The sequence below is a fragment of the Phyllobates terribilis genome, unplaced genomic scaffold (assembly GCF_046119375.1).
Source record: "Phyllobates terribilis strain yellow unplaced genomic scaffold, ASM4611937v1 Scaffold_2__4_contigs__length_985480577, whole genome shotgun sequence".
Taxonomy (NCBI): Eukaryota; Metazoa; Chordata; class Amphibia; order Anura; family Dendrobatidae; genus Phyllobates; species Phyllobates terribilis.
In genome coordinates, this window is record NW_027362762.1 from 848,766,986 (window position 1) to 848,911,164 (window position 144,179).

General features: G+C 45.3%; 3 protein-coding genes across 3 annotated transcripts in view; 1 reads left to right on the forward strand and 2 right to left on the reverse strand.

Annotated features, from left to right (window-relative positions):
• Positions 1–18,715: 18,715 nt before the first annotated feature.
• On the reverse strand, positions 18,716–43,776 carry SDF2 (stromal cell derived factor 2). Its single transcript, XM_073667876.1, has 4 exons — positions 43,634–43,776; positions 43,307–43,536; positions 21,039–21,235; positions 18,716–19,298 (listed from the first exon to the last, which is right to left on the reverse strand). The coding sequence occupies exons 2-4, from the start codon at positions 43,476–43,478 to the stop codon at positions 19,011–19,013; spliced, it is 657 nt and encodes a 218-aa protein (XP_073523977.1). The 5' UTR covers positions 43,479–43,536; positions 43,634–43,776; the 3' UTR covers positions 18,716–19,010.
• A 49-nt stretch (positions 43,777–43,825) lies between these two features.
• SUPT6H (SPT6 homolog, histone chaperone and transcription elongation factor) lies at positions 43,826–91,006 on the forward strand. The gene is made up of 37 exons (XM_073667877.1): positions 43,826–44,022; positions 59,495–59,604; positions 64,796–64,960; positions 65,067–65,137; positions 65,442–65,634; positions 65,719–65,803; positions 65,958–66,228; positions 66,583–66,684; positions 67,776–67,892; positions 67,993–68,082; positions 70,264–70,406; positions 75,657–75,805; positions 75,910–76,011; positions 76,678–76,807; positions 77,025–77,175; positions 77,376–77,530; positions 78,329–78,524; positions 78,837–78,976; positions 79,183–79,300; positions 79,398–79,474; positions 80,372–80,507; positions 81,341–81,478; positions 81,567–81,734; positions 81,843–81,970; positions 82,055–82,262; positions 83,123–83,270; positions 83,732–83,874; positions 83,961–84,101; positions 84,184–84,379; positions 84,844–85,082; positions 85,599–85,712; positions 85,914–86,038; positions 86,140–86,252; positions 86,375–86,452; positions 86,553–86,725; positions 87,617–87,819; positions 89,934–91,006. The coding sequence occupies exons 2-37, from the start codon at positions 59,499–59,501 to the stop codon at positions 90,118–90,120; spliced, it is 5,199 nt and encodes a 1,732-aa protein (XP_073523978.1). The 5' UTR covers positions 43,826–44,022; positions 59,495–59,498; the 3' UTR covers positions 90,121–91,006.
• Positions 91,007–126,075: 35,069 nt separating this feature from the next.
• Positions 126,076–144,179, reverse strand: part of PROCA1 (protein interacting with cyclin A1) — a 21,227-nt gene continuing 3,123 nt past the window's right edge. The window contains exons 2-4 of the mRNA XM_073667878.1: positions 139,627–139,759; positions 128,958–129,092; positions 126,076–128,079 (exon numbers count right to left, since the gene is read on the reverse strand). Of these exons, the coding sequence (XP_073523979.1) occupies positions 127,389–128,079; positions 128,958–129,092; positions 139,627–139,759 (959 nt within the window). The 3' untranslated portion in view covers positions 126,076–127,388. The remainder of the gene's footprint in view (positions 128,080–128,957; positions 129,093–139,626; positions 139,760–144,179) is intronic.

A 144,179-nucleotide genomic window follows, 5' to 3' on the forward strand; every position in this document is an offset into this window, starting at 1 on the left:
TCAATTAAATGCATCAAAAAACGTGAACAATGTGCACAGCGGTTTTCCTACCCACATTCTGCTATTTTCATACAGAAAAAAAAAAAGAGTGCAAAAAAGCACTGTGTGAACATAGCCTAATAATTATTTCTGCGCTTGCTCCATGTAAGCACGGCCGCCGAATATCTGTACCCCAACCATCGCCAGCAGGATGTCTCCCTGTGTTAGTGAGGGCTGCGCTGCTGACTGTGTGCAGACTGTATGGGGACTGGACGATCGTAGTAAACCGGACCTGTCATATTGTCAGTCAGCGTAGGTTATGGGCAGAGATCTGCCAGTGTAGGCCCCTTATGATCAGCCAACTATCGCCACAATGGCGTGATTTTAACCCTGCGGTGGGATCACCATTTCGGCACATAAATATAAATTTTTTTTGTATTAAAGGGGATGTTTCAAGTCACAATCTTCAGGAGCACACATCTCCTCTGCCTCCTAGATTACTGCTTGCAGGGAGGCGGTCCGCTGCTGATAATTGACAGTCCGGGCCGCCAGCATGGCTGAGCCACTGGCCCATCAGCCCGCTCTGCTGTGCTGCTAGCAGAGGCAGTGTTCCCTCTGCAGCATCGGAGGAACACAGGAATCTAACAACCCTGCCAGATTCAGGGCAGCGCTTACAAACTACAGCAAACACTAAGCAAGCATGCTCTCCTTGCCTAGGAAACCGGCCACCTATGGAGTGGCCAGTAACTTTATCAACTGGCACTAGACTATATAATGGAAAATCCCTTCATTTTTGAGGCCTTTTACTAAATTAGGGCTCTTTCAGAATTGCATGACCATCAGTCCAATCTCAGTGCACGGACTGGCCGCAGCTCTCCTGACCTGAGCGTGACAGCCTCGTAGAAACTAATAAAGCTGTCATGATTGGGTCAGGAGTTGCACGGCTAATCCGGGCATTGCAGTCCAAGATCAGACCGATGATCACAGACTGAAACTGCCCTTAAATTGCAAATTTGATAGTTTTTACAAGCACTTTGCAATTTTTCCCTTTTAATAAGATGAGACAATCCCTTTAAAGAGGTTGTCCACTACTTTAACATTGATGACCTATCCTTGGGATAGGTCATCAATGTCTGATAAGCTGGGGTCCGCCACCCAGAACCCCCCGCCGATCAGATGTTATCAGTGCCAGCGGCCACAAGTACTTACTTGTAGTGGCCGGGGCTTGGTACTGCACATTCGCCACCTATTCTAATAAATAGGAGGCAGATGTGTAATACCCCGCGGCCAGCTCCGCAAGTCAATACTTACGGCCAACGCCGATGGCACCGATATCAGGTGATTGTTGGATGTATCCTGGATGCAGATACAGTTGAAAGCAATGAAGGACCAGGGTGCCGTCAGCTCGTACCTTCATCATTCTCCCTACATCACGCTCTCTGTGCAGAGCAGTACAAAGCTTCAGACCATACACTACAGAGACGGAAGCAGCGGGGGAACAGGGAGAGATGAGTATTTCCTTTAATCAATGAGTACAGTGTGGGGGCCATTATACTGTTTGGAGGGCTATGTGGGGGCCATTATACTATTTAGAGGGCTATGTGGGGGCCATTATACTATTTAGAGGGCTATGTGGGGGCCATTATCCTATTTGGAGGGCTATGTGGGGGCCATTATACTATTTAGAGGGCTATGTGGGGGCCATTATACTATTTAGAGGGCTATGTGGGGGCCATTATACTATTTAGAGAGCTATGTGGGGGCCATTATACTATTTAGAGAGCTATGTGGGGGCCATTATACTATTTAGAGAGCTATGTGGGGGCCATTATACTATTTAGAGAGCTATATGGGGGCCATTATCCTATTTGGAGGGCCATGTGGGGGCTATTATCCTAATTGGAGGGCCATGTGGGGGACAATTATACTGTTTGGAGTACTTTTTGGGGGCCATTATACTGTTTGGAGAACTATGTGGGGTCCATTATACTGTTTGCAGGGCTAGTAGGGGCCATTATACAGTGTAGAGGGTTATGTGGAGTCCATCATACTGTCTGCAGGGTTATATGGAGCCAATATACTGTTTGTAAAACTATGTGAGGGGCTGTTATACTCTATGGAGGGTTAGTGGGGGTCATTATACAGTGTGGAGGGTTGTGTGTGGGCCATCATACTGTGTGTAGGGCATTGTAGGGTCTTCGTACTGTGTGTGTGGAGGAATTCACGGGGGGGGGGTATCATACTATATTGAGGGGGGGGCACTTTTATTGGCTTCATACTTTTTAAGAGTAGTAGCACAGTAGCTACAGTGAAGGGTGAGGAGTTAACTCTTTCCAGCCCATTGAGTCCTATACAGTTAGTTGCTCGCCCCTCTTTGACCTGGAGCTGGTGTTTTCAGTCCTGCAAAAAAAACACAATCCTCCACTTTTGGCAGTTTCTAGAGCAGTTCTACTAATCACTTCTCACTAGAGCACTGCTTGTTGAAAGTCCCTGTTATCTCTATATGCAAATATATGATAATAGTGTAGACTTCAGAACAACCATTAATGTGACACAGGAGGGAGCTCAGCGGTAGGAAGAAGGCGCTGAACCAGAGCTGTCACTCAAGGAGGAGTGCCCACCCCCCCAACTACGAGGCATTGACAGCGGACTCAGGACACATGTTGAGAATAACCCTTTAAGGCCACGGCCCCACAATCAGTATTTGGTCAGTATTTTTTCTCAGGAGTGGGAGACAAAACCAGGAGTGGGTGATAAATGTAGAATTGGTGACTTGTTTCTATTATACCTTTTCTCTGATTGTTCCTCACCTGGTTTTCGCTCTCACTCCTGAGAAAAAATACTGACCGGATACTGACCAAATACTGATAGTACTACAATTGGGCCACAGCCCCACTAAGATGACAGGTGTGGGAGCCTCATTAGGCCCCCTACTGCCATGACAAATCATCAGCACACTGATTGCATCGTGGGGGTTGTCACTGTCTAACCACTTAGATGTTAAGGTCACTATTAACCAACGTATCTAAAGGGTTAAACTGTGAGGATGAAAGATGTCTATGATCGCTGCAGGTGTCAGCTGCAAACCCACCATGTTCGGCCTTGGCTCAGCTCCTGCAAGTCACATATCAGGAACAGGCTGTTGGGGTATTGCTATGAGGGATTATAGCACATACATAGGCTGTGTCATTAATGTCTCATGTTTGGAGGACTTTAAAGGGAACCTGTCAGGAGCAAACCATGGGCGGCACGAATCACAGCCTAAGTGCAGTCAGGTATATTATTCTATGAAGCTGCTGCATTTCAGATAAGATATACTTTGGAGATCCATAACCTGAGAAGAGACTAGTCCGGTTCCGCCCCTGACTGACTCTTCCCAGCGTTGCTGCAGTTGATTGACAGGTCTCTCTCTATGTACACACAAGGCAGAAAACTGTCAATCACTTGCTGTGGCTCTGGGAGAAGCCGGCCATGGGCACAACCGGACTAGTCTTGGCTCTCTCTATGCTCCTCTGCCAGATCATTAAAATATATTTCTCTATCACTTCATTGGGGGACACAGGAAACCATGGATGTATTTCTCTAAAACGCTGCATCATTTTGAACAGTAATATACCTATATGCAATCGTGTAGCTTTCTAGTGTATCGAGAGCATGACTGGCCTGCCATGTTCCTACTGGGAGAATGGGGGTCTTTTTAGCTGCAAGAGCCATTACCAACCACAAAGAGGAGGAGAGATTAGCTAGCCCCCCCAGTTCATACTACATTGCAGTCTAGAAGAGGCAGACATTTATGGAATATCTCATCCTAAATGTCTCTTCAGAATTTAACTTTCAATCAAAATATTTTGGAAAAAACTAATCCAAGTAACTGATCCAAGATAACAGATTCAGTGTATCAGGTAGGATCAAAGATGCAGAAGATACAAGACGCTTCTTGTAGAGCACACATGTCAAACTCTGACCCACGGGCCAAATCTGGCCCGCGACACCAGAACCGCCACCCCTATGTGGGCCCATTATTTTGCACTGAGGACTATGTGGGGCCCATTATTCCGTACAAAGGACTATGTGGGGCCTATTATTCTGTATGGAGGACTATGTGGGGCCTATTATTCTGTATGGAGGACTATGTGGGGCCTATTATTCTGTATGGAGGACTATGTGGGGCCTATTATTCTGTATGGAAGACTATGTGGGGCCTATTATTCTGTATGGAGGACTATGTGGGGCCTATTATTCTGTATGGAGGACTATGTGGGGCCCACTATTCTGCATGGAGGACTACGTGGGGCCCATTATTCTGTAAGGAGGACTACGTGGGGCCCATTATTCTGTACGGAGGACTACGTGGGGCCCATTATTCTGTACGGAGGACTACGTGGGGCCCATTATTCTGTACGGAGGACTACGTGGGGCCCATTATTCTGTACGGAGGACTACGTGGGGCCCATTATTCTGTACGGAGGACTACGTGGGTCCCATTATACTGTACAGAGGAATATGTGGGGCCCATTATACTGTACGGAGGACTATGTGGGGCCCATTATTCTGTTTGGAGGACTAAGTGGTGCCCATTATTCTGTTTGGAGGACTATGTGGGGCCCATTATACTGTATGGAGGACTAAGTGGTGCCCATTATTCTGTTTGGAGGATTATGTGGTGCCCATTATACTGTATGGAGGACTATGTGGGGCCCATTATTCTGTACGGAGGACTACGTGGGGCCCATTATTCTGTACGGAGGACTACGTGGGGCCCATTATTCTGTACGGAGGACTATGTGGTGCCCATTAGTCTGTACGGAGGACTATGTGGGGCCCTTTATTCTGTATGGAGGGCTATGTGGGGTCCATTATTCTGTATGGAGGACTATGTGGGACCCATTATTCTGTATGGAGGACTATGTGGGGCCATTATTCTGTACAGAGGACTATGTGGGGCCCATTATTCTGTACGGAGGACTATGTGGGACTCATTATACTGTACGGAGGACTATGTAGGGCCCATTATTCTGTTTGGAGGACTAAGTGGTGCCCATTATTCTGTTTGGAGGACTATGTGGGGCCCATTATACTGTATGGAGGACTAAGTGGTGCCCATTATTCTGTTTGGAGGATTATGTGGTGCCCATTATTCTGTATGGAGGACTATGTGGTGCCCATTATTCTGTATGGAGGACTATGTGGTGCCCATTATTCTGTATGGAGTACTATGTGGTGCCCATTATTCTGTATGGAGGACTATGTGGTGCCAATTTCTCTTGCGGGTCCGCATGTGACTTTCCCCTTATAGTAACATCAATGAGGAAAGTCAACACGTGAAAAAATAAATTGCGCAGCTTATTTGCACAATGAGCGGAAGTCCCACGACTATTCAGCAGTATCAGGGCCGCAGTCGGCTACGGATCGTGGGCACATACCCTTAAAGGGAAGCTGTCAGAGAATGACCAATTGTTTAAATCAGGGTTTTATGTGAAATGTTTTACTCTCTAACTTCCTGTTGTTTCAGGAAACAACATATGTACATAGCCACAATTATTAGATTTCAACCCTATCTTCTGGACTGAAGCATCTATTGATCTTGTGCAAACAGTGATCCTGTGTATAGAGGAGTTACCTGTCACTATAATCCTGCCTGTGATGATAATGAGCCTGCTGAAAATTTTTCCTGAAAAGACAAAAAGTAGGGGTCTATAAAAAAAATAAAAAATAGTGAGTGTGAAAATTAAGTCAAATTTTTTTCAGTTTTTTTTTTTAAAAGATTGTGATTTAAAAATAGAAATTTCCCCCCAAATTTTAAAAATACATGTAACACAAAAACCTGATATAAACAATAGGTCATTTTCTACTTATAGCTTCCCTTTAAAAATATGTATTCTTTATTGAAATAGCTTGTCATCTCTCTGTATAAGGCATCCATTGTATCCTCTATAAGGCAGACGATCATCTCATTAGCGCCACCTGTAGGAAGATACCCAATAGTAACTTTAGTTATGGATTTTCATTAGTCTCTGCTCACATTGACATGTACTGAACTTCTCATCAGTTTTTTTCGTTGTAGTTGTTCTTTTTTTAAAAAAACAAAAACTTTTTAAACTCTGGATTGAATGTGCAGTTATGAGCATTGAGCATGTGAGCCTATCCCCATACACCTCCTTTTTTATACAAAAGACTTTGCCAGATTCTTTATGGATTTTATGTCTTAAAGGGGTTTCAAGTAATTATTCATTTTCTTTTTTTTGATCACACTAACATAACATTTTAATTGGTGCTGATGAGGGGCACAAACCCAGAAACGGTGCTGTCTAGAAGTTGGTCTCTAGTTTGCCTAGTATGAGCCCACGGAGCATTGATTTGAAAATAAGTCTCAGAGTTGGGTCCTCAAATTCAGTCAACAATTATGGTGATCTGTAGCCCCAAAACAGTGCAGATGGGTCTCTGGCTTGGCTATGAGCTCCTCTTTTTTGCACCCACTCCTGGTTTTACCTACAATGCGGCATGAAAAAAAAACCCAGTAGGGTAAGGCCAGTGGCCACGCGGTCCGGTTATGTTCACACTGCTTCTTTTCCCAGCGCCTAAAAATGTCAATTTTTCAAGCAGAAGACGCTGCAGGAAACTCCTTTAGCCTTTTGTAATCTTTTGCTACAGTTTTTTTGTATATTCTGAGCATTTTTTCAGTCATTTTTTTACACTCTATAAAGCAATTAAGAAAACGCTAGCATTTTTTGCATCCGAAACACTAAAAAAAAAAAAAAAGGTGTCTTTTTTGCCTTACCATTGACTTGTATTGTAAGTATTGTCATCCCAACGGAAGATGCCTGAAGAGTGGACCTGTCACATCTTTCAAACACTTGGCGTACTCTCAAAAGCGAAAGCATTTAAAGGGAATCCGTCAGCAGCATAATGTAGGGGCAGAGACCCTGATTACAGAGATGTGTCACATACTGGGCTGTGTTTTGCTGTTTCAATACAATCAGCAGGATTTTTTTTTTAATCAGCAGGAGATTATCACTGTAGGACAACTGGCCTGGTGCCTCCTAGTCCAACCATGGCCCCAGGCCTGATTAGCAGCTGTCACTATACAATGTGCACAGAAATCAGTGGTGTGGGTGGGTTATATACAGTTCAACAACTGAGCTCTGCTACATCCGCAGCAGAGAAAACTGACTATAATAACTGCTGCACCCAGTAAACTAAGTGATACATCGCTGGAATCAGGCTCCCTGTCCCCACATTATGCTGCTGTCAGATTACATAGCAAAACCTGCTGACAGATTCTCTTTACAGGACGTTCAATAGCCTGAACATAGGCACAGCCAGTGGTTTTTACATAGTCCTGAATAATTTGAGCGTTTTTGTAGGGCTTACAATGCAAACAATAATGGAAAAAGACGCAGTGTGAGCAAACACTTACAGATCCTCTACAACATCCTCTTCCAAAATTTTCACTTCTTTTTAAAAAACCAATAGACTATAATGTTGTTTTATCCATTTTTTTTAAAACAACAAAAAACAAAACCCATACGTGAAAATCAGACATGTGGATGGGTCCTTAGGGTAATCCACTCCGGGTTTAATCTACAAGACCTGCAAAAAAAAAAAAATTCAAGAAAAATCAGACCAATTTTTATCTTGTGTGCTGGTTTGAAACTCTGCTCATCAAGAATGCCTCACGGACAAAAGATTTTCTAACCAAATTATAGTAGGGAAACTGGAGAACAAATAGCGTCTTATCCGACACACTTGATTTGGATTGAACACAGAATAGGCTAACCTGATTCAATAAGGATTACACTCTGATGGGTAGTCAGCTGCTGCAGATCCATGGGTCATCAGACCAGTTATAGATATCAGATTTGACGCGTTTCGAAGTACAACACTTCTTCAGGAAGTATCCACATAAGAACCTGAAGAAGTGTGTTATACTGCGAAACGCGTCAAATAAAACCGCATGATCTCTTGATATCGGATGTCCTCCATGCTCAGCAGCGCACAAAAACTCCACAAATTCTCTAACCAAAATCATGGTGGGTGGTGTTTTGGATGCATGCAGATGGATTGGCTATGGATAATGGCTGAGAAGTTTAGGAAAATCTGCATGGCCATTAACTAATTCCAATGATGCAGCCTGGCAGTCAGATATCAACACACACTGGACATTACATAGGACACGAGCCTTATGCTGGGTTCGCCTTGTTTCACCAACCATGTAAGACCAGTAATGCCAGGAAATTACCACGGGTCGCCCGACCCATATTTGTAGCTTCATAAGTGTATATGGGCCTGTAAGTTCATGTTGGAAGATCTACGGCCAGTCCGGGCCACTGCAGTTCATATACGGACCATTAAATACAGCTTCATACTTTCTCTCTGTTTTATGATCTATACCTGGTTTTGGCTTCAAAATGGCCTCACTTGGACATTTGGCCTCACCCTAAGAGCTCATTCAGACGTCAGTCTCATGTGTAGAACAAAAGAAAGTCTAAGTTTCTTCATTGTTTTTGATTTCTGATTTTGGCGTCTCAGGGTCAGTGTCAGTTTTTCCCATCAAACAACAATTAGCACATGGGTGGCATCTGAGTGGTCTGATTTTTCACTGATCCATAGACGAGATCGAAACTTAGATGAAATTTGAACAAGTCGCTGTGATTCTGTGCAGAGCACTTGGACCATAGAAATATACGGACGTGTGAACAGCCTCAGACTACAATGGGTACGGGCTTTGTGAATAATAAAGATAGAACTTGTTTGCGAAAAAAGAACACTTGAATGTGCCCTAAGGGTGTAGCTGGCCCTCCAGCCTAAACTCTGCTCACCCCAGCACCCAGCCATGAAGTGGGGACCTGTCCTAATTTGCTAAGGGAACAAGGAAAGTGGCAATATGGTGTTATCCAGATTAAAGCAGTGTTAAGAGGCAGATCCACCCATACGGTGGGGTTTTGTAAAACAACACTGAAACGGTATCAAACAGGGCTCCAGCTGCTGCAGTTCCACTAGCCGACATACCCAACGTGGTAATGATGGTAGTTTGGGCAGAGCGGGTGACCTGCGTTGCTGGTGTGTATCCGATCAAGGAGTCAGAAGCAGGCAAAAGTATTGGTAGTACGGTTTATTCTCTGTGTTTCAAAGTATTCTTCAGCAGAACCACAGAATACTTCGAAACGCGTAGAGAATAAACCGCACCACGAATACGTCTTCCTACTTCTGGCTCCTTGATGGGATACACCCCAGCAGCGTAGCTCACCCGCTAACCTTTCCTGATTATAACCTCACATCATGCACATGTTCACTCTGAAATAGTGGTAAAAATCAGTGCGTTTTTACAGTGATTGCATCGTTGCAGCTCCATCACATCACGTGGTAATGACCCATCAACATACAATCAAGAAGTGCACAATGAAAGCTACTGAACTGCAAGCACCCCTGGAGAGCGTGCACACTGTCACAACGGCACTGCGGATTTACCCTAAGGCTGCATTCACACAACCGTGTCAGCGTTACCATCCGAGAGAAATGGATTTTTTCTAGCTGTTTTTTCCTGAAACATGTAGGCTGTAAAGGGTCTGGGAGGTGGAACCTCTGAGCAACTATACAAAGGAGCAGTCCTTGTAAGGAAGCGGGTGGCTCCCAGGGTAGGCGGGCAGGTAGTCACGGCTAGTGACGGGGACAGTCTCTGGGTAGAAGGGCAGGAGGACACTGCAAGTGACGGGGACAGTCTCTGGGTAGAAGGGCAGGAGGACACTGCAAGTGACGGGGACAGTCTCTGGGTAGAAGGGCAGGAGATCACGGCAAGTGACGGGGACAGTCTCTGGGTAGAAGGGCAGGAGGTCACGGCTAGTGACGGGGACAGTCTCTGGGTAGAAGGGCAGGAGGTCACGGCAAGTGACGGGGACAGTCTCTTGACAGGCGGGTGGTCACGGCAAGTGACGGCTAAGCCTCCAGACAGGCTAGCAGGAGGGTAGCAGGTGGACGCTCCCAGGTGAGCGGGCAAGAGTCTCTGGACAGGCAGGTGGTCACAGCACGTGACGGCAGAGCCTCCAGGTAGGCTAGCAGGCAGGTAGCAGGCGGACGCTCCCAGGTGAGCGGGTAAGAGTCTCTGGACAGGCAGGTGGTCACAGCACGAGACGGCAGAGCCTCCAGGTAGGCTAGCAGGCAGGTAGCAGGCGGATGCTCCCAGGTGAGCGGGTAAGAGTCTCTGGACAGGCAGGTGGTCACAGCACATGACGGCAGAGCCTCCAGGTAGGCTAGCGGGCAGGTAGCAGATGAGCGCTCCCAGGTGAGCGGGCAAACAGATCCATAGACAGACTAGCAGGGCTGGTAGGCAGACTGTCGGACCGCAGGAATGTAAGCAGAAAGACAAGTATCAGGCAGGATTCTGGCAGGTGACTGGCAGGTATCTGGTTACGGGACCTGAGGGCTGAAGCAGAGTGATAGGCTATGCAACAACATCGCTCGGGCACCTCCATTTTGGAGGAGGTGCCTTATATATGGTGAGGTCCTCCGGCCATTGGCCGGGGACTCCTTAGGACGGCGCGCGCGGCCCCTTTAAGAGAGGGGGAGCGCGCGCGCGCCCTAAGCACAGTGGCCGGGAAGCAGCGCGCGCTGCCAGCAGAGCGGGAGGAAGACGCCGGGCACGGAGCGGAGAGGTGAGGGAAACAGCGTCCCTGCCTAGCAGGAGGCAGGGACGCCGACGCTACAGTACCCCCCCCTTTAGGCCCCCCCTTTTTTAGGCCAAACAGAAATTTATCAAGGATGAGGGGGGCATGGATGTTCTCCCGGGGCTCCCACGTTCTCTCCTCAGGACCAAACCCCTTCCAATCTACTAGAAAAAAGGTTTTTCCTCTTACCCTTTTGGTGGCCAAAATGTTCTCTACCTCAAACTCGTTTTCAGCGGAAACCGGAGCAGGAGGCATACCTGTAGACTTGGAGAAAGAGTTAAGTACCACGGGTTTGAGGAGAGATACATGGAAGGAGTTAGGGATCCGCAAGTTGGCCGGGAGTTTCAATTTATAGGCCACCGGATTGATTTGTTTGATAACTTCCAGTGGACCGATGAACCAAGGCCCTAACTTGTAGGAAGGAATCTTGAGCCGGACATACTTGGACGAGAGCCAGACTTTATCTCCAAGACGGAATTGTGGAGGATCCAGGCGGTTTTTGTCAGCGTGTTTTTTCATCCGCTCGGACGACTGAAGGAGTGCGGATCGGGTACTCTCCCAAATGGAGGAGAATTCGCTAACGAGAGATTCCGCAGCCGGATTGTCCACCGAGGTGGAGACGGGAAATGGGATCCGAGGATGCTGACCGAAGACTACAAAAAACGGGGATTTGGAGGAAGATTCGCTCTCGTGATTATTGTAAGAGAACTCGGCCCATGGTAGGAGACCCACCCAGTCCGAATGGTGGGCATTAACGAAGTGCCGGAGGTAACTGGTCAGGATTTGATTGATCCGCTCCACTTGACCATTAAACTGTGGGTGGTAAGCGGAGGAGAAGTCCAGGGTGACGTCAAGTAGCTTACATGTGGCTCTCCAGAAGCGTGAGGTGAACTGAACCCCACGATCCGACACGATGTGGAGGAGCAGGCCATGGAGACGGAAGATGTGGCGGATAAAGTCTTTAGCCAGCTCGGGTGCAGACGGGAGGCCCGGCAGGGGAATGAACTGAGCCATCTTGGAAAAGCGGTCAGCGACCACCCAAATGACCGTACAACCGGCAGAGACAGGGAGATCCGTTATAAAGTCCATAGCTATATGCAGCCACGGGGCAGCAGGTACTGGAAGAGGAAGGAGGCGATCGGCTGGCAGGTGTCTCGAAACCTTGTTGCGGGCGCAGGACACACAGGCTGAAACAAAGTCTATTACGTCCTTGTGCAGGGTAGGCCACCAGTAATGCCGGGTAATAAGCTGGAGGGTCTTTTTCTGACCGGCGTGGCCAGCTAGCTTAGACGAGTGACCCCAGTGTAGGACCTTCTTCCGATGAGGTACTGTTACGAACGTCTTACCGGGAGGGAGACTATTTAGATTCACGGGGGCCACCTGCATTACTCTGGCGGGATCAATGATGTGCTTAGGCTCCTCCTCTAGATCAGACACCAGGAAGGATCGGGACAAGGCGTCAGCTTTGATGTTTTTGTCTGCCGGGCGAAAATGAAGAACGAAATCAAAGCGGGCAAAAAACAAGGACCACCGGGCTTGGCGCGGGTTAAGTCTCTGGGCGCTCTGGAGGTAAGCCAAGTTCTTGTGGTCCGTGTAAATAATTACCGGGTGAAGAGCCCCCTCGAGCAGGTAATGCCACTCCTCCAGTGCCAGCTTAATGGCCAATAACTCTCGGTCTCCTATAGAATAATTGCGCTCAGAAGGGGAGAAGAGTTTGGAGAAGAAGCCGCAAGTTACCATTCTTCCGGAAGACGACTTTTGGGTAAGTACCGCTCCGGCTCCAGAGGAGGAGGCGTCCACTTCCAGGAAGAATTGTTTGTTGCCGTCCGGACGATGCAGCACCGGGGCGGAAGAGAAAGCCTGTTTTAAGGAAATGCTTCCTCTGCTTCGGGCGGCCATTCTCTGGGATTAGTGCCCTTACGGGTGAGCGCAGAGATTGGGGCAGTCCGGGAAGAGAAGTGCGGTATGAAGAGGCGGTAGTAGTTGGCGAAGCCCAGGAACCGCTGAATAGCCTTCAACCCCTCTGGTCGGGGCCACTTCTGGATGGCAGACAGTTTCTCAGGATCCATTCGTAGGCCGGTCTGAGAGATTATGTAGCCCAAAAACGGAAGCGAGGTCTGCTCAAAGAGGCACTTCTCATATTTAGCATAGAGGTGGTTCTGCCGGAGCCTGAGCAGGACCTGACGAACATCCCTCCGGTGAGTGAGAAGATCCGGAGAGAAGACCAAGATGTCGTCCAGGTACACCACTACGCAGGAGTAGAGAAGGTCCCGGAAGATGTCATTGACCAACTCTTGAAAGACGGCGGGAGCGTTACAGAGACCGAAGGGCATTACCAGGTATTCATAGTGGCCGTCCCGGGTGTTGAATGCAGTCTTCCATTCATCCCCCTGACGGATACGGACCAGGTTATACGCCCCACGAAGGTCCAGCTTGGTGAAGATTCTAGCCCCCCTCAGACGGTCAAATAATTCCGGAATGAGCGGAAGGGGGTATTTATTCTTCTCCGTGATTTGGTTAAGGCCTCTATAGTCTATACAGGGACGGAGTGAGCCGTCCTTCTTTTTGACGAAGAAGAAGCCTGCTCCCGCCGGGGAGGTCGATTTCCAGATAAATCCCCGGGCCAGATTCTCCTCAATATATTCAGACATGTACCGGGTCTCAGCAGCGGACAAAGGGTAAATACGCCCACGGGGAGGAGTAGAGCCGGGCATCAGGTCGATTGGGCAGTCGTATGGTCTATGAGGGAGTAATGTCTCTGCCTTCTTTTTATTAAAGACGTCCGCATAAGACCAATAGGGAACCGGAAGACCAGGTAGATTGGCTGGGGTAGGAGAAGGACGAGCAGGATGAACGGGAACTAAACAAGTCTTATGGCAGTCCTGTCCCCCGCGAAGGACTTCTCCGGTCTGCCAATCAAGCACGGGTGCATGTTTCTGAAGCCAAGGTAGGCCTAGCAAGAGGGCGTGAGAGAGTCCAGGCAGAACATGAAAGAAGATGCTCTCTGAGTGCAGCATTCCCACCTGCAGGGTTATGGATTCAGTGATGAGTTGGATGGGATGTGGTAAGAGGCCCCCATCTACGGCAGCGACAGATAAGGGTACAGCTAGAGGTTTGGTGGGAATGCGGTATTTCTCTACCAGGGACTGAGAAATGAGATTTCCAGCAGCTCCAGAGTCAAGTTGGGCTAGTTCAAAATAACGGTTCTCCCCGCAGATGATAGAGACCGACAGCAACAGAGATGGAGAGGGTTTACTCTTATCTAGGACGACCTCTCTGAGCGATCCTAGACACAGGCGTTTCCCGACCTCTCCAGGCAGGAACGGATCCGGTGCTCCTTACTGCCACAGTAGAAGCAGCTCCCCTCGGCGCGGCGTTACTCTTGACGTGTCTTGACCATCTTGGTCTGGTCGACCTGCATAGGCTCGGGTGAGTGCGCCTGGGGAGTAACGGGAGAAGTGACGGGTTTCTGGAAGGTAGGGGCTAGACGTGGAAACCTCCTCTCACGGGTGACCTCTATGGCGCGCTCCTGGAACCGGATGTCAATCCGGGTGGCAAGAGTTATTAAGTCATCGAGAGTGGTAGGAATGTCCCGACCGGCGAGTTCATCTTTAATACGGCCGGACAGACCCTCCCAAAAGACAGACACCAGGGCGTCGTTATCTCAGGCCAGCTCCGAAGCAAGGGTACGGAACCGTATGGCATACTGGCCCACGGTGAGATTTCCTTGACGAAGGCGTAGCAGAGATGATGCGGATGAGGTCTTCCGTCCTGGTTCATCGAAGACTTTCCGGAAAGCCGTGAGAAAGGCTGGCAGGTTGGACACCAGGGGTCTCCTCTCTCCCATAGAGGATTTAGCCAAGCCAGTGCCTCTCCCGTGAGATGGGACATGATGAAGGCTACTTTGGCTCGGAAAACTGGTGTGCCAACAGTTCGAAGTGCAGAGTGCACTGGTTAATGAAGCCCCGTGCCTGGCTGGGATCTCCGCCAAAACGAGGAGGAGCGGAGAGGCGGGGATCGGGAAGAGATGCCATGGTGTTGATGGGCTGCAGCGGTGCCGGGGTAGTAAGTGTGCGTGTGGAGGCAGCTCCCGAAGAGGTAGACAATGTGTCCAGGCAGGAGTTAACACTACGCAGGTGACTCAGGATGGACTCCTGTTGGGACCTCTGACGGGAAAGTTCATGACATAAGTCCGAGAGCGAGGGAGCTTGGGTGCCACCGGGTTCCATGGCCCGAGCAAACTGTAACGGGTCTGGGAGGTGGAACCTCTGAGCAACTATACAAAGGGGCAGTCCTTGTAAGGAAGCGGGTGGCTCCCAGGGTAGGCGGGCAGGTAGTCACGGCTAGTGACGGGGACAGTCTCTTGGTAGAAGGGCAGGAGGTCACGGCAAGTGACGGGGACAGTCTCTGGGTAGAAGGGCAGGAGATCACGGCAAATGACAGGGACAGTCTCTTGACAGGCGGGTGGTCACGGCAAGTGACGGCTAAGCCTCCAGACAGGCTAGCAGGCGGGTAGCAGGTGGATGCTCCCAGGTGAGCGGGCAAGAGTCTCTGGCCAGGCAGGTGGTCACAGCAAGTGACGGCTAAGCCTCCAGATAGGCTAGCAGGCAGGTAGCAGGTGGACGCTCCCAGGTGAGCGAGCAAGAGTCTCTGGCCAGGCAGGTGGTCACAGCAAGTGACGGCTGAGCCTCCAGGTAGGCTTGCAGGCAGGTAGCAGGCGGACGCTCCCAGGTGAGCGGGTAAGAGTCTCTGGACAGGCAGGTGGTCACAGCACGTGACGGCAGAGCCTCCAGGTAGGCTAGCAGGCAGGTAGCAGGCGGACGCTCTCTGGTGAGCGGATAAGAGTCTCTGGACAGGCAGGTGGTCACAGCACGTGACGGCAGAGCCTCCAGGTAGGCTAGCGGGCAGGTAGCAGGTGAGCGCTCCCAGGTGAGCGGGCAAACAGATCCATAGACAGACTGGCAGGGCTGGTAGGCAGACTGTCGGACCGCAGGAATGTAAGCAGAAAGACAAGTATCAGGTAGGTATCAAGCAGGATTCTGGCAGGTAACTGGTTACGGGACCTGAGGGCTGAAGCAGAGTGATAGGCTATGCAACAACATTGCTCTGGCACCTCCATTTTGGAGGAGGTGCCTTATATATGGTGAGGTCATCCGGCCATTGGCCGGGGACTCCTTAGGACGGCGCGCGCGGCCCCTTTAAGAGAGGGGGAGCGCGCGCCCTAAGCACAGTGGCCGGGAAGCAGCGTGCGCTGCCAGCAGAGCGGGAGGAAGCCGCCGGGCACGGAGCGGAGAGGTGAGGGGAACAGCGTCCCTGCCTAGCAGGAGGCAGGGACGCCGACGCTATATAGGCTGTGTGAATGTGTTTTTTTTTTCTATTGACATTGCATTTCTCACGGATAGCATTCGTACCTGCGATAGTTTATGGGTCCATTCACATGTCCGTGATTTTTCGCAGACTGGACGGCCCGCGGAAAAACGAGGAGACCTTGGCAATTTTGATATGAGGTTCAGCTCAAAATCTGCAATGCAAGTCTATGGGTCTGTGAAAAAAAGTGGATCGAACTCGGATGACATCTCGCGTGCGAGAATCGGAGCGCAGGTGTGGAGAACTTAGTTTCGGATTGCACTAGGATGACATCTGAGTGCAGTCTGATGTTTCACACGCACCCATAGACTTGAATGGGTGTGTATGGTCCGAATTATCGGATGCACTCGCAGCATGCTGAATTGGCATGAGAAAAATTTATATATATACACTGCTCAAAAAAATAAAGGGAACACTTAAACAACAGAATATAACTCCAAGTAAAACAAACTTCTGTGAAATCAAACTGTCCACTTAGGAAGCAACACTGATTGACAATCAATTTCACATGCTGTTGTGCAAATGGAATAGACAATAGATGGAAATTATTGGCAATTATCAAGACACCCTCAATAAAGGAGTGGTTCTGCAGGTGGGGACCACACACATCTCAGTACCAATGCTTTCTGGCTGATGTTTTGGTCACTTTTGAATGTTGGTTGTGCTTTCACACTTGTGGTAGCATGAGACCCACAGAAGTTGCTCAGGTAGTGCAGCTCATCCAGGATGGCACATCAATGCGAGCTGTGGCAAGAAGGTTTGCTGTTTCTGTCAGCGTAGTGTCCAGAGGCTGGAGGCGCTACCAGGAGACAGGCCAGTACACAAGGAGACGTGGAGGGGGTCGTAGGAGGGCAACAACCCAGCAGTAGGACCGCTACCTCCGCCTTTATGCAAGGAGGAACAGGAGGAGCACTGCCAGAGCCCTGCAAAATGACCTCCTGCAGGCCACAACTGTGCATGTCTGCACAAATGGTTAGAAACCGACTCCATGAGGGTGGTATGAGAGCCCGACATCCACATATGGGGGTTGTGCTCACAGCCCAACACCATGCAGGACGCTTTGCATTTGCCACAGAACACCAGGATTGGCAAAAGTCGCCACTGGCGCCCTGTGCTCTTCACAGATGAAAGCAGGTTCACACTGAGCACATGTGACAGTCTGGAGACGCGGTGGAGAGCGATCTGCTGCCTGCAACATCCTTCAGCATGACCGGTTCGGCAGTGGGTCAGTAATGGTGTGGGGTGGCATTTCTTTGGAGGGCTGCACAACCCTCCATGTGCTTGCCAGAGGTATCCTGACTGCCATTAGGTACCGAGATGAGATCCTCAGACCCCTTGTGAGACCATATGCTGGTGCGGTTGGCCCTGGGTTCCTCCTAATGCAGGACAATGCCAGACCCTCATGTGGCTGGAGTGTGTCAGCAGTTCCTGCAAGATGAAGGCATTGAAGCTATGGACTGGCCCGCCTGTTCCCCAGACCTGAATCCGATTGAGCACATCTGGGACATCATGTCTCGCTCCATCCACCAATGTCACATTGCACCACAGACTGTCCAGGAGTTGGCGGATGCTTTAGTCCAGGTCTGGGAGGAGATCCCACAGGAGACCATCCGCAACCTCATCAGGAGCATGCCCAGGCATTGTAGGGAGGTCATACAGGCACGTGGAGGCCACACACAATACTGAGCCTCATTTTGACTTGTTTTAAGGACATTACATCAAAGTTGGATCAGCCTGTAGTGTGTTTTTCCACTTTAATTTTGGGGGTGACTCCAAATCCAGGCCTCCCTTGGTTAATAAATTGGATTTCCATTGATGATTTTTGTGTGATTTTGTTGTCAGCACATTCAACTTTGTACAGAACAAAGTATTCAATGAGAATATTTCATTCATTCAGATCTAGGATGTGTTATTTGAGTGTTCCCTTTATTTTTCTGAGCAGTGTATGTATGGAGGGGTGTGCATTATCCAGATATTTTTGGATAATATATTAACCTTTTCTTTGAAATGTCGAAAAATTTGGTGCAATTGATCTCCAGTAGTCTAGTGAAGTAGAACATCTGTGTAATTTTTTTGTAGACTAACGTGATATTTTAAAGCTTATTGAAACGGTCGTGTGACATTTTACTCAAACCACAAATAAGGTGCAAATAATAAAAAAAAAATCAAACAATCAACGACATTTTGATGAATTTGGCGCAAAAAGAAAGACAAGACTGACATATGACTTACAAAAAAGCAAATAATAAATTGTTTCCCGAGGCCTTCCAGGAAACTGATGTATTGCATACTGGTCAATCAGAAAAATGGACAAAGTAGGTCTGGGAGAACATCAGCTCCATGAAATCCATATGCCCTGAAAGGCCTTAATATCAGGGGTTTTAATGGGGAAACAACCTCTTTACCCCTTTTCCGCATTAGGACATGAATAAATGTCCTGGGCAGGAGTCTACGAGGGTGGAGGGAGCTCTTCTGCAAGAACATGCCCTCATACAGCGATATTGACCCCCAAAAAAAAAAAAGAAGAAAAGAAAAATTGATGGCTTTTGGAAGTAGAGGAGAAAAAACGAAAGCGCAAAAATGAAAACAATCCCATGCCAATAAAGTGTTACTGACAAATCGCCTTCTATGATGGCTGATGTTAGATTCACAAGTACAAAAGTTATTAGTAATTCTGAAAGTTATTACAATAAAAAATAACGGAGAGCCACAATTTAAGAATTTTTTTCATTTAAAAACCATTTGCTGCAGAATAATACATAATTTTTTTTTCTTCTGCAGGGTCATGCTCATGGATGAATCAGGCGCATTGTCACCAGAAGATAAAAATATGAAATAATAATACCAACACAGGGGTGCACCATACAAACTGTGCCCCATAATCCACTGCGACCAGCTCTTCAAAGTGAACTTTGTGAGATCCTGGCGAAATCCTCGGAGGAGGTCAACACTGTACGGTTAAGAAAAAACTGAAGGGCTTTCTAACAGTCATTGTGCTGGCGGTCATAGCTCAGAGTGAGTGTAGTCAGTCCGGGGAGGTTCACTAGGTTTCATGAAGATGCCTTCCATTACTTTCCAGTAGTTGTGCTGGCTTGCATAGGTCATGCCGTGCACTTCTCGCTGTCCATTTATGGGGCGCCCGTACTGTTCTCCTGTGATGGACAGCAGCACGCTGGTGGACGCATGCTTCAATCTCACCTCCTCGTCCCGCTGCCAGAATTCCCCGTTGCAGAGTACAGTCCAGTCGTCTAAGATATCTCCTTCCCCATCATCTCCAAAAGCGCTGACCTCCTGCACAATGAACAAGAAGCAAATATGTCAGGGGTCACTTGTCTAACAGATCTATATATGTGGTGGAAACACAAGTCCCAAAAGCTTCAGCACAGTTTATTACATATACCATACTGTAGGACCTTATGCAATATCACAGCATAAAGGCCAAGTAAAGGCCAGAAAGCTTGGGAAGGCTTAAAAGGGGCATTGCCATCCCCAAGATGCTATCCCAATATGTAGTAGGAATAATAATAATATTATTATTATTAGAAAATACCTCCCATTAGTTCTTCTGATTTGCAATGTCTCGGTAGCTTAGGTATCCATGGTTACGACCACTCATAGTGACAGTTAGCCAGTTGCTAGTGGTCGTAACCATGGGTACCTAAGCTACTGCAATGCCCTGCACATAAGAAAAGAGACATTACAAATCAGAAGAACTATACTACATTTCTAATTGGAGATATTTGCTAATATTATTATTATAATAAACACCTACTACATATTGGGATAGAATCCTGGAGATGGGAATACCCCATTAATCACTCATTTCTGCGCTTTCGTCCTTTCCTCCCCTTTTCCTAAAAGCCATGAGGACTTTTTTTTTTTTTTGCAGGATGTGGTGTAGTTTTGATTGTCACCATTCACTTTTCCATATTATGTACTGAAAAACAACAACAAAAAAGAAGCTAAAGTGAAGTGAAATGGTGAGAAAAACAAAAAAAATGCAATGCCGCCACTGTTTTTTTTTTTATCTTTGTGTTCAGAACTTTATAAAACAAAATTTGGTTTGTGTCGCCATTTCCCTGAGACCCATAACTTTATAACTTTTTTATTTTCCATTTATGGATCAGTGTGAGCTTTTTTTCTGCACATCGAGCCGCTTTAATAACACAATGTTTTGTTTTATTGCATGGTCATTTTTTGGGGAATTGTAGCAACCAAAAATGGCCAATTCTGGCGTTTCAATTCCCTTTACCTTTGCAGTGTTCACAATATGGGCTAAACATTTTTTATTTTATTAGTTCGGCTAATAAGTTAATTTTTTTTTTTTACTTTTCTCTCTATACTTTTGAAGAAAAGGGGCGAGAGTTAAACATTTTTTACATTTTTAATCAGCCCCATAAGGAAACTTTAACCTGCAATGGCTTTATGGCCGATACAATGGTATAGCAGTGTAGAGTATTGTGGAATTGACAATCCCCTATGACGTGCAGCAACAGGCAGGCACCGGGGCCAGGCACCGGTAACAGATTGGCACCCCGATGGCCTTCAGAAGTCAATGCTGCCATGTTGAACCCTGTTAAATGTTTGTTTGACAGCAGCATTTAAGTGGTTAAACTGAAAAGGAAACATTAGCCTTTTGGAAGGCGGAAGATGATATTCCTCCTGAGAAAAATTACAGTAAACCAAGTTTTTTCAGGGATCTTATATGATTTCTTGGATTGTCTTAGGTTCTACATCTGTGTTTAAATAATGAGTTAGAACATGGTGAATTATTAAATTAAAAGAGGTTTTCCCACTAAGTACATTTATTACTTATCCACAGGTTATGTGATAAGTCTATCATAGATGGGTATCTGACCAATTCTAAGAATGAGGTCCCAAAGTCTTCTGTATATAGAATAGAAAGGTGGTCAACCTGCAAATCCCTGCTTCAATCACACAGGGGGTTTTGGGACCCCCCACATTCGGCATTGAGTCCCAAAGACCACACATTTATCGCGGCTCCACGTCAGCCCACTTATGATAACTCACCTGGTTTCCTGATAATGGAGATGTGAAGTGATGGCTGTGTAGGTTTCTCCCAGTATTGACATGTGTGAGGCGGATCGATTGTCCACATTTGACCAATGTTCCTCTTTCACAAACGGTGGACGTCTTTCCGCGGATTCGCCAGTAACTGTTGCCATCGTCTGCGGCCGTAACGCCGGTCACGGACTGCTGCCCACTGCCTGCGATGATGAGGAATTCAACAATCACTTTGGACATGTAAACGCATTTAGAAATAGAATAAAAGACAATTGCTAAAAAGAGAACTGCTAACAGCGCCTCTCACTCATGTAGCACATGGCTGACATTTCATTTAGGCTTCTTCTGTTGCAGCCACTGTACGGCAAATATATAGGGAAGGAAGAAAGGGTAATCAGCTCGCCTTCCAGGGGGACAAAAGGGTGAAGCCACTTGAATTCACATAGGAACCCTAGTACACCTGGCTTGGTCAGGGTGTGGTGGAGAACAACAGGCTACTGGTTCCCAGCTCAGAAATGGAAGAAGGGTCCATGAGGACTGAGCTCCTGCACTAATGCTAAAACATAACTTTAAGGGAGCAGTCAGAAGGGCATGAGAATCGCATTGCAATGCTCGGACTGGCCGTCAGCTCTCCCGACCTGAGCGAGACAGCAGGTATTTTTATACATGCTGTCACGCTCAGGTCAGGAGAGCCGACGGCCAGTCCGAGCATTGCGATGCGCAAGTAATACTGACTGCACTCTTACTGTGAGATCAGCTATGAATAAGGGTTGCTAACCTGAAACACGTAAGCTTATAGATCTTTAATCTTTTTTGCACCACATTTTTAATTGCACAGTAAAAGGCATGTTTTAACATTTTCCCATTGGTGCTGGAGCATAGTCCTTATGGACCTTTTTATCATGGCAAATATAAAAAAAGAAAAAAAAAAGGAAAAGAAATGCCACATAGCAGCCAAAGTGCAGCTACAATCCGCGCTGGTAAGTGTAAAGTTTTGCTGCAAATCAAACAGTTTTTTTAAATGCTTGCTAATATCTGTGTTCTTTGGAACTAGACACCACACAGACATGATCAAACATCCAAAAAAAACCCCAAAACACAACTTCAGCAACCTGTAAAAACCACCTGCTGCCGCGGCTTCACTTTTTGCTTGTTTAGCAGACAACGGGGGCACTCCCAGATGTGTACCTGTGAAGCCTCTGATGCCATACAGTGGCATACATCAGCCATTGACTCCCTTTGTACAGCTGACCACTAGTGATGAGCGAGCGTGCTCATTTAACCCGTTAACCAAGCACGCTGGGGTGCTTACCGAGTATCTTCAGGTGTGCTCGTATATTACGTTCGAGTCCCTGTGCCTGCATGATTTATGGCTCTTTGACAGCCTCAACACATGTGAGGATTCCCTAACAAACAGGCAATCCCTGCATGTGTTCAGGTTGTCTAACAGCCGTACATCATGCAGAGGCAGGGACTCTAACATAACACACGAGCACGCCGAAGATACTCGGAAAGCACCCGAGCATGCTCGGTTAAAGGGTTGAACAAGCACGCTCACATAATTACTGACTAATGTTTCTTCTATAGTAAAACAAAAAAAATACACTGCTCAAAAAAATAAAGGGAACACTGAAATAACACATCCTAGATCTGAATGAATGAAATATTCTCATTGAATACTTTGTTCTGTACAAAGTTGAATGTGCTGACCACAAAATCACACAAAAATCATCAATGGAAATCAAATTTATTAACCAATGGAGGCCTGGATTTGGAGTCACCCCCAAAATTAAAGTGGAAAAACACACTACAGGCTGATCCAACTTTGATGTAATGTCTGTAAAACAAGTCAAAATGAGGCTCAGTATTGTGTGTGGCCTCCACGTGCCTGTATGACCTCCCTACAACACCTGGGCATGCTCCTGATGAGGTTGCGGATGGTCTCCTGTGGGATCTCCTCCCAGACCTGGACTAAAGCATCCGCCAACTCCTGGACAGTCTGTGGTGCAACGTGACGTTGGTGGATGGAGCGAGACATGATGTCCTAGATGTGCTCAATCGGATTCAGGTCTGGGGAACGGGCGGGCCAGTCCATAGCTTCAATGCCTTCATCTTGCAGGAACTGCTGACACACTCCAGCCACATGAGGGTCTGGCATTGTCCTGCATTAGGAGGAACCCAGGGCCAACCGCACCAGCATATGGTCTCACAAGGGGTCTGAGGATCTCATCTCGGTACCTAATGGCAGTCAGGCTACGTCTGGCGAGCACATGGAGGGCTGTGCGGCCCTCCAAAGAAATGCCACCCCACACCATTACTGACCCACTGCCAAACCAGTCATGCTGAAGGATGTTTTAGGCAGCAGATCGCTCTCCACGGCGTCTCCAGACTCGGTCACGTCTGTCACATGTGCTCAGTGTGAACCTGCTTTCATCTGTGAAGAGCACAGGGCACCAGTGGCGACTTTGCCAATCCTGGTGATCTATGGCAAATGCCAAGCATCCTGCACCGTGTTGGACTGTGAGCACAACTCACATTTGTGGACGTCGGGCCCTCATACCACCCTCATGGAGTCCGTTTCTAACCGTTTGTGCAGACACATGCACATTTGTGGCCTGCTGGAGGTCATTTTGAAGGGCTCCTCCTGTTCCTCCTTGCACAAAGGCGGAGGTAGCGGTCCTGCTGCTGGGCTGTTGCCCTCCTATGGCCCCCCTCCACGTCTCCTGGTGTACTGGCCTGTCTCCTGGTAGCGCCTCCAGCCTCTGGACACTACGCTGACAGAAACGGCACACCTTCTTGCCACAGCTTGCATTGATGTGCCATCCTGGATGAGCTGCACTACCTGACCAACTTCTGTGGGTTGTAGAGTCCGTCTCATGCTACCACGAGTGTGAAAGCACAACCAGCATTCAAAAGTGACCAAAACATCAGTCAGAAAGCATTGGTACTGAGATGTGATCTATGGTGCCCACCTGCAGAACCACTCCTTTATTGAGGGTGTCTTGATAATTGCCAATAATTTCCATCTATTGTCTATTCCATTTGCACAACAGCATGTGAAATTGATTGTCAATCAGTGTTGCTTCCTAAGTGGACAGTTTGATTTCACAGAAGTTTGATTTACTTGGAGTTATATTCTGTTGTTTAAGTGTTCCCTTTATTTTTTTGAGCAGTGTATATAAAGATATTGATGGGTCTTCATGTCAAAGCGTACTGTATCCATATTCCCTCATCCAGCATTTCTGGGCTGTAAAAGCCAAATGTGCAGCTTAAAACGTGTGTGTGTGTATATATATTATATATATATTATATATATATATATATATATATATATATATATATATATATATATATATATATATATATATATATATATATATATATATATATATATATATATATATATATATATATATATATATACACACACACAGTCATATGAAAAAGTTTGGGCACCCCTATTAATCTTAAGCTTAATGTTTTATAAAAATTGGTGTTTTTGCAACAGCTATTTCAGTTTGATATATGTAATAACTGTTGGACACAGTAATGTTTCTGTCTTGAAATGAGGTTTATTGTACTAACAGAAAATGTGCAATCTGCATTCAAACAAAATTTGACAGGTGCATAAGTATGGGCACCCTTATCATTTTCTTGTTTTAAATACTCCTACCTACTTTTTACTGACTTACTAAAGCACTTTTTTGGGTTTTGTAACCTCATTGAGCTTTGAACTTCATAGCCAGGTGTATGCAATCATGAGAAAAGCTACTTAAAGTGGCCACTTGCAAGTTGTTCTCCTGTTTGAAGCTCCACTGAAGAGTGGCATCATGGGCTCCTCAAAACAACTGTCAAATGATCTGAAAACAAAGATTATTCAACATAGTTGTTCAGGGGAAGGATACAAAAAGCTGTCTCAGAGATGTAACCTGTCAGTTTACACTGTGAGGAACATAGTAAGGAAATGGAAGAACACAGGGACAGTTCTTGTTAAGGCCAGAAGTGGCAGGCCAAGAAAAACTTCAGAAACGCAGAGAAGAAGAATGGTGAGATCAGTCAAGGACAATCCTCAGACCACCTCCAGAGAGCTGCAGCATCAACTTGCTGCAGATGGTGTCACTGTGCATCGGTCAACTATACAACGCACTTTGCACAAGGAGAAGCTGTATGGGAGAGTGATGCGAAAGAAGCCGCTTCTGCAAGCACGCCACAAACAGAGTCGGCTGAGGTATGCAAAAGCACATTTGGAGAAGCCAATTTCTTTTTGGAAGAAGGTCCTATGGACTGATGAAACCAAGATTGAGTTGTTTGGTCATACAAAAAGGCGTTATGCATGGTGGCAAAAAAACACAGCATTCCAAGAAAAACACTTGCTACCCACAGTAAAATTTGGTGGAGGTTCCATCATGCTTTGGGGCTGTGTGGCCAATGCCGGCACCGGGAATCTTGTTAAAGTTGAGGGACGCATGGATTCCACTCAGTATCAGCAGATTCTTGACAATAATGTTCAAGAATCAGTGATAAAGTTGAAGTTACGCAGGGGATGGATCTTTCAGCAAGACAATGATCCAAAACACCGCTCCAAATCTACTCAGGCATTCATGCATAGGAACAATTACAATGTTCTGGAATGGCCATCCCAGTCCCCAGACCTGAATATCATTGAACATCTGTGGGATCATTTGAAGAGGGCTGTCCATGCTCGGCGACCAAACTGGAATTGTTTTGTAAAGAGGAATGGTCAAAAATACCTTCATCCAGGATCCAGGAACTCATTAAAAGCTACAGGAAGCGACTAGAGGCTGTTATTTTTGCAAAAGGAGGATCTACTAAATATTAATGTCACTTTTCTGGTGAGGTGCCCATATTTATGCACCTGTCAAATTTTGTTTGAATACAGATTGCACATTTTCTGTTAGTACAATAAACCTCATTTCAAGGCAGAAACATTACTGTGTCCAACAGTTATTACATATATCAAACTGAAATAGCTGTTGCAAAAACACCAATTTTTATAAAACATTAAGCTTAAGATTAATAGGGGTGCCCAAACTTTTTCATATGACTGTGTAATATATATATATATATATATATATATATATATATATATATATATATATATATATATATATATATATATATATATATATATATATATATATATATATATATATATATATATATATATATATATATATACACACATATATATATACATACACACACACAGTGCCTACAAGTAGTATTCAACCCCCTGCAGATTTAGCTGGTTTGATAAGATGCAAATAAGTTAGAGCCTTCAAACAGCAAACGAGAGTAGGTTTTATGAACAGAAGCATAAATCTTACAAACCAAAAAGTTATGTTGCTCAGTTGAATTTTATTAAATTTTAAACATAAAAGTGTGGGTCAATTATTATACAACCCCTATGTTTAATATTTTGTGGAATAACCCTTGTTTGCAATTACAGCTAATAATCGTCTTTTATAAGACCTGATCAGGCCGGCACAGGTCTGTGGAGTTATCTTGGCCCACTCCTCCATGCAGATCTTCTCCAAGTTATCTAGGTTCTTTGGGTGTCTCATGTGGACTTTATTCTTGAGCTCCTTCCACAAGTTTTCAATTGGGTTAAGGTCAGGAGACTGACTAGGCCACTCCAACACCTTGACTTTTTCCCTCTTGAACCAGGCCTTGGTTTTCTTGGCTGTGTGCTTTGGGTCGTTGTCTTGTTGGAAGATGAAATTACGACCCATCTTAAGATCCTTGATGGAGGAGCGGAGGTTCTTGGCCAAAATCTCCAGGTAGGCCGTGCTATCCATCTTCCCATGGATGCGGACCAGATGGCCAGGCCCCTTGGCAGAGAAATAGCCCCACAGCATGATGCTGCCACCACCATGCTTGACTGTAGGGATGGTATTCTTGGGGTCGTATGCAGTGCCATCCAGTCTCCAAACGTCACGTGTGTGGTTGGCACCAAAGATCTCGATCTTGGTCTCATCAGACCATAGAACCTTGAACCAGTCTGTCTCAGAGTCCTCCAAGTGATCATGAGCAAACTGTAGACGAGCCTTGACATGACGCTTTGAAAGTAAAGGTACCTTACGGGCTCGTCTGGAACGGAGACCATTGCGGTGGAGTACGTTACTTATGGTATTGACTGAAACCAATGTCCCCACTGCCATGAGATCTTCCCGGAGCTCCTTCCTTGTTGTCCTTGGGTTAGCCTTGACTCTTCGGACAAGCCTGGCCTCGGCACGGGAGGACACTTTCAAAAGGCTGTCCTGGCCGTGGAAGGCTAACAGTAGTTCCATAAGCCTTCCACTTACGGATGATGCTCCCAACAGTGGAGACAGGTAGGCCCAACTCCTTGGAAAGGGTTTTGTACCCCTTGCCAGCCTTGTGACCCTCCACGATCTTGTCTCTGATGGCCTTGGAATGCTCCTTTGTCTTTCCCATGTTGACCATGTCTGAGTGCTGTTCACAAGTTTGGGGAGGGTCTTAAATAGTCAGAAAAGGCTGGCAAAAGAGATCTTTAATCCACACATGTGAAGCTCATTATTCTTGGTGCCTGAACTACTTCTTAATACTTTTGGGGGACCAAACAGAATTCTTGTGGTTTGAGGGGTTGAATAATAAATGACACTCTGAATTAACTTTTAACGTTTTTAAAAAAAAAAAAAAAAAAAAATTTGCTGCAGTGCATTTCCCACTTCCAGGCTGATCTACAGTACAAATGTCACAATGCCAAGTTAATTCCGCATGTGTCAACCAGCTAAATCTGCAGGGGGTTGAATACTACTTGTAGGCACTAATATATATATATATATATATATATATATATATATATATATATATATATATATATATATATATATATATATATATATATATATATATATATATATATATATATATATATATATATATATATATATATATATATATATATATATATATATATATATATACACAAAGGCCTTTGATCAATTGCTTCAGCTTATTGCCTAGTTATATGCCAAAACGAAAATGACCTTAAAATAGTAAATGGATAACATACGTTACTTATGGAATGTCCCTGGAGGGAGAACAGTACGATGTAAAGTACCGCCATACTGACAGGCAGGTGCTGCCTAATAGTGACCCAGGGGCTCCATGTCAGTAAGGAGCGCTCACTCTTATAATACAGGACACATCTGCAGCAAAGCCACCTAGCGTGATCTAGGTCTTGCAGGAAGTTATACCCAATTCATGGCGGAAAAATAAATAACTTTCACTTTGCACCGGCCAAAATAGGGTGACCTTCGGAAACAGACTGTGCATCGCTATCTTCGTATCCCTCATTCACCACTATAGGAATCTGTGCACTGCAGCCTGACCGGCTGTATCCCAAGCCTTCACCTGTGCAGGGACATGGATCAGATTCCAGCCTATTATTTTTAAAGAAAGCCATGACCTGTATGGATGCTATGGGCAAGACATTCACTTTTGATTTGCTCCATCTCTAAATCCCCCCTACATGGATCACGTGTATCAGCGAGCACAGTGGTCTTATCGCACACGGCAACCAACAAGAGTCCAGACTTACATTGGCAGATTTAGTCAGTAAGGAGGCGTGCAGACGGCTGTATTTCCGGTCTGTGTGCTGTCCATTTACGCAGCGAACAGAGTACTGACCCAATATTAACATATTGACCAGTGCACACCTGCAATTTTAATGAGAACACAATCCTGGACATGATCAAGATTACATATGGAGAAAACTCCAAAAATACATAGTTTCTACATAGAAACAGAGAAATAAATCTCAAAATTTGCATAAAAGTAAATAAATTTTATTGTGGCAAAAAGTATTTAAAAACACAAAGGCCAATACTCAAGGACTGCCAATGGCAGCATACAGTTCCTAAAGTGCGGATATCACTACGCATGCACCGATTATGGTGTGCCCTCATATCAGATGTTTGGGACAATATATAAAACTCCATTGGACACAACATTAAGAGAGCCTATGCGAAACGCGCGTTGGGTTGCGAGAGTTGCGCATCCATTATGGGTAACTATTTTTTATACATTTGAATGTTCTCTCTCCCTGACCCTTTAGGATCACTGTGTCTGTTATATTATAGGTCAGACCTTGTCACAATTATAGGTCTTTACTAATAGCATTCACTGCTTGCATTATACATGTAGCGCTCATGTATTCCTTACTTATCTATGTATACCGTAGCATTCTGCATGTACCCTACTGATATTTGTCATCATACTATCTGCTTGTATTGCTGCCATATACATTGCTGCCCATATTTTGGCGTCATTCTGCCCTTCATTGTACTTTTGTTACAATGTCTATATTACATTAGAATTTGTTTCTCTATCATATTGAATCATTACTCCTTACTGGAGGTTGTGTATTAAATATTTTTGTTTGCAACAATAACATTTATTTACTTTTATACAAATGTGGAGATTTATTACGCCATTTCTATGTAGGAAAGATCCTAGTTACTTACCGGTAACGGGATTTTACAGAGCCCATGACAGCACCACCTGAGAGAGGGTATCCGCCCACCAAGGACAGGAACCTACTGAATAAAAAGGCGGTACCTCTCCTCCGCATCAGTTTTTTGTTTCAGAGCATGAGAGGGCCTCCGAAGACAGGTTAATACATAACCACCACCTCAACATATGTACTAAACACCTTAAAAAAAGTGCACACCACAGTGATAAAGGGGAGGGAATTAATAGGGTGCTGTCATGGGCTCTGTAAAATCCCGTTACCGGTAAGTAACTAGGATCTTTTCCCCTTCTCCCATGACAGCACCACCTGAGAGATTTATAGAGATTAAATACCAGAGGGAGGGATCACCGCTTGCAACACCCTTCTACCAAAGGACAGATCAGTAGAAGAGGAAAGGTCAAGACGGTAATGTTTGTAAAATGTAGCAGGGGATGACCAAGTTGCCGCCTTACATATAATGTCGATGGGCACATCCGCCTTCTCAGCCCAGGAAGCAGCTACCGCTCTGGTGGAATGGGCCTTCAGGTTCTCAGGAAGCGGCAGATTGCTAGAAGAGTAGGCTAAGGTAATAGTATCCCTGACCCATCTAGCTATGGTCCCCCTTGTAACCTTAAGTCCTTTCCTAGCCCCCTGAAAGGATATAAATAAAGCGTCACTCTTTCTCCAGGCTTTTGTCACTTCCAAATACTGGACTAACACCCTCCTAACATCTAAGGTGTGAAGCTTATATTCCTCAGAATCCCTAGGATTAGGATAGAAGGAAGGGAGAGTGATTACTTGCGTCCTATGGAACTTGGAGGCTACCTTTGGAAGATAGGCCGGGTCTGGTCTTAAGATTACTCTATCCATACATACTTGAGTGAATGGATGGTTAATGGATAGTGCGTGTAAGTCACTGACTCTACGAGCTGATGTCAGGGCCACCAATAGCGCAGTCTTTAAGGTTAAGATTTTTTCTGAAACCTTCTCTAAGGGCTCGAAGGGAGGTTTGGTTAATGCTTCCAGAACTAAATTAAGGTCCCAAGGAGGCATTCTTGGAACAGGAATAGGTCTGGATCTATGACAGGCTTTAATAAATCTAATGATCCATCTATTTGCTGCCAAGTCATAATTATACAGTGTCCCCAGAGCAGATACCTGTACCTTAAGAGTACTGGTAGCTAGTCCCATGTTAACCCCTTCTGGAGGAATTCTAGTATGGCCTCAATAGGAACCCTCCCTTTGGCAGACTGACCCGAGGTAGACAAGAACTTAGCCCAGGTTCTACCATAGATTCTAGTTGTTATCGGCTTTCTACTTGCTAGAAGGGTAGTAACAAGATCTGGAGAAAACCCCCTTTGCGTCAATAGCGACCTCTCAAAATCCAAGCCGTCAAATGCAGGCCCGCTCTTTGGGGATGACAGACTGGGCCCTGCCTGAGGAGATCCGGGATGTCCGGAAGAACCCATGGATCTGCTTGGGACATTCTCTTCATCCAAGTGAACCATGGTCTCTTGGGCCAGAACGGGGCGATCAATATAACCCTCGCCCGTTCCTCTCGGATCTTCCTCAGGATAGTAGGGATCAGTACTAAAGGGGGAAAGGCATAAGCTAGAGTGAAATCCCACTGAATCTGCAGCGCGTCCACCGCAAACGCCCCCTCTTTTAGATTCAGGGAGCAAAAGGTTTCGGTCTTCCGATTGTGTCTGTTTGCAAACAGATCTATCTGGGGCTGTCCCCACCGATCCACAATCTGCTGAAAAACGGCTGGATTCAACTCCCACTCTCCTTGTTTCAAGATGTGACGACTCAAGAAATCGGCCTTTATGTTCTCTTCCCCTTTTATATGCAGTGCCGAGAGCGTAACCAGCCGACTCTCGGCAAACCTGAAGATCTGATCCGCTATTAACATCAGAGGGAGAGACCTGGTACCCCCCTGATGATTGATGTAGGCGACTGTTGATCTGTTGTCTGACATTATCCTGACGTGAGGACCCTGAAGAACAGAACTGAATTCTTTTAGCGCGTTTCTGGCTGCCAACAGCTCTTTCATGTTGGAAGAGAGGCTTGTCTCGCTGTCCGACCAGAGGCCTTGTACAGAACGATCCCTTAGGTGAGCTCCCCAACCTTCCGCACTTGCGTCTGTTGTAATTGTATCCGACACCTGGAAGGTCCAAGGAACCCCCAAAGATAGGTTGACCGGAGATGTCCACCAGTCCAGGGAGTTGATCACAACATCTGGAAGAGATATTTTCCCATTCAGGCGACCTTTGAGCCGCCTGTCCGCTGCCAGAATCTCCTGTTGAAGACATCTGGAATGGTGCTGGGCCCACTGAACCGCCGGAATGCAAGACGTCATTGTACCCAACAGAGACATTGCACTCCTCAGGGTGATGGTCGGATTGCTGACAATCTGAGATGTTAGGGATCTGATCTTCAGTTTCTTTTCCTCTGGCAGAAGACAGGTTTGGTTTTCCGAGTCCAGAATGAGACCCAGGAAAGACTGAACCCTCTTTGGTTCCAGCCTTGACTTCTCCAGATTTAACAGCCAACCTAGGCGTCTTAGACTGGCCATGACGTCCGCCAGGGCTAGAGCACAGAGTTGACTTGATCTGCCCACTACTAAGAAATCGTCCAGATAAGGGATGACTAAAATATCTCTTTCCCTCAAGTGCGCTGTGACCTCCAGAATGATTTTTGTGAAGACTCTCGGCGCCATGGAAATGCCAAAGGGAAGAGCTGCGAACTGAAAATGCCTTACGTGCCTGCCGAATTGTACAGCTACTCTTAGAAACTGTTGATGATCTGGCAAAATCGGGACGTGGTAGTAGGCGTCCTTCAGATCGAGGACGCACATAAAACAGTCCGGAAATAACATCTTTATGGCTGATTTTATTGTTTCCATCTTGAAAGGCCTGTAGATTAAATGGTCGTTCAGTCTCTTTAAGTTCGCAATGGTCCTGAAGGAGCCGTCCGGCTTCTTTATTAGGAAGAGAGTCGAATAGAATCCTCTTCCTTGCTCGGGTGCAGGTGTTTCCACCAGAACTCCTTTCCTGAGCAGAGAGAGAACTTCCTGCTGTAAGGCTATCTGTTCCACTAAACCTCTGGGGGCTGATATTTTGACAGTGTTCTTGGGCCTGCTCTTGAACTCTAGTGTGAGCCCCCTCCTGATTATCCCTAAGATCCAAGAATTGGATGAAATTTTCTTCCAGGCAGGCAGGAAGTGGGACAATCTTCCTCCCACCTGGGGGGAACTGTCACTTAGGGGCTTTCTTATTCTCGGAGGAGGGACCCCCAAACATGAAGCCTCTGCTATACGGCTTTCGGTCTTTCCAGCTACCTTGGTCTCTGGGAGCTTTACTGCGGCTGTATTTTCTCTTCCGAAAGGAACTGTTAAATCGGGAACCAGACACCATGGGAAATCCATGTTTTTTGTCTGCGGCTTTATCTAGGATGTCATCTAGACCTTTGCCGAACAAGAAGTCCCCCTCACAAGGGATTGAGCACAGTTTAGACTTTGACTGCACATCTCCTGGCCAGCTCTTGAGCCATAGCGCCCTACGGGCTGCATTAGAGAGGTTTGCAGACCGGGCAGCCAGCCTAACTGAATCTGCCGATGCATCTGCCAGGAATGCAGCCGCTCCCTGCATAAGAGGAAGGTCTGATAGAATTTTCTCCCTGGACACATTCCCCCTGATCTGGTCTTCCAATTGTTGAAGCCAGATCATCATAGATCTAGCAGTGCAGGTCGCTGCTACTGCCGGTTTAAGGGCCCCTGCTGACGACTCCCAGGTTTGCTTAAGGAAGGACTCTGCTTTTTTATCCAGCGGGTCTTTTAAGGCTCCTAAATCCTCAAAGGGCAGAGTGGATTTTTTTTGAAGATTTTGAAATGGCCACGTCAATCTTAGGGGTTTTGTCCCATTTAGCCGCATCCTCATCCTCAAAGGGGTACCTCCGCTTGGAGGATGACGGCAGCTGACCCTTCCTCTCCGGTTTCTTCCATTCCCTTTCTATCAGAGATTTAATCCTGTCATTGACCGGGAATGAGCGTCTCCTCCTTTGGTCTAAGCCCCCGAACATAACATCCTGGACTGTTCTGGGCACTTTGGTATCGGTAATACCCATAGTCCCTCTGACGGCTTTAACTAGTCTCTCAGTATTATCAACCGAAAAACAAGGTCTGCCCCCCCCATTATCATCCGAAGACTCCGATGACGATGAGGAGTGATTAGAGGAGGAAGGCAGTTCTCTCGTAAAACGGGACTCCACTGATTCCTCTGATTCTGAAGAAACTAGTTTTCGCTTCTTCTTTTTGAGTGAGGTTAAGCCTCTTAAAGACTCTCTGACCTCTGTCTGGATTAGATCCTTTAATTCTAAAGAAAACCTGGGGGACTCCTCTGCAATGGTTTTCTGAATACAGTCCGAGCATAGGTTTTTGGCATAGGAGGTGGGAAGACCGATTTTGCATAAAGCACACTCCCTGTTTTTATTCTTAGCACTACACTTCTTCGCCTCCTGCCCCAAGAAATAAAAGGAGAAGAAGGAGGAAAAGAGAGAGAGAGAGAAGAGCACATTATTCAAGGTGAGACTTTCACGAAGATCACTCACCACACTGCCGTTCAGACTAGGGTACCGGAGGCGGTGGTTGCCGTTCACATGAGGGCTCCCATCTGGCGGAGGTGGACTGACGAAGTCTTTTCTGACCAGTCTTGCCGGAACTCGTACGCCCCTCACTGCTGTGACTTTGTCGATGGGAAGATTCCCGTTCCATTTGTTTGAGCTGCTTGCGCTGCTTTGATGGCTGTGGCTGCTGCTGTACTTCCTGTGGCGGTGACAGCTGCTGCCCAGGTGACTGCGGTTCCTCATTCATCATGGCGGGGATGCAGACACCGCCATCCTGATTGCTCCCCATCCTTAAAAGCAGTAGGGCTCCACCTCCTTTAGGCTCCTCCCCTTCCGGCAGCATGCTCATCTCTCTTTTTCCTTTTTTTTTTAATTTTAGCCAGCTGGCGCGCTACCCGCAGATCCACCTGCCTCTGCGCGTGCGCAGCCCAGCGGCACCCGGCGCGCTTGCAGCGGGATGACAGCTTCCCACCCGCGCATGAGCAGACCCGGTTTCCGGCGCACTCCGTGATAGGGCGCGTCAGCACCCCGCGCGTGCGCAGCCCGGACTTCCGGCGCGCTCCGTCAGAGGGTGCGACGCGACCCCCACGTGCGCAGCCCGGAAGACCTGCCGGCCGGCGCGCTCAGTTCATCTTTGCGAGGCGCAGACCCGGCCGCAGGCCCCGGCGCACGCGGGGAGGCATCCGAAGGAAAACAGCACCTCCTCCCCACACGCAGACCCGGGCAGCAGCCAGACGGGCTGGGAACAGGGACCATCTGCTGCTTCCACGGCCTCCAGGCCGCACCGTCCATAATCCAGGTACGTGAGGTACCACCTGGTGAGGCTCCCATCAGGGACAGGAACCAAAAACTGATGCGGAGGAGAGGTACCGCCTTTTTATTCAGTAGGTTCCTGTCCTTGGTGGGCGGATACCCTCTCTCAGGTGGTGCTGTCATGGGAGAAGGGGAAAATACATGTGCAATTTCGCAGGATGCAGTAGTCCGGTCCGTTTTACCGACCAGAACGGTACATTCAATAGAAGACTGTTCCTGCACCGGTCCACAACAGGGATAAACCAAGGAGCTGAACAAGGAGCCTTTCATGTTCAGCCCTGAAGGGATGCCAGTACTTACCCAAGAGCCCTTACAATCACTATGCCATGTCTGATGGGCACATAGCAGGGGAATGTGCACTTTCCTGCAGGTGATATTGTGGGTGCAGCGGTTTCACCCACACACTAATGATGACAACCATGCATGGCCTGGTACTGGACTCGCCTCCTGGTGAAGCTCTACATCTGTCACTGACTGCCCTGTAAAAACAGACACTATAATGCAGGAAGGATGCACTGACTAATCCAACTGGACATATGTATATGGTGTAAAGTGGAGGGGCATACAGAGTAATACAGAAATAGATCTACAGGGATAAAAATGTTCTGTTTTCACTTTATTACTGAACTATCAGCTTCCTTCCCAGCTGCCGTTAGATCACGTGAGCGGAGCTCCAAATCTGACTGCGTTTCTGTGTGGATCCAAAGTCTATCAGCCTCCATGTATTTCTATGAGAGCCTCCGTGTCCATCGTGCCCTACATTGTACTATACTAATGGGGGCAGATACTAATCCTCCCTGGGGTGCGACAAGGGCTCGTCTAGATGTGCCTGCACACAACATTTTTCATAAAAGTGCTGCAGTTTTTGCATAGTTTATCCACCATATTTTTTTCAGGGAAAAAAAACCCACTTGTTGTCAAAATGTTAGATGAAAGTCAGGAAGAATAAATTAATATATAATGTGGTATGTTTTGGGAGTTTTTCCTGTCATTTTCTCTTGAATTTCTTTTCAAAGTTTCTCCTTAAGGAGAGCGCCAAACTGGTGGAAGGACACGCACAAGCCAGGTCTTAACCCACTAGACCGCTGACACTCAATCGGTCTCCTACTTTGCAGGAACTTGGGACAAGAACCCTGAAACAGTTGCTTGCAAACGTACTCTTCTTTGCCCAGCTTATCTCCCCAATTCCCGCATACACAGGCTCTCTGGACTCGGCTGAGCTTCCCTGTGTGCTCTGTGAGAACGCTGCTGCCAGATTCTGACGGTAGCTTTTATCTATTGCATGGATGTCAAACTCAAACACACAGAGGGCCAAAATGAAAAACTTGGACAAAGTGGCGGGCCAACCAGTATACAGTATAACCGGGCCCCACACAGTCCTCCACACCGAATAACAGGGCCCCACACAGTCCTCCACACCGAATAACAGGGCCCCACACAGTCCTCCACACCGAATAACAGGGCCCCACACAGTCCTCCACACCGAATAACAGAGCCCCACACCGAATAACAGAGCCCCACACCGAATAACAGAGCCCCACACCGAATAACAGAGCCCCACACCGAATAACAGAGCCCCACACCGAATAACAGAGCCCCACACCGAATAACAGAGCCCCACACCGAATAACAGAGCCCCACACCGAATAACAGAGCCCCACACCGAATAACAGAGCCCCACACCGAATAACAGAGCCCCACACCGAATAACAGAGCCCCACACCGAATAACAGAGCCCCACACCGAATAACAGAGCCCCACACAGAATAACAGAGCCCCACACAGAATAACAGAGCCCCACACAGAATAACAGAGCCCCACACAGAATAACAGAGCCCCACACAGAATAACAGAGCCCCACACAGAATAACAGAGCCCCACACGGAATAACAGAGCCCCACACGGAATAACAGAGCCCCACACGGAATAACAGAGCCCCACACGGAATAACAGAGCCCCACACGGAATAACAGAGCCCCACACAGGCCTCCACACGGAATAACAGAGCCCCACACAGGCCTCCACACGGAATAACAGAGCCCCACACAGGCCTCCACACGGAATAACAGAGCCCCACACAGGCCTCCACACGGAATAACAGAGCCCCACACAGGCCTCCACACGGAATAACAGAGCCCCACACAGGCCTCCACACGGAATAACAGAGCCCCACACAGGCCTCCACACGGAATAACAGAGCCCCACACAGGCCTCCACACGGAATAACAGAGCCCCACACAGGCCTCCACACGGAATAACAGAGCCCCACACAGGCCTCCACACGGAATAACAGAGCCCCACACAGGCCTCCACACGGAATAACAGAGCCCCACACAGGCCTCCACACGGAATAACAGAGCCCCACACAGGCCTCCACACGGAATAACAGAGCCCCACACAGGCCTCCACACGGAATAACAGAGCCCCACACAGGCCTCCACACGGAATAACAGAGCCCCACACAGGCCTCCACACGGAATAACAGAGCCCCACACAGGCCTCCACACGGAATAACAGAGCCCCACACAGGCCTCCACACGGAATAACAGAGCCCCACACAGGCCTCCACACGGAATAACAGAGCCCCACACAGGCCTCCACACGGAATAACAGAGCCCCACACAGGCCTCCACACGGAATAACAGAGCCCCACACAGGCCTCCACACGGAATAACAGAGCCCCACACAGGCCTCCACACGGAATAACAGAGCCCCACACAGGCCTCCACACGGAATAACAGAGCCCCACACAGGCCTCCACACGGAATAACAGAGCCCCACACAGGCCTCCACACGGAATAACAGAGCCCCACACAGGCCTCCACACGGAATAACAGAGCCCCACACAGGCCTCCACACGGAATAACAGAGCCCCACACAGGCCTCCACACGGAATAACAGAGCCCCACACAGGCCTCCACACGGAATAACAGAGCCCCACACAGGCCTCCACACGGAATAACAGAGCCCCACACAGGCCTCCACACGGAATAACAGAGCCCCACACAGGCCTCCACACGGAATAACAGAGCCCCACACAGGCCTCCACATGGAATAACAGAGCCCCACACAGGCCTCCACACGGAATAACAGAGCCCCACACAGGCCTCCACACGGAATAACGGAGCCCACACAGTCATCCATACAGAATAACGGAGCCCACACAGGCCTCCACACGGAATAACAGAGCCCACACAGTCCTCCATACAGAATAACAGAGCCCACACAGTCCTCCATACAGAATAACGGAGCCCACACAGTCCTCCATACAGAATAACGGAGCCCACACAGTCATCCATACAGAATAACGGAGCCCACACAGTCATCCATACAGAATAACGGAGCCCACACAGTCCTCCATACAGAATAACGGAGGCCACATAGTCCTCCATACAGAATAACAGAGCTCACATAGTCCTCCATACAGAATAATGGCCCCATATAGGAGTGGCGGTTCTGGTGTCGCAGGCCAAATATAACCACCCTGAGGGCCAGAGTTTGACATCCCTTATATAGGCAGACTAAAAGGATTGCCTACTGGAATTCCAAGGTGCAGATCCTCCTCTCCCCGATCATCATCTGCTGGGGAAGATAAAAGACCTCCATGCACATTAGACTAGTGGCCAGGGCTGTGGAGTCAGTAAGCCAAACCTGCGACTCAGACTCCTGAATTTCCCTTACACCAACTCCGACTCCCACATATATTGCTTATATTTAAGTGAAAAATTTATTGTAGTACAATGTGAACATCAGACATTTAATCATTTTTATGATGACAGAGTGTGACAGAGGGACAGAGTGTGACAGAGGGACAGAGTGTGACAGACAGATGACAGCTACAGACAGCAAATAGTACATTGCACAGAGAGCACATAATAATCACCTACAATACTAGCATTAGTTACCTTCCTGTGACAGAGATGAGCAGTAGTACTTTCACTTTCTCCAGCTAGGGACCCAGGAATCAGATCCTGTGCAGGGCAGGCACCCGTCCCCCTCCTCTATGTGGTGAAGATGGCAGAAGACAGGATAGAGGAGGGGAGATTGCCCCCTGCAGTCTGGAGCTAGTGCAGGAGGGGAGCACTGCAGCATACAAGTGAGTTTTGATAGGTGCGTGCCCCTGCTTCTGGGGGGGCAGCTGCCCCCCTGCCCCTCGCTGGCTACGGCCATGATTCACACACAGCGTTTTTGGGGATCCGTTTTTTTGCAGTAAAATGCAGTGTCTCTAGGCATCCCAGCAAAGTCAATGGGTTTCAAGATATGACATTCAGACACATCGTTTTGTGAGGATCCATTTTTGGGCTCAAAAACAGATCCTCACAAAGAATGAGCATGTCAGTTTGTTCGGCGCTTTTCTAATCTGCTTTTCCTATTGAAAACATTATCTATGAGCTCAAAAACCTTTCAGGTGATGCAGTTTTTTAAAAAGCTGATCTGCTTTTGCAGCTGAAAAAAGTATCCTCAAAAAACGCAGCAAAAACGCTGTGTGTGAATGTAGCCTTAGATCAGGAATAGAACAGCCATTTATAGGACATTTCATAACTTTCCCAAATTCCTATGAAAAAATATTCCCCACAAACCGCATTGATCTACTGCACCCAATTTATTATATATTTTAGGAGTCAGTCCATTTTATACCGACTCCACCAAAATGAGCACTGACTATGACTCCACAGCCCTGCTAGTGGCCAACCCGGACGACTAAGGTCTATAGGACTCTTAGGATTGATGTCTATGACTAATAGCACTTGAGACCCTGAAAAAAATCTCACAGAAAAAGAAACAACCTTACCAAGACTAAGTCAGATTACCAATACACTAGCAGGATGCAGTAGACCCCTATGATAAAGGCGGGGGCAGCACAGGTGCAAAATACTGACGAAACAACCACTCACACACCTAACGATGGAGGGGGTGGTTGTCTAGTATTAGAAATGTACACAGCTGAGGCTTGCATGGGACGCCAGTCACACAGGTATGTGTGATGCACAGTGTCTGACTTCCATCCTACTGATGACGCACATACTATCACCGCTTCCGATGCAGGCATTGGAGACTCCACACAGTGTGAAGTGTGCACAATGTGAGTTCACACGTCTGCCATCACAATGGCTGCAGACTTGTAGTTCAAGACTGGACAACCCCTTTAAAGCTCGTCCCTGACTATAGGCCAGCCGAAACAGACCAGCAAACCCCTAGCGAACAAGCAAAATGAAATGCATGATTTTTTTTTCCACTGCGGAAGTGATACATTACCACGTGTAACAGGATATTCTATGTCCACAGAACAATTGTATTTACGACCATTCTGTGCACATTGAAATCAGATTGGCCTGTCGAAAGTGGCAATGGGCTTGCATGTAGCAGACCAGCAGTCATTTAATGGCCGTAGTCGACAGGTCTAAACCCAGCCTAAGTCATTAGTAAAGATACTAAACGTAACACGTTTATTTCCTGTGGCGTTTTTCTTCACTTGTGTTGCTTTTTTGGGTCAGTTTTTTCCATTTCTAGTGCTTAGCTCTCATACATCTTTATGATTTTTAGTTCTGCTTTTTTCACTTTGCAAATCGTATGATACTAAGGTGCTGGGGAAGAAAGGATTTACCACTGGTAACTATTACAGTAAATGGTAATTATTACAGTAATGGCCCATTACTAATTAATGGTAAGCAGCATTATTTCTTATCAGGAGCACACCACTCCCCTACCTCCCATTGATGATTGAGTTTAGACCAGGTGAGATCGGTGCCCCGCTGACCCGCACTGTCCCACGCTGCAGAGTCAGCCTCGTCTCCGCAGCACTGGAGGAGTGCAGGCACCGAGATCAGGTGCCAACAGTGCGCTCCAGTAAGTGCATGCAAACTCTATATAAAAGAGCTTGTAAGTGCAGCGCTCCTTGACTCGGAAACAGGCCACTGATGATTCAGGAGAAAGGAGAAAATGTTTAATAACCGTTACACTGGAAGGTTGCTGGTTTTATTTTTGTTTTTTTAACAAGCACTTAGCAATGTTTATTAGTTATGATGTTGTGGTATCTCCTGAGTGGGCAGATGCTTCCGTTGAGCCACCTGCTTGTACAAGTGAATGTCTTGTGTAAAGCAATAAACCACAAATTAAAGTTTATGTTAAGGACTATAATAATAGCTTCAACTATTTCCTGTAGAACAAGAACAACTTGTATCTCACTTTTCACTATAAGGTGGATGGTGTAGATCTGCTGAGGTCTCATCACTGTGCCATGCGTTTCCCTTCCCTGTTACCAGCTAATTCCTGGATCCTCTATTATCCCTCCTGGATATGTATAGATACGCTGACATTGCGGGGATCCTCTATTATCCCTCCTGGGCATGTACAGATACGCTGACATTGCGGGGATCCTCTATTATCCCTCCTGGACATGTATAGATACGCTGACATTGTGGGGTTCCTCTATTATCCCTCCTGGACATGTATAGATACGCTGACATTGTGGGGATCCTCTATTATCGCTTCTGGACATGTATAGATACGCTGACATTGTGGGGATCCTCTATTATCCCTCCTGGACATGTATAGATACGCTGACATTGTGGGGATCCTCTATTATCCCTCCTGGACATGTATAGATACGCTAACACTGTGGGGATCCTCTATTATCCCTCCTGGACATGTACAGACACGCTGACACTGTGGGGTTCCTCTATTATCCCTCCTGGACATGTACAGACACGCTGACACTGTGGGGATCCTCTATTATCCCTCCTGGACATGTACAGACACGCTGACATTGTGGGGATCCTCTATTATCCCTCCTGGACATGTATAGATACGCTGACATTGTGGGGATCCTCTATTATCCCTCCTGGACATGTATAGATACGCTGACATTGTGGGGATCCTCTATTATCCCTCCTGGACATGTATAGATACGCTGACATTGTGGGGATCCTCTATTATCCCTCCTGGACATGTATAGATACGCTGACATTGTGGGGATCCTCTATTATCCCTCCTGGACATGTATAGATACGCTGACATTGTGGGGATCCTCTATTATCCCTCCTGGACACGTATAGATACGCTGACATTGTGGGGATCCTCTATTATCCCTCCTGGACACGTATAGATACGCTGACATTGTGGGGATCCTCTATTATCCCTCCTGGACACGTATAGATACGCTGACATTGTGGGGATCCTCTATTATCCCTCCTGGACACGTATAGATACGCTGACATTGTGGGGATCCTCTATTATCCCTCCTGGACACGTATAGATACGCTGACATTGTGGGGATCCTCTATTATCCCTCCTGGACACGTATAGATACGCTGACATTTTGGGGATCCTCTATTATCCCTCCTGGACACGTATAGATACGCTGACATTGTGGGGATCCTCTATTATCCCTCCTGGACACGTATAGATACGCTGACATTGTGGGGATCCTCTATTATCCCTCCTGGACACGTATAGATACGCTGACATTGTGGGGATCCTCTATTATCCCTCCTGGACACGTATAGATACGCTGACATTGTGGGGATCCTCTATTATCCCTCCTGGACACGTATAGATACGCTGACATTGTGGGGATCCTCTATTATCCCTCCTGGACACGTATAGATACGCTGACATTGTGGGGATCCTCTATTATCCCTCCTGGACACGTATAGATACGCTGACATTGTGGGGATCCTCTATTATCCCTCCTGGACACGTATAGATACGCTGACATTGTGGGGATCCTCTATTATCCCTCCTGGACACGTATAGATACGCTGACATTGTGGGGATCCTCTATTATCCCTCCTGGACACGTATAGATACGCTGACATTGTGGGGATCCTCTATTATCCCTCCTGGACACGTATAGATACGCTGACATTGTGGGGATCCTCTATTATCCCTCCTGGACACGTATAGATACGCTGACATTGTGGGGATCCTCTATTATCCCTCCTGGACACGTATAGATACGCTGACATTGTGGGGATCCTCTATTATCCCTCCTGGACACGTATAGATACGCTGACATTGTGGGGATCCTCTATTATCCCTCCTGGACACGTATAGATACGCTGACATTGTGGGGATCCTCTATTATCCCTCCTGGACACGTATAGATACGCTGACATTGTGGGGATCCTCTATTATCCCTCCTGGACACGTATAGATACGCTGACATTGTGGGGATCCTCTATTATCCCTCCTGGACATGTATAGATACGCTGACATTGTTGGGATCCTCTATTACCCCTCCTGGACACGTATAGACACGCTGACAACCTGTCAGTAGGACCACCCAGCCATCTCCCGGGTATCAGCCCTTCCTCTCGGTTTCTGCCACGACCCCGGTTACCTGATCCGTATCTGACGTCATGGGAGTGGAGCCGGACGTTGTGCTTGGTGTTCAGCAGCTTCACCACGGAGCCGCACGTCACCACCGAGAGCTCGGAGCCAGAGCCGTACGGGAACAACAGCGGCGTGAAGAGGAGCAGGAGAGAGCCCGCTCCGTCCTGAGCCTTCATCATCACTCACACCGGCTCGGCACACACCGGATACGTCAGCTGGCTCCGCCGGAAATGCACCCTTGGTAACATAAGAAACCGGAAGCCTCAGTCAGCCATCTTATTTTTTGGCAAAATAAATCTATACAATAGTCAGTGAACGCCATTCTTTCTTGTACCTGGTCTCATGTACGCAACATAGCGCTGACGTTCGGAGGCAACTTGAAATCTACTTTCATTTTGAGACTGAGTTACGCAATACATTCCAAGCGAGCTACTGAGCAAGCGCTAAAAGTCTGCGCTTGCGCAGCAGGTTGTGTATGGTTCGCCGCAAGAGGCTGCGCATGCGCGGTCGCCAACCCATTGGGTGGACCAGGTTAGGACGCATGCGTACGTACCGTAGAGAGCTGCCGGAAGTTACGTCACGCTGGTCTGTTCGACTTTTTTTTTTTTTCCTCTCGGTTGTTCACGTCGAGAGCAGTCGGAATTCTGTTCTTACTCTCTGCCGTGCTGCCACCGAGTTGGAGACGTAGTGTCTGTCTGCCCGGAGAGGAGCGACCCATCCAAGGTGAGACGTGCTTATCTTCACCAGGTGTTACGTGTTCAGCTGCGGCTCAGGCCTGAGCCGAGGAGACCTGTTTACTAGGCCACAATGTTGGGTGTCTGTGAACCGCTGGTTGCCCGGCTGTAGGGTACACGAGGCCTCTCCATCATCTGTTATACATCGTCTTAAAGAAGCTTTCAGGGATCTAATAAACTTTCTCCTGTAGTGGAAGTGTGATAACAACTGTACAGGTATAATGTGGTGGTCTCAGACCTGCCTGAAACTGCTCACCTGCGTTGGCACGGGCGTCCGTCGCGTTGGCACGGGCGTCCGTCGCGTTGGCACGGGCGTCCGTCGCGTTGGCACGGGCGTCCGTCGCGTTGGCACGGGCGTCATGGGGTGGGGCGTAATAAAAGATCAGGTGTGTTGACTTTCATTGCCCAATTCATTTTTTGGCTATGTGCCCACGATGCAGAAATGCTCCGGATTTTTCCTGAGCGTTTCTGCGTCTCCCTGGCAGAAAAAACGCATGCGGATTGTACATGCGGATTGTATATGCGTTTTTCCTACCAGGGACGAGCGGAAGTGAAGCGTTCTTCACTTGCATTTCCACATGCGGGTTGACAAGCGCTTTCCAAGCAATTTTTAGCATCACTTGGAAAGTGCTTGACAACTTGGTCACACTGTATAAATCCATGCAACCGGCATGGATTTTATATAGTGTGACCAAGTTAGTGAAAAAAAAGAATAAAAATGGTAAAAAATAAAAAAAACATTATACTTACCTTCCGATGGCCCCCGGTCTCCTTATCCTTTGCGTCCGGTCTTCCCAGTGTCTCACAATTGTGTAAAAGGACCTGCCATGACGTCATTTAGTCATGTGACGGGTCACGCGACCGCCGATGTCTTCTGTCGCGTGACCCATCACATGACTAAATGACGTCATGGCAGGTCCTTTTAGACCATCTCTAGCTGCCGGGAAGCCAGGACTCACCATAGAGGAGATGGGGGAGGGGGGGGGTGATCAGACGGTGAGTATAATGTATATTTTTCATTTTAATTCTTTTTTTTTTTTTTACAGGTACTATGGTACCCGGCTCTGGAGGAGAGTCTCCTCTTCTCCAGACCCAGGTACCATCCGCACATTGAATCGCTTAATATCCGCATATGCTCATGTAGTCATGTGGATATTAAGCGATTCAATGCAAGCCAAAATAATTGGTAGTTCTGCAGATTTTTCCGCAATGATAATCCGCAGCGGAGATTTCCGCAGCATGTGCACAGAACATGCGGATTATCATTGGGGAGCATGGCAGGCCTTCTACCAAGCGTTTTTTTTTTTTTAAGTATTTCTGTAGCGGAATTGCGCTGCGGAAACGCTTAAAAAACACATACTGGGCACACAGCCTTACATTACCATGGAGCTGGGGTGAGTATATTGGTTCATTTAAGTGATTAAAGAATGTGTCTGCTGTAATTCAAATAAAGTTTTTACACTGTCTGTGTGTTTATTTAACTCTTTAATTAAGTTTGGTCATGAAAAGGTCTGATTGACATTGTGACCTTGTTATAACCAAGCAAAAGAGTTGGGTGTCGGCTAGTCCCATTCACCCAATCTTCATTAGCATTTCTATTCATGTAATTTATGCGACCCCTGTGAGCTGGTATTTTTAGCCTGGGAAGGTGCCATTAGGCAAACATGATCCCTGGCCATAATTAACATTTCACAGCTGGTTCGTTAGCCGCACTCTGCAGTGCTTTGGACACGACGTATTTGTGTCCATGCTGCACTTTTGTTGTCTGTACATGTGAATCCACCGTATATAATGGCACTTCAATCGGTCAAAATCTGCATCAGAGACTAGCGTGTCTGCTACAGAAGTTGACATAAAGCGGGTGAGTTTGGGTACGTGGCCACGGTCAGAAGCCGCTGCAGGTTTGATGCTGCATGTTTATATAGCGTCATACCCGCAGTGTCCAGATGTTACAGCATAGTGGATGGGATCTCTAGAAATTCCATGTCCACTATGCTTGCATCAGAGGCTATGGATCACCCGTGGACACTGACATGCAGCGCGTCTTTCAGGACCGCAGCATGTCAAATTCTCTTGCGGAGTCGCTAGTCTGCGCAACAGAAATTTGACCACTAGAAAGTATTGAATGCAGTAAATCCGCATGGTTCAGTGAACACATTTGGATTTATATGTGTTCAATAGAATGTAACGTTTTGGATGCAGAAAAAATTTGTGTCCAAAGCGCTGTTATGTCCGGATCGTGGGCACAGAGCCTAAAATTTAAAAAAATAATGACGTCGGCTCCCGTCATTTTTATAACCAGCAGAGGGAAAGCCGACCGTTGAGGGCTAATATTAGTATAGTGGGAAGGGGCCATGGATACTAGCCCTCCGTGGCTATTAATATCACCCCTCAGCATTCCCAGAAATGGTGCATCCATAAGATGTGCCAAATCTGGCGCTTAGCCTCCGCTCTTCCCACTGCCCTGTAGCGGTGGCGAATGGGGTTGGGGTTCATGTCAGCCTTGTATTGGCGGCTGACGTAAAGCCCAGGTTAGTAATGGAGGGCGTCTATAAGACGCCCCCATTACTAACCAAGTAGTAAAATAGTCGCCGCCTTTTCAATAAAAGACACGGCCAGAATAAAGTATTTTAATGAAATAAAACACACACGGTTCTTCAATTTTTTTATTACACGCCTCTGCGAAGCCTCGATCTCCTTAAAAAAATGTAAAAAAACAAACACATCCCTCACCTGTCCGCCGCCAACGACGCAGTCCACATACCGCCGAGTGTCCCACGAAGATCTGCGTTACTTGTACAGCAGTGACATCAGCCATCACTAATATGACTGCTGTAGGAGACAGCAATGTACACTGACAGGGGTGTAAAATCAGTATACATGCTGCTGCAGGAGGTCACTGGGGTTGATCAGCTGGTCAGCCCCAGTGAGCTAACCACCTTGGGAACATTCTTGCGAATGTTCCCAGGGTGAGCATCAGCTGATTTGTGACGTCACTGCAGGTCCTGGCAGCTCGGTACACTGCTAGTCAATTCGATGCTAGTCAATGGGTGCGAAAAACCGCTGCTTAAACTTTTAAAAACCGCATCGTGTGTACATACAGTGGTGGCCAAAAGTATTGGCACCTATGCAATTCTGTCAGATAATACTCAGTTTCTTCCTGAAAATGATTTCAATCACAAATTCTTTGGTATTATTATCTTCATTTAATTTGTCTTCAATGAAAAAAACACAAAAAGAATTGTCCTAAAGCCAAATTGGATACAATTCCACACCAAACCTAAAAAAGGGGGTGGACAAAAGTATTGGCACTGTTTGAAAAGTCATGTGATGCTTCTCTAATTCGTGTAATTAACAGCACCTGTAACTTACCTGTGGCATCTAACAGGTGTTGGCAATAACTAAATCACACTTGCTGGCTTAACATGGATTAAAGTTGACTCAACCTCTGTCCTGTGTCCTTGTGTGTACCACATTGAGCATGGAGAAAAGAAAGAAGACCAAAGAACTGTCTGAGGACTTGAGAAACCAAATTGTGAGGAAGCATGAGCAATCTCAAGGCTACAAGTCCATCTCCAAAGACCTGAATGTTCCTGTGTCTTCCATGCACAGTGTCATCAAGAAGTTTAAAGCCCATGGCACTGTGGCTAACCTCCCTAGATGTGGACGGAAAAGAAAAATTGACGAGAGATTTCAACGCAAGATTGTGCGGATGGTGGATAAAGAACCTCGACTAACATCCAAACAAGTTCAAGCTGCCCTGCAGTCCGAGGGTACAACAGTGTCAGCCCGTACTATCCGTCGGCGTCTGAATGAAAAGGGACTGTATGGTAGGATACCCAGGAAGATCCCACTTCTTACCCCGAGACATAAAAAAGCCAGGCTGGAGTTTGCCAAAACTTACCTGAGAGCCTAAAACGTTTTGGAAGATTGTTCTCTGGTCAGATGAGACAAAAGTAGAGCTTTTTGGGAAAAAGCATCAACATAGAGTGTACAGGAAAAAAAAAGAGGCATTCAAAGAAAAGAACATGGTCCCTATAGTCAAACATGGCGGAGGTTCCCTGATGTTTTGGGGTTGCTTTGCTGCCTCTGGCACTGGACTGCTTGACCGTGTGCATGGCATTATGAAGTCTGAAGACTACCAACAAATTTTGCAGCTTAATGTAGGGCCCAGTGTGAGAAAGCTGGGTCTCCCTCAGAGGTCATGGGTCTTCCAGCAGGATAATGACCCAAAACACACTTCCAAAAGCACTATAAAATGGTTTGAGAGAAAGCACTGGAGACTTCTAAGGTGGCCAGCAATGAGTCCAGACCTGAATCCCATAGAACACCTGTGGAGAGATCTCAAAATGGCAGTTTGGAGAAGGCACCCTTCAAATATCAGGGACCTGGAGCAGTTTGCCAAAGAAGAATGGTCTACAATTCCAGCAGAGCATTGTAAGAAACTCATTGATGGTTACTGGAAGCGGTTGTTCGCAGTTATTTTGGCTAAAGGTTGTGCAACCAAGTATTAGGCTGAGGGTGCCAATACTTTTGTCTGGCCCATTTTTGGAGTTGTGTGAAATGATCAATGATTTGATTTTTACTTCATTCTCTTTTGTGTTTTTTTCCTTGCAAGCAAATTAAATGAAGATAATAATACCAAAGAATTTGTGATTGCAATCATTTTCAGGAAGAAACTGAGTATTATCTGACAGAATTGCAGGGGTGCCAATACTTTTGGCCACCACTGTAGCCTAAAGGGGTTTTGTTATTTTATCTTCATTTTATCAGATGTGTTGGTGACATGACTTTGTGGCAATACTATTCTACAGGTACGACAGCTTCTCCTCCTGCTCTCGTTACTGCAGCTTTGCTCACAGCTGGAGATCACTTTATGGCATCGGTGCTGCGTGGGAACATTCGTGAGAATGTTCCCACGTACCACTGATGCTGAGGTCACCGGTGCTGATCTTCAGCTGATGAACCCAAGTGACCTCACTCCTGCAGCAGAGCAGTGTACACTGACAGGAGTTATTACACTCCTGTCAGTGTACATTGCTGACTTCTACAGCAGTGACAGTGATTTGGAGAAAGTGACCCGGTTCGCCGAGGGACAATCTGGATTACGTGGTGACGGCGGACAGGTGAGGGATGTGGTTGTTATTTATTTTTGTTTGTTTTTTTACAAAAGATCAAGGGATTCGGGGACTTGGTGTGTATTAAATAATTTATTTAAACCGTGTGTAATTTTATTTCAATAAAATACCTTATTCTGGCCGTGTCTTTTATTGAAAAAGTATCGAAAACTTTACTACGCGGTTAGTAATGGGGTCGTCTTACAGACGCCCTCCATAACTAACCTGGGCTTCATGTCAGCCACCAATACAAGGCTGACATGAACCCCATTACCCCACTTGCCACCGCTACAGGGCAGTGGGAAGAGCGAAGGCTAAGTGCCAGATTGCAGCTTAGGGATGCGCTGTTTCTGGGACTGCTGAGGGGTGATCTTATTAGCCATGGAGGGGGCTACTTTCCATGCTCCTTCCCTGGGTATTAATATCAGCCCGCAGCTGTCTGTTTAGCCTTTTCTGGTTAGATTTTATAGGGGGACAATACGCCAATTTTTTTCTTGGGTCCCCCTGTAATCTAGCCAGTAAAGGCTAAACAAACAGCTGTGGGCTGTTATTAATAGCTAGGGAACATTTTTGGCCAATGGCCTCTTCCCCGGCTACTAATATCAGCCCACAGTGGTCGGCTTTCCCTCTGCTGGTTATAAAAATGACACGGGCGCTATTTTTTTTAATTATTATTATTTTAGCAGCGTTTTGAACACAACATATTTTTGCTGCGTCCAAAACGCTGAATTCTGTTCAACGCAGGTGAATCCACATGTGTTCACTGAACCTTGCGGATTTATCGCATTCAATACTTCATAGTTGTCAAATTTTCTCTTGCGGTGACTAACAACTCCGCAAGAGAATTTGACACGCTGCGGTCCTGAAAGACGCGCTGCATGTCAGTGTCCGCGGGTGATTTGCAGCCTCTGATGCATGTATAGTGGACATGGGATTTGTAGACCTCCCATCCACTATACCGTAACATCTGGATGCTGCGTTTTTGACGCTGCATAAATACACTATTGAAGTGTCATATGCGGTGGATCCGCAAGTCTTGACAACAAAAGTGCGGCATTAGAACACTGCCTTTTGAACACAGCTTAGTGTTGATCAGGGGGGGCGTAGCGGCTAACGAAACAGCTGTGAGCGGTTATGACTAGCCAGGAAAAATGTTTACCTAATAGCACCTTCCTAGGCTAAATATAGCAGCTCTCAGCTGCCCCAGAAATTACATGAATGGAAATGCTAATGAGATTGGGTTTATGGGATTAGCTGATACCTAGCCCTTTTGTGTAGTTATGACAAGGTGTTAATCAAACCCTTTCATTACTACACCACTTAAAGTAAAGAGTTAAATAAACCGTCAGTGTAAACAATTTATATGAAATACGACAGACACATTCTTTAATCATTTAAATTAACCAATATACTCACCCCAGGTCTGACTTTAATCCAAGGGTTAAAGCAATGTCCCACGTTTCTATTTTCAAATAACTTTATTTAGCTCCAAAAAGCTTTCATTGGTGTACAAAAATGCTTTAAAAACCGCATAAAAAAGCATCAAAATCACGGCAAAATGCGCGTTTTCCCTGCCAAGAGATGCAGAAATTCCTGTGTTCAAATCCTGAACGTGCGCACATAACCTAAGCAGCTTTTTCCATATGGAGGAGGCTGATAGACAGGTCTGATCTTCCTCTAATAGCCATTGTGTCAACTGGCTGCATTAACAAGAGCAGGAGGAGAATCTGTCATGCCTATATAATAGTAAGTGTACACAAAATCAGGTCCCCAACGCATCTGATAAAATAAACGTAATAAGGCGAACCACCATTGACTGATTTTGCAGCCAGAAATAGTGCAGCACAGATGCTATAGAAGTCAAACTGGCAACATTTTTAATGAAACTCAACTGCAAAAATGATTTTTAGCCCCTATCAAATGCATTTAAGTAAAGGTGGGCAACCCCTTTAAGTGTGGATGAATAGGAGATAATGTCCAGTTCTTGGCTGTGGCCACTGCATGAGCCCCTACCTATCCTGGTTAGATTATCAATTTTAGCAAACCCTTTAATCATACTGAGGTTAATTAACCTCCTTTTTTAAATTACCGCTAGTGTTTTGTGTATTTAAAAGGTGTTGAATCGTGGGACAGTTGGGGACTGATAGGAGCGATCTCAGTTTCTAATTATATTACTGCTAAATATGTCACAGGAATAAAGTCGTGATATTGAGGTTTGAAAACACTTTCATGGCCTTTTATACGGAAACTGAAACTTTTAGGCGGTGCCACTTCCCTCTACTAATCTGTATTACCAGGTTTCTTATTGTCACGTGTTCTACTAAGTTTGACTGGTTTATGTGAAGAGAATAACAAGGGCGCTCTTTGATTGTACCAGACATTTTCACTTTTACAGAAATAGCAAAGCCGCAGATTTCATGTATTGTACATGACTAAAATGATATCCATGGTAATGTCCTCTGCATGAATGGATATGCTGCAGATGTCAGACCACAGTGGCATTCTATTCCGCTTGTGGATATCCTTTACAGTTTCTGCACCCCGCTGATCAGCTGTACGTACATGGCTCACAGATGACACTTTGTCTTCCTTGTTCGGGATGTATTGACTTCCGTGCTACTGGGAAAAAACGGACATGTCCACTTGTGAGTCACACGGACATGAGCGCACAGCCGCATAGATTTAAATGGGTCTGCATGTGAAAACGGTCACCACACATACATGACACAATGACCTGTGAAGGGGGCCTTATACAGAGCTCATGAATATGGAGGACAACCTGGCAGCATCTTTACTAGTCCTCTAATACTAATCTGCTGATAAAACAGTGATTTTATCAAATGTACAGCAATCAGTATAGTAAGTGACACATCGCTGTAATCAGGGTCCCCATCTTTAAATTATGCTGTTCTCAGATTAACTGGCAAAAGACAGGTGTCAGATTCATTTTAAGGCTTTCATTGTACTGCAAAAGGGAGGATGGAAGAAACAAATACTATACAATCAGTGCCTATACAGTGGCATGAAAATGTTTGTGCACTCCTGGTCAAAATTTCTGTTATTGTGAAGAGTTAAGCAATTTGAAGATGAAATGATCTCTAAAAGGCCTACGCATTTCCTTTGTATTTTAGGCACAAATATATACAATAAATATATTTTCATCTTTTACATTTTAAAAATTACAACAAGGAAACTGGGACGATGCAAAAGTTTGTGCACCCTTGCAGATTTGTGTGCTCAGATAACTTTGACCAAGGTTTCAGACCTTAATTAGCCTGTTAGGGTATGTGCAAACGGTCAGGAACCGCTGCGGGTTTGAAGCTGCGTGTTATGCCACGTCAAACCCGCTGCGGCCCGCTGTTACATCATAGTGGATGGGATTTGTAGAAATCCCATGTCCACTATGCGTCTGCTGCTCGTCTCCGCAAGAGAAATTGGATCACTACAATGTATTGAATGCGGTGAATCCACATGGTTCAGTGAACACATTGGGATTCACCTGCGTTCAGAACTTTGGACGCAGCATTAATTATGCTGCATTCAAAGCGCTGCCTCTATGGATCGGCTTGATCACTATCATCGTTAGGAACGGCCAGGTGATGCAAAAACTAGGCACACTGGCCAAACCTAAGGCACTTATATGCAACATAGGCACAAACTAGGGAGGGTGCTGTGTCCCCCAGTGAAGGCTCCAAGAAAGAGATTTTACGGTGAGTACCAAAACTCCCTCTTTATTGCCTCATTGGTGAACACAGGAAACCATGGGATGTCCAAAAGCAGTCCCAAGAAAGGGAATAAGAGAATCCAATCCAATCAAGTCGGACGACCGGCGACCGCCGCCTGCAGCACCTTCCTACCTAGACCGACATCAGCCTAAGAGTAGGTATGAACCTTGTAGAATCTTGTAAAGGTATGCAGAGACGACCAGGTATCCGCCTTGCAAACTTGAGCTGCTGAGGCCTGGTGGTGAACGGCCCAGGATGCCCCCACCGCCCGGATGGAATGAGCCCTTAGACCCAGAGGGGGCAGTCTTTACTCGATAAGTTTCCAAGATCGTCGAGCGAATTCCGCGAGCGATGGTAGATTTAGAAGCAGGGAAACCCTTGCGACGACCCTCAGACGACAAACAGGGAGTCAGAGCGCCTGAAAGAAGCAGACTTTGAGAGGTAGCAGCGCAAAACTCTAACCAAATCCAGGTTATGTAGGGCCTTCTTGAATGGATGCACAGAAGAAGGGCAAAAGGAAGGCAACACAATGTCCTCGTTCAGGTGGAAGGCAGAGACCACTTTAGGCAAAAAGGAAGGTACTGTCCGAAGAACTACCTTATCCTGATGGAGGATGAGAAACGGTGAACAACAGGAAAGTGCTGCCAGTTCGGAAACTCTTCTGATGGATGTGATGGCTATCAGAAATGGGACCTTTCAGGAAAGGAAGCACAATGAAATTTCTTGAATAGGTTTGAAAGGAAGGGGCCTGAAGAACACCTAACACAAGGTTAAAATCCCACGGATCGACTTGTTGACGATATGGTGGTGCTAAATGAACAACAGCTTTAACAAAGGTCTTCACCTGAGGACGAAAGGCCAGATTACTCTTAAAAAGGATGGAAAATGCGGAAACTTGGCCCTTGAGTGTACCGAGGGATAAACTAGAATCAAAGCCATACTGAAGAAAGGCCAAGATGGAAGGCAGGGAAAAAGACCATGGGAGCCAAATGGTTCTCATCACACCAACTAAAAAAGGCCTTCCAGGTACGGTGATATATGCAAGAAGAAGCGGGTTTTCTTGCGCTGATCATGGTCTGTATGACCTGGGAAGAAAAGCCCGTCACCTTCAGCACCATGGCTTCAACGGCCATACCATTAAGCTGAGTTATCGAGAATTCAGGTGGAAGAGTGGACTTTGAGAGAGGAGGTCTGCACGATCTGGGAGTCTCCAGGGTACGTCTGCAAGCAGATTGACTAGTTCTGGATACCAGGCCCTCCTTTGCCAGTCCGGAGCCACTAGGAGGACCAGAACTCCCTCCAGCTTGATCTTCTTGATGACTCTGGGGATCAATGGGAGGGGTGGAAAGAGATAAGGAAGGCAGAATTGAGACCGTGGGATGACTAGGGCATTGTAAACCATCTCCAGAGGATCTAGTGATCTGGCTACGAAGTGAGGGACCTTGTGATTTCATCCGCGACGCCATTAGATAGACATCGGGAGTGCCTCATCTTTGACAAATGTGAGCGAACACTTCTGGGTAAAGAGACCACTCGCCCGAGGACATCCCCTGACGACTTAAAAAGTCGGCGGTCCAATTCTCCACACCAGGTATGTGAACCACTGATATTGCTGGGATATGACGCTCGGCCCAAGTTAGGATCCGTGAGACCTCCGACAGGAGGGACTTGCTTCGAGTTGCGCCCTGATGATTTATGTAAGCCACAGCCGTGGCGTTGTCAGATTGGATCCTAATTGGTTGGCCCACAAGACCGTCCTGCCAGTGAAGGAGAGAGAGGTAGATAGCCCTGATTTCCAGCAGTTTGATGAGAAGGGAGGTCTCTAGGGCATTCCAACGACCCTGAACAGTGTGGTCAAGAAAAAACGCTTCCCAACCTAGAAGACTGGTGTCCGTCGTGATAACTAGCCAGCAGAGAGGGAGAACTGATCTCCTGAGGCCGATGGAGGAGGAGAGGGTCCACCAAGTCAGATTGTCTGACTCGAAGAGGCAAGAGAATGGGACGATCCAATGAGGAAGTCTTCTTATCCCAAGCCGACGGGAGAGCCAATTGGAGAGGGCGAGTATGGAATTGGGCAAAGGGAATGGCCTCCACGGCGGCGACCATCTTCCTCAGGACTCGCATGCAAAGTCACAGAGGGTGAGGGGATGGGCGTCTTAGAACACGGAGGGCCGTGATCCTGTTTTCTGGAAGGAGAACCCTGGCCAAGGAGGTGTCGAACATTATGCCCAGAAAGTTTACACGCTGGGAGGGGACCAGGGACGACTTGGCTGTGTTCACAATCCAGCCGAGACGGGCTTGAGTGTTCAAGGTGATCTGGAGGCTCTGGCAGCAGTCCCGGTAGGATGGCCCCTTGATTATCAGATCGTCCAAATAGGGAATGATGACTATCCCCCTGGAACGAAGAATGGCCATAACAGTTGCCATCACCGTAGTGAACACTCTGGGGGCAGAGGCTTGGCCGGAAGGGAGAGACGTGAATTTGTAATGATCCTTCTGGATCACAAATCGGAAAAATCTCTGAGATGCGCAAATTGGGATATGAAGGTAAGCACCCTGAATGTAAGAGATAACCGAGCGGAGGGATAGCATTCTGAAATGACGGAGCATTACCCGTCGGTTCTTGAGCTTGAGATCCAGGATTGGGCGAAGAGATCCATCCTTTTTGGCACCACGAATAGGTTGGAATAAAAATCTGTGAATCGCTCTTCTGAGGGTACAGGAATGATGAATCCCGCTATCAGAAGGGAATCGATGGCTCGGAAAAAAACTGAAACATGGGAAAAGAAAAAACGACTGTGTGGGATAGAATTCTCCTCTATCTTGTAGCCTGTGGAGACTTATTCTCTGACCCAGCCGTCTTTGACCGCTGCCAGCCATGCATCTCGGAAGAGAAGGAGACGGCCACCCACCCTGAGAGGATTCCCAGGTGGGGGTGACTCGTCATTCAGAGGTGAAACTGCTACAACTTGATCCTGATGACTTGTTAGCACAGCCCTTTCTGCGCCATGACTGGGCAGGCTCGTATGAAGGCTTCCTTCATTCCCTCTGGGCCGGAGATCAGCCCCGCTGAGGTGGGACCCAGGTAGAGGGAAAGGGACGAAACTGAGGAGTTTGTCTGGGGTTGAACAGACATTTGGGCCTCGGCTGGGGAAAAGAGGTGCTCTTGCCGCCAGTTGCATCAGAAATGAGTTGGTCCAACTTAAATCCAAAGAGTCGGGAACCCTGGAAGGTTAGGTTGGTAAGCGACTCTTTGGAAGGCGGATAAGCGTTCCAGGCTTTAAGTCAGAGGATCCTACATATGGCTATGATATTACTGCTGGCCTGAGCTGAGCAATTGGCAGCATCTAGGGAGGCAGAGAGAAGATATTTCCCTGCGTGGGCAATCTGGTCTGCCTGATCTGCCATCTCCTCTGAAGGAGCAAGACCTTGACGGAGAAGTTTTGCCCAAGGGGACACGGATTTGGCTTTATTGAGCCCAAATGGCGACGTTTCGGTTCACAGAACCTTTTTCAAGCTGAGTTCAAGTGCAAATGGTGAAACATTTATAGGTGCAATTTGTGATTATCATCATTACAATTTATTAACATATATAAGTCTTTTTCATAATAAATTAGTGCACAATATATTATCATTACTTTCCATTTTTTTACTTAATTTGTGTCAAATTTCATATAATTCATTTTTTATATTTCAACAATTCATTCTTCATATAAAGTGCCAAGTGACTAAATTGATAATAAATAGTGTCAGGTGCATTTCCTAAAATGGGGGTACGACTTGCCCTTCATTGTCACGCTGTTCTCGGCGTCCTCCACTCCATGCTGTGCATGTCTCCCATGATTCATGTTGAATTCCGTCATGTGATCAGAGCTTTAGTGATCCGCCCACATGATGACATCACTGGGCATGCGCATTGCATTCGCGACGCTGCGGTCGCCATCTTTAAAAAGGTCTACTGCCATATATAGGATTTCTCATTCAATCCTGCCATTTTTCAGATATATATATTAAAAGACTATGGCCAAACATGCGTTTTTTCTTTGCTCACTAGTCTTATTATATTATATTTTATGTCTATAATGCCACCAATAATATTCTCCCTCAGGAAATAATCATCATTAGTTACAATATGTTAGACTAGTATTTTATATATTTCTGCAGCCCCATCACCCTTCCATGGATTTTCTCATCTCTGAGTCCGTCCATGGAGAAAGATTAAGGGTCAGAGGCGGAAAATTTGGATCCCAACCTCTTTCCCTATCTTAAGGTGATATATTGGGTCTATTTAAGATCTCGCTCCACCTATGGGAACATTTTTTAATCCAGTTGAATGTTTTTTCATTATTTTCAAATGATAGGCAGTTTAATCACTCTAAGTGAATAGAATTCAATTAATTATTAGCGGAGTCTTTTTCAATATGTCGATTGTCGCAGGGTGAGTCGTCTCCACATCACAATATTATAAAGATCTGCAAATAATCAAAAATTAAAATTACAATCGTACAAATTAAAATACATACATTTTTACTACATTATTTAAAAATACTCCATATTTCATACACTGCTAATTTGTCAGAACGTGATTCTCCAGTTATTCCATCTATATTGAATTCAACATTTAGCCCATTGGGCCTTAGTGTTTCTAATTTATGTATCCACTCAAGTTCTTTTCCTCAATAATTTTATTCTATCACCTCCTCGTCTTTGTATAGATACAGTATCTATAATTCTAGCTCTCAACTGATTTACCGTATGGCCTGCTTCCACAAAATGTTTCGATACGGGTAAATCCATCCTCCTTTTCACATACATATATACTTTTTTTTTTTTTTTGCCTAAAATACAAAGTAACAGAAAAAACTGACCTGCACTTCCAAAACAAGAAATTGGTGTGTACAGGTGCTTAACTAGGAGCTACCTCCATATATAACTAACAAAGTAACACTCTACAACGCTAAGTATGCAAACATGAAATATGTGAAATCTGAATAGCATTACTGCTGTAGAAAATCATGTGTACCTGGCAGCCACGATAAGGCGCCTCTCAAAATACCAGGAACCTACCAATGTGAACTCCTCTCTAAGAGACGTAAGCCTGCTTGTGTGTGGGATAAGCAAGTTCCTAGAGACGGAGTTTCTATAGCAGTAATGCTATTCAGATTTCATATGTTTCATGTTCACATACTTAGCTTTGCAGTGTGCTACTTTGCTTATTAGTTAAAATATAAAGGAAATGTGTCATCTTTAACTTTAGACCTCATTTCATCTTCAACGTGCTTAACTGTTCACAATAACAGTAATTTTGACCTGGGGTGCACAAACTTTTAATACCACTGTATCTGTATAACATGTCTGTAGTGTGCAGATATCATTTCATATAATCTTATTCACAATACTTATCCTGTAATAAGCAGCAGTTTTCTGCATATCTGACCCGTGTGAACATGCCCAAATTGTACTTTTTTTTTTTTTCTCCCACTCATTTCTATGGCATCTGTGATGGAGAAATGGGGCTGCAGCTGAACACAGTCTTGGGGGCTGTGCGTTTTTGCACAGCATCTGCACATGAATTACAGGTCTAGCATGACTGACATTGAGAGGTTTGTGCTGACATAGGAATTGCAGGAGGTCATCACCCAGACATGGAGCCGTACATTAGACGGGCTGTTTGCTTCAATCTGCACTTAGTCATATAAAATATACTGCTGTGTTCATAAACAGGAGCTTCTGTACTTGGTATGAGGCACAATAATCTTTTGGCCATGTTGTGGCTTTGCAGATTCTGTTTTTGAGTTCTGTTCTTGTTCTATTCTGGGAACAGAAAGGGTATGTTCACATGCAGCGTTTTTTTTCCCACATGATAAACACCGGCTTTGACAAGAAGGGGCAGTGCATGCGCAGTAAGCTCCTAATGATGTTCCAAGATCAATGGACCGGCTCCACAGCATTCATGAGTTTGATCCGATATTCAGATCGCACTCGGCCATGCAAGCCAATGAGAAACCTTGGACTGCACTTTGACCTTTGATTCCAGTCTGATTTCCGTGCACTGACAGTGTGGACAAGATGGAGGAATTTTTTTTCTCCATCTTCTCATCCACGCGAATTGGAGCACACTGTGATCACGCTCTAAAGTGTATGGAGCGAGGCTGCACCCCCTAGCTGAGTTCTGCCCCAGAGTATGTATATCGCATACTTGCAGGGATAAGACCATATCACTTACTCAACCACCGATCTCAGCGCAGACACTGGCAAATCCTCGTAGCGCACAGTGCGTGTGCTGGGAGGATTCACAAGTCTGAAGTCGCACAGACTGAAGACTTGTCATTTTACACTGGACACCTCCTTCAATGTGTGTGGGGGGCCTCCTAGCTCTCCCCCAACAGGTGATGTCAGGAGGAGAGAAATATCTGGTTGGATTTCCAAAATCCTATTCTTTTGTGCTCTGGAGATAAGCCAGAGGACACGGGGCGCTCGCTGGGGGGTTCCTTGTTGGGAGGTAGAGAGAGCTGTTAAACGATGGTTCGGACGACTATCTAATGTTCATGGGGGCTTGCGTCTGTGTTATGTTGGGATAATAACACGCTGTTTTTATCTTTTTGATGCTCATGAACAGAACTATGTCAGACTTTGTGGAAAGCGAAGCAGAGGAATCTGAGGAAGAATACAACGATGAAGGGGAGGTGGTTCAGAGATCCAGCAAGAAGTTTGTTGAAGATGATGATGGTAAGTAGAATAGGTTCTAACAATCCCTCCCACCAGCTCTCCTCGTTTCTGGCTAATCCAGAACTCTTCCAGTCATAGCATTTTTTGGGGCCCAATTCATTATTGCATTTGTGCCTCCTTTTTGTTTGTTTAGTCTTTGTTGTTTTTAGCCTGTCTTTGATTTGCGCCAAATTTTATTTATTTTTTTTTTAAACCAATTATTTTTATTTAGGTTTCAAAAATTTACAGCAAACAGTTATCAATATACATATAACAATTCACATAACGTGTAGTAATACAGTCAAAACCCTCTCCCCTCTCCCCCCTCCCGCCAATACTCCTTATGCCGGGCATACCTGGGAACATTGACAATCATATTACCGCCATCCATGCGGACCATATTTTCCCAAAAGTTCTCTCTCCATGCCTCCGCCTGTAAATGCTTTCCTCTAAATGCATTACCGTACGTGTCTGAGCAATAAATTCCCTCCTAGTGGGGGGTTCCGAATCTGTCCATTTTCGTGCTATTAGTTTGCGTGCCACATATAGCAATCGCGCTATCGCCACTTTGTAATGTTCTGAGACAGGTATTCCATCCACCTCCCCCAAAACACACAGCACCGGGTTTCTGTCAATTGTACATGTATAAGCCCTCTCAATTTTGTTAACAACGACCAACCAATAAGCCACTAGCCGCGGGCATGACCATAGCATGTGTAGCAGTCCGGCCTGGTCCGTGCCACATCTAGGGCAATTGGAATCTCCCCTCAAGCCCGCCTTGTACAGGCGCAGCGGTGTTTTGTATGTCCTATGTATTATGTATAATTGGGAGATCCGTGCCTGCTCGCTTAGAGAGATCTTCGGGACATATTCTAGAATTGCCTCCCATTGTTCTGTTGTGAGGGTACCCACCTCCCTTTCCCATTTACTCTTTGCAATGAAGTGATTTCCCCCCAGATAGGAGTGCAGTAGGTCATGATATAGGCTCGATATGACTCCCCTCGTCCCTCCCTTCATGCACACAGAGTCTAGTACAATATCACCCTGAACCGTCATGGCTCCCAATCCACACTGTGCCCTCCAAGCATGTCGAAGCCTATAGTATTGAAATCCCCACACCAAAGGCAAATCAAATTCTTCTCTCAATTTCTCAAAGGTCTTCAGGTCCGTTCCACTCTGCAGCTGGCACACATATCTCACTCCTTGCGCCTTCCAATTGCCCATTTGACACAGCTTATTAAGTTCCGTTAGATGTTCATTGCCCAACACCGGTGAGTACTTAGTCAGCCCGTCCACCCCCCTGATCTTTTTAATAGTGTCCCATACCTTCTGAGTCAAGCCTAAGGTAGGATATATTGCTCCCAATTTCTTAAAGGTACCATCCTCTAACGCCTGGACCAGTGGGCGTCTCCCCGACACATGTACCAGCACCCGGCAAGCTGCCCCTCCACAATCGGGTTCTCTCCATCCCCTGACATGCTGGCCCTGTACTGCCAAGAAATAGACCCAGGGATTGGGTGCGGCCAATCCTCCCTCCTCCTTCCCATTTTGCAGCGTTCCCAATTTAATCCTTGCCTGCCTCTTGCCCCATATCAAGGATCTGAAGATAGAATCAATACCCTGAAACCGTTTTTTTGGTAGCCATATCGGTGAGTTGTGCAAAACGTACATTAGTTGTGGCATAAGGACCATCTTAATCAGGTTAGTTCTACCCGTCACCGTCAAAGCCAATTGGCACCATGCACCTATTTTCTTTTTAAATTTCTCTAGCAGAGGAACTAAATTCAGATCCGTGAATCGTGTCAATGGAAGCGCCACCCATATCCCAAGGTATTTAAATTGTGAAACCAGCTGGAGCTGCTTCCCCCTCTCATCTATCTCCTCCGCTTTTATTGGTCTATCTACAGCCATGACATAAGACTTGTGCCAGTTTATCTCCAGTCCCGAAATGCTCCCAAAGTGTTTAATTACATCCATCGTGCACCCCAATGTCTCTCCTGCATTTTCCAGAAATAACAGGATGTCATCGGCATACAGTGATATTTTTTCTTCCAGCCTCCCAAATTTAAATCCGACCACTCCTCTCTCAGCTCTTATTTTGGCCGCCAGGGGCTCCACTGCCAACGCAAACAATAGCGGGGACAGCGGGCACCCCTGCCTTGTGCCCCTATGTAAGTCAAACATCCCGGACCGTTCACCATTCACCTTAACTACCGCCCTTGGGGATGAGTACAATAACTTCACCCAGGCCATGAATGCGGGGCCAAATCCCATTATTTCCATGATTTTCCATAAATATTTCCATTCCACGCTATCAAATGCTTTTCTAGCGTCCAATGACATCACTATTCTCCCGCCACCATTATCAGCAGGCAGCTGCATATTAAGAAATAATCTTCTCAAGTTAACAGCCGTGGAGCGGTTGGGCATAAAGCCCGACTGGTCCTCGTGAATAACAGTATGCGCAACCCCGGTGAGCCGGGTGGCCAGGATCTTAGCGAGTACTTTGACATCCGTTGTCAACAACGATATGGGCCTATACGACTCCGCATCCATGGGGTCTTTCCCCTCCTTTGGCAGAACCACTTTCACCGCTTCCTCCATTGATCTCGGTAACGCCCCCTTCACCAAAGCCTCATCAAACACAGATTTCAATTTTGGAGCTAGCAGTTCCACCAGCTCCCTGTACACCTCTCCAGGTAGACCATCAGCACCCGGTGATTTGTTATTGGGCATAGACAGAATTGCACATTCCACCTCCTCCACACTCACAGGTTCATCCAACCTCATCCTATCTTCCTCAGACAATTTAGACAGTGAGATGCCTTCCAAAAATTCCTCTACGGCCCCCTCCGTGTCCCGTACTCTTGAATTGTACATTGCCATGTAATATTCCTTGAAGACCTCCAATATGTCCTTTGTGTCTGTCAGTCGTCCCCGTTTGGTCTCTCAACCTGTACACCCTGGAAGACTCCCTCTGTGCCGCAGATATCACCGCCAACAAGTGACCCACTCTCTCTCCTTCCTCAAAGAATTGGGCTTGCTGAAATGCCCTTTTCCTCTCAGCTTGCATCATGTGCAGTTTATTAACTGCCTCCTGTGCCAATTTTAGTCTATTGTGAGCTACACTCGTTGGCGCCAAAATCATGTCTGCCTCTGCCCTTGTCAAGTCATCCTTTATTTGTTGATCTGCCAATTTAGTTTTGGTCTTACACCGTGAGATCTCACTTATAAAGAGTCCCCTCGTAAATGCCTTCATAGCCTCCCACACCACTGTGGCCTCAGCACTCCCTTCATTCACTTGGAAGAAGTGCTCTAGTTCTTTGGTTATGCCACCCATATCCACCACTTTAAGCCACGTCGGGTGAAGACGCCAACCTCCCCTCTGACCCTGAGCAGATCCCACTAGAAGCGTGACAACCATAGGACTATGATCCGATAGAGTCCTCTGTAGGTATTCCACCTCCCCAACCATCCCATCCATAGCAGTATCCCCAAAAGCCAGGTCTATCCTTGACAGTGTTCCGTGTGTAGCCGAGTGACACGAGAAGGTCCTCTTACCCTCATTTCGTACTCTCCACAGATCCACCAGCCCCAGCTCCCCCACGTAGGTGCCAAATGCAGTCATTCCGTCCCGTCCAGCTTCCATACCTGCCGGACGTACTTTATCCCAGTAATCATTCATGGTGTTGTTAACATCTCCCATAATCCACATCGGAGCCTCCCCCCATCTGGCCGTCAAGTCCATTACTGCTTGAAGTTCCTTTTTAGAATAAGGTGGAGGGATATATAAAGCCACTAAAATCATTTTATGTCCATACAATCTGCACGCAATCCATACATACTGCCCTTCACTGTCTACTTGCACTGCCAGCTCTTCATAATGTGCGTTTTTGTGTATTAGGACTGACACCCCCCTGGAGTACGAGGAATAAGTGGAATGATATGTCTTTAACATCCACCCTCTCGATAGCCAGTGCCTAGTATCTCTAGTGAGATGGGTCTCCTGTAAGCACGCAATCATAGGATCACAAGATCTGATGTGATTCAGAACTGCTGCCCTCTTAATCCTGTCAGATATACCACGTACATTCCAACTTAAAATCCGAACCGTACGGTTACTCATTGTGCATTAGAAAAAACAATCCACCATCATCAAGTAACATCTTTCCATTTTGTTCCCCAGCATACCAGGTCAAACAGCATAAGCAACCCCATTTTCCCGCAAATCCAACCCATCCACCTCCCTCCCCCTCCCGTCGGCTTTCAGACCGTTCACCTGCTTTGTCAGAGCAGTTAAAGCAGTCTTGCAGTATAAGACAGCCTGGAATACATCTCGCAGAGTCGGCTCTGCCTCATCTGAACTTTCAGCTGCCAGCACAGTGTCACCATCTCCCTCCTCCTGCTGTTCATTATGTAGCACAGGCACAGGCAGCTCCTCACCATCTTCCTCCTCATCTCCATGCTTCTCACTGCCTTCACTTCCTTCTTCATCTGCCTTCATGCCCCTCGCATACCTGTGCAGCCGTGCTGAAGCCTCCAGCCTCCATGCATAGGCTGTGTTCCTCCTTCCCGCCTCTTCCTCTGTCTCGGTGCCATCTTGGGCTGAGGCACTGCTGCAGGCCCCGGCATCCTTCTGCCTTTTGCGGCCCATGTTGGACTCTCTGAGTCTGGCAGAAGCTCGCCTCTGACTCCCGGGACCCTCAGACAGCAGTTCCTGATAAGGGATTTGGCTGGTTCGGGCTCTGTGCTGGATAATTGAAGCTAATGGTGGTGGAGAGGCACTGCCACCCGACCTCTCACATCAAGAGCTAGGCCACGCCCCCCGCGCCAAATTTTATTATTTTAAATTGCACCTTTTTAGTAGTCTGTTTAATGGTTGCCAATGTGGGAATGTGTTTGTTTTTTTTTTTAATCTTTTCAAAATGTTTGTGATTTTTAAAAAAATTGCTAAATTTTTGTGCAAATGCACTTTAGTTACGTGTAAACCCACCCATTTTTTGTGCAACCTTTTAGTAGAACCTGCTACTTGATAAGGTATTAATATTCCTAAAGTCAGTGGCGGTAACGTTGGAACCAATGCTGTCCTGAATGCTGAGGTTGGTTTATGACCAACTATCACTATCTTTCTTATCCATACAGCAAGTGGGCAGATTTATCCAAAATCACATATATTTTTAGCAATATGATTTTAATTTTTTGTTCCTTCTAGATGAAGAGGAGGAAGACGAAAATCCAGATGACCAGGACGAACAAGGAAATTTAAAAGATTTTATCAATGACGATGATGATGAGGATGAAGAGGAGGAGGAGCAGGAAGCTGGGAGTGAGTCTGGAGGCTCAGACGATGAAATTGGCCGCAAAACCAGAAAGCGCAGTAAGTGTGTATTATTTTTAATGGAGTGGGAGATGCACAAAGGTCTCTGTACAAGCATCATCTTATAACATTGCAATTTTGTATTTTATTTTCTCAATACGTTTAGCCTTTGATGACAGACTGGAAGATGACGACTTCGATCTCATTGAAGAAAACTTGGGTGTTAAAGTGAAACGTGTAAGTAAATCTATTTGGTTTTCTTGCTGCTGTTGTCTCGTATGTGATACCCCCTGTCTATATACGTTGTATTAGAACATATGGGCGGCATCTGAATGATCACCATGTATTAAGTAATTTTTTTCTACAGTGACCTGGAGCTTTTAAGGTGCTGGCTATCTTATAAGAAGGGTTTGTCTTCATGAGGCAACCCCATTTACCACATTTTGAGTTAAATTTGTTTTTTTTTCAAGCGCAAAACAGGATTTGTCTTCATCTCTATGTAAGAGCATGTTATATTATATACGGCCATTTTCCAATACAGCAAAAATTCCGTCGAGTGAAAAAAATGTCAGATGATGAAGACGAAGAAGAAGATGCTGGAAAAGAGGAACATGAAAAAGAAGCAATCGCCGAGGAAATCTTCCAGGATGGTGAGGATGAGGACCGACATGATTCAGGTGATCAGCCAGTTATTGCCGCTGAAGAAGATGAAGAGGAGGAGGATGAGGAATCTGGTAAGCATTTCCACCAAAGTTTTCCAATTATATTCTCAAAAATTCTTATTCAGAACTAACAGAGCATCCTTCCGTGCATTGCAGACATTGATGACTTCATTGTTGATGATGATGGACAGCCACTAAAAAAACCCAAATGGAGGAAGAAGCTTCCAGGATATGCTGATGCGTAAGTAACTGAATAATCTAACAGGGCAGCTGCAGTAAAGACCCATGACTGATCTCAATCTGTTCCTTGCTTACATGGCCAAGATGAAGGGCTTTGGGTCTTTTCAAGATATTGATATTTGCTATTTGCTGTTAGCATTGTACTTTTCTTTCAGTGCTTTGCAGGAAGCTCAGGAGATCTTTGGTGTAGATTTTGATTATGAAGAGTTTGAAAAATACAATGAAGATGATGAGGAAATGGAAGAGTATGAATATGAGGATGAAGAGGCGGATGGAGAGACTCGTGTCCGACCCAAGAAAACCGCTAAGAAGCGCGTGAGCCGACGCAGCATCTTTGAAATCTATGAGCCGAGTGAACTTGAAAGCAGTCACTTAACTGACCAAGACAATGAGATCCGGACCACAGACCTGCCCGAGAGATTCCAGGTAAACTGCTTAAAGAGTGACTAAACTTTTATACTTTACATATTTACAGGTCAGTGGGGGTCTGTGTCCCGTGACCCTCACTAGTTGCTCAAAATACTGCACAGCAGTGTGCAGCTTTGGAGGCAAGAGTGCACACACTGAGCAGAATACGGATACGATAGGAAGTCATAGGCTTTCCCCACTGATCTGCATCCATGTAAAGTGCCTGCAAGATAGAAAAAAAATGCATACATGTTGAGTTACTTTTTAAAAACCAAAAGGTCATTCATTTAACCATTATCACTTTAAGTTAGTCCATCATTCTCAATTAGATTGTAATATTGTGGACATGACACGTTTTTATTACAATTTCAGTTACGGACCATACCAGTTAAAGCTGCCGAAGATGAAGAACTGGAGGAAGAGGCTGACTGGATCTACAGGAATGCATTTTCAATACTAACAATCTCACAGCAGGTAATAAAAATATTGTTGCACATTCAATGTAGAGATGGCGATGGGGTCCTGGGTTCAAATCCCACCAAGGACAATATCTGCAAGGAGCTTGTAGGTTCTCCCCTTGTTTGCATGGGTTTCCTCCCACGCTCCAAAGCCCCAATGTGGGGCAAGTGATGGTAATTTTTGTGAAGTGCTGTGGAGTATGATGGCGTTATATAAGTAAAATAGATTAAATGTAATTGTGACAGCAAAATTTACCTGAACTCATGTAATCTCCTTTTGGTGGAAAGTCGTTAATTACAGGAAGACTTTTGCATGTCACTGTTGTCAGCAACCACATCTATCACCATTGTAAAGGCACAGCAGCTATGGCTGTACAGGGTTCGTCTCATCACTGCTGTTCAGGTGCGCACCACTTTCCTGCCTCCTGATTTGCTGAAGGCTGATGTGCTCCTACTTATTTGACAGTTTGGAAATGTAGCGCTGCTGTCCCCCAAAGCTCTGCACCCTCAGATGCTGCTGTATGAAGCAATGTTGCTTCTGCAGCATCAGAGGAGTGCAGTGGTACTGAAACTGGCCAGGACGTGCAATCCGACCGGCTTCACAGCAGCGCTTACAAGCTGTATTGGAAATCGCTTGTACATTCTAATACTGCGCTCCTTGCCTAGGAGACCAGCTACCACTGATAGACTGCAAAGGTGGCCTGTAACCTAGTCAAGGAGTAGTAAACAATATGATTAAAAATCCCCCTGTTCCTGAGAGAGGATTTATAATATTAAATACATTGCAGAGTTGCTTATTTTTACTAGCTCTTTGCGATTTCTTTTTTTAACAATTTGTGACGATGAAACCTGACGTCTAACTCTCTTAATAGGTATTATTCTTCTAATTACGTTTTTTAAAACAATATTTGTGAATTTGTATTCCAGGCTCAGAAGTAATTTCTATAGAAAATAACTTTTCACTTTGAATTCATTTGTGACAACACTAATAACCAACTAATCTGTTAATTCAAAATGGATGTGAGCCAAATAATAGAACTACAGAGCTATGTAAATGTATAGCCCCCTGCCTTGAAAATGCTCCTAGTAACATGTTCACATTCACAGGAAAGCTGTGATTACTTGGAACGTGGTCAAGTTGGCAGCAACTTCAGCCGCAAGGGACCGAGCACCATACAGAAAATTAGAGAAGCTCTAAATTTTATGAGAAATCAACACTTTGAGGTATGTGACCTCCATTATTTGGAGCTTTCTAATGTACTTGAACTTAAATGTCATTCTCTGTGATTGAGGATGTCCTGCTCATAATGGTTTTGTGTTCCAGGTGCCCTTTATTGCATTTTATAGGAAAGAGTATGTGGAACCAGAGCTAAATATCAATGACTTATGGCGCGTCTGGCAGTGGGATGAAAAGGTAAAACCTCTCTTGTAAAGAAGATGGGTTAAAGTGAACTAAAATCTTGTAGTGACGGACCACCTATATTGGTGCCCAAGATAAAGTCTTCTAGATGTGCGTTCCCTCACCTCAAATTATCTGCTCTAATGTCATATATATCTGTTATTGTTCAGGAATACTTAATACTTCCTTTTACTCCATTTCAGGCTTTTTCCCTACAGATCTGTGTAAAACGCACTGCTCTGTAACCATGTAGTGCACAGGGAGAGACCAGTCCTACAAGGATACAGATACAAGGCTCCGCTGCTGCAGAGAAAATACAGTTTGCTCTCTCCTCCCTAAGTCCTGACGTTTAAAGATGTTGTCCACTACTTTTACATATCTGTTTGGCCAGAGTCCGGCACCCCCGACGACCAACCGTTATGCCGGCCGGCAGTACTTTCTTGCCGAGCTGGCCATTTACTTGTAGTGGCTGTCACATGGTACTGCACATCCGCCTCCTATTCAAATCAATAGGCGGCAGATGTGCAGTACCGTGCGGCAGCCTCTACAAGTAGACTGCCACCTCGGCAAGTAAGTACTTCCGGCCGTCGACAAGGAGAACAGCTGATCGACGGAGGTGCCGCTTGTCTGACCCTGGCCGATCAGACATTGATGGGCTATCCTAAGGATAGGCCATCAATGTAAAAGTAGTGGACAACTTCTTTTAACCCCTTTAAAGCCTGGGGCGTATTAGTACACCCCAGGCCATCACCCCCGGTTCAATGAGGGCTCCGGCGCTGAGCCCGCACTGAACCGGGCACATGTCAGCTGATTATTACAGCTGACATGTGCCCGCAACAGCCGCGGGTGGAATCGCGATCCACCCGCGGCTGTTAACCAGTTAAACGCCTCTGTCAATCTCTGACAGCGGCATTTAACAGCCCCGCGCCGGAAGCGCGGCCTTAGCCCCGCCCATCAGTGACCCCCGTCACGTGATCGCGGGTCACTGATGGGTGGGCATGGCAACCCGGGGTCTGCAGCAGACCCCTGTGGTTGTCATGTCTCGCTACCTATGAGCGCCACCTAGTGGTCGGCGCTCATAGCACAGGAGCATTTCTCCTGCATACAGGCGATCTGCTCCTCGCCTGTATACAGTAGAAACGATCAGGAAACTGCAGCTTCTAGTCTCCTATAGAGACTATTGAAGTATGCAGAAAGTGTAAAAAAAAATTGTTTTAAAAAAAATTCCCACATACCAAATATGTGTATCACCGTGTTGAGAATCGCCCGATCTGTTAATATAAAAAAAGAATTAATCCGATCGGTAAACGGCGTAATGAGATAAAACTCTAAACGCCAGAATTAAGTTTTTTTGGTCGTCGCAACATTGCAATAACGGGCGATCAAAACATCGGATTTATCCCAATATTGTATCAATAAAAACGACAGCTCGGCACGCAAAAAAACAAGCCCTCACCCGGCCCCAGATCACAAAAAATGGAGACGCTACGGATCTCTGAAAATGGCGCCATTTTTTTTTTTTTTTAAAGCAAACTTTGGATTTTTTTTAACCACTTTAAAAATAACCTATACATGTTTGGTGTCTACGAACTTGTAATGACCTGGAGAATAAGAATGGCAGGTCAGTTTTAGCACTCAGTGAACGTGGTAAAAACAAAAACAAATGTGGAATTTACTTTTTTTTTTTGCAATTTCACCGCACTTGGAATTTTTTTCCCGTTTTCCAGCACACGATATGGTAAAACCAGTGATGGTGTTTAAAAGTACAACTCATCCCGCAAAAAATAAGCCCCCACATGGCCATATTGACCGAAAAATAAAAAGGCTATGGCTCTGGGAAGAAGGGGCCCAAAAAAACGGAAAAACCCAAGGTCCTTAAGGGGTTAATGATGCCATAGGTCTACCCCATGTCTCAAACCGCACTTGTGTCTAAAGGCTGCTGACACTAAAGTGGCATAAAAACCGATGCCTCTTTCTATGCTAAACCCAAAGTAAAGGCAGTGTTTGTATAAATGTGTTGTCTATGTAACGCAGGACAGGTCCTCTGGAGTGAGAGATTCTTTATAGCTACTCTCCAATGTGGTCAAGAGATGAGCATCCAATCCTGAATAGAGTTCCCCTCTACCCTTTCTTTTAACTCCGAACTTGTCATGTTTTGCTGGAATCCTAAAAATTGTTGTTTTCTTTGCTCTGTAGTGGACCCAGCTTCGACTGAGAAGGCAAAATCTATTACGTTTGTTTCAGAAGATGCAGGCCTATCAGTATGAGCAGATCTCTGCTGATCCTGACAAACCGCTATCAGATGAAGTAAGGCCTTTAGATACCTCGGATATGGAAAGGTGACTGTTTTTACATTTTTATTAAGTGTAACTTTTGTTTCAGGAGAACTTGCAGCAGAATGTCTGTGTCTGCCTAGCTCTAGCTCTTCTTTTCTCTCCTCCCCACTCCCATCAATGTATAATGTTATGAGAACCAACTTTCCTTTCCTATCTCAGTAATGGGGGGAAAAAAAGGGGGATTTTTGGACTTACCGTAAAACCCCTTTCTCTTAGCTTTTTGGGGGGACACAGGAAACCATGGGTGTACTCTGCAACCACCAAGAGGCTTATGTTAAGAATTACAGCCTAAAGAAAAAAGTCGCCTACTCCACAGAAGACTACACCCACATACTAGCATTAAGCTGTTCAGTTAATGAGAAAGCAGAAGGCCAATAGGAGAAAATAATCATGAACACACACTCCAAAAGGGACAACAAGAAGAAAAGGGATGGGTGCTGTGTTCCTCAATGACTGCTTTGAGAAAGGTATTATACGGTTAGTCCAAAAACCCTCTTTTCTTAGACTTCATTGGGGGATATTGGAAACCATGGCATGAGCAAAGCAGTCCCTAGGGCGGGAAAGATATATAAATGTGTAAGACAAATCCCTCTTGTAGTCACTTGAATGACTGCCACTTGAAGAACCTTTGTGCCCAGACTCTCATTTGCCAAGGCGAAAGTGTGAACTTTGTAAAAATTTGAGACAGTGTGGACGGAAGTCCAAATATCAGCCTTACAAAGCCTAGGAAGCCCCCACTGCCTTGGTGGAATGAACCTTAACCCTCGGTGGGCAGTGTGCTTTGTGCTTAGCTTTTCTAAGCTCTCGAATAGCAGTTCAAATCCAGCGGGCAATGATCACCTTAGAGGCAGAGAAGAGACCCCAACAAGCTCCTTCTGGGACCACAAAGAATTTGAACGTCTAAAATAGTCTCCTAAACGAAAAATCACCTTGTCCAGGTGAAGGACAAAATATGGAGAGCGGCAGTACAGAGCTGCCATTTTTGATACTCGTCTGATGGAAGTTATAGCGATCACTAACGCCAGAGTGGGGAAATGGTCTGGATTGGTTCAAAAGGAGATAAGCACCAGGTTTAGGTCCCATGGATCCAAAGGAGGTCAGTAAGGAGGAACAGAGTGGGTCATACCCTGAAGAAGAGTCTTGATTTGAGGCTTTGAAGCCAAATCTTCTTAAAAAGGATAGACTGGCCATGACCTGGCCCTTGAAGGAGTCCACGGCTAAGCCAGACTCGTGATCCAACTTCAGGAATGCGAGAAGAGACAGCAGAGAAAACACCATGCGGGGAGGACCTCAACTGATTCGCACCATCGGAAGAAGGCCTTCCAGGTACGAAGGTAGATATGAGACAAGGATGGCTCCAGTGCCTTAGTCATGGACTGCACAACTTGAAAAGAAAAACATGAGGATTTTAGAACTGCGGCCTCAACATACATGCCGTTAATTTAAGCGACCATGAATTCAGATGGAGTAGTTGATTCTGTAAAAGTAGGTCTGGTTAATCTGGAGGTTGACCACTTCCGCTTATTATGATCTTCTGGGCCACGAGGATGATGGGAATTTCTTCTGACTTGAACTTGAGCAACTTTGGTAGCAAGGGTAGGGGAGGGAAAATTGTGACCATGGATTCGTCAGTGCGTCGGAGGCAACCACTAAGGAATTGCGAACTCTAGACACAAACTGAGAAAATTTGCAGTTATGTCTGGATGCTGTCAAGTCAACGTCTGGAGAGCCCCACTGTAGACAGATCTTATTGGATGCAGGGACCATTCTCCCTATGTTAGTCTTTTTTGACTTAGAAAGTCCACTGTCCCATTATCTTCTCCCAGAATGTGGATCACTTAGATTGCCAGAATTCTTTGTTTGGCCCAGTCGAGAAGCTGTGAGATCTGTGCCCATTACTTGGCCACTCAATCTAATCGATGGTTGATATAAGCCACGGCAGTGGTGATGTTAGACTGGGAGACCCGACAGCTATTCCTTCCAATGTAGAGACTAATTCCTCTGAGTTTTAGGACGGTGCTGGGAAGTAGGAGTTTGTGACTCTTCACCGGCCCTGCACTGTAAACTTCTGGAAGACTGCATCTCCACTTAGAAGACTGGCATCCATCGTCAAAATCTGCCAATGAATCGAGAGAAAAGAACAAATGAGGGGAAGAGTCCAACCACCAGACCAGAGACTGCCTGACACTGGGTGAAGAAGGATCGGGTTATCTAGGAAGAAGACAGTATTGTCCCAATGAGTGAGAAGGGCCAGCTTTAGAGACCTGATATGGAACTGAGCAAATGGGATGGACTCAATCTTGCCTAGGACGCTCATGCAGAAGCGGAAAGGAAGTGGCGAGGGACAGCTCAGAGATTGGATACCAGTCAGTAACGCAAACATTTTGTTCTATGTTGAACAGCATTCCCAGGAAGATGAGACGCTAAGCTGGGATCAGAGATGATTTGATCTGTGGATGATCCATCTGAAGCGTGTCCAGTGTGCTCTGCATACTCCTGTAGGTTCTCTGAGTAAGATGGAGCGTTGAAAAGGATGTCCTCCAGGTAGGGTATGACCACTACCACCCTGACATTCAGAAGGACCATGATGGCAGCCATAACATTGTGAACACCCTAGGCGCTGTGGCCAGCCTGAAATGCAAAATGGCGTAGCTTCTGGTGGTGCGCTGGAAAAATGGAGATGTGGAGATAAGCATCCTGAATGTCCACTGAGGAAAGAAATATTTTCCAGGTTCGATGAAAGCAACAACCAAGCGAATGGACTTCATCCTGAAGCGGCGAAACCAGACACACTTGTTCAGCAGCTTTAGATCCAGAATGGTTTGAACCGAGCAGTCCTTCTTGGGGATGAGATGGTTTGAATAACACCCATTGAAACATTCTTGAGGGAACCAGAACAATAACGTGTGATTGGAGAAGAGCGTAAATGGCTTGGGGGAAAAAACGGCCTCCAGGGAAATGTAGAATTATGTTTTGTATTTGGTGGAGATAATCCCCCTATTCCAGGCATTGTGGACTGTGGGAAGAACAGGACTTTACAGAGTGGTTGCGTGGATGCTAAGATGGAGTCTGCTTGAAGGTATGCCTCCCCCCCCCCCCCCTCCTCCTTTATTTTTTTTTGAGGGATGGTAGGTCTCTCCTGCCTGATAAACGGAAAATGATGAAAGGAGCAAAACTCATGTGGCTTTTGGTTGCATGAGGATTAAGTAGATCTGGGCTGTAGGAGCGGTGTGTTCTTCCCACCTGTAGCGCCGAAATAATCTTAAGTTTTTCCCTGAACAGGCGAGAGCCCCGGAAGGAAAGGCTCGTGAGGGACTGTTGAATGTGAGGACCGAATTCCAAAACTTGAGCCAAAGGACTCGACGGACTGATAAAGTGTTGCTTGAAGTTTTATCAGAACAGCTGGCTGGTAGGAGAAAAAGATTAGGTGGTAGGAGAAAAGATATTTACCCGCTTGGGCAATTTGATCTGCGAGATCTCCCAACACGGACGTTGGATTCCCAAATATGATGCCTTAGGGCAGGTGTTTTGTCCAGGCAGTAACTGCCTGGTCAATCCAGTTAGCAGTGAACACTGGGCACAAGGCCTTGCCTGCGGCTTCAAATGTGGACTTGGCCATGAATTACACTCGTCTTTCCATGGAGTCCGCTAGAGACACTGCTTCGGAGAGTGGAAGGGCCATGGTTCTTGATAACCTAGACACCGGATGATCCATAAAGGGAGAGGAGGACCAGATGGCAACAAGATCCACTTGAAAGGGAATCAAAACCTCCTTGTTTTTCTGGAAATTTTCCTTGTGTCTATGAAAACTATTTTCAGGTTGCTCCCGCTCCTTGTCTACTACCTCACTGAATTCAGAATGGTTGAATAAACATTTGGCAGTACGTCTGACCCTCCTGAAGGATAGAGTCTGCAGGAGGTGAGGGATTGGTTCACAGTGCAGACTAGACTGTTAACCATGTCTCTCAGCTTTATAGCTTGATCGGAGTCTGAATCAGAATTGTGGTCCAATACATGAGTTGATCGAGCCTCAGGGGAGGAGGAACGTGATGGTGAATGCAGCCTAGAAGTTGTGGAAAGAGAAGAGACTAAAGTGATGAACGTACTCTAGACCGCTAACTTGTTCTGCCATGCTGACGCAGAGAAGCTGGTGGGTCTAACTTACTCTGGACAGTGGTCAGAGTACCTGGTGCGGTAGTAGACATAGATAGCCACTCCATGATAGTGATCAAGGTCTGGGACACTTTGGTCTGTTCTTCTACAGACAGAGAGGTTAATGGACCAAGCTGTGTGGGGAACATGTTCTTGACGCAGGTCGAGGGGGACGGGACCCGAAGGGAATTTGCGCATTAAGGATGCTCAAGCAAAATGTACAATCAGCGGGTGCTGACAGACTGACGTGCACAGTTCTCTGTGGAGAAAAGATAGAAAAGGAATAATGAGAAAAAAGGGGACAGGAGAGGAAGGGGTTAATTGATGCCAGGGAGAGGAGAGCCTTGCTTGGGGGGGGGGGGGTGGTGTCTGTCTCCAAGGGAGGACAGCTTAGCTGGAGCTGATTCTCCTGAGGACATGAATTGCAATCTCCAGGAGAGAGAAAGCTGGAGACTGGGAAATAGCCTGGGAAAAAGGTCTACCAAGGAGATGTGGTATGATCAGACCATGTTCCTTCACGGTCAGACACAGCCATTACACAGTACACAGCAGGGGCACATTTATAAGATTATCTCAGCACAGGAACATTTTCCAATTGTGAAAGTTAATAATTATTCCAAGATCTATTAATTTAAAATGAACTTTCTTTCAAGGGAAAACCCCTTTAAGTGCAAAGACTATCCGCACCAATACCTGAACACCGAATGTCTAAGCAGAAGAAAAGATCCTGCCATCCAGACAGAGAAGATATGGCCTGACTCCTGGCAGTGTGTGTTCTGTCTTTTGGGACCAGTCCCTCTGTTTTCTCATCTAGAGGAGATAAGAGAAGATTAGTAAAAAAAAAAAAAAAACTATTGGCAGAAACTGGTCTGGAGACCCCAGACTCATGCCTGCCTCCTACATGACACTGAGCTAAATTGTGTAGTCTGCTGGGGAGGAGCTGACTTTTTTTTGTTGTTTCTTTAGGTTGTGATTCTTAGTGTCCGTCTTCTGGTTGCATATTTTCACCTGTGCTATTGCTTTATGAAATAAGTTGAAACCGTTTAAATAACTTTAAAGCATTTCTGAATTAATCTGAATACGTTCACTATACTTATAAAGGCTTAAAGATGTCCGGTCAATGGATGAACTGAGGGATGTCTATAATCACTTTTTGCTATACTATGGAAGAGATATTCCGAAAATGCAGAATGCATCCAAGTCCAGCCAGAAAAAACTGAAGCGAATTCCTGAGGAGGGGGAGGAGGAAGGTTTGTGACTCCCTATATCATTTTTTTTTTCCTTCTTCTTTTCTGAGGATGGAGAGGGGATTTGTGAACTATTAATTAATATTTTTTTCTCCATTATATTCTAGGAGCAGAAGCTGCTGAGCAAGAAGATGAGGAACAAAAAGGTCCAGAGCTGAAGCAGGCTTCTCGTAGGGATATGTATTCTATCTGCCAGAGTGCTGGTCTGGGTAAGTGGCTCCACTTATTAATCAATTACATCAACAATAAGTTCTGCATTATTATCCTACCAGTAGTCCAGTGCTGCTGTAGCATTGTAGTAATGTCAACAGCACGAGAATGCTCTAGCCCATTTTTCCCTAAGTCTGGTCCTCAAAAGCCGCCAACAGGTCATGTTTTCAGGATTTCCTTAGTATTGCCAAGGTGATAATTGCATCACCTGGACGGACAAGGATTTCTACACCTACATCCTGAATCCTGAGAACATGACCTGTTTGTGGCTCTTGAGAACAAGAGTTGGGGAACACTGCTCTAGCCAATAGATGAGTTTGGCAGTCTCATGTTGCTGATTTCAGTGATTAGCTGCAGCATTCAATTGCTGTATTTAACAGTAAAACCCTTTAAAGCTGATCTGTTGCTAAATTTCACCATACAAACCATTTACATTATTACATAGATCCCCCAGACCGGATGAGGCTGGTGACCTTACTGTGAAAATTCATGTAGGAGTGACTATAATATAAAAAGGAATATATACATATATTCCTTTTTATATATTACCGGTTGTATGTGACATCCGCTTTAACACAAAGTGCCTCATTGCTTAACGTTACTGATGTTCAGTCTATAGTCTGGGAGCTCTAGTATAGGGCCTCATGTCTTTGTGCTTTTTATAGATGGTTTGGCAAAGAAGTTTGGGTTGACACCAGAGCAGTTTGGTGAGAACTTGCGAGACAGTTACCAGCGTCACGAGACTGAGCAGTTTCCTGCTGAACCTTTGGAACTTGCTAAAGATTATGTGTGCAGGTAAATTTGTGGTTCACAACTCCATTTTTCCTCTTAATATTCGCCGCTTTCTACAGTGATCGAGCATTCTGTTTTCCCGTTACACAGTTCTAAGCTAGATTAAGCTTGAAGCAATCTGCATTTCGGGAAGGTGTGCACTCTTGACAGTGACCGTTTTATTAGACAAATACTTGAGTTGATTTTGTTTTGTTTTTTACTTGTTTTCTTTATCTTACAGTCAGTTCACCACTCCTGAAGCAGTGCTGGAAGGAGCCCGGTACATGGTCGCTCTGCAGATTGCTAGAGAACCATTGGTCAGACAGGTTCTTAGGCAGACCTTCCAGGAAAGGGGGAAGATAAACATTGTTCCTTCCAAGAAGGGCCGGAAGGTAAATGTTTCTGTAAATTTTAATATATATATTTTTTACTTTTATTATTTGCCTATGAGGCTTTTTTTTCCAATAATTGAGCTATGAGCTTTTCTAATTGTAGTAAATTGTGACATCAGTCTTTTCTCTTAATATAACCATAACAATCAAAAATTATACATAAACTGGTGAATTCTGATAACACTTTTCTACACTTTCAGGAAATAGACGAAGCCCATTTTGCATATGCATTCAAATACCTGAAGAACAAGCCTGTGAAAGAGCTTAGGGACGAGCAGTTTCTTAAGATGTGCAATTCAGAAGAAGAAGGTCTGATTACCATTGACATCTCTATTGATATGAAGGATGTTGAAGGGTAAGTGATATTTAGAATAATACTGTATAATTTAGAACTTATTAAAGTAAAATTCTTTTTAAAGGGAATCTGTCTGCGTGTTTTTTTTACTGTGCAATCTGAGCACAGTATGATATAGGGGCAGAGACCCTGATTCCAGTGATGTGTCACTTACTGGGCTGCTGGGTGCAGTTTTGATAAAATCCCTGTTTTCTCTGCTGTAGATGTAGCAGTGGTTGGAATGCTGATCTGTGTATAACTCCGCCCACACCCCTGATTGGCAGCTTCCTGTGTACATTGTTAGCAAGCTGTCAATCAGTGGTGGGGGCGTGGTTACACAAGTAAAGCTGGGCTGCCTAGCATGAGACACCTAGTCTTGCAGTGATAGTTTCCTGCTGATAAAACACTGATTGTATTGAAACTACAGCAAACTGTTGAGTAAGTGACACATTGCTGGAATCAGGCTCTGTGCCTCTACATCATGCTGCTCACAGAATAAATGGCAAAAACTTGCTGATAGGTTCCCTATAGACCATCTAGATTGGGTATCAGTGTTTTCTGCTATGGTGTTTGTGAATGCATGTGACTCCTATCATGTTTCAGCATACTCCTATTGTTTGCACACCGCAGACACTAAAAAGCTACACATTTGTCACTTTGGGGGACAATGGGAATAAATCTTATGAAGATGCATTTGCAAATATGTGACAAAAGTTTTTTTTGCCTTGGATTTTTGCTGTGGAATAATCCTTAACTTGTAAACATCCCCAATTTCAGGAATTTTTAGCATTCTTAATCATGCTTTTTTATCCCTTCTAGATTTGGCAATGAGCAGACTTACTTTGAAGAGATCAAGCAGTTCTATTATAGAGACGAGTTCAGTCACCAAGTACAAGAATGGAACAGGCAGAGAACATTGGCAATTGAACGGGCCTTAAAACAATTCCTGTACCCCCAAATGGGCAAAGAGTTGAAGAGCAAACTTATACTAGAGGCTAAAGAATTTGTTATAAAGGTGAGATTTATATTGAAGCAAGCACTGGAAACGTGAAGGTTGGAGTCTGGTGCAGTGGGTAAACCTGACATGTTGCGTCAGCTGTGGCTTTATGCCTGGATGCATCTTGCTTTATGTTGGATCGTAAAATATCATAACTGGTGTTGTGTTGATTTTTTTTTTTTTTTCTTTTCTTGATAATTGATATCTTTAGGTAGCGAGTAATGTCAAAATGCTGATGTTCTCACATCAGTCTGGAATGATGGATTGAAAAACTGATCAAAACTGTACTGAAATTCACTGTATTCTCTTTTATCTTTATTTCTTTTAAAGTCTTGTAGCCGTAAATTGTACAACTGCCTGAAGGTGGCGCCATACCGCCCTGACCAACAAGTAGAAGAAGATGATGACTTCATGGAAGAGAACCAAGGCAAAGGAATTCGTGTACTAGGCATGGCCTTCTCCTCTGCCAGGTATGTCTGGTAATGCCAATTTGGCAATGCTCTAGATGTAAACCGTATACAATGCTTTAGGAAATATGTCTGGCCCATTGAGACATTGCAGTATTCATCTGGATTCTTTCCATACTTCTATATATTACACTTGTCATCCCTTGAATGACTGAGCTGTATGCCTGTAGCTCACATTGATGCTTATTACTATTTTATTTTTTTAATAGAGATCATCCAGTGTTTTGCTCTTTGATCAATGGTGAGGGTGAAGTGACAGACTTCCTGCGCTTGCCATACTTTACTAAAAGAAAGAATGCTTGGAGAGAAGAGGAAAGGGAGAGGAAGGTCTGTTCTATGTGATCTAATATATCAATGTGAACGTTACTAAAGTAAATTTACTAATAAAGTAAAACACTGACATTTTCCTTTTTGCTTTTCATAGACTCAGGATATGGAAACACTAAAAAAGTTTTTAATAAGCAAGAAACCTCATGTGGTTGCCATATCTGGTGAGAATAGGTATGTCCTTTTAATTTGCTACTTACAGAACACCTCTCCTGTGCTCATCTGGGTTCACTCCATATCTCACATTTATCTCTACCTTTTCTATTATTTGTACTCAATATAAACACAAGAACAATACAAGACGTCCCATAGTGTTTGCAATTTCTTTTAATATGCTAAGTAGATCCAGATTTCAGTAATTTAATTACATGTTTGTTCTATGTAATATGATTTCAGAAAGTACTTTTTAATGTACATAGTTTTAATTCGGCATGAAAAGACTTAAAGCGAATGTCTTGTTATATGATATCAAATTGCTGGGGGTCTGAGTCTGACACCCAGCACCCCCACCAACCAGCTGGTATTAATTCTAGTGGTGGCTGTATATAAACTTTGAATGCAGCTGAACAGCACGCTCCATTCACCGTGTAGTGCCCGCTGCCAGGTACTGCAGAACGGCTCCAAATCTCTCCTTCCGAAAAATATTTGTTATGATGGAGTCGGTCTCTGATCCATACTGGCTTTGGTTCGGGTTTTTGGTTAAGTTGAAGAACAAAGAGGAAAGGCGGAAGAGTTTTTATGGTTATGGAAAACCTAGACATCAGATCTGTTTTTTTTGTCTGAATATTTTAAATAGCTTCTGTGTAAGTAATGCTGAAAATGTGACATCACTTCTCATTTTCATTCATTCATCTTAATGAAGTGCTCTCTCTATATCAGTTCTGGTTGCACGTTTATTCATTCAGGATTAAGGGCCCCATTATCAGCTTTTCATAGATTAACATTTTATGACCTTTCATAGTTGCACATTGTGTAACAACAAAAAAAAGTTACCAGTCTGCTTCACTGAGCTCTGAAAAGTGAATGCATTTCATCCATGTTCTTTTATTCCTGGCTTTTTCTCCATTTCAGAGATGCACAAATGATGGTTGAGGATGTCAAACGCATTGTTCATGAGCTTGAGCAAGGCCAACAAATGTCATCTATTGGGGTGGAAATGGTGGACAATGAATTGGCAGTTCTGTATATGAACAGCAAAAAATCCGAGGTAAGATGTTAAAATTCTGCTTTAGTTTGCCTAGGTTTATAATATGTCCCTTAGCTGGTTTGATAAACCTATACTCTAACAAGCTTTATCTTTTAATTTAAAGAGGTTGTCCACCACTTTTTGATTTATGACCTATCCATAGGATAGGTCATCAATGTCTGATTGGCTGGGGTCCAGCACCCCCACAAATCAGCTGCTATCGGTGGCAGCCGCCGTTTGCCGTCTTCTGTTGGTGGCCGAGGCTTGGTACTGCACATCCGCCTCCTATCCAAATCTATAGGAGGCGGATGTGCAGTACCCTGCGCCAATACAGACACAGGTGTTGGACCCCGAACAATCAGACATTGATGACCTAGCCTAAGGATAGGTCATCAATCAAGAAGTAGTGGACAAACTCTTTAAGTTGGCAATTGTAATGGTCTGTCCAGATATTGCCAGTTTCACATGTGTCCTTAACTTATCTTCAAAAGTAACAGATATCATTAGATTCATGCTGCTCAAACCACAGGCAACAAGAATCAGCGCCTGGCTGCGTGACTGCAGCCGTGCATGTCTTTCTGTGAAACGCTGCAATGTTTCAGAGAAAACAAGTTCAATATGCCGCCTGGGGACTATAGGGAGAGTCCTGACTAGTCTTGTACGGCCCACGGCTGGCTTCTCCTTGCCCTATACAGTTGATTTATCATCTCTCTCTCCTGTGTACCTGTCAATTGAATAAACCTTGCAGGGAGAAGCCGGTCACTACACCACTTCACATAGAGATGTACCTTTTCCTTTTAACTTGGGCATTGTTTTCTACTTTATATTTTCCATATCTGATCTCTGTTTTACAGAGTGACTTTCGTGATTACCCTCCAGTTTTACGCCAGGCCGTGTCCATTGCGCGACGAATCCAAGACCCCTTGATTGAGTTTTCTCAAGTGTGCAGCAGTGATGATGATATCTTGTGTCTGAAATTGCATCCATTACAAGTAAGCTATCTGTTAATATTTCTTCACGGCTTACTCTGCCTGATCCCATCTTGTATTCTTATATTTTGATTCTCCTGTTCTCCTGTAGGATCATGCAGTGAAAGAGGAATTGCTTAATGCACTGTATTGCGAGTTTATCAACCGAGTAAATGAGGTGGGCGTGGATGTCAATAGGGCTATTGCTCATCCATACACACAATCACTTATTCAATATGTCTGTGGACTTGGACCTCGTAAAGGCACTCATCTGCTCAAGGCAAGTATGCCATCTTTCACTGTTTAAAGAAAATATTGTTTGGAACAATGGTATTGTCCATTTTTATTGCTTCCATTAAACTAATCTTTACATCTTGGTGCCTTTCAGATTCTTAAGCAGAATAATACACGATTGGAAAATCGCACTCAATTAGTTACTATGTGTCACATGGGTCCCAAAGTTTTCATCAACTGTGCTGGCTTCATTAAGATAGATACAAATTCTCTCGGTGACAGGTTAGTTTTTAGTTTGACGTTGACATTGTGAAGTACTGGATACATCTGTATAATTCTTAACTTTGCTAATTTTTACATATTTAGTACGGATTCCTATATTGAAGTCCTCGATGGTTCACGGGTGCATCCAGAAACGTATGAGTGGGCTCGTAAGATGGCAGTAGATGCTTTAGAGTATGATGAGTCTGCCGAAGATGCCAACCCTGCAGGAGCGCTAGAGGAGATTCTAGAAAATCCTGAAAGATTAAAAGATTTAGATCTGGATGCCTTTGCCGAGGAACTTGAGAGACAGGTTTGTTTTTATACGAATCTAAGTAATTCTAAGTGTTTGGATTTCTGCAACATTTCAATTTCTGCTGCAAATATTACAGTGGATTTCGCCCTTACCATTTCATAGTGTGAAATTTGCAGTGAAACTTTCGTTAAGGCCAAGTTCACATGACCGTATTTTCGATCCAGGTGCTGTTTGAAAAAACGATGGGTGATTTGCTCACTGCCATGTTAAATAGGACTCTCTGAAAGACATCTTAGAGTGTACATCTTTTGTCTCCCAATCAAAATCATGGGGGTTATTTAATGCGGCATTATTTTTTTTATTTTTTTTTTTTACTAAATCTGTGCATGAAAAAAATTGCAGGATCCTCTAGTTTATTCCATGGGTTGGATGAGACTTACTAATTCAAGGCATACAAAAAAAAAAAATCTGATTCCATACATAGCCGTCGTATAGCATCCAATTCTTACAGATGCATTGCAATTCTTTAAAATAGGAAACTAGTCTTGTAAATTTTTAATAATTGCTGCTGTATAAAAACGGATGGCACACAGATGACAAATGAGAATAAAATCATCTGAGTTTTCTTCATGAAACTCAAATGATTTTTGTTATATATTTGTGTGAACATGATCTAAAAGTTCATTCTTAATATGCATGAATCAGCTTCTGGTCACACTACAAAGAACTACATATCTGAAACGCGTCGCCTGTGCTGCTAGGACCGCGTAGAATTCTGGCTTTTAATTTGCTGCATCAATTGAATAAATTTTTTTTTTTTTTTTTTTTTTTTTTTTTCCCCCCCCCTCAATCGATCTGGTATGTGCCGGACTTAATACTTTACATTATGTCTCATTGCTTGTCTTATTTCCTTACAGGGTTATGGAGACAAACATATTACATTGTATGATATTCGTGCCGAGCTCAGCTGCAGATACAAAGACCTTAGGACTCCATACCGGTCACCCAACCCTGAAGAAGTATTCAACATGCTGACCAGAGAAACGCCGGAGACTTTCTACATAGGTGATTACACAGATTCAACTTACAGAACCACATCTCGAAACGTTAAAATAACTGCATTTACTCCTCGAATCCCTCCTGCGAGTTCTGATGCCTCTTTACTGATGACACTTTCTCTATATGCCGGGAACATGCCATACAGGCTGTTCATTCTTTGTTTTGTTTCTTTACATTATCCACCTGTTTTATGTTCTTTTATGTGGAACTAGTATTTCCTATACAAACTTGGCTCTCTCCAGTTATCCTATTGTCATTTTGTGATGCCATTGACAGATCGCATTTCCTAAACACTCCTAAGTTGACCATCTCCAGAATGCCCTGTTTAAGTTAATAAAACATTTGATGCACGTAGAGATCTGTCTGTAAGCCACCGCTGTGGTATTGATGCACATTATTCTGCATTTTCCTTCAAGTTAACCATTTATGTTTAGCACCGCGTTAAGTTGGCACCATTTTCTTTTCAGGTAAACTTATCACCTGCAATGTAATTGGTATTGCGCACAGACGGCCCCAAGGAGAAAGTTATGATCAGGCCATCAGGAACGACGAGACAGGCCTTTGGCAGTGTCCATTCTGTCAGCAAGATAACTTTCCAGAGCTCAGTGAGGTATATAAAGTAGATTTGCGAAGCTGACCCAGCTGATATTTTATGCGATAACCAGTTGATTAATCTGCATTTAATTTATACCGCAGGTATGGAATCATTTTGACAGTGGCTCCTGTCCTGGTCAAGCAGTTGGTGTTAAAAACAGGCTGGACAATGGTGTAACCGGTTTCATTCCCACCAAGTTCATCAGCGATAAAGTAGTGAAGCGGCCTGAAGAACGAGTGAAGGTATACTTTCACAGGTTATATGTAGCGGCTAACACCGGTTATGTTGGTGATCGCATGACTAATAGCTTTTTCTCTCTCGTAGGTGGGAATGACTGTCCATTGTCGAATAATGAAGATCAACATCGAGAAGTTCAGTGTGGACATGACTTGCCGTACATCTGATCTTATGGACAAAAACAATGAGTGGAAGTTGCCCAAGGACACTTATTATGACTTCGATACGGAAGCTACACATCTAAAACAAGAGGAAGAGCTGAAAAAGAAACAACAGCGAACAAGTAAGTCTTCTTTAGCTTTCCTTTTAAAGGAAGTCTTTCAGCTCAAATGGACAGTATAAACCAAGCACATAGCCTTGTAAGGCATGTAGCACCTTAAAAAAAAAAAAAAATTGCACCTTTTAGGTTTGATAATTGCTGCTTCTGTTCTGCAAAAACTGAACCTCTTATGCTCTGTGCACCTTTGGTGTGGCCAAGAGAGCCTATGTGCACCTTTGGTGTGGCCAAGAGAGCCTATTTGCACCTTTGGTGGTGCGGTCAAGAGAGCCTCTATGCACCTTTGGTGTGGCCCAATGATTTTGCATGCATACTCCTCCTTCACTGGAGATTGACAGAGCTGGTTTGAGCTTTCTCTACGGACAGTGCTCCCTCCAAGCAAACCAGCACTTCCAATCACCAGCAAGGGAGATGGTGGCATGCTAAGCCATTGGGAAACATTTTTTTAATAATCCTTTTTTTACTTGCAGCTTACATCAAACGAGTCATTGCACATCCATCTTTCCACAATATAAACTTCAAGCAAGCTGAGAAGATGATGGAGACAATGGATCAGGGAGATGTCATCATCCGACCAAGCAGTAAAGGAGAAAATCATCTAACTGTCACCTGGAAGGTCAGCGAGGGAATCTACCAACATGTGGACATACGAGAGGAGGGGAAAGAAAATGCCTTTAGCTTGGGCTCCACACTCTGGATTAATACTGAGGTATGCTGGAGTACTTCTAAAATGCAACATAGTGTGACTTCAGTAACTGTCACCTTTTATATTAATTTTAGAGGGGCTTACTTTAAAAAGACATTTATGGCATGTCTACTTGGTATGTCAAAAAATGTTTCATAGGTGAGGGTAACAACAAGGGCACCTTAACCTATCAGATATTTACAGCATAACCTGTGAACTGTGCAACACTGTCCACAACTGTCCACTGTGTAACAGCCACTGCTAGAACCTGCAGAACAGCTACTATTCTCCTTTCTTGGCTCGGCCACTACACCTTGAACAGAGCCATGCAGTGCTGCTCTGTTCAACCTATTCAACTGGCTGTTGCCAGAGCCAATATCCGCTAATTTGCGGGGGTGCCAAGAGTTATACCCCATCCATTTAATATTAATGAGCCATCCTATGGAGAGATCCTCTATATCATGTGAACAGACAAGACTTTTAATCGTTCGAAATATCTCCCTAAATTGTTTGTACTTAATTTTATGCTGTTTTGTGTAGGAGTTTGAGGACTTGGATGAAATCATTGCTCGGTTTGTCCAACCGATGGCTTCTTTTGCAAGAGATTTAATCAACCACAAGTACTACCAAGACTGTAACTGTGGAGACAAGAAGGTAAGTGTAATGTATGTAGGACCTGGTGAGCTTCCAATGAGACTGGAAACTTCTGGAAGTTCTGTCCTAAAGGGTTCTTTCATTAAATAAAAAAAAAAAGTATCCACGGGATAAGGAATAACTTGCTGAAATAACCTTTTTAAATAAATATGTTATATTATATTATGTTCTCAAGGTCGCTTTGTTTTTGTGTGTGAACAGAAACTGGAAGAGATTTTAATTAAAACAAAGAAAGAAAAACCTACATTCATTCCATATTACGTATCTGCCAGTAAAGAGCTTCCTGGGAAATTTTTACTGGGCTACCAGCCACGAGCCAAACCAAGGTAAGAGTGCAGCTTCCTGGTAACTATTCACCTGCGGAGCAGAGAAACCATTTAATTCACCACTATTGCAGTCATAATTTTTTATTTTTTTTTTTGCTTAGGGTGGAATATGTCACCGTAACACCTGAAGGCTTCAGATATCGGGGGCATGTATTTCCCACAGTCAATGGACTTTTCAGGTGGTTTAAAGACCACTATCAGGATCCTGTACCAGGTAAAATATATTTACCATTTATTGTGAATTGAGAAGTCCATTTCTTCACGTGTCTAATGTACCAACTGAATTCAAACCAAAGAACATGAGCATCCATGACTATACTGCACTTTACTCATCAGGTATTACACCAAGCAGCAGCAGCAGAACAAGGACCCCGGCCTCCATGAGTGCCACTCCCGCCAATATTAATCTTGCAGGCAAGTGCCTACATCTTTTTGGTTGTGTGTGTGTTTTATTATTATTATTATTATTAATAATATTAGAAACTATTTTTTTTAAATGTCGTCTTTTCTGCAGATCTCACTCGTGCTGTCAATGCCCTGCCACAAAACATGACTTCACAGATGTTCAATGCAATTGCTGCAGTCACTGGACAACATGGGCAAAACCCCAATGCCACCCCTGCTCAGTGGGCATCCAGTCAATATGGTTATGGTGGAGGCAGCGGCGGTGGGAGCAGTGCCTATCATGTGAGTGTCGTCTTAGACAAGCAGCAGGAATAAAATCAGAACAAAAATTGGCCGCATTTGACCTAGACACATGTCTTCTTTAAGCTTTATTCTCACATTTTTACCATAATTCATGACATTTTGTGTTTTTCAGCCTAAATTTAAAGGGTTTGTCCCGGTCACATAGGAAGGTCATTAATATGAGATTGGTGGGGGTGCCAAGTGTCAGACTCTCTCCATTCTGCTGTAATCCACACCTGCAGAGGCCGGACATGAACCGCGTTCCAGGCATAACACCGCAGCCCTGCGCGTTGCTTAGTGGCAGCTGCCAAGTACTGCAGATCAGTTCCCATTCACTTGAATGGGAGAGAAGGCGCATTACTTGGCAGTCGCCACTAAGCTGTGTAACAGGGCTGCTGTGTTCTGCCCAGTACATGGTTTATATCCTGCCTGTGCAGGTGTGTACTGCTGGGAGGACCAAGTGTTGCACTCTCGCCAATCTCATAGTGACAGCCTATTTCCTGCAGAAATACTTGTTTTTATTGGTAATAACTAGTGTTGAGCGAGTATGTTCTGTTAACCCTTTCGCCGAGTATGCTCGGGCCGAGCTCCGAGTATTTACAGCTGCTCAGTGATATGTTTGAATCGCTCCCACGTACATGATTTGCGACTGTTTGACAGTTTTAATACATGTGAGGAATGTCTATTTCTTACACATTCCTCACATGTAATAAAGCTGTCAAACAGTTGTAAATCATGTACGTGGGAGCGATTCAACCATATCACCGAGCAGCTGTAAATACTCGGAGCTCGGCCCGAGCATACTCGGACAGAACACACTCGCTCAACACTAGTAATAACTCATGCTAGTTATTTTTTATATTGACCAATATCTTTTTCTTGTGCTTTAAGGTGTTTACAACTCCTGCCCAGCAACCTGTGGCTACTCCTCTGATGACCCCAAGCTATTCCTATGCCACCCCTAGTCAGCCTATTGCTACGCCACAGTACCATCAGCTGCCACCAAGTGCTACACCCACCCCAGTACCTACCCCACAATCCTCCCATTCCCAAAGCAGCTCAAGTTCCCGACACAGGCAGCAGTCGTCTTCTAAGTGAGTACAATGTTCTAATTACTAATGTTGGTTTTACATGTGTACAAGATAGGTGTCACTCGATAAATCATTTGACCTGCAGCTGTTTTTCCCCCTCTTCCCCATAGACATGCACACCTTAATTGGTCAGACATCCCTTCTTACTCACAAGGAAATATATATATATATATACACATACACACTGCTCAAAAAAATAAAGGGAACACTTAAACAACAGAATATATCTCCAAGTAAATCAAACTTCTGTGAAATCAAACTGTCCACTTAGGAAGCAACACTGATTGACAATCAATTTCACATGCTGTTGTGCAAATGGAATAGACAATAGATGGAAATTATTGGCAATTATCAAGACACCCTCAATAAAGGAGTGGTTCTGCAGGTGGGGACCACAGACTACATCTCAGTACCAATGCTTTCTGGCTCATGTTTTGGTCACTTTTGAATGTTGGTTGTGCTTTCACACTCATGGTAGCATGAGACGGACTCTACAACCCACAGAAGTTGTTCAGGTAGTGCAGCTCATCCAGGATGGCACATCAATGCGAGCTGTGGCAAGAAGGTTTGCTGTGTCTGTCAGCGTAGTGTCCAGAGGCTGGAGGCGCTACCAGGAGACAGGCCAGTACACCAGGAGACGTGGAGGGGGCCATATGAAGGCAACAACCCAGCAGCAGGACCGCTACCTCCGCCTTTGTGCAAGGAGGAACAGGAGGAGCACTGCCAGAGCCCTGCTAAATTACCTCCAGCAGGCCACAAATGTGCATGTGTCTGCACAAACGGTTAGAAACAGACTCCATGAGGGTGGTATGATGGCCCGACATCCACAGATGGGGGTTGTGCTCACAGCCCAACACCGTGCAGGACTCTTGGCATTTGCCACAGAACACCAGGATTTGCCAGGATTGGCAAAGTCGCCACTGGCGCCCTGTGCTCTTCACAGATTAAGGCAGGTTCACACTGAGCACATGTGACAGACGTGACAGAGTCTGGAGACGCCATGGAGAGTGATCTGCTGCCTGCAACATCCTTCAGCACGACCAGTTTGGAAGTTGATCAGGAATTGTGTGGGGTGGCATTTCTTTGGAGGGCCGCACAGCCCTCCATGTGCTCGCCAGAGGTAGCCTGACTGCCATTAGGTACCGAGATGAGATCCTCAGACCCCTTGTGAGACCATATGCTGGTGCGGTTGGCCCTGGGTTCCTCCTAATGCAGGACAATGCCAGACCCTCATGTGGCTGGAGTGTGTCAGCAGTTCCTGCAAGATGAAGGCATTGAAGCTATGGACTGGCCCGCCCGTTCCCCAGACCTGAATCCGATTGAGCACATCTGGGACATCATGTCTCGCTCCATCCACCACAGACTGTCCAGGAGTTGGCGGATGCTTTAGTCCAGGTCTGGGAGGAGATCCCACAGGAGACCATCCGCAACCTCATCAGGAGCATGCCCAGGCGTTGTAGGGAGGTCATACAGGCACGTGGAGGCCACACACAATACTGAGCCTCATTTTGACTTGTTTTAAGGACATTACATCAAAGTTGGATCAGCCTGTAGTGTGTTTTTCCACTTTAATTTTGGGGGTGACTCCAAATCCAGGCCTCCATTGGTTAATAAATTTTGATTTCCATTGATATATATAGATATAGATATGTAGTTATATATATATATATATATATATATATATATAGTCTTGCTGGTCGGACAGTGGAGGTCCATGAATGGAGTGACAGCTGGTCTCATTGGTTGGATCCCACCAACCTACTAATAATTGGTATCTTACAGATAGGTAATCACTTGTTCTAAATGGAATGCCCTTAAAGCGCTGTTGTATAATATGTTATATAGTTAGGATTTAGTGTGCTACCCCCATGACAACCCATAACATTGCACACTACCATAGACACACGACTCTATTCCTGGAATCGGCAGGGTTCCCAGTTGTCAAATCCTCACCAATCCGCTCTCTTACGGGTATGCAATGCAACACTCTTTAGTTATTGTGTCGTGTTTTGGATTGAACGTTTTTTTGTTCAGAAAGTTTAGATTTGATTTTCGGCAGGTTCTAGGGTAGAGATCTCACTGTTATACCCATAACCGTTTTGTTTTCTCACTACCAGACCAAGCAGTCAAACACCTATCGACTGGGGAAAAATGGCAGAGAAGTGGCTGCATGAAAAAGAAGCAGAAAGGCGGAAACAGAAGCAGCGCTTAACTCCTCGTCCTTCACCAAGTCCCATGATTGAAAGTACGCCCATGTCAATTGCAGGGGATGCCACGCCACTACTAGATGAAATGGATCGGTGAAGACATAGATGTGAAAATGAACTTTTAAAGGCCAGGTGGAACAGCCGTGCACCCGATCCTGAGACACATATGAAATGCTCAAACTGAGAACGTTTATGATTTCTGGGTCAATATGTCCATAGCCGTACATGAAAAGATTGGACCCTCCCATATGTGAAGCCTGTGTTTACTTGATCGGTACTGGAGAAATCATGTCTCTAGCATCATGCCTCCATATCGTATTGTTTCATGTTAAGGTTTTCTTTCACTTCTGAGAAAAGAGGTAACCCTTTCCTCATGAGGGTAAAAGAAAAAAATCTGTAAACTACCTGTTTTTATGACCTTTGTTTTAAACCTAGAATGGGCTTCACTTTTATTTAACATTGCATATCATGCCAAATAATACAGTGTAAAGAGATCTGAAGCAAAGATCTCACTACTCTTCTGTATGAGCTGGACCATTAGAGCTGCTGGAGGTGATCTATAGACACACGGGACTAAGGGCTGATAGGAGATGTTTGCAAGTAGTGCAATCTCCCAGAGGTAGCTCTTCTGGGCTCCTCTGCCTAATGGCAGATCTTAAAAGAGCAGGCTTCATACAGTAACAGACTTGTTTGGTTGGAAACATTTGGGTAAATCTATTTATTTTTCCTCTTTGCTCTGATTCCTCTACCCACTGCAGTGATAAGCTAACAGTAAGTTTGTGACTGTGTGCTTCTCACACTCTTTGCATAAATATGTGTTGAATCATAGCATTATTTTAACCTTTGGCATTGCAGTGTGGAGGTGTCTTGGGATTCTGCTGGCACCCATAGATGTTTTACGTTTTCTTTTTTTTTCTTCTTTACCTTTTTTATGTTTTTTTTTTTGTTGTTGCAGCAGGCAAATAAATGGTCTGGAACAAAAAGCAACTTTTATTCTTCTTGTCATGTACTTTGAGGTGTTTTCATAATACAAAATTGAGGATTTTTGGTACTTGCCGTAAAATCACTTTCTCGTAGCCTTCATTGGGAAACACAAGAACCCATGGGTTTTACTCTTGGTCATCTCTTCCTCTGCAGACTACATTAGTAGGAGAAGCTATACGACAACTAAGAATGGTGCAGTAGAATAGAGCAAGGAGTCATAGGCAACACTGGAAGTAAAACACCCCAAAGGGCCATAGGGTGGGTGCTGTGTCCCTCAATGAAGACTACGAAAAAGGCATTTTGGAAATCTTACATGTTATTCCAAGCCTGGGACCCTTTAGATCAGCATCTGTATGCATTTGATTAACCACTTCGCACCAGAGCCTGTTTTTGCCTTCATGACCAGGCCAATTTTTTCAATTCTGACCACTGTCACTTTATGAAGTAATTACTCTGGAACGCTTCAACGGATTCCCCTGACTCTGAGAATGTTTTTTCGTGACATATTGTACTTCATGATAGTGGTTGAATTTCTTCGATATCACTTGCGTTTATTTGTGAAAAAATCGGAAATTTTGCGAAAATTTAGCAATTTTCAAACTTTGCATTTTCATGCCCTTAAATCAGAGAGATATGTCACACAAAATAGTTAATAAATAACATTTCCCACATGTCTACTTTACATCAGCACAATTTTGGAACCCAAATTTTTTTTTACTAGGGAGCTATAAGGGTTAAAAGTTGACCAGTGATTTCTAATTTTTCCAACAAAATTTACAAAAACATTTTTTTAGGGACCACATCGTATTTGAAGTCACTTTGAGGGGTCTTTATGACAGAAAATACCCAAAAGTGACACCATTCTAAAAACTGCTCCCCTCAAGGTGCTCAAAACCACATTCAAGAACTTTATTAACCCTTCAGGTGCTTCACAGGAATTCTGGAATGTGGAAGAAAAAAATGAACATTTAACTTTTTTCACAAAAATGTTACTTTAGACCCAATTTTTTTTATTTTCACAGGGGTAACAGGAAAAAATGGACCCCAAAATTTTTTGTGCAATTTCTTTTCAGCGCGCTGATACCCCATATGTGAGGGAAAACCACTGTTTGGGCGCACTGCAGGGTTCGGAAGGGAAGGAGCGCCATTAGACTTTTTGAATGTAAAATTTGTTTGAATAATTAGCAGACGCCATGTTGCGTTTGGAGAGCTCCTGATGTGCCTAAACAGTGGAAACCCCCCACAAGTGACACCATTTTGGAAACTAGACCCCTTAGGAAACTTATCTAGATGTGTGGTGAGCACCTTGAACCCCAAGGTGCTTCACAGAAGTTTATAATATTGAGCTGTAAAAATAAAATGTTCACATTTTTCCCACAAAAACGTTTTTCATCCCTTAATTTTGCATTATCATAAGGGTAACAGGAGAAATTGCACCATGAAATTTGTTGTGCAATTTCTCCTGAACACGCTGATACCCCATATGTGGGGGAAAACCACTGTTTTGGTGTACGGCAGGGTTCGGAAGAGAAGGGAGCGCTATGTTGGCTGGGATAGGTTGTGGACACCATGTCATATTTGAAGAGTCGCTGACATTCCGAAACAGCAGAAACCCCCACAAGTGACCCCATTTTTTAAACTACTCCTCTCAAGGAATTCATCTAGGGAACTAGTGAGTATTTTTAATTTATACCATTGGGCAGTGAAAAAAGCATAATTATATTTTTACCACAAAAAAATGTTTTACCCTCAGATTTTACATTTTCACACAGGGCAATGGGTAAAAATGGTGCCGAAATGTGTCACACAATTTCTTCTAAAAGTGTCAATACCCCATATGTGGCTGTATTTTCTGAATTTCTTTTGGGGGGCAAGGGCCATTTCGCTTTTCCAGAGCCTTTCTGCTACCAGTAACTTGGAAGTCTCTTACATTTTTAACAGATGACGGACCTGAGTGGGGACTAGCTTTTTTTGAGGACTGAGTTGAAGCTTTTATTGGGAACATTTTACGTAACATTTATCCGGCGCTCTAGGCTGAGCACTTACATCGGGGTTTCCATCTAAATTTCCAAGTGATGTAATTCAGATGAAACCCCTGCGGGATCCATTCACTGTAATGAGGCAGCAGAGTTACTCTGGACTCCGTCTGGCCTCTGTTTAGCGGTGTCCTTTTTTTCTGAAGTGCACAAAACTGTGGCCAACCGCACTTTTATGCACGCCTAAAACAAATGACACCGTGGGATCACAGGCCAGACGGCATCCACAGTGGCCTATATCTGTCTCATTACAGGGAATCTTCCGTCATGGGTTCCGTCTGAATCACGTATTTCAGAGATTTACACGGAAACTCTGGTGTAAGTGCTCAGCGCAGAGCGCAGATTAAATGTGGGCAGAGCCTTACTGCGATCTTTGGGAGACATAATAAACAAATCAGTAGCAGGTGAAGAATTGGTTTTATTTATTTTTTACGCCGTTCCCCATGCGGTATAAGTGATGAGATTACTTTATTCTTCGGGTCGGTGCGATTACAGAGATACCAGATTTATATCGGGTTTTTATGACTGACAGCTGTCACACACTAAGAGACGCTTTTCTTTGCAATATCTAGTTTTTGCATCGCCATATTTTGAGAGCTATAATTTTTCCATATTTCGGCCGACAGTCATGTGATGGCTTGTTTTTTGCGGGACGAGTTGACATTTTTATTGGTACCATTTTTGGGTACGTGACATTTTTTGATCGCTTTCTATTCCGTTTTTTGGGAGGTAAAATTAACAAAAACCAACAATTCAGGAATTGTTTTTTGAGGGGTTTTTTTTATGCCGTTCTGCGCGTGGTAAAAGTGATCAGGCAGCGTTATTCTTCAGGTCAGTACGTTTACAGTGATACTACACTTACTGTATATTTTTTTTTATGTTTTGGCGCTTTTACACAATAAAACAATTTTATAGAAGAAATATTTTTTTTGAATTGCTTTATTCTGAGCGCTATAACTTTCTTATTTTTCGGCTGATGGAGCTGTATGGTGGCTTTTTTTTTGCGGAACAAGATGACGTTTTCAGCGGTACCATTTTTATTTCCATTTTGCTTTTTGATCGCATTTTTTTCCACTTTTTGTTTGGCGATATGATGAAAAAGCATATTTTTTTGCTCCGTTTTTTATTTCTTTATTACGGTGTGCACAGAAGGAGTTAATTAGTGTGACAGTTTTATAGATCGGGTTGTTTCGGACGCGGCGATACCAAATATGTATACTTTTTTTGGTTTTGCTTAAATATACGGATTTATTGGTTTAATATTTTATTCATTTTTATTTATTTTGTGATTTTTTTTTTTAACAGTTTAAAAACATTTTTTTTTACTTTTTTTTTTACATTTTTACTTAGTCCCTGTATGGGACATTAATTTTTATTTTTCTCATCACTGATCTCATGTAATGTAATAGACATGTATTACATTACATGAGATCTTTGCTGACTGTTTCACAGTCAGTGTGTCCTGCCAAGCTTCAGCTGCAGGCTGAGCCTGGCAGGACACCATACATGGCAGATCTGGAGGCGGTCATGTGACCTCCAGCTGCCATAGCAACGCCAGGTCCTGGAAGGTATCAGGGGTCGTCGGAGAGGTAAGTAAGACGACCCCCTCTCCTCTGTCTATCTTCTATATGCCGCGATCACTATAGATTGCGGCATATAGAACATAGAGAAGGGTTAACATCATTGGGACCTGATCCAATCAGGTCCCGATGATGTCCCCTGTCAGAGCTAACGCTCTGCACCGGAATCGCTGTGCTTGCAGGACCCTGGGGGTCCTGAGCGCTGCGGGACCACCCACCGTTTTTAAACGTCGGCGCTGCACAGAGCCCAGGCAGCGCCGACGTTTATGTACAGTGGGCGGTCGGGAACCGGTTAAAAATGTTTTCACATCATCATAAATGAGTAAAATTGCAAACTGCTTGTGAAAACAAGCAATTTTGCAATTTACCTCTTACTAAAAATCCTCGGTTCTCAAGGAGAGAGATTTTCATTCTATAATTTACTGCTTGTTGCCAAGATTCCTTGCTATAGAGCTTGTAAGTACTGCTGCATTCAGCCAGCTTCAGAGCCCCTGTGCTCCTCCAATGCTGCAGAGACAAAAAGGTTTTACGATGAGTACCAAAAATCTCCTCTATTACCCGTAGCTTTCATTGGGGGATACAGGTTCCATGGGTGTTTGCTGCTGCCCCCAAGAGACTGATACTAAGAATTACAAAAATCGACTCTTCTGCAGAGTACACTTACATGCAGACACTGGACTAAACTGGTTAGTTAGAAAGCAGTAGGAGAAGCTCTACAACAATTAAGAACAGTAAAACAGAGCAAGACGTCATAGGTGTCAAAGGAAATAAAACCTGCCAAAAGTGCTATAAGGGTGGGAGCTGTGTCTCCCCCAATGAAGGCTAAAAGAAATAGATTTTACAAAATCGTCATTACTCTGTCATCTCATTGGGGGACACAGGACCTTGGGTGTTATGCTGCTGTCCACTAGGAGGCAACACTATGCATAATCTGAAAAAGATTAACTGTGGCTCCTCCCCTGCAGTATACACCCCTAGACGGCGTCAGCCATCTTCAGTTTTTGCTTAGTGTCGCAAGGAGGCACACCTCAGACCTTCACTCGTCCCTCGCTTCAGCACAGGATTACAGATGAAAAGAGGGTCTCTTAAGAGACCCCCGGCATTGCTCCTTCCTCTGCCCCCTACTATGGTGTGCACAGTTGAAGTTGAGATGGCGTAGCCACCATGCTGCTCCTTCTCCGGCCCCTCGGGTCAGGCTTGAAGTTGAGAACCCCTCCCTCCTTCCCCAATTCCCTCGGTCTTGGTACGAAGTTGAGGCGAGGACTAAGCCCCCTGACGATGACAGCGGCACCCTCCCTAATCCCTCCTGGGGGTATTAGGTTGTGACACCATCAGGTAGGGCCTGGACGGCAGCATCTGCAGCTCTCACCAGCCAGCACACCGCAGCCGAGGACCAGCAGCAATACAGGAGCCCCAGGCTGTCTGTGGGAGCCGGGGGGAGTGCAGGCAGCCATGGCACATACCTGCGGCAGCTTTCTCCCTAAAAGCGCCTAAGGGGGACTCTCTTCAGAGACCCTCTTCCATGTATGCTCCCACCGCCATTCTGCCTTTCAATCCGGGGGGGTTCCGGTTCTGATCCGGCCCCCCCCCCGGGACTACCGCGCCGGCCTGGAGCCCTTTTGGGCATAGAAAATAAATTTAGACCGCTACCGCCCATTCTCCGCCCGCCCCCCGGATGACTATTTTGACACTGCGGTGTCACACGGGGCGGATCTAGGCTGCTGGGCGCGCATCTCCATAGAAACTGCCGCCCTTGCAGCGCTCCGTCCCCCTTCACCTCAGCATACAGGAGAAGAGTTACGGCGGCCATTACTGCTGCGGGACATTCACAGGCCAGCCAAGTCTCTGGGGAGGCACAGGACCAGGCTTTTTCAGCGCTGCTCACAGGGGCACATTGGTGGGGTAAGTTCTCAGCTTGAGTTACCCCTGTGAATTTTTTAATACTCTGTATCCTCCTCCTGCACAGTTAGCCCCCCTGCATAGCCACTCCAGGTGCACTATGCCGGGCTCAAAGTCTAAGAAAAAGAGGCAGGACTGCTTTTCCAGAGTGGTGAGAAGCCTGCAGTAATGTTCTTCCCAGCGGCATATCCGCATTGCAAGGATTGTACGCAGACTACTATGCCAGAGTCCCAAGCAGCCCCTACTACCCTTCAGTGGAATGGGCCATTCAAATGTCGCAATCTATGACACAGTTCATAGATAACATGACCGACAATTGATTCAGGCTCTGCAAAGTCATACCTCTGCTAGACTACCCAGCAAAGGGAAAGTCTGTCTCAGGCACATCCAGGTCAGGGTCAGGACGCAAGCGCACCCTTAGGTCACACTCATCTGCGTCATCACACAGCACACGGTCATCCCTGTCTAGGGACAGATACCGTAGTCCCAGGTCATCTAGACAGTCCCCTACCAGGGACAGGGATTATATTTCTCCGCACCATTCCCCGTCCAGAGAAATACTCCATTCTGATTCACCTAGGAGACACCTTAGTGACACACAGGAGTCAGAAGATTCCGACTCAGACAAAGAAACTGATCGATCTCGTCCATACATCGGGTGCTGGATATCTCTGATCCGACTCCGGACGCACCACAAGATAACATTTCATTTGAAGGAGCCCTGAAGCCGCCTAAGTTTTTCTTGAATCATTCAGAATTTAAAATCTATCCTCAAAGAATGGACAGACCCACCAGCTGTGGACCCCCCCCCCCCAGTCTCCAGGCTGGCAGCACAGACACTTCTTTCACTGCCAGATAGCTCAACCCTCAGGGATGCAGCAGACCGGCAGGGGTAGAAAGTATGGCTCGTTCAATTTACAAAATCACAGGAGCCTTCCTAGCTCCTGCGTTCGCTTCAGTCTGGGAAGCCAAGGCCATTCTGGCTTGGGCAAAAAAAAAAAAATTTACAAACTGGCCTTCAAGTTTCTGCCCCTGAACTGTCGGAACAAGCAGTTCAAATACCAGTTGTGGCAGACTACTTGCTTCATGCAGCTCTGGATTCTGCAAGAGGTGCAGCGGGGGCAATATAACACGCCATCACTATTCGGCGTATCCTTTGGCTACGTGAATGGAAAGCGGACGCAGCCTCTGAGAAGTCCCTCACGCAGCTTCCATTCCTCAGCGGTCGGCTTTTCGGTGAAAGGTTGGACACAATGATATCCAACGCCACCGGGGGTAAGAGTACCTCTCTTCCCCAACTGAAACCCAAACACAATTATAACAAGCGTAACCAAGCTAGATTCCGATCTTTTCGGAACTCTTCCGGCTGGTCCGTCTCTCGGCCAGCACAAAATAACAGCCGCTTCACACGCAGGGAAGACTCGAGATCGACACAAAAGTCGGACAAGACCTGGCAGTCAAATGCAGGCTGATCAAAATCAAAAAGAGGGAAATCCAAAAAATTTCTTCTCATCATGACTCACGGACTCAAAAAGACACTCCACCTGTAGGCGGCCGACTTTTACTCTTTCATCAAGTCTGGCTACCTATTACAGAAGACAGGTGGGTCAGGGAACTAGTACCTTCAGGATCCAAAATAAAATTTACTTCCAACCCACCAAACAGATTCCTTATATCTGTTCCCCCAAAACCGCCAGAAAAAGCTTTTCACCAAGCGGTCTCCTCGCTCCTTCAAGCACGTGTCATATTACGTGTCCCAACAGCCGAGCGCTTCCAGGGGTTCTACTCCAATCTATTTGTAGTCCCCAAGAAAGGAGGTGGGGCACGGCCCATACTAGATCTAAAATAGCTCAACAAATATGTAAGAGTACGTCACTTCCGTATGGAGTCTCTTCGTTCCATCATCGCATCCATGGAAAAAGGAGACTATAGACATACAAGATGCATACCTGCATATACCGATTGCACCTGCCCATCAGAGATTGCTCAGGTTCGCAATCGACCAGGACCACTACCAGTTCGTGGCTCTCCCTTTCGGACTCGCCACGACCCCCAGAGTGTTTACCAAAGTCATGGCAGCCACCATGCACGTCCTACACTCCAGAGGCATAGTGGTCATTCCATACCTAGACGATCTCCTCGTCAAGGCTCCCACCTTCAAGGACTGCGAGCTCAGTGTCTCAATCACGATCGACACTCTGAGTCGCCTGGGCTGGTTAGTCAACCTACAAAAGTCGTCACCAGCCCCAAACCAGTCTCTGACATTCCTGGGAATGCTAATCAATACCTCCAGGGGTCTAATACTCCTTCCCAAGGACAAGGCACTGCCTCTCCGTTTAGGAGTTCGCACCCTTCTCAGCAAACCCCCTCGATCTCTCCGGTTTACAATGAGAGTCCTTGGCAGGATGGTGGCGGCAATAGAAGTGGTTCCATTTGCCCAACTTCACCTCAGACCTCTCCAATTAGACATTCTCAAGTCATGGGACAGGAACCCTTCTTCTCTCGACAGGAAGTTCCAGCTGACGTTGTCAACCAGGAAGTCCCTTCACTGGTGGATCAACCGGACCTCTCTAACAAAAGGGAAATCTTTTCTCCCAGGTCAATGGAAGGTCCTGACCACCGACGCAAGCCTGACAAGTTGGGGTGCAGTACACCTACACCACAGAGCACAGGGCAAGTGGTCCCTAGCGGAAGCAACCTTGCCCATCAACATTCTGGAAATTCGTGACATCCTCCTGGCGTTAAGAGCCTTCCATCACTTACTGGCAGCCTCCCACATCAGGGTACAGTCGGACAATGCGACGGCCGTGGCATATGTCAATCACCAAGGGGGGACCCGCAGTGTCCGGGCGATGCGAGAAGTGACACGCATTCTTCACTGGGCGGAAAAAAAAAAACGGACTCCATTATCTCTGCGGTCCCCATTCCGGGTGTAGACAACTGGGAAGCAGACTTCCTCATCCGCCAAGGAATAGACTCGGGAGAGTGGGCTCTCCATCCCGAAATCTTTCAACAGATCTGCCATCGTTGGGGTATTCCGGATGTGGACCTAATAGCGTCTCACCTCAATGCCAAAGTCTCCAACTTCATGGCCAGATCACGTGACCCGCGAGCGCTAGCGGAGGACGCCCTGATTCAGTACTGGACCCAGTTCCAGCTCCTGTACATTTTTCCACCTCTCCCCCTGATTTCCAGAGTGGTGAGAAAGATCAAACAGGAGGGAGTACCAACCATCCTAATTGCACCGGACTGGCCCAGGCGTACATGGTACGCCGACATCGTACGACTCACAGCAGACGTTCCCTGGCGTCTTCCCGACCGCCCGGATCTTCTATCACAAGGCCCATTCTACCACCAGAACTTAGAGGCCCTCAATTTGACGGCGTGGCCATTGAGACCTGGATTCTAACCCAGGCAGGTTTTTCACCAGATGTCATTGGAACCATGATCAGAGCACGAAAACCAACCTCGGGCAAGATTTACTACCGTACCTGGAAAGCCTTCTTTACCTGGTGCGAATCTCGTAACCAAACCCCACTACCCTATTCCCTACCCAGGGTACTCGGTTTTCTCCAATCGGGCCTGGAAGCCAGACTATCCCTGGCCTCCCTTAAGAGCCTGGTGTCAGCTCTCTCAGCGCTCTTTCAGAGGTGCATTGCTAACAAGCCGCAAGTAAGGACATTTCTTCAGGGGGTTTCCCGATTGGTTCCCCCCTACAGACGACCGCTAGAAACGTGGGACCTCAACCTGGTGCTGACTGCATTGCAGGAATCATCCTTTGAATCCCTTAGGGAAGTCCCACTCCGTATTTATCACAGAAAGTGTTTTTTTCCTTGTGGCAATCACCTCGCTACGCAGGGTGTCTGAACTCACAGCACTCTCCTGCAGACAGCCCTTCCTGATTTTTTTCCAGGACAAGGTAGTCCTCCGTACGGTTCCATCCTTCCTTCCGAAGGTTGTGTCCAACTTCCATCTCAATGAAGAAATTTCGCTACCATCCCTCTGTCCGGTTCCGGTTCATAGAGTGGAAAAGGCTTTCCATACGCTTGACCTTGTCAGGGCATTGCGTATCTATGTGTCTAGCACTGCGCCCTTCCGTAAATCTGATTCTCTTTTCCTCCTTCTGGAAGGTGGCCTCAAGGGTCTGCCAGCTTCTAAAGCTACCCTTGCCAGGTGGATCAGATCCACCATACAAGAGGCCTACCGCCTCAAAAATTCTCCTCTTCCAGTAGGTATTACGGCACATTCAACACGTGCGTTAAGGGCCTCGTGGACCATTCGGCACCAGGCTTCGGCACAACAAGTGTGTAAGGCAGCCACCTGGACCAGCCTACACACGTCTACCAATCACTACACTGTGTTCCAAATTATTATGCAAATAATATTTTCTCAGATTTTCCCAAATTACCTATATGAATTGCAGTCATTGTAATTTTCCAGTCAAATAACTATTAGAGTACAATTGAAAGGTTTTTGTACAAACTGCCTATGATAACAGTATATTTAAAAAACAATAAAACACTCAAACTGCACTCAAAATGCATGTTCCAAATTATTATGCACAGCAGAGTTTTCAACCTTTTCATTTTAATAAAGAACAAAAAAATGGTCATTTTCGAAAGGAGCTTCTGAACTCTCTCGTCCATTGAATTTGTCAGGTTTTGGATGGTTTCTGCTGCAATTGTTTTGCATGAGGACAGAATACCCTCCCAGAGCTGTTGCTTAGATGTGAACTGCCTCCCGCCATCATAGACACTCCTTTTGATGATGCTCCAGAGGTTCTCAATGCGGTTGAGGTAAGGGGAGCATGGGTGCCACACTATAAGTTTGTCCCCTTTTATGCCCATAGCAGCCAGAGATGAAGATGTGTTATGTGCAGCATGAGACAGGGCATTATCATGCATGAAATAATCTCGATGGTCCAGATGGATGGAGTGGAGGATGGCTGGTTGATGGACACCCCATGCAAACACGGCTACGGCGCCAACAAGGAGGAGGTGGAGTAATGTTTTAGGCTGGAATCATGGGGAGAGAGATTGTCGGCCCCTTTAGGATCCCTGAAGGGGTAAAGATGAACTCCATAATGTATGTTGAGTTTCTCAAACAGCACTTCCTGCCATGGTTCAAGAAGAAGAACCGTGCATTCCGCAGCAAGATCATTTCATGCATGATAATGCACCATCTCATGCTGCACATAAAACATCTGCATCTCTGGCTGCTGTGGGCATAAAAGGAGACAAACTTATGGTGTGGCCCCCATGCTCCCCTGACCTCAACCCCATTGAGAACCTCTGGAGCATCATCAAAAGGAGTGTCTATGATGGCGGGAGGCAGTTCACATCTAAGCAACAGCTCTGGGAGGGTATTCTGTCCTCATGCAAAACAATTGAAGCAGAAACCATCCAAAACCTGACAAATTGAATGGACGAGAGAGTTCAGAAGCTCCTTTCGAACAAGCGGTCCTATGTGCAAATGTAACATCACCTAGAATAAAGTTTTGAGTTGAAAACTGTTTGATTTCAGTTTGTAATAACCTGCTAATGCTTATAATTTCAAAAATGACCATTTTTTTGTTCTTTATTAAAATGAAAAGGTTGAAAACTCTGCTGTGCATAATAATTTGGAACATGCATTTTGAGTGCAGTTTGAGTGTTTTATTTTCTTAAAAATATACTGTTATCATAGGCAGTTTATACAAAAACCTTTCAATTGTACTCTAATAGTTATTTGACTGGAAAATTACAATGACTGCAATTCATATAGGTAATTTGGGAAAATCTGAGAAAATATTATTTGCATAATAATTTGGAACACAGTGTATAGCGTTCATAAACAATCCTCAGTAGATGCGAGCCTGGGCAGACGTGTTCTGTAGGCGGCAGCACCCTAATTATAGGGGCCTGTCTACACAATATTCGTCCATTGCTTCCCACCCAGGGACTGCTTTGGGACGTCTCAAGGTCCTGTGTCCCCCAATGAGGCGACAGAGTAAAGGAGATTTTTGTGTACTCACCGTAAAATCTCTTTCTCTTAGCCTCTAATTGGGGGACACAGCTCCCACCCTGATGCCCTTCCGGGCCGTTAAGTTGAGTTCTCATATTGGTTTTCCTTTGAGTTCTTATATAGTTGCCTTTTCATAGGCATGACTATGTTATCTATGTTACGTTCCTCCTACTGCTTTTGCACAAAACTGAAGATGGCTGACGCCGTCTAGGGGTGTATACTGCAGGGGAGGAGCCACAGTTAATCTTTTTCAGATTATGCATAGTGTCGCCTCCTAGTGGACAGCAGCATAACACCCAAGGTCCTGTGTCCCCCAATTAGAGGCTAAGAGAAAGAGATTTTACGGTGAGTACACAAAAATCTCCTTTTCTTGGTTGCTTCATTGGGGGACACAGGAACCATGGGGTGTACTAAAGCAGACCTCTTGGGTGAGTAATAAAATGCATATGGAAAAAAAAACAGGCCATGAGACAGGCTCTACACGCAGATGTGATTTTGGTTGCTATCTACTAAGACACCCGTGGATGCAGAAAACATGCACCATCAAGAATATGAGAATGTTTGGAAAGAATAACAAGCAGTGGATGGGAATGTCTGACTATGGAGGAATATCCCTTGGAATTGGATGGAGAGGAGCAAGGGATAAATAGGCTAACCTCAAGAGATGATCACCTTGAGGAAAAAAAAAAGGGAAGGCACAGGCTACAATCCAGGTGAAAGATAAAAAGGGAAAGGCACTAAGAGACAGCCACTAGTTCTGAAGCCTCTGTGATGGACCACGATGATGAAGGCTACATTTTCAGGAGTCGATAGAGAAGCCTGTTGGGCATCAAGTACCAGGATAAACTCCCAAGGGGAACAGGAAGGAAATAAGAAATAAGTAAATTTAGAATAGGAATCCAGAGACGAAACAGGAATTAGAAGCAAGAGCCTTAACTGTAAAAATGAGTCACAAGTAGTGTTGAGTGATACCTTCCGATATCAGGAAATATCGGATCGGATTGGATCGGGCCGATACCCAAAAAGTATCGGATATCGCCGATTCCGATACCGGAAACCAATGCAAGTCAATGGGACACAAATATCGGAATGAAAATAAACCCTTTCTTTCCTTGTAGGTTAATTCTACATGAAGGAAAACAACTAACAATAATGTAGAATGTATTGGGGGAGGTGGTTGCCCAAATCGATGGGAACAGTGCTCACAGTGAAACATGAAAAGCTGGCAATTCAGCAGCGGCATACACCGGTACCCGACAATTTATAACAGAAAGAATAGAGCTTCACACATAGATTAGATAGATAGAAACATGTCAGTCACATATATAAGAAGTACAGTGACAGTGTTGATTACTGTACTTGTCATTTAGTGTAAAGGATTTATAAAAAAAATATTAGTGTTTTCATGCACCGTCCCTTTAAAAAAGCCGGCCGGCAATTCAGCAGCGGTACCCGACAATTTAGAATAGAAAGAATAGAGAATCACACATAGATTAGATAGATAGAAACATGTCAGTCACATATATAAGAAGTACAGTGACAGTGTTGGTTACTGTACTTGTCATTTAGTGTTAAAATAAAGGATTTATTAAAAAAAAAATTGGCGTGGGGTTCCCCGTAATTTTAGTCTCTAGCGGAGGTTAAGCAGACGGCTGGGGCAGATGTTTGAAGCCTGGGAAGGGGGTAATACCCACGGAGCTTCCCAGGCTACTAATATCAGCCCCCAGCTGAATACCTAGCCTTTACTAGCTATTAAAATGGGGGACCCCCCAAAAAAAATGACGTGGGGTCCCCCCTATTTTAATAGCTAGCAAAGGCTAGGCAGACAGCTGGGGGCTGATATTAATAGCCCAGGAAGGGTGCCATGAATATTGGCCCCCTCCCAGGCTAGAAACACCAGCCGTCAGCCGCCCCAGAAATGGCACATCCATAGGATGCGCCAATTCTGGCACTTAGCCTCGCTCTTCCCACTGCCCTGTAGCGGTGGCAGTGGGGTAATAGGGTTGGGGTTGATGTCAGCTTATAATGCCAGCTGACATCAAGCCCAGGTTAGTAATGGAGAGGCGTCTATAAGACACCCCCATTACTAACCCCATAGTCAAAGTTAAAAAAAACACAAACACCCAGAATAAAATCCTTTAATTGAAATAAACACACAATTCTTTATTGTTCTAAATTAAACCATACTTACCGTCACACCCATTCCAGCTGAAGCCAACGATCTCCTGCAATAAAAATAAAATAATAAAGCAACATCATCCTTACCTTCCCATGGTTCCCAGGACAGCTTCAGCTCTGCTACATCGAGATGACAAGCTGGACCGCAGCAGAACGCTGCCATCCAGCCTGTCATCCCGCAGACACTGAGAAGCGCAGGCATGCTTGCGCTCCTCAGTGTCAGGCTGTGACGGCATCCAGATGAGCCGACAATGAACTCAGCTCACCTCATGCACGTCACTGACAGCGTGGGAGAATTCTCCTGCGCATGCGGTGAGCGTGAGAGACTCGGCTCATTGGGATGCCGTCACAGCCTGACACTGAGGAGCGCAAGCATGCCTGCGCTTCTCAGTGTCCGCGGGATGACAGGCTGGATGGCAGCGTTCTGCAGGTCCAGCCTGTCATCTCGATGTAGCAGAGCTGAAGCTGTCCTGGAAACCATGGAAAGGTAAGGATGATGTTGCTTTATTATTTTACTTTTATTGCAGGAGATCGTTGGCTTCAGCTGGAATGGGCGTGATGGTAAGTATGGTTTAATTTAGAACAATAAAGAATTGTCATTTAGTGTTAAAATAAAGGATTTATTTTAAAAAAAATTGGCGTGGGATCCCCCATAATTTTAGTTTCTAGCGGAGGTTAAGCCGACGGCTGGGGCAGATGTTTGAAGCCTGGGAAGGGGGTAATACCCACGGAGCTTCCCAAACTACTAATATCAGCCCCCAGCTGAATACCTAGCCTTTACTAGCTATTAAAATGGGGGACCCCCCCCAAAAAAATGACGTGGGGTCCCCCCTATTTTAATAGCTAGCAAAGGCTAGGCAGACAGCTGGGGGCTGATATTAATAGCCCAGGAAGGGTGCCATGAATATTGGCCCCCTCCCAGGCTAGAAACACCAGCCGTCAGCCTCCCCAGAAATGGCGCATCCATAGGATGCGCCAATTCTGGCACTTAGCCTCGCTCTTCCACGCTGCCCTGGTGCGGTGGCAGGGGGTAATAGGGTTGGGGTTCATGTCAGCGCCAGCTGCCATGAAGCCCAGGTTAGTAATGATGGTCGTGTATAAGACACCCCCATTACTAATCTACAAAGTGTTAAAATGAAAACAACACACTACACCCAGAAAAAAATTATTTATTTGAAATAAAACACACCATTTTATTTAATTCTTAGTTTACTAAAAAAAAAATAGTTACCTGTCCACGTTCCTGCGCTGATCTCCCATGCACAGCTGTCACATCTGGAAATGGTGACAGCTGTGCATGGCAGCTGTAAGCTCACGCTGTCGGGAACACGTCCACTCCCGGCAGCGTGAGCCCTGACTGAGGTCACCGGAGTGCATTCAGGCAGCGCAGCTCCGGAGACCTCCTTTACGGCACTGCTGTACCGTGGGAATTTCTCACGATACAGCAGGGCCGTAAAGGAGCTAACCGGAGCAGCGCTGCCTGAACTCCGGCGAACCCGCTTATGCAGTGAGGGGCTGCTTTACGGCCCCGTCATTCTAGCGGCGGCAGCGGTTCAGAGCGGTCACATTCTATGTGGCTGCTCTAAACTGGAGATCATCGTGGGACACTCGTGGACTACTACGGAGGGGTAAGGATAAGGTTGTGGTTTATTATTTTAGATTTTATTACAGGAGATCGATGGCTTCGGGGAATTAGGTGTCTAGATGAGTATAGGTGTATTTTTTTATTTTTTACTTTATTTTAGGTGGCAATCGGCGGGGACAGGTAATGTATAAACTAATTTATTGTAGGTAACCACTGGCCACCAATGACATGTATTTAAAATTTATTGGGGACACAGTAGGGCAATTTAAATAGCAGGATCAGGCTGATGGGATCTACTGCTCCCATCGAGCTGATCCTGCTGGCACGAGTGGACAGGGGACAGACATAGGCCGATGGGAGTAGTAGTGTCACATCGGCCTATGTCTGCCTGCACGCACACACCCCCCAGACATCGCACAGACACCGCACACACTCGCAGACATCGCACAGACACCGCGCACACCCGCACACACCCGCAGACATCGCACAGACACCGCACACACTCGCAGACATCGCACAGACACCGCACACACCCGCAGACATCGCGCACACACTAATCATGACGGGCTGATGGTCTGGGAGGTGAGGCTGACCTGTGCGGCCGTGGGAAAGTTCATGTGAGTTCATGCAATGCAGTCAAGCATGAACTCACATGAATCCTCTGAGGGCACCGCGGCTACTTCAAATGAACAGCTGATCGGCATCACCTGATACCTCAGCTGTTCATTTGAAATAACCGGCGGGAAAGCGCAGCACAGAACGGGAAAGCCGGCGGTGAAGTCTTTTCACTGCCGGCTTCCCCGCCCGGGTCCTTGGCTCCCCGCTCCTTGGTGCTGTGCTCCCCACCCGGTCCTAACTTACGATCGGGATGGGAGGTGGCGAGGGGAGCGGAGGATCGGGGTCGGAGGCTGCGGGGAAGCAGTATGGGGCTGTGTGATTGTTTAAAAGCCGGCGGCTTTTTACCGCCCGCCGGCTTTTAAACAATCAGGAGAATTCTCTCACGCTGGGATGGCATTCTGATGACAGGCTGGATCGCAGCTGAGCGCTACCATCCAGCTTGTCATCCTTCAGAGACACTGCAGAGCGCAGGCATTATGGGAACTTCCAATTACGGTATTCGATATTGTAAAAGTATCGGAATTAAGTATCGGAATTCCGATACCGCGAATATCGGCCGATACCCGATATTTCAGTATCGGAATGCTCAACACTAGTCACAAGTCGAATCTGGTGCTGATTTGTGTTTTGTGAATTTGATGCAGAATTATTTCTGATCTGAGACCAAATCCGCAGCAGAAAATTCTATGATGTGTAAAAATAGCTTAAGAGGCACCACGATACTTATATTATCTGAAAGACTAGACCAGGAGTCCGAAGGATGTAGGAACAATTGCACCCAATGACCACGTAAAAACCCACCATACTGATAGTGGTGAAAGCAGGGACACTGGAAAGTGTGTGTGTGTATGTATGTAGATATAATATATATACAGTACAGACCAAAAGTTTGGACACACCTTCTCATTTAAAGATTTTTCTGTATTTTCTTGACTATGAAAATTGTACATTCAAACTGAAGGCATCAAAACTATGAATTAACACATGTGGAATTATATACTTAACAAAAAAGTGTGGAACAACTGAAAATATGTCTTATATTCTAGGTTCTTCAAAGTAGCCACCTTTTGCTTTGATGACTGCTTTGCACACTCTTGGCATTTCTCTAATGAAAGGAGTAGAGGGCGGATATCAGGGTGCCATGCTGTGAGTGAGGGAACCAGCCAGACTGGAAAAAGATAGCGATTTATTGAACACTACATGTTTCAGGGATGGTTTTTTGCAAGTTTCGTCCAGAGTATGTTACTGCCTCAGCAATGAATGTCTGTGATCTAATGCATGCTCAATAGGGAATCTTCAATTGACTTCAACAGCCTAGGACTGTGGAATGACTCCTCAGAAAACTGGAACAGAAAAGGAACGAAGAGAAAGGAGAAACGTGCGGACAAGAGGACACAAGAGCTGCCAGAATAAAAACTGTCAGGAGATACTGGAAGATACAAGTGGACTGAAATGAAAAGACTGTCACCATCTTGCCTAGAGTGCTCATGCAGAACTGTAGACCAGAAAACCGACATGAGAAGCCTGGTTTATGGCCAGAAGAGTCAATTGCTGATTCAGCGGTGGTGGTGGGGGAATTGCCATGGAGCTAAAAACAGTAATGCAGGGGAAGGAAACACTTGAGTAATGGGTGGGGGGAAAGATCAGTTGGAAAAAAAAACTGCAAAGAGAATATATGGGCTCTAACCGGCATCCTAAGATCGAGATGGAGAAGAGAGAAAAAAATGCCCCGGAAGGGGAATGTAAAAGGGCCATGACCGCTGTCATAAGTTTTATCATATACCAGGGCCACTTTGCCATGACGCGAAATAGGCATCTTGCCTCAGGTAGATCACTGAGGTGTCTCCCAGCACAATGCTCCTGCAGCAGGAGGATTGTACAACCCCACTGAGCCTCAAACTGTGTCCATCGGCACTTAGTGATGCAGTCAATGTTCTGTCCAGGCAGAAGATGCATCACACACCCCTGCATACTCACGTGGCTGCTCCTCTCTGGGATCAGTCAGTCTGTGAGGGCTACAGGAACCTTGGAGGTTCTTCCACTTCAGACTGTCCTGCCCACTATTGGCTGTCGGACCAGGAGATGCACCATCAGTCTGGACAGCTCATGCATAGCGGAGTTAAGGTCCATATACACTGCACGATTGTTTGTGCGTTTGTAGTAACGATCACATAACGATAATCTTGCAGTGTAAATTCGCTGCAATACACACGACGATCAAGCAAAAGGTCGGGTCATTGAGTGATATTATCTTTTGTGTTGCACACGTAGCGATTGTCTTTTATGTATCTGGGAACAATGGCAGCCTATGCGCACTGACCTACTACAGATCGTTTGGTGCTCTTCTTTGTCATGAGGTGTAAACACACCTTTATTCATAGTTATGTTAATAGGAAAATGGAACATGATGGATGAATACTGTCTGGAAATCATAGTTAGGTCACATTCGCACTTTGAGTATTTGGTCATTATTTTACATCAGAATGATGTTCCCCGGACCCTCAGGAGGGGAACGCATGGCATTGCTTGGTGCTATGTGTTCCTCCCTCCTGAAAGGGTTAAATGGCGGGAAGATGGCTTTTCCCTCGGTTTCCTCTGGTCATGTATCCAGGGAAAGTAGGGTGCGTGATTGGAGGTCAAGTTCGGCCACTCGGGTCCTAAGTAGGGGGAATAAGGCTTTCTGCCTTGGTGACGGCCTCCTGATTGGCGTGGACGTCAGCCAGCTGTAGGGAGGGAGCAGGGGAATAAAAGGGTGCAGCGCTGGAGGTTGGTGTCTGTCCTTCGGTGTTGTCATACCTGAAGTTCTGCCCCGTCCTCTCTCCCTGAATTTTTTGTCACAGCCTAGGGTTAGTCGTTCAGGTATCTGGATGCACAGGTAATTGGTTAACGGTGTTCAGCCTTGTGGCTAAGCTGTGTTTTGGTAAATGTTTTGGACCTTGTTTAAGAAATTGATATATTAATATGGTTATATTTAAATTATATGTTTTTAATAATTAAGTTAAAGGCCGTGGGCAATTGTTATCCACCAAGTCAAAGTAGTTTGTTTATGTGCTGTATATATAAGGGGTTTTGAAATAATGTGTAATGCCATTTGTAAGCCAAAATCAGGAGTGGAACAATCAGAGGAAAAGTATTTTTCACCCACTCCTGGTTTTGGATTACTAATACTGAGTTAAAATCATGAACTGATACTCAACGTGGCCTTACTATGATAATAAATCGGGGTGGGGCTTGAATCATGAGACCTTACAACGATTGTTGTACTTAAAGGAAGCCTGTCATTAGATTCCTGCTGACCAAGCTGCGGGCAGCATGAATCAGATCCTGGCTGCATGATTGTAATCGAGTATGTTTTACTTTGAAATACACTGGCATTTCAGAAAAGTATACTTTGAAGATTCAGCTGGTGCCCACAGGCAGAGACCAACCTAGTCCACCACTATGCCCAGACTGATCTGCCCAGTGCTACTAGGTGTGATAGACAGGTGTCTCCCTAATGTCTGCACATAGGTAGAGACCTGTCAATCGCCTCTAGCAGCACTAACAAGATCTGGCCAGGTGGGGTGCAGCCCTGGACTAGTCTGGTCTCTAGCTGTAGTCACTGGCCAGATCTTTAAAGTATATTTTAGCTGGCTGCATTCGTAAAGCCAGGATCTGATTCATTCTGCCCACAGATTGGGCAGCTTGAATCAGGTGACAGGTTCCCCCTAAATCAGTGGTTCTCAACTCCAGTCCTCAAGACCCACCAACAGATCATGTTTTCAGGATTTCCTTAGTATTGCACAGGTGATGGAATTATCTGTGTAATACTAATGAAATGCTGAATACATGATCTGTTGGTGGGCCTTGAGGACTGGAGTTGAGAACCACTACCCTAGATGTTAGGCAAAAAGAGTGTGATATGGGAAGCCATATAATTTTTCTCACCTCAGGCATCAGGGAAGGTAGAATCCGCTACGAAAAGGGTGCTGCATCCGTGAGGATTGATGTTCTGAGACTCTATCGACAGAGGAACACACTAGATAGGTCCACTGGGTGACCATACAAAGTGACCAGATAATAAGACATTCAGGAACACCTGTTCTGGTATTTGTGATAAAGGACACCAAAAACTACATTGAAGTGTCTTAAGAGTATGTTTTATATCAGGGTCTATTGTCTGTAAGGAAATATGAGTTACTTGAGTGAGGCTGTCGTCCATGATTCTCGACTAGAGAAATAGTCCATGCTTAGGGCAGAATAGAATGGGATGGGATTTATTATCTGCTAGCATTTAAAACTGGAACAAGGCTACCTGGACAGAGGTCTCTGCCGGAGCATTGACTCCAGCTGCCGGTCAGAGAAACTCCCTAAAATGCTAAGAGAATGCGTCATACCAAGATCCCTCTTATGGTAGGTCTTACTCCCTGAAGGAAGTGGTCAGAGTACTGTTTGGTATACCTGTGTGATGACTCGCCTTAGGAAGTGGTAAGAATACGGTGTGGCTTGTTTGTGCGAAACGCCCTACTGGGCGGTGTTAGCGGATTGCATGTTGCTCTGAGTCATCCTGAGAAGTGGTCAGAGTGCTTCTGGATCGCCTGTGTGATACACAGTGCTGAAAGGTCTCAGGTTGCTGGACTGATTCATCTTATGAAGTGACCTGGATACCAAGGACTGAGTTAGCTTAGTCACTAACTGAGAAAAGAGCTACAGCCTCTCGGGGGTTGCACTCTCATTGCGTGTAGAGGAGGGCTCCTAGAAGATGTGCAGCACTGGCGCTGAGCGGGAGCAAGTCGTGACTGGTTGGCCAAGGAAAATTTACACTTGCATAAGGCTCATGCAAACTGTGAGACCAGGGGAAGCTGGTGTGTGTGGTCCTCTCTTGGACAAATCCAGTAGGAGGGAAATGCTACTGGGGGAACCCTGTGTCAGTCCCTAGGGCAGACAGATCTATCAGGTCCTAGAGTCGGCTGAGGTCTGGCTGGTGGTAAGGGTAGATGTTGTACACTGGAGCAAGGCAGTAAAGTCATCCCCAGCAGATGTAGGATGGGCTCTGATGGTACACTCTTTCTGCAGCGCAGGAATGGCGATGTCCTCATGAAAGGAAGGAGCTTCCTCCTCTGCAGCTTGGGAGAAGTAAAATGGTGTCAGGAGAAGAAAGGAGTGGGACCATGAAAGAGTGCAAGAATTACCTGCACCAGCTTGATTGGGTCGAGGGAATGGGGATGGAGCTATAAAACCATGCGAAATTGACCCGCACTAGTCTGATTTGCTTGAGAGGATGGGGACGTTCGCTAACGGGACACAACTAAGCCACAATAGAGGCCAGGGACTAAATTTAAAACCAAACAAGGAGAGCGGTAGCACACAACAAGGGCTGGAGATTGAAAGAGTCTGCAGGAGCAACAGAGTCCAGCCACAGGCCAGGCTTCAAAGAAGATCATTAATTATATGAATAAATTATATTAGTAAAAATACCGTAATTATTTTTACTATATAGAGCAATATTGAACTATTGCCATATATAGTACAAGCGGTTAAAATCTCTAGGGCGACTGGAAACAAAGAAAGTTTTAAAAAATATAAAAAAAACGAACTCCCCACCACCACCACCACCACCACACCCCACCCCAATGAACTCCCTTTCTCTCCGGTGAAAAATAAATATTAAAAAAATATATATATTTGGTGTCGCATCATTCATAGAAGTCTGTTCTATTATAATATGGGTTAAATTAAATAATTATATAAGGGGAATGTCAAAAAGAAAAAATAATCATAATTGTGTTTGTTTTGTTTGCTCTCTGTCTTCAACCTACCACAAAAAAATGCAATAAAAAGTGATCAAAACGTTTTATGTATCCCAAAATAGTATCAATAAAAACGTCAGCTCACCATGCAAAAAACAAGTCCTTACATAGCTCCATTGACTGAGAAATTAAAAAAAATACCTATTCTGAAAACTGTCATTACAAACTCATTTTTATTTATTTATTTCATTTTCTTTTTACAAAGTTCAGATTTTTTTTGCGAGTCACTAAAGAATTGTCGCAGGCATGCTGACCTGAATAATCATGTTGCCTAATCATTTTTTCCTACAAAATTAACACTGTAAAAATGAAGCCCATAAACCAATATCCGAATTGTTTGGGTGTTTTTTTTTTAACAATTTTGCTGTACTCTGAATTTTTTTTCCTTTTCAGTGAATGTTGTCTTTCAAAACTACAACTTGTCACACACACACAAAAAAAATCTTTGGTAACAGAAAAAATACAAATTGAAAAGTGTCCGTAAAGGTAATTTATCACAATTTTTATTTTTTTTTAAATTAACAATTATTTTTAAAACAATGTAAAATTGACTATAGTAACATTTATTTTTTTATTATTCTCTTTGTCATGTACTGGGGGATGTTATTTTTAATTGTTTGTGTGTAAGTGTCAAAGTACAACACTTACACACCACAAATACGGCAGACCTAGTCCATAGGAGACTGTGATTAGACACTGACTGCAACTTCTAAGCTGTGCCCAAATCAACGGTGTACTGTCTGCGCCCCAGTATGGGTAGATCACAGCTGTGGGGGGAGCCTGGCTGCATTTTATTGTAACCCAGCGTTGTGCGTTGAGCTGCAATATCCCTTTTAGACTGCTACCTTCACTGATGAGCAATGACGGGAAATAAGGACACGGCAAAGCAGCGGTGAGAACGTTTCATCAGCCTCATATTGACCTGACATTGCACTTCTAATGCCAGGCTACTGACCTGTTCTCACCGCTCGAAGAAAGCCTACTGGAGGAGTGAAGAAGACCTAAGATGATTGGCAATGGTAACAGTTGACTCTAGAGCAGTGTTTCTCAACTCCACTCCTCAAGGCCCCCACCCCAAACAGGTCAAGTTTTCAGGATTTCCTTAGTGTTGCACAAGTGGTGGACTTCTTAGCATGGCATAAGAAACTTACCAGGTTCTCACTATAATATATCCTCAAATAATGACCTGTTGTGTCTTGAGGAATGGAGTTGAGAAACACTGCTCTAGAGTATCGCACTGTCACCACTGCAATCCTACAATCCATAGGAGCAGAAAAAAATTGGAACCATGCTCACTGCGAAAAGTAGTGCGCCTGAAAAGTTTGGGACACAGACAAATCAACTTTAGGGGTATTACCAACCCCCAGCCATAAATTCATTTTCCTGATCCTGTTCATAATATAAAGTAAATATAAGGGTGGAAGGAATTATGAGCAGTTCGAAATATCAGTCAATTTTGCAACAAATCATTCAGGCCTCTGCTGAAAAGCTAAAGATGAAGAAGAATTTTACCTTTCAGCACATCAATGACCTGGATCATAAGTCCTCATAAAAAAAGAATGGCTTCATGAGAAGCTCAAGGACTCTGATGAGTAACAAAATTTAAGTGCATCTCGAGATTGTGCAAAATTTTTTCAGCTTTGGTGTTTTCGTGCCCGTTTTGCCCTGTTCTGCTAAAATGTGCAGGACTGGTGGACAGGCTTGATACCACAACTCATCTAATTTATGATGAGATGTGGCTCATGTTAAACCTTAAATTTAACTCCAGTCACATGCCTGATTCATTAATCCCTTTCCGACATGTGCCGTACATGAACGGCTCATGTCGTGTTTCTCCCTTTGGCGCGGGCTCCGGCGATGAGCCCGCACCTTTCCGGGGACATGACAGCTGATCTGTACAGCCGTCATGTGCCCCTAACAGCCGCGGGTGGAATTGTGACAGCGGCTGAAGAACGTCATAAGTCCCGTCCACCAGCGCCCAGATCACATGACCGCAGGTAGCCAATGAGTTGGCATGACAACCAGGGGTTTGCAGGAGACCCCTGTGGTTGTCAGTGCCAGGATGCTATGAGTACCACCCATCAGTCGGCACTCATAGCAAGTGAGTATTTCTGCTACACACAGGCGATCAGATGATCGCAGCTTCTAGTCTCCCATGGAGACTATTGAAGCATGAGTAAAGTAAAAAAAATGTTTTTAAAAATATAAAAAAAATAAAAAATATATAAAAGTTTAAATCACCCCCCTTTTGCCCCATTCAAAGTAAAACAATAAAAAAAATCAAATATACACATATTTGGTATCACCACATTCAGAGTCGCCCGATCTATCAATGTATAAAAATAATTAATCCGATCGGTAAACAGCGTAACGAGAAAAAAATCTAAACGCCAGAATTACGTTTTTATGGTCGCCGCAACATTGAAATAAAATGCAATAACGGGCGATCATAATTTTGTATCTACCGCAAAATTGTATCAATAAAAACGTCAGGTCGGCACGCAAAAAATAAGCCCTCACCCAGCCCCAGATCCCGAAAAATGGAGACGCTACAGGTCTTGGAAAATGGCAACTTTTTTTTTTTTTTAACAAACTTTGGATTTTTTTTTCACCACTTAAATAAAAAAGAACCTGTTCATGTTTGGTATCTACGAACTCGTAATGATCTGGGGAATCATAATGGTAGGTCAGTTTTGCCACATAATGAACATGGTAAAAAAAAAAAAACAAACTGTGGAATTGCACTTTTTTTGCAATTTCACCGCACTTGGAATTTTTTTTCCGTTTTACAGTATATGGTAAAACCAATGGTGTAGTTCAAAATTACAACATGGCCATATTGACAGAAAAATAAAAAAGTTATGGCTCTGGGAAGAAAGGAAGCAAAAACTGAAAGCGCAAAAAATGAAAATGGTCCGGGGGTGAATGGGTTAAGAGGCATGCACTTCTTTTTTAATCAGATTTCTCTGATACCAGCACACCTCCTTATCAAGACCGCCGTGAGTAACGTCAATCTTGATGACTTGGGGCCCAAATGTATTCAATCTTTGCCCACCCAGCCTGATTAACGACTGCAACTTCTACTGAGCAACGTGAGATCTCAGCACCAGGGACAGCTGAGAAGCTGGCAATAAGGCTAGGTAGATTGAGTAAAAGGATTTTATAACCATTCTAATAATTATCAAAGCCTCTACATGTTAAGAGATTTATTTAATAATGCACATTAGTTTGTATTGTATGAAAATCTGGTGACAGATGCTCTTGAAATTCGTAATCGTGAAAAATCTTTTTAAGGGGAGTCTGTCTGCACAGACTAAGGGCGGTTTCACACGTCCGGATATTTCCGGTACCGGACATATCCATGTCCCGTGTGTCCGTGTGTGGCACACATGTGGCAACCGTGTGCCCCATCAGGAGCACACGTCCCGGCGCCTGGGAATCAGTGTACAGTTAGCTCTGTTGCCAAGCGGAAATCAGGTGCTGAACACTGCCCTCATCATTGTTGCTTGCGCTGCGATCAGCGCGAGCAATAGACAATATTGAGAGTAGGTGTCTGCTCCCGCAGTGTCCTTGTGTAAAAATAAGTATAAAATACTAAAATGCTTATACTCACCTGTCCGGAGATATCCCCCGCTGTAATTGCTGACGCCGGGGAGAACCTGGAGTTGCGCTGAGCTCAGAAGCGGTGTCCTGTCACTCAGTGAGCTCCGCTCAGTGCAGGGCCCAGCTCGCTGGAGCCGCTCATTCTCCCCGGCTCCTTGGCGTCAGTGGTCATAAGATTACAGCGGGGGACATGAGTATAAGGATTTTATAAATTTAGTCTTATTTTTACACAGGGACACTGCGAAGGCAGACACTACTACTCCCAACATTGTCCCTTACTTGTGCTGATCACAGCTCGAGCAAGGGACAATGATGACGGCAGCGTTCAGCACCTGGCGCTTGGGAACAATACAAACTGTACACTGATTACCAGGCGCCGGTACGTGTCACACTGATGACACACAGATGTCATCCATGTGTGTTCAGCGTGAGATTTGTTGCGGACCATGCAGCATGTAAAAAACATACATGTCAGCGTGTGGGGAACATAGACACATGGTCCGTGGAAACACACTGACATGTGCGCAGACCCATAGATTTGAATGGGTTTGGGTGTGTCAATGCCTCCGATACATGTGGAAACTGTCACTACAGGTACCGGAGATACTGACGTGTGAAAGAGCCCTAACTATGCAAACCAAGCTCAGTGCCACCTTGGAGCTTCCAAACAATTCAATGCACTTTCCCACTTGCTTGTTTTCCCATCATCTCTGACAACCCCCCTTTATTTTGATTTACAGCTCTGGCTTTATAGAGCCAGAGAAGGGTGGAGATAAGTGGTGGGAATGGGCACTGAAGTTATTTGACACCAAATGGTGCACAAAGTGCCAGTGCTTGGTTAAACAGTCATCCTGTGCTGACAGAGTCCCTTTAATGTGTAATACCTAGGCATATCCCACCCTACTTGGTTCTTCACTAAGCATTACAGAGGGCTTTAATATTACAGAGTGATCTATTAAATGGATAGTCACTAGAGATGAGAAAATCAATTTGCGAGACCCTGGCAAGTGACCTTGTCAGTAGTCTTTGGCTGCTGGATGGTAGACCTGTGACCCACCTCATACCGGTTGGCATCCCCAGCTCCTTTTCTGCCTAGTAGGCCCAGAGCAACGTCATGCATGCATCACACCACAATGATGATGATGTACCAACGAATGCCGGCAGGTAGTGACATCCTTCTGCCGCGGCTATGTTAAATGCCGCTGTCAGATCAGCTCTTATTCGGTGGCCACGGGCTTCTGACGTGGTCACTTGACCAGGGTTCTCCAAACACTAGTAGTCATACTGAAACGATCACTCTCTTTGTAGATAACTTGCAGAGAGAGCATTTGTTGTGTAAAGGTGGTGGACTGTGTTGTCTCATTCCTACCCCTGAAGACATCAATGGCGTCATGTGTCTTTGTATATATTGTGTCATGTGAATTGCACTGCATTGTGGTGTTTGCCTGTGTAATGTATGGAGCAGGGGTCTCAAACATGCGGCCCCTGAGGCTCAGTTGTGCGGCCCTTGGGCCCCTGAGACAATCGTATCCATGGAGACATGGGCCCGCCAACGTCGGTGACGCGCCCCTGGGCCTGAGTCGCGCAGCGTTGCGCACGCGGGAACCTACCCGGAGCCGGATCTGATGGGGGTAGTAGTCTCGTGGCGGTGACCCGGTCCGTGCCCAGGGAGTCAAACTGAGTGGCAGTATTTAGCAGTAGATGTTAGAATGTTCGACTACGCCACCCGTTGAATGCGGCTATGAGGCCGCCGCTGCAGGGCAGACCGCTGAGGCCGGTGGTACGATTGTGCAGCGTAGATGGTATAACCCCCAACGGGAGGGGTATGGCCTCAGGGCAGCCGACGTGGATGATGGGGGTAGCAGGAACCACTTAGAGACGATGCGGTGTAGTTCAGGGTCTTTACTGGTGATAAAGATAGACCCTCCCGGAGTACTGGCTAGCGATCGGGGCCTGGTCAGTCTTTGAGCAGATGGGATTTCCCCTGGCCAGGCGGAGTTGTAGGCCTCCCCAACTAATTGTACTCTTCTGGCTACCTTGCTAGAGGCGGGTAAAAGTAGCCCACGTCCCTGAGTGTACCGTGTGGTGCTCACCCGTATGGCCGGTGACTCGGGGCCTTCTGGTAGCTTCCGCTCCACGACGGCGGTGCTGGTCCCACGCGTGTGACCGTGTCTTCGGGTTTCTTGGCCAGAGGACCTGAAATCCCCTGCCGGTCGGTTTCTGCTGCTGGGTAAAGATTCGTCCCCACAGCCTCGGACTCCGGGTCCGGTGATAATTCTTCAATCAGGGCGAGCTCTACGGCTGCCAGCCCCTGATTCCTTGTAGCACTGCTCCCACTGAGCTCCTGATCTTTCTTTCCTATAGCTGCTCCTCTCCAGACCAGACTATGTCTCTGTCTGGGACTCCTCTTCTCCTCTTCTTAACTCTCTAACCCTGCCTCAGCCCCAGTTTTATATAGGGGAAGTTCTTCCCCTCCCAGGACTGGGCAGGAGGTGTGGCATGCATAGGATTCCTGACCAAGAGACCTCCCACCTGCTCTCAGACATAATATTGCTATTACTGTGGAAACCAGACCCCTGGGGTGCCACATCAGCGCTTGTTTTCATCTGAACATTGAAATGTGTTGTGGCGCAGGGACCAGCTCTCTGCACAGCAATAACAATACCAGCCACTGGCCAATCAGAGGCCGGCAGCTGACGTCGGCGTCCTGGCGCAGCCCCACATGACATCATTGCTAAGTGCCCCGGCTATGGAGGAGAAAGAGGACGCTGTTCACCGAAGGATCGAGGTCAGGCGAGAAGAATTTTTTTTATGTGTACGTAAAGAGCATCAGATTGGGAGCCATTGTTACAAGAAGGGGACAAGGATGGAGATATTCCTATAAGATGGGACCAGATTGGGGACATTAATACAGTACAGGGGACATTATTACAGGCTGAGAAACATTATTACAGGACCGGGGCTATTATTACAGGATTTGGGACATTACACTGTGTTCCAAATTATTATGCAAATAATATTTTCTCAGATTTTCCCAAATTACCTATATGAATTGCAGTCATTGTAATTTTCCAGTCAAATAACTATTAGAGTACAATTGAAAGGTTTTTGTACAAACTGCCTATGATAACAGTATATTTTTTAAAAAAATAAAAAACTCAAACTGCACTCAAAATGCATGTTCCAAATTATTATGCACAGCAGAGTTTTCAACCTTTTCATTTTAATAAAGAACAAAACAATGGTCATTTTTGAAATTATAAGCATTAGCAGGTTATTACAACTGAAATCAAACAGTTTTCAACTCAAAACTTTATTCTAGGTGATGTTACATTTGCACATAGGACCGCTTGTTCGAAAGGAGCTTCTGAACTCTCTCGTCCATTGAATTTGTCAGGTTTTGGATGGTTTCTGCTTCAATTGTTTTGCATGAGGACAGAATACCCTCCCAGAGCTGTTGCTTAGATGTGAACTGCCTCCCGCCATCATAGACACTCCTTTTGATGATGCTCCAGAGGTTCTCAATGGGGTTGAGGTCAGGGGAGCATGGGTGCCACACCATAAGTTTGTCCCCTTTTATGCCCATAGCAGCCAGAGATGCAGATGTGTTATGTGCAGCATGAGACGGGGCCCTTCATATTCACAATTTTTCTATGTGCGGACCATTTACCCAGATGAGTTTGAGACCCCTGGTATATAGTGTGATAAGTATTTTTAGTATAATATGCATAATGTGTAGCAGTGTTATAGGGAATGTATAGTGTAAGATGGGTAATGTAGTGCATAGTGTGCATTGTAAGGAAGTTCTGCCCAGCAACAGACAGCAGGGTCAGGGCTTGGTGATAAGGACAGGATTGTTCCTCCTGGATAGAGGTTGGAAAATAACAAGTGAGCAGTGCTGGCAATGGGTGATCCACAGCTAGAAGAGACTGGAGTGAGGAATAGCGACATCCTAAAGAGAGTTACTGACGAGACTGAGACCTTCCAGAAGGTGTTATCAGATAACACGCCAAGTCACGAGAAACCCGAGAGCTTGCTAGTGCTGAAAGTAACAGACCTAAAGAGGACTGGGAGCATGGGACTAGTGGGGGTGCCGAGCGGTATTCTAGGACGTCTATAGTAATAGGATGCGAAATCGCTTAATGAGTAGAGAGAAACTCGCTAATTAGGACTGTGGCCTAGAAGCTGGGTGGAGGCGACGTAGAGACCAAACAGATTAGCTGCAGAGCCCTGGAGTAACCTACAGAGGAAGGATACACTGGGAATGAAAAGGCTTCTTTCTGTGAAGGAAACATGCTTAAGGCTGTGCACCCGCTATCCCTTGTACATAACCCTTATCAAGTTCAGTAAAGTCCCCATGTTTGAATAGAAGTCTCCTTTATTAATCTGTGGAATTTGTGGTCCTGGTCAGCCAATACAATTGGCTAAAGGCGGCCTGCACGTGCACAAGGCCCACACAACACTAACACCGTCAACGCCCAGCAGGGCCGGCTCCAGGTTTTTGTGGGCCCTGGGCGAAAGAGTCTCAGTGGGCCCCTTTAACACATACCACGATTCATGATGCACAGATACCGCAGAGAAATATATATACACTGCTCAAAAAAATAAAGGGAACACTTAAACAACAGAATATATCTCCAAGCAAATCAAACTTCTGTGAAATCAAACTTCTGTGAAATCAAACTGTCCACTTAGGAAGCAACACTGATTGACAATCAATTTCACATGCTGTTGTGCAAATGGAATAGACAATAGATGGAAATTATTGGCAATTATCAAGACACCCTCAATAAAAGAGAGGTTCTGCAGGTGGGGACCACAGACCACATCTCAGTACCAATGCTTTCTGGCTGATGTTTTGGTCACCTTTGAATGTTGATTGTGCTTTCATACTCATGGTAGCATGAGACGAACTCTACAACCCACAGAAGTTGCTCAGGTAGTGCAGCTCATCCAGGATGGAACATCAATGCGAGCTGTGGCAAGAAGGTTTGCTGTGTCTGTCAGCGTAGTGTCCAGAGGCTGGAGGCGCTACCAGGAGACAGGCCAGTACACCAGGAGATGTGGAGGGGGCCGTAGGAAGGCAACAACCCAGCAGCAGGACCGCTACCTTCACCTTTGTGCTAGGAGGAACAGGAGGAGCACTGCCAGAGCCCTGCAAAATGACCTCCAGCAGGCCACAAATGTGCATGTGTCTGCACAAACGGTTAGAAACTGACTCCATGATGGTGGTATGAGGGCCCGACGTCCACAGATGGGGGTTGTGCTCACAGCCCAACACCGTGCAGGACGCTTGGCATTTGCCACAGAACACCAGGATTGGCAAAGTCGCCACTTGCACCCTGTGCTCTTCACAGATGAAAGCAAGTTCACACTGAGCACATGTGACAGACGTGACAGAGTCTGGAGACGGCGTGGAGAGCGATCTGTTGCCTGCAACATCCTTCAGCATGACCAGTTTGGCAGTGGGTCAGTAATGGTGTGCGGTGGCATTTCTTTGGAGGGCCGCACAGCGCTCCATGTGCTCGCCAGAGGCAGCCTGACTGCCATTAGGTACAGAGATGAGATCCTCAGACCCCTTGTGAGACCATATGCTGGTGCGGTTGGCCCTGGGTTCCTCCTAATGCAGGACAATGCCAGACCTCATGTGGCTGGAGAGTGTCAGCAGTTCCTGCAAGATGAAGGCATTGAAGCTATGGACTGGCCCGCCCGTTCCCCAGACCTGAATCCGATTGAGCACATCTCGGACATCATCTCTCGCTCCATCCACCAATATCACGTTACACCACAGACTGTCCAGGAGTTGGCGGATGCTTTAGTCCAGGTCTGGGAGGAGATCCCACAGGAGACCATCCACAACCTCATCAGGAGCATGCCCAGGCGTTGTATGGAGGTCATACAGGCACGTGGAGGCCACACACGGTACTGAGCCTCATTTTAACTTGTTTTAAGGACATTACATCAATGTTGGATCAGCCTGTAGTGTGTTTTTCCACTTTAATTTTGGGGGTAACTCCAAATCCAGGCCTCCATTGGTTAATACATTTGATTTCCATTGATGATTTTTGTGTGATTTTGTTGTCAGCACATTCAACTTTGTACAGAACAAAGTATTCAATGAGAATATTTCATTCATTCAGATCTAGAATGTGTTATTTGAGTGTTCCCTTTATTTTTTTGACCAGTGTATGTATAGTACAAGGCCAAAGATTTCACTTCTTACATTACATGAGTGATATCTATTGTAAATAGCTCAGAAACCGGAGAATCGCTCCACACAGTATACTGACCCCCATAAAATGCTCCATACAGAATACTGGTCCCCATAAAATTCTCCATACAGGATACTGGCCTCCATATAATGCTCCATATAGGATACTGGCCCCTATATAACGCTCCATACAGGATAATGACCCCCATATAATGCTCCATACAGAATACTGGCCCCCATATAACGCTCCATGCAGGCTGTGCCCCCACATAATGCTCCATGCAGGATGTTCCCCCCACATAATGCCTCATGCAGGCTGTTCCCCCCACATAATGCCCCACACAGGCTGTTCCCCCCACATAATGCCCCATACAGGCTGTTTCCCCCATATAATGCCCCATGCAGGATGTCACCCCCCCTTATAATGTCCCATGCAGGATGTCACCCCCCTTATAATGCCCCATGCAGGATGTCACACCCCCCCTCCCTTATAATGCCCCATGCAGGATGTAACCCCCCCACATATAATGCCCCATGCAGGATGTCACCCCCCCCCTTTTAATGCCCCATGCAGGATGTCACCACCCCCCTTCCTTATAATGCTCCATGCAGGATGTCACACACACCCCCTCCCTTGTAATGCCCCATGCAGGATGTCACCCCCCCTTACAGTGCCCCATGCAGGATATCACCCCCCCTCCCTTATAATGCCCCATGCAGGATGTCACACACCCCCTCCTTTATAATGCCCCATGCAGGATGTCACCCCCTCCCTTATAATGCCGCATGTAGGATGTCACCCCCTCCCTTATAATGCCCCATGCAGGATGTCACCCCCTTTATAATGCCCCATGCAGGATGTCACACCCCCCTCCCTTAAAATGCCCCATGCAGAATGTCACCCCCCTTATAATGCCCCATGAAGGATGTCACCCCCCTTATAATGCCCCATGCAGGATGTCACCCCCCCTATAATGCCCCATGCAGGATGTCACACACCCCCTCCCTTATAATGCCCCATGCAGGATGTCACCCCCCCTCCCTTATAATGCCCCATGCAGGATGTCACCCCCCCCTTATAATGCTCCATGCAGGCTGTTCCCCCCACATAATGCCTCATGCAGGCTGTTCCCCCCACATAATGCCCCACACAGGCTGTTCCCCCCACATAATGCCCCATGAAGCCTGTTTCCCCCCATATAATGCTCCATGCAGGATGTCACCCCCCTTATAATGCCCCATGCAGGATGTCACCCCCCTTATAATGCCCCATGCAGGATGTCGCCCCCCTCCCTTATAATGCCCCATGCAGGATGTCACCCCCCCATATAATGCTTCATGCAGGATGTGACCACCCCACTTCCTTATAATGCCCCATGCAGGATGTCACCCCCCCCTTATAATGCCCCATGCAGGATGTCACCACCCCCTCCCTTATAATGCCCCATGCAGGATGTCACCCCCCCTCCCTTATAATGCCCCATGCAGGATGTCACCCCCCTTCCCTTATAATGGCCCATGCAGGATGTCACACACCCCCTCCCTCATAATGCCCCATGCAGGACATCACCACCCCTCCCTTATAATGCCCCATGCAGAATGTCACCCCCCCTCCCTTATAATGCCCCATGCAGGATGTCACCCCCCTTCCCTTATAATGCCCCATGCAGGATGTCACACACACACCCTCCCTTATAATGCCCCATGCAGGACGTCACCCCCCCTTATAATGCCCCATGCAGAATGTCACCCCCCTCCCTTATAATGCCCCATGCAGGATGTCACCCCCCCTTATAATGCCCCTTGAAGGATGTCACCTCCCCTTATAATGCTCCATGCAGGATGTCACCCCCCCTATAATGCCCCATGCAGGATGTCACACCGTCCCCTCCCTTATAATGCTCCATGCAGGATGTCACACACCCCCGCCCCACCCCATCATATAATACCCCATGCCTCCATACAATAAAAAAAAAAAAAAAAAAATCGAATACTCACCTGCTGCCGCTGCTCTGGACTCCTCACGCGTGCAAGTGGGGGGGCAGGAGCTGACACCGCTCTCCTCCGCTCACGGGTCCCATAGTGTGGCGGGGTGCCCGATGGCAAGTGGGCCCCCCCCGCCTGCTCAGGGCCCCGGCACTTGCCCGGGTGCGCCGGGTGCTGACGCCGGCCCTGACACCCAGCCAGGACCCATCTTTTCCTGTAAAGTGCCATGGAGCAGCAACTCACCCATGACTACCACCCTCAGTCACTTTACCAGTGGCGTACCACCAATGGCGGCAGGCCACGAGCGACTGCTATGGGGCCAGTGAGCAGTCGCCCCCCTACTTCACCCCCCGCTCCGCTGCTTGATTGCCGCCACCGGCACTGTCTTCAGGCATGGCCGCGCGCAGTGCGGCTGTGTCTTGTAGTAATGACACAGCAGACATTATTAGCAGACCAGCCGCACTGCGCTCGGCCATGCCTGAAGACAGTGCGGGCGGCGGCGGCAATCAAGCAGCGGAGCGGGGTTGCAGGAGGGGGGCCCCAATGAAGGAAGACCCCGATAAAGGGAGGCCCCAAGGGGGGCACCAATTAAGGGAGGCCCCATGGGGGGCCTGATGAAACGCCAGCAATTAAGCAGCGCCAGCGGAGCGTGGGGTACAGGAGGGGGGCCCCGATGAAGTGCCGGCAATCAAACACCAACGGAGGTCCTCCCTGCGGAGATGCTGGGGGAATGGTCTTGGCCCCAACGGCGAGTGGGCCCCTCTGATGGTCCAGGGCGTGTGATGGCCATCAGACAAGCCGGTGTCCCTGCACAGCTGGACCGGACAAAGGACAAGGTGCAAGTAAGTGAGGCTTACCTAATCTCCATATAAAATATATTTCTAATGTGTCTTGTGTGTATGACTGTGTATATATATATATTTATGTCTGTTTTATGTGTTTTTAAGAATGTGTTCAAATATGTACGTATGTCTTTATGTGTACGTATCTGTGTATCTGTTTGTGTATGTGCATATCTGTGTACCATGTGTATGTCTGCTTACCGTGTGCGTGCATGTCTGCGTACCGTGTGCGTGCAAGTCTGTGTACCGTGTGCGTGCGATTGTCTGCGTACTGTGTGTATGCGTGTGTCTGCGTACTGTGTGTGTGCGCGCATGTGTATGTGTGTGCACGCATGTCTGAGTACTGTGTGTGCGCATGTCTGCGTACTGTGTGTGTGCGCGCGCATGTGTGTGTGTACGCATGTCTACGTACTGTGTGTGTGTGCTTGTCTGCATTATACTGTGTGGAGGACCATAGGGAGTGCATTATACTGCGTGGAGGACCATAGGGAGTGCATTATACTGCATGGAGTACCAAGGGGACTGCATTATATTGTGTGGAGGACAAAGGGAGCGCATTATACTGTGTTGAGGACCATGGCGAGCGCATTATACTGTGTGGAGGACCATGGCGAGAGCATTATACTGTGTGGAGGACCATGGCGAGAGCATTATACTGTGTGGAGGACCATGGCGAGCGCATTATACTGTGTGGAGGACCATGGCGAGTGCATTATACTGTGTGGAGGACCATGGCAGGTGCATTATACTGTGTGGAGGACCATGGCGAGTGCATTATACTGTGTGGAGGACCATGGCGAGTGTCTTATGTTGTGTGGAGGACCATGGAGAGTCTCTTATACTGTGTGGAGGACCATGGCGAATGTCTTATACTGTATGGAGGACCATGGCGAGTGTCTTATACTGTGTGGAGGACCATGGCGGGGGTATCATACTGTGTTTGGGGGGCACTTTTGTTGGCATCACACTTTATGGGGCAATGAAAAAGGAATCTAGGACTTCAGCAGGAGGAAAATTACTATGTAAAGGCTGGAAAGTTGTGAGATATGCTCTTCTATGACCCCGACAATTATTTACATTTTTATTTGAGGGTAGGGGCCTAATTAGAACTTCTGCTACTGGGCCCCATGATTCCTATGTATGCCCCTGCACTTTACAGCTGCATTTGGAGAGCAGTATGTGAAATCTCTGCTTGTGGACCAACTGTTTCTTCAGAGTCTTCTCTGGCAGCTTGCACTTTCACCCTTCCCTTTCAGACACTGCCAATCACAGCTCGGCAGCTACTCTGGTAGTCTAGCAATCTTGAGTTGTGATTGGCAGCGTTTGTAAGGAAGGGGTGAAAGCTCACACCCCCAAATAAAACCCTGAAGAAATGCCCAGGTGGGCTGCAAGCAGACATTTCACATACTGCACTTCAAGAGCAATAAATGTGAATATATCTGCAATGGTTTGATGCAGCACAAAATGGAAGAGAGCATCAGAATCAGGGGAGCTCAAGAATTTTTATATCTTGATTGATATGGCCCATGAATGCACATACTTTTCTTCATTACAGGGTATGAGTGTTTTTCTGATAGGTGTCCCAAAAGCTGAACCTCCACCTGTCAGCCATTTATGCATACACTATTGATATGCCATAAATGAACCATAAATTTGTTTTTTGCACAGTCTCATGGCTGTTTGGAGCAGAAAAGATTGTGCACTCCTGATCTTGAGTGTTGTGTTATGTCCATTGGTAGTGTAGTATAGTTCAATGTATAGTTATTTTCTATTTTAATGCATTCCTATTCACATTTTCCGTCCAATAACACCATCATAATATTATAGTCATTGCGATATCCAGGAATGACACGCTGCAGCCCCAGCTCATTGACAAAATCTTAATTTATATGTTACTATATGCAAGCAGCAGATTTGTATTATTTGCTCTCATGTGACGCATGGAAGTATTTGAGACTTGTTTAGCAGCAGAAGGTTAATGTCATTATTTTGCACATTTAATTTTTAATGTTTAGAAACAAAGTAGAGTAATACATTGCAGATCATTGTCACTATATGCCTGTTGGAACGCATGGCGCTTTCTTGGGTTTCTTCCTTCTTTCTTTTCTGCCCTTTCCATCCTTCCTGTTTTTTCTTTTAGGTTTTTTAATGCAGGGTTTCAATTCTTGTGGAAATGATGTTGTCACACCTTTGAACGCTTCATGCTTGATGAAAGGGACAATAGTAGTAGTTATAGAGTCTACGTTTCTTATAGGTTCATCATTAAGTATATCATTGAATGGATCCTGTTCATGTCCTATGTCCAGCATGGAGTCCAGTGGTGTGTTTGTCACAGACGCCCTCTCATTTTTGACAATCTCCTCACCCCAGATGTCTTTGGAAGGGGATTTTACGTTTTCTTTATTGAGCAAATTCTTCCTTTTACCTTTAAGACCTTTTCCCTTTTTGTTCTTTCTCTCTTTCTGCTTTGTTTTGTCTTTCTTCTTCTTCTTTGTAGTGTTCTTTGTTGTGGTCTGATCAGGGGAAGTAGTTGGACTCATTGTCACCATGATCTTCAGGAGATCCTCAGTGGCTTGCATAACTTGTCCCAGCGTTGGTTGTCCTGGTGGTAGCTCCAAAGATGGCTGTTGAGTTGAGTCTTTGTCTTTGGGCTTTACAGGCTCATCTATAAGATTTCCTCCATAATCATAGAGTCCAGACTCTCTGAGAACAGCAAGTGTTTCATTTTTGTACTTTTTGCACCTGAAAGAAAATCACTGTAAATATTGTAGCCTAGAACCACTAAATTAACACCTACATGTTTAAAGAAATTATCCGCCCACCACATATTGATCACCTATCTGTAGAATAGGTCATCAATATCAGATTGGTGGGGTTCAGAAACCTAGTACCCCTCACCAAGTGTACACATCTGGTGGCTTCCGGAGCAAGTAACATCTAATTTTTGTGGTGTCAACCCTTTTTCATTAGAAGGATCCCACAATGATAAGCTGATCACATGGTGTTCATCTATATGTAACGTAATGAGACAGCAAGTATTGAAATTCCCTCAAGAATTGCACAGTTATCATTAAAAAGATGGGCTGTCCTAGCAATTTTTTTTTTGTTTGCACCAAGTTTATTATTCTACTTGTGCCTTTTTTGAAGTCTATTTTGTATGTGCTCGCATGTTTTTCCCCTCTTTGTGGCAGAGTTTAGAGAGTCCAGATGTTTTCGTCTGATTCATCAATTGCGACTTTTAAAAGAGTTGCAAAATTCGGTGCAATTTCATTCCAACCTCCAACCCCCGGTATATTTTCTAGTACGCCAGCATTTTGGCACAATTTTTGTGACTATTGGTGCCAAATTGTGTCATTTGACTCCAAAAGTTGCAATAGCTGGTCAAGAAAGAGGAAAAAAAATGTTGGACTTTTCGACAAATTAATGAATAGCATGTGCCATTTTGATGAATTTGGTGCCAAAACTGACAACTAATACCACAAGACAAAAAAGGAAAGTGACTTAAAAAAAGAGAAATGATGAATCAGGGCCTAAATTGATTCACATTGACCAGTTTGGATATTAGTATTTTCTTAAAATACTTCTATGACGGCATAAAATAGAGACAGCCGGTTACTTACCAACCATACCAGTGTCGCTCCACACATTGCTCCTTATATGTGAATTCAAAGCACTGCACCTGGATGACATTAAAGAAAGCCTGTCCCACAACCCTGGAAGCTGTATCATTCACCTTTCGAAGACAGTCTTTAAAGCTAAAAAAATAAAAATAATAGAATATGTCAGTAAGTAACAATGGTCTTGAAAGAGGGTATGCCATAAACATCAACAGGATAGATGATCCATGTATGATTGCTGGGGTTCCCAAATTTCCCTGCGTGGATTTAACGGTAGTGTGAAAGTGCGGTATGCGTATTGTTAGAAAACTACATCCCTCATAACAATATGCAGATCTTATGACAACCCCCCATCATCCTTAAAGAGTTCACAATACAAACTACATAGATTTTTAAACAGAACTCTGAGGCTTGATAAGAATGATGCACAGTACTTACTTTGAGAATTAATGTCAGAATAACTAAATAATCTTTTATGAAATTTTAATAGAAATCTCCACTTTCCTAGCCTGATTGCCAGCTTCTTAGTGACCCTCCTGCTGCTGAGGTCTCACACTGCTCAGTACAAACTGCAGCTGTCAGTCAGGCTGGGTGGGTGGAGACCGAATACACTTGGATTAATAAACTATTTCATTCTTGGGTTGGACTCAAAAATACTCATCTTAATAACAGGATAATAAAACCTTTCTGAAATAGATTTTATTGTAAATACACCAGCATCATCAGGTCTAGGAGATCCCTTTAATAATGCATACAGTTGAAATCTGGTTACAGATCCATTTTGAGAACCCACTGGATAGATTCTCCCCATCTTCATCTCATAATGATTATGGAATATATTGTGGGAGCAGAACATAATCCATTTCCTTAATTTTCTTAAATTTGGCTTCCATGGATGCAATTAAGGTGATCTTCACATGTTACAACATAATTGAATATTTCCTAATATAATTTTGTTTTTCTTTCTTCCCCTTTACAAAAATGGTTCGAGCACGAAAAATTAGAAAGAAAAATAAAACATTATGATCTGTTCATCAACCAATTGAGAGTTGGACTGTAGTAAGGCGATGCATAGAAAAGTCAGGCCAGTTCCCAGCTGTATTCATTGAAGGCAAAGATGAAGATAAAAGCATTGTAATCATAGACTAAGAATGTGTAAAGGGTGAGAAACGCGTGGAACACTGTGCTACCGTTTTATTCTGAGTGCTTCTTAAGAGGAAGTGATACATCTTAAGCTTTACATAGGTGCTGGATTACAACGTTTTGACCTTCATCTTTACCTTCATCAGAAGTGGTTCAATGTTTTCTTTCGCACAAATCCCACATTTGCCCTCTTGTTTTTCCTATCATATTTTGTTTCTTTTTTTCATGTTCATTTTTGAAGGTTTTTATTTTCTTTTTCATCAACTTTTTTATTTTCTTTACGTAAACTTGGGCTACATAATTGGAAGGAAGAGGAGATCTTTTTTATTAGATATTCAGTAAATAATTTGAATAGGCACAAAAGCAATCCCCCTATAACCCTATAAATAACAAGTGGGAACTTTTAACAGTAATCTAAATAAACAGTACCCCTGAACATGAGACAGACTTGGTAACATGTCAGGGGGACACTCAATAGAGGAGTTTTGCCTAACCCCAAACTGTGCATTAGCATATATATAAAGACAACGCGGCAAGATCCAGATCGTACTGTACTGACAGTAAATTGAGGGGGGTGCACATGCTCGACCACGGCTTTCATCAAGCGGGATATAATACCCCCTTTCTGATGATCGATTGAGGTTGAAGGGAACAGACTCCACTGATCTAATAATTCTCATCTATATGGTGGATAGGTGAAAAATTATACAAACTGTTATACACACACACATACACAGCGTTCGCATAAATAAGAACATCCCCTTTGAAAACTAAGATTTTAATCAATATCTCACTGAACACAAGAACAATTTCCAACATTTTGACAACATTGAGTTTCACAGAACATTTTTTAACCCAGAACATGAAAAAAAAGGTTAATAATATAACTTTCATTACAAAATCTTCAGTTTTACTCAAATTTGATGATGCAAAAATGAGTAAACCTCATCACCCTGTTCTTCAAAACTGCAATAACAGCTTTAGATGTGTGTTTTGGATGATTATCATGTTGAAAATGTGCACGTCTACCAAGGGCATGGAGAGACGGTAGTATCTTCTCTATCAATATAGAGCAGTACATCTGTGAAGTCACGATACCATCAATGAAATGTAGCTCCCCGACACCAACGGCATTCATGCAGCCCCATGTAAGGACACTGCCACCACCATGTTTCTCTGTAGGCACCGTGCATTTAAAAAAATGAATTTATAAAAATACATGATGCCTGCAGTAAAACAGGGTTGTGGCAGTGTCCTTATGTGGGGCTGCATGACAGAGAGGTCAGAGGACACTGGTCCTTTTCATTTTAATCAGAACTTGAAAACTATATTTTTTTTGCCCATAGCAACCAAACAGAGCTCAGTTTTCATTTTTTCAGAACAATTTAATAAATTAAAGAGGAGCTGTGATTGGTTGCTATGGACAACAAGGACAGTTTTATAAATGACGCCCATAGAGTTCGATGATTAAGACAAATCATGTAAAAAGAATCTAGAAGTTTAGATACCTTTCTTCATTGGAATTGCAGCCTTAAAGGGAATCTGTCACCTGATGTCGTAATTCGAACTGAATATATTATCAAATAGATCTTTTTAGACCTGATGAGGCTGGTATACTCACTCAGAAAATGCAAGTAGTCAAAATGGCTGTGTAATCCTTTTTGAAGGTTTTCCTGTCCAATGTTAAAGTCCAGCTTTAGTTGGACTCATAATATTCTCATCTTAATATCAGGGTTATTCAGCCATTCTGAAGTAAATTTTTCAAAGTACACCAGCCTCATCAAGCCTAAGAGATCTATCTATTTAATAATGTATACCATTTGTATTGTGAAATCTGGTGACAGAGCCACTGTAAAGCACACCCGCCATGTTGAAAATCTGAGGGCAGCGTGTTACAGAGCAGGAAACCCTGAGCAGAATGATATACAGTGGGTACGGAAAGTATTCAGACCCCTTTAAATTTTTCTCTCTTTGTTTCATTGCAGCCATTTGGTAAATTCTAAAGAGTTCATTTTTTTCTCATTAAAGTACACTCTGCACCCCATCTTGACTGAAAAAAAAACAGAAATGTAGAAATTTTTGCAAATGAAACAAAGAGAGAAAAATTTAAAGGGGTCTGAATACTTTCCGTACCCACTTTAGTTTAGGAGTCCAGTGAGAGGCTTGGTCAGTGACTGGTAGGTTACCCAGTACTAGTGTGCATATGTAGGGATGTGGACTGTCTTATCCTGTTCCTGCCCCTGATGACAACAACCACGCTATGTGAATAGTGTCATGCAGTTTTATATATAATAGTGATGTGCATTTTATGTAATGTATTATGGTAATATACAGCATATGAGTCAAATAAAGTATTAATGTATAATGTGAGTAGTGTATAGTGTATTGTGTAAGACAAGTATAGGATTAGCTAAGGATAGCTTAGGATAGCATAGGTACGGTTTATATAGTAAGTGATTTGGCAGCAGGATAGGATATAGGATAAGAACAATAGGTTTAGTCTGTAAGATAGGAAATAGTTAATGATAGAACTAGCCCAGTGGGTGGAAACTAGTGTTTATAAAAGGTGGGCACTTCCTGACAGAGTGTGGTAATAGAACTACAGTGCCAAGGTCAAAGTCAAGTGCTGTGGGCTGCTAGGGGCAGCATGGGCTAATCATTCGAGATAGTGGAAGGCCATATGGAGTTCCCTGATGAAAATTCCTGCAGCGTCTGGAGCCTAGGGCTTGTCTCAGGTACAAAGGAGCGGGCCTGGTCTTTTGACATCTGGAGGTCGGTAGACGTGGAATTACCTGTTGGGCAGGTGGCTAGTCCCGGGTGCTCTTCCGCAGTGGACAAAAAAATCCATGAGGCTAATGGAGTCAGCGGCCTTGGGGGTAGTTCAGGACAAACGGGTGGCAGATCTGAAGGGGTACTGTACTAAGGAAGAAACATGAAATGCTGTGCCCTATCCCACATGTCACCACCTGATGAACTTGAACTGATTAGTAAACGTTTGCCTGTAGTAAAGAACTTGGTGTCCCCTGAATTGTGTGCGGCTCTGGAGGACGGAAGCCTGGAGGCAGCGGAGGCCTGTGGCCTACATGTGAGTGTGATGCACCCCACACCCTACAACACACAGTGACTGGGACACCGTTTATCTGGAAAGTGCCAGAGCGAAACCGGACAGCAGCTCGGTCATGACTACCGCTGTGCAGTACTTTACACATACAGATAGCTTGGCCAAGTCAAGAATGAGCAGAGGTTTGAAGGAATAAAATACAAGTTGTTCTAATTGTTTTTCCATAAAAATTGATATCAATCTTCTCAGCTCATTGTGCTCTAAAATATGGTGTCTGCAGCTTGAATTGTATTTTTAATATGATGGATTCCCTTTTCTAGAATAGAATAAATCTTCCCTAAGAAATACTTTTTATTTCAGTCTCCAGTTTCTGGCCATCAAGGTAACCAACTGGTTTATACATCCAATACAGTTTATACCAGACACAATTCTTCCAGTCAAGGACCTGTCCCATTATCTATTTTCCCATTAATCTCTCTCTACATTTTGTCTTTGTGTATTGTGTCTTGTTTTGGGGTACAGAGATTAAGTATTGCATCCCACTGATAAATAGAAATGAAGGTCACTATGACTGGTGGTTTCCATGAACAGACATGATTGCAACAATATGGAAGAGCAAAATATCATGTCAACCTTACTGTTTTAGGCCTCCTTCACATGTCTGTGTTTGCAATACGTAGGGTGTCCATTTTTTTCACGGATGCCACATGCAGGGCCGGCTCCAGGTTTTTGTGGGCCCTGGGCGAAAGAGTCTCAGTGGGCCCCTTTAACACATGCCACAATTCATGATGTACAGATGCCGCAGAGAAATATATATATATATATATATATATATATATATATATATATATATATATATATATATGTATAGTACAAGGCTAACATTTCACTTCTTACATTACATGAATGATATCTATTGTAAATTCTACAATAGCTCAGAAACTGGCGAATTGCTCCATACAGGATACTGGCCCCCATATAACGCTCCATACAGGATACTGGCCCCCATATAACGCTCCATACAGGATACTGGCCCCCATATAATGCTACATACAGAATCCTGGACCCCATATAACGCTCCATGCAGGCTGTGCCCCCACATAATGCTCCATGCAGGATGTTCCCCCCACATAATGCCTTATGCAGGCTGTTCCCCCCACATAATGCCCCACACAGGCTGTTTCCCCCCACATAATGCCCCACGCAGGCTGTTTCCCCCCACATAATGCCCCATGCAGGATGTCACTCCCCTTATAATGCCCCATGCAGGATGTCACCCCCCTCCCTTATAATGCCCCATGCAGGATGTCACCCCCCCCCTCCCTTATAATGCCCCATGCAGGATGTCACCCCCTCCCTTATAATGCCCCATGCAGGATGTCACACCCCCCCTCCCTTATAATGCCCCATGCAGGATGTCAACCCCCTTATAATGCCCCATGAAGGATGTCACACCCCCGCTCCCTTATAATGCCCCATTCAGGATGTCACCCCCCCTCCCTTATAATGCCCCATTTAGGATGTCACACACACCCCCCTCCCTTATAATGCCCCATGCAAGATGTCACACACACCCCCTCCCTTATAATGCCCCATGCAGGATGTCACCCCCCTTATAATGCCCCATGCAGGATGTCACACCCCCCTCCCTTATAATGCCCCATGCAGGATGTCACCCCCCTCCCTTATAATGCCCCACACAGGCTGTTTCCCCCCACATAATGCCCCACGCAGGCTGTTCCCCCCATATAATGCCCCATGCAGGATGTCACTCCCCTTATAATGCCCCATGCAGGATGTCATCCCCCTTATAATGCCCCATGCATTATATCACCCCCCCTAATAATGCCCCATGCAGGATGTCACCCCCCCTAATAATGCCCCATGCAGGATGTCACACCCCCCTCCCTTATAATGCCCCATGCAGGATGTCACCCCCCTGCCTTATAATGCCCCATGCACAATGTCACACCCCCCTCCCTTATAATGCCCCATGCAGGATGTCACCCCCCCTCCCTTATAATGCCCCATGCATTATGTCACCCCCCCTAATAATGCCCCATGCAGGATGTCACCCCCCTTATAATGCCCCATGCAGGATGTCACACCCCCCTCCCTTATAATGCCCCATGCAGGATGTCACCCCCCCTCCCTTATAATGCCCCATGCAGGATGTCACCCCCCTCCCTTATAATGCCCCATGCAGGATGTCACACCCCCCCCTCCCTTATAATGCCCCATGCAGGATGTCACCCCCTCCCTTATAATGCCCCATGCAGGATGTCACACCCCCCCTCCCTTATAATGCCCCATGCAGGATGTCAACCCCCTTATAACGCCCCATGAAGGATGTCACCCCCCCGCTCCCTTATAATGCCCCACTCAGGATGTCACCCCCCTCCCTTATAATGCCCCATTTAGGATGTCACACACACCCCCCTCCCTTATAATGCCCCATGCAAGATGTCACACACACCCCCTCCCATATAATGCCCCATGCAGGATGTCACCCCCCTTATAATGCCCCATGCAGGATGTCACACCCCCCTCCCTTATAATGCCCCATGCAGGATGTCACCCCCCTCCCTTATAATGCCCCATGCAGGATGTCACCCCCCCCTTATAATGCCCCATGCAGGATGTCACACCCCCCCTCCCTTATAATGCCCCATGCAGGATGTCACCCCCTCCCTTATAATGCCCCATGCAGGATGTCACCCCCCCCTTATAATGCCCCATGCAGGATGTCAACCCCCTTATAATGCCCCATGAAGGATGTCACACCCCCGCTCCCTTATAATGCCCCATTTAGGATGTCACACACACCCCCCTCCCTTATAATGCCCCATGCAAGATGTCACACACACCCACTCCCTTATAATGCCCCATGCAGGATGTCACACACCCCCACCCCACCATATAATGCCCCATGCAGGATGTCACACCCCTCCCCTCGCTTATAATGCCCCATGCAGGATGTCACCCCCCCCCTTATAATGCCCCATGCAAGATGTCACACACACCCACTCCCTTATAATGCCCCATGCAGGATGTCACACACCCCCACCCCACCATATAATGCCCCATGCAGGATGTCACACCCCTCCCCTCGCTTATAATGCCCCATGCAGGATGTCACCCCCCCCCTTATAATGCCCCATGCAGGATGTCACACCCCCCCTCCCTTATAATGCCCCATGCAGGATGTCAACCCCCTTATAACGCCCCATGAAGGATGTCACCCCCCCGCTCCCTTATAATGCCCCACTCAGGATGTCACCCCCCTCCCTTATAATGCCCCATTTAGGATGTCACACACACCCCCCTCCCTTATAATGCCCCATGCAAGATGTCACACACACCCACTCCCTTATAATGCCCCATGCAGGATGTCACACACCCCCACCCCACCATATAATGCCCCATGCAGGATGTCACACCCCTCTCCTCGCTTATAATGCCCCATGCAGGATGTCACCCCCCCCACCCCACCATATAATGCCCCATGCCTCCATACAATAAAAAAAAAAATACTCGCCTCACTTTTCACCTGCTGCCGCTGCTGAAACATCACTGTGCAGCAGCCGCAGAAGAGACAGGACCTGCTGCGGAGGCACAGGGAGAGGTAAGTATTGCGCCGGCCACCGGGGCCTTGAGCAAGCGGGTGGGAGGGAGCTGAAACAGCTCTCCTCCGCTCACGGGTCCCATAGCACGGCGGGGTGCCCGACGGTGAGTGGGCCCCCCCGCCTGCACCGGGTGCTGACGCCGGCCCTGGTCACATGTACCCATTATAGCCTATTCTGCTGTGCACATGTCCGTGTTTTAACACTGGGACCATGTATCCATGTAAACCACATTGAGACATGTCCGTTTTTTACTAGCGAGGTTTTCCAGATCAAGCAGAGATTAACATGCCAATCCACCTATGTAGTGTACTTGCTGGAGTGCCCTTGTGGCTTGCAATACATCGGCCGGACAATTCAGACCGCCCATGCCCGATTAAATAAACATAGATCTAATATAAGGGCAGGATATCAATTACATAGTGTCTCCAGACACTATGCAAACCATCACCACAAAGACCCGAGTAAGATGAAAATAACCATTATTGACCACATTGTGGATAATGGACCAGAACGATTGAGTACACTTATAAAGAAAGAAAGTTTTTGGATATACAAAATGGGCACTTTGTACCCTGAGGGTTTGAACCTTACGATTGAAAACACATCAAACCATTAAATCTGAGAAGGTTTAATGTTGTCCCTCTCATATCTTTCTCGGGTTGTCATCAGCCGTTTAATGATGGCTTGCGGGGCTACCTGCACAGGATTAAAGGTATGGTATGACGTAGCATAGCAGGAGATTTGCTTGCCCTTTCGGGCTGGTATTTAGTTCTTTTTTCATGTTGTCGTCAGTTACTTAGTTTACTGGAAGCATAGGTTCCGATCATGATAATGGATAGCATTGGGTTTTATGAGTTTTATTATAGCAGTGGGCAATTGTACAAGGTTATTTTCGGCTATTTTATATGAAAGTGTACTGTCTCTTTAAGAAACTTAACTTTAGAATTGGGGGTTGACAATCGTAGTATAGCATTGTCAGGACACTCTGGTAAGGTTCCCAGGGTGTTTTTAAACATTTTATGGGGTTTATAATCGCAGTGGGCAAGGGTACAAGGTTATTTTCGGCCATTTTATATGAAAGTGTACTGTCTCTTTAAGAAATCCAACTTTTGAATTGGGGGCTGGAAACTGCAGTATAGCATTGTCAGGACACTCTGGTAAGGTTCCCAGGGTGTTTTTAAATATTTATGGGGTTTATAATCGTAGTGGGTAATTGTACAGGGTTATTTTCGGCCATTTTATATGAAAGTGCACTGTCTCTTTAAGAAATTCAACTTTTGAATTGGGGGCTGGAAACTGCAGTATAACACTGTCAAGACACCCCAAGAAGGTCCCCAGGATGATTTTAATAATTTTTAATAGTTGGTAATAAATATATTTAAAAAAAAAAAAAAAAAAAAAAAACTTATTTATTTTTTTACAAATAGGAAGTTTTTACTAAGAATTGTGATTTTAAGAATCCATGTAGGGATTTTTTAGTGCACAATGCTGTTTTCAGGGGAAATAAGAGGTTAATTGGTTAAGAATGTATTATATGGAGTTTTTCAATGAAAGGGTTAATTGATTACAACACGTGGTCTAAATTTTGTATAATACCACCCCTTTATAAAGCTGTCATTGTAACATTCCCCGTTACCCCACCTGATGAAGACGGCTTAGACCGTTGAAACGCGTTGTGGCAGTGGTATTGGAGGAAGAATAAAAGTCGGTTGACATCTACTAAATTGTCCAGTATTCCTTTGGCGCTCCCTGAGACCGCTGCACCATTGTTTACTCGTTTTTTACTAGCAGCACGGATGACAAGGGTCAATACAATACTTGTACTTACTTAATAATGCAAAGTATAGAAGAAGCTTTGTAATTTCATTGTTTCTTTATCCATACTGGAAAAACATGGATGGCACACTGGTGACACACTGATCCAAAACACTGATGACACCGGTACTGTTTTTTCCGGTACTGGTTTTATATAGACGTGTGAAGGGGGCAAGTGTTTTGGATCAGTGTGCCATTTTTACCATAAGTATTTGGTCCGAGTGTCTGTCTTTACCATCAGTGTGTCATCAGTGTTTTTCACTGATGACTAAAGAAATATATTACACGGATGCCATCCATGTGCTGTATGTGTTATTCACAGGCCCATAGACTTGTATTGGCCCTTTTCTTGTGTGCAGCCAGAAAAAATAAACATGTCGCCATGTGTTTTGCACCATAGATTATGGGTATAATATTACTAAATATTCTATACTCAAAAGCTCCGATTCATCGAAACTGGCATTTTGCACAACAGTCTTGATGAACTGTGCGCTTAAGTAAGGTAAACAAAATTCATTAACATTCATCTTAATGAATTTGCCGCATCATTCAACTGTCGCCATCGCCAGAAATTATAGCTCATATTTGTCATAATTTACACCACAAATTTTGGCATAAATTGTGATGAATTTGTCTCCCAACTCCCTGTCCAGCCCAGGCCCCTCCTTCTATTCAATAAGTTAGCGCAGCTGGCTGAGACTGGCGCAAAAAATTGCAAAAGTGTCACAATTTTTGCAGAACTTTGCATTGCGCAAATAAGTTCTGATATTTCAAGCAATTTTACCCCAAAAAACTAGTGAAGACTGCTTAATGAATTGGGGCCAAAGCAATTTCAGAAACCCCAAATCCACTAATTGTATCCTATAGAACCTTCAGTTCTTGTATGGTACAAATATCCCCCAGACACATCAGAAAATTGTTGTTGCCAATTCTGCTATCCCGATAGTTTGGCCCTTTACCACATATACTGTACATTCAATGCATGAAATGTAAAAAAAGAAAGGTGAAGATACAGAAGGAAACTTACTTGTTGTCACACTGGCAATGACTGATGGTATGCCAGAGGAAGTTCCTGTAACCATAGCTGTAAGTAAAGGGATGGATGACATGTTCACAGTGATCGTGAGTCCTACAACATGAGTCTGTCTCCTTATGCTCACCTATGTGATGACACAGATATAGAAGAAATGAAAAGATTAGCCCACATCACTGGATAATATGAAAATATGAAACATTATTGCTACTCACCTGTCCTGGCACCAGTGCCTATTTCAGCAGGATGTGCATCCAAGGACGCACATTCAGCTGAAGTGTATGGCGCAGAGACTCGCTGGCTACCCACTTTGCAATACATGCTGCCGGCCAATTAGAGGCTAGCAGCTGACATCGGCGTGCCAGTCACAGGCAGCACATGGCAGTAAAGTCAAGCACCATCCATGGCTGGCACATCGAAGTCAGCTGCTACAATAGAGTACACTGCATGTTGTGGCAGTGGAGGAAGTTAAGAAAAATTGTTGCTGTTTTTTTTCAATGTGTTGGCAGAATGGACATTATATCAGGAAGGGGCCCAGGATGGGGGATATTATAGAAGGAAGCGGCTCAGGATGGAGGACATTATACCAGGAAGGAGTTCAGGATGAGGGTCATTATACCAGGATTGGGGTCATTATATCAGGATGGGGGACATTATACCAGGAAGGGGCTCAGGATGGCATTATACCAGGAAGAGGCTCAGGATGGGTGAAATTATGCTAGTAATTGGCCAGGATGTGGAACATCATACCAGGAAGGGGCCCACGATGGGGGATATTATTACAGAAGGATGCCAGGACGGGGGACACTATTACAAGATGGGGACATTATTACATGGAGGGTGAACACGTATGTTTTTGTAGGATCTAGAATGCTACAAGGGCCCATACATCTGACCAACATGGAGGTGGGGGCCCAGGTCCAAATTTTACATTGGGGCCCATCAGACTTTAGTTATGCCTCTGACAGCAAGCATCTCTGATATCCTCACCAAAGGCCTTTTAAGGCCAGCTCAGGCAGTTATGTGTTGCCTGATTATTCAGGAAGTATTGCACATTGCACCAAGTGCTTTAGCAGGAATTAGTATCATCTTCCTTTAGGCTCTGCTCCAGTCACATCTCTAATTATCCTCCCTATAACTCCTACATGCTTTCCAGTATCCAAGTATTATTTACTAGCACTGTCCAGTGAATCTTGTTGATATTGCTATCTCAGCTCTGCTGTGTCAAGGTACTAGTTACAAACTAGTCACTGATAATGAGTTCTGCTGAATCAAGCTGCCAGTTCAAACTCATTTCTGATATTAAGGTACCTGATTGTATCTAGATCTTTGATATTCCTGTGGTTAACTGTATCCTTGCTGCATATTCTTGATTGGATATATTTCACTGCTTTTCCTGTATGTAACTGACCTTTAGTTACACGTAGTGCTACCTGGTTCATTTGCCCATCTGCCATCCTGCATACCCTGCTGTCATTGTCCTCCCTGATCTACATGGTGTCTGGCTGCTCCAGTTCCACTGCATCATCACCTCTGGTTCTTGCTTCTCACCCTGACCTATGGCATTGGGAATCCAACTCATCAGGTGAGTCTCTAACAACTATGGAAATGTAAATTTTCACCTCAAGTAGCCAGCTTGAAGCAGTAATGAATGAAGAAGTCACCCAGTATTTTATCAGTAGCAACTAACAATAAGGTATAAAAATAATCTCAACTGCATTGTGAAATCTGCATAACTATATGTAGTGAGCCCCCTAACTGATGTCAGGGCCATACACACATCTCATACAACATGGGACGGAGATTGAATATTCTCCCATTTTGCTGGCTGACACTTATTTCAACACTAAGGGAAGAATTTGCCAAGACTGTTTCATATTAACAGGAAGCCTGCTAGAGTAACGTGCCAAATTTTTTAAGAGGCATGGACCGCCTAATAAATTGGGTATATCTTTGGGCTGCGTGTACACAAACTGAATTCTATAGCTAGCTATGGTTTGTTGTAGATTTCAACCAAAATTTACAACAATTTCTGATAAACATAACAGAGAATCAGTCAGGACACAGTTGACCATGGGTTTCTTACAAAACATCAGTCACTTTCAAGAAAGAAATCCGGGGTGGCAGAAAGTTGAAAAAAGGTGCACATTTTTGTACAAATTTAGTGTTTTTTAAATCTTTTAATTGCACCAAAAAATATCCACTTTTACGATTTTTACATTAGTCCTGGCCAGCTCCGTCAACTTTTAGAAAAGTGGTTGGAATGGCACTGGTAGGTGGCATCGCCAAGTGAGGTCAGAAAATTTATCAAAATTGACCATATGTTGCAAAAGTGGTATAAATTGTACAGTCATTTACATCAGATCCTAACATGAGTAAATTTCTAACATTGGCGATCAACAGCTAAAACATGTGCCAAATTCATTAGCAGGCATCTTAATGAATTTGGCACATTGTTACTGCATGCCAGTCTTGATGGCTCTGGGCCAAAGTGTTTCATGTTCTTTTCTGTTTTGAAATGCTGACTGAATAGGAACTGACAAAATCCTTATGTATACAGTTACACACATTTTTATTCTGTAAGAAACTGCGGACAAAGTCAAATAACTTTCAAAATGTCATACTGCAATCTGCAAACTCCACCTATTTCTCTTTCTTGCCTAAAATGAAAAAATAAAAATAAAAAATTACCAGTGAGTCCTTACCTTGCTCTACTGAGTGGTTCAATGTCAATAGGAGAGTGCCGCAACATTAGAACTACTGATAGGTAAAGAGTGAAAGAATCACAATGTATATCTCACCCCCTGTCAGGTGCCCTTTACCTAAGAAAATTGCTGTAACTTCTAAAAGAAAGTTGGACTGTACATACCTTGTAATGTGGTATGTACGGTACAGACCAAAAGTTTGGACACACCTTCTTATTTAAAAATTTTTCTGTATTTTCCTGACTATGAAAATTGTACATTCACACTGAAGGCATCAAAACTATGAATTAACACATGTGGAATTATATACTTAACAAAAAAGTATGAAACAACTGAAAATATGTCTTATATTCTAGGTTCTTCAAAGTAGCCACCTTTTGCTTTGATGACTGCTTTGCACACTCTTGGCGAGCTTCAAGAGGTAGTCACCGGAAATGGCTTTCACTTCACAGGTGTGCCCTGTCAGGTTTAATAAGTGGGATTTCTTGCCTTATAAATGGGGTTGGGACCATCAGTTGTGTTGTGCAGAAGTCTGGTGGATACACAGCTGATAGTCCTACTGAATAGACTGTTAGAATTTGTATTATGGCAAGAAAAAAGCAGCTAAGTAAAGAAGAACGAGTGGCCATCATCACTTTAAGAAATGAAGGTCAGTCAGTCCGAAAAATTGGGAAACCTTTGAAAGTGTCCCCAAGTGCAGTTGCAAAAACCATCAAGCGCTACAAAGAAACTGGCTCACATGAGGACCGCCCCAGGAAAGGAAGACCAAGAGTCACCTCTGCTTCTGAGGATAAGTTTATCCGAGTCACCAGCCTCAGAAATCTCAGGTTAACAGCAGCTCAGATTAGAGATCAGGTCAATGCCACACAGAGTTCTAGCAGCAGACACATCTCTTCAACAACTGTTAAGAGGAGACTTTGTGCAGCAGGCCTTCATGGTAAAATAGCTGCTAGGAAACCTCTGCTAAGGACAGGCAACAAGCAGATGAGACTTGTTTGGGCTAAAGAACACAAGGAATGGACATTAGACCAGTGGAAATCTGTGCTTTGGTCTGATGAGTCCAAATTTGAGATCTTTGGTTCCAACCACCGTGTTTTTGTGCGACGTAGAAAAGGTGAAAGGATGGACGGTACATGCCTGGTTCCCACCGTGAAGCATGGAGGAGGAGGTGTGATGGTGTGGGGGTGCTTTGCTAGTGACACTGTTGGGGATTTATTCAAAATTGAAGGCATACTGAACCAGCATGGCTACCACAGCATCTTGCAGCGGCATGCTATTCCATCTGGTTTACATTTAGTTGGACCATCATTTATTTTTCAACAGGACAATGACCCCAAACACACCGCCAGGCTGTGTAAGGGCTATTTGACCAAGAAGGAGAATGATGGGGTGCTACGCCAGATGACCTGACCTCCACAGTCACCAGACCTGAACCCAATCGAGATGGTTTGGGGTGAGCTGGACCGCAGAGTGGAGGCAAAAGGGCCAACAAGTGCTAAGCATCTCTGGGAACTCCTTCAAGATTGTTGGAAGACCATTTCCGGTGACTACCTCTTGAAGCTCATCAAGAGAATGTCAAGAGTGTGCAAAGCAGTCATCAAAGCAAAAGGTGACTACTTTGAAGAACCTAGAATATAAGACATATTTTCAGTTGTTTCACACTTTTTTGTTAAGTATATAATTCCATATGTGTTAATTCATAGTTTTGATGCCTTCAGTGTGAATGACCAATTTTCATAGTCATGAAAATACAGAAAAATCTTTAAATGAGAAGGTGTGTCCAAACTTTTGGTCTTTACTGTACATACCTTGGTTTCATGAGAAACTGATGTTTTAAAGCAG

Bases quoted from the DNA above. Each gene is read 5' to 3' on its own strand.
- SDF2 (XM_073667876.1), bottom strand. From the start codon at position 43,478: ATGATGAAGGCTCAGGACGGAGCGGGCTCTCTCCTGCTCCTCTTCACG. The intron at 21,236-43,306 runs GTAACCGGGGTC...TCATCATCGCAG, and splicing joins TGACGTCAGATACGGATCAG to GCAGTGGGCAGCAGTCCGTG. The intron at 19,299-21,038 runs GTGAGTTATCAT...TTCATTGTGCAG, and splicing joins CTCCATTATCAGGAAACCAG to GAGGTCAGCGCTTTTGGAGA.
- SUPT6H (XM_073667877.1), top strand. From the start codon at position 59,499: ATGTCAGACTTTGTGGAAAGCGAAGCAGAGGAATCTGAGGAAGAATAC. The intron at 59,605-64,795 runs GTAAGTAGAATA...TGTTCCTTCTAG, and splicing joins GTTTGTTGAAGATGATGATG to ATGAAGAGGAGGAAGACGAA. The intron at 67,893-67,992 runs GTATGTGACCTC...TTTGTGTTCCAG, and splicing joins TGAGAAATCAACACTTTGAG to GTGCCCTTTATTGCATTTTA.